The 121,394-nt window shown below is 43.2% G+C and overlaps 15 protein-coding genes across 16 annotated transcripts; 9 read left to right on the top strand and 6 right to left on the bottom strand.

Moving 5' to 3' along the window:
• Positions 1,759 to 4,399, bottom strand: LOC8060878 (purple acid phosphatase 15). Its single transcript, XM_021452636.1, has 5 exons — positions 3,900 to 4,399; positions 3,228 to 3,759; positions 2,852 to 3,069; positions 2,516 to 2,706; positions 1,759 to 2,432 (listed from the first exon to the last, which is right to left on the bottom strand). The coding sequence occupies exons 1-5, from the start codon at positions 4,156 to 4,158 to the stop codon at positions 2,007 to 2,009; spliced, it is 1,626 nt and encodes a 541-aa protein (XP_021308311.1). The 5' UTR covers positions 4,159 to 4,399; the 3' UTR covers positions 1,759 to 2,006.
• LOC8080155 (translation initiation factor IF-2) lies at positions 9,145 to 11,731 on the bottom strand. The gene is made up of 2 exons (XM_002463476.2): positions 10,587 to 11,731; positions 9,145 to 9,559 (listed from the first exon to the last, which is right to left on the bottom strand). The coding sequence occupies exons 1-2, from the start codon at positions 11,444 to 11,446 to the stop codon at positions 9,517 to 9,519; spliced, it is 903 nt and encodes a 300-aa protein (XP_002463521.1). The 5' UTR covers positions 11,447 to 11,731; the 3' UTR covers positions 9,145 to 9,516.
• Positions 11,722 to 14,582, top strand: LOC8080154 (DNA-directed RNA polymerases II, IV and V subunit 8B). The gene is made up of 5 exons (XM_002466061.2): positions 11,722 to 11,848; positions 12,153 to 12,230; positions 12,971 to 13,128; positions 13,298 to 13,392; positions 14,090 to 14,582. The coding sequence occupies exons 2-5, from the start codon at positions 12,158 to 12,160 to the stop codon at positions 14,199 to 14,201; spliced, it is 438 nt and encodes a 145-aa protein (XP_002466106.1). The 5' UTR covers positions 11,722 to 11,848; positions 12,153 to 12,157; the 3' UTR covers positions 14,202 to 14,582.
• LOC8080153 (kinetochore protein nuf2) lies at positions 17,836 to 21,903 on the top strand. The gene is made up of 10 exons (XM_021450788.1): positions 17,836 to 18,158; positions 18,261 to 18,570; positions 18,697 to 18,876; positions 19,653 to 19,742; positions 20,228 to 20,335; positions 20,576 to 20,629; positions 20,742 to 20,856; positions 20,952 to 21,109; positions 21,391 to 21,486; positions 21,590 to 21,903. Exons 1-10 carry the CDS (start codon positions 17,992 to 17,994, stop codon positions 21,665 to 21,667), a joined length of 1,356 nt encoding a protein of 451 aa, XP_021306463.1. The 5' UTR covers positions 17,836 to 17,991; the 3' UTR covers positions 21,668 to 21,903.
• On the top strand, positions 21,905 to 25,833 carry LOC8080151. Its single transcript, XM_002466058.2, has 7 exons — positions 21,905 to 22,044; positions 22,150 to 22,696; positions 22,791 to 23,136; positions 23,257 to 23,908; positions 24,033 to 24,232; positions 24,358 to 24,602; positions 24,687 to 25,833. Exons 3-7 carry the CDS (start codon positions 22,838 to 22,840, stop codon positions 25,475 to 25,477), a joined length of 2,187 nt encoding a protein of 728 aa, XP_002466103.1. The 5' UTR covers positions 21,905 to 22,044; positions 22,150 to 22,696; positions 22,791 to 22,837; the 3' UTR covers positions 25,478 to 25,833.
• LOC8060877 (actin-related protein 2/3 complex subunit 4) lies at positions 27,135 to 30,175 on the top strand. The gene is made up of 8 exons (XM_002466057.2): positions 27,135 to 27,321; positions 27,614 to 27,679; positions 27,782 to 27,834; positions 28,389 to 28,416; positions 28,922 to 28,996; positions 29,200 to 29,304; positions 29,587 to 29,676; positions 29,805 to 30,175. Exons 1-8 carry the CDS (start codon positions 27,313 to 27,315, stop codon positions 29,892 to 29,894), a joined length of 516 nt encoding a protein of 171 aa, XP_002466102.1. The 5' UTR covers positions 27,135 to 27,312; the 3' UTR covers positions 29,895 to 30,175.
• LOC8060876 (B-cell receptor-associated protein 31) lies at positions 31,054 to 34,555 on the bottom strand. The gene is made up of 3 exons (XM_002463475.2): positions 34,334 to 34,555; positions 33,672 to 34,225; positions 31,054 to 31,793 (listed from the first exon to the last, which is right to left on the bottom strand). The coding sequence occupies exons 2-3, from the start codon at positions 33,955 to 33,957 to the stop codon at positions 31,426 to 31,428; spliced, it is 654 nt and encodes a 217-aa protein (XP_002463520.1). The 5' UTR covers positions 33,958 to 34,225; positions 34,334 to 34,555; the 3' UTR covers positions 31,054 to 31,425.
• Positions 37,048 to 40,070, top strand: LOC110437644 (RPM1-interacting protein 4-like). Of its 2 annotated transcripts, XM_021466150.1 has the most exons (5): positions 37,063 to 37,194; positions 37,429 to 37,506; positions 38,285 to 38,797; positions 38,963 to 39,145; positions 39,772 to 40,070. In XM_021466150.1, the coding sequence occupies exons 1-5, from the start codon at positions 37,192 to 37,194 to the stop codon at positions 39,802 to 39,804; spliced, it is 810 nt and encodes a 269-aa protein (XP_021321825.1). In that variant the 5' UTR covers positions 37,063 to 37,191; the 3' UTR covers positions 39,805 to 40,070. The 2 variants fall into 2 exon arrangements, with proteins under 2 accessions (XP_021321828.1, XP_021321825.1); XM_021466153.1 differs by lacking the exon at positions 37,429 to 37,506 and having other exon boundaries at positions 37,048 to 37,194.
• Positions 40,591 to 46,180, bottom strand: LOC8061643 (conserved oligomeric Golgi complex subunit 2). The gene is made up of 12 exons (XM_002463474.2): positions 45,622 to 46,180; positions 44,795 to 44,980; positions 44,122 to 44,458; positions 43,839 to 44,000; positions 43,558 to 43,657; positions 43,270 to 43,473; positions 43,068 to 43,182; positions 42,294 to 42,500; positions 41,883 to 41,984; positions 41,405 to 41,527; positions 41,188 to 41,322; positions 40,591 to 40,982 (listed from the first exon to the last, which is right to left on the bottom strand). The coding sequence occupies exons 1-12, from the start codon at positions 46,081 to 46,083 to the stop codon at positions 40,869 to 40,871; spliced, it is 2,247 nt and encodes a 748-aa protein (XP_002463519.1). The 5' UTR covers positions 46,084 to 46,180; the 3' UTR covers positions 40,591 to 40,868.
• On the top strand, positions 53,676 to 58,113 carry LOC8061415 (uncharacterized protein At4g15970). Its single transcript, XM_021450831.1, has 3 exons — positions 53,676 to 54,135; positions 56,144 to 56,518; positions 57,182 to 58,113. The coding sequence occupies exons 1-3, from the start codon at positions 53,869 to 53,871 to the stop codon at positions 57,665 to 57,667; spliced, it is 1,128 nt and encodes a 375-aa protein (XP_021306506.1). The 5' UTR covers positions 53,676 to 53,868; the 3' UTR covers positions 57,668 to 58,113.
• On the top strand, positions 63,853 to 66,119 carry LOC8060875 (uncharacterized protein At1g28695). Its single transcript, XM_002466055.2, has 2 exons — positions 63,853 to 64,594; positions 64,886 to 66,119. The coding sequence occupies exons 1-2, from the start codon at positions 64,202 to 64,204 to the stop codon at positions 65,762 to 65,764; spliced, it is 1,272 nt and encodes a 423-aa protein (XP_002466100.1). The 5' UTR covers positions 63,853 to 64,201; the 3' UTR covers positions 65,765 to 66,119.
• LOC110430191 (protein DETOXIFICATION 40-like) lies at positions 85,137 to 87,383 on the top strand. Its single transcript, XM_021447365.1, has 3 exons — positions 85,137 to 86,662; positions 86,798 to 86,887; positions 86,985 to 87,383. The coding sequence occupies exons 1-3, from the start codon at positions 85,322 to 85,324 to the stop codon at positions 87,048 to 87,050; spliced, it is 1,497 nt and encodes a 498-aa protein (XP_021303040.1). The 5' UTR covers positions 85,137 to 85,321; the 3' UTR covers positions 87,051 to 87,383.
• Positions 90,071 to 91,603, top strand: LOC110430195 (glutathione S-transferase 1-like). Its single transcript, XM_021447372.1, has 3 exons — positions 90,071 to 90,363; positions 90,773 to 90,821; positions 90,957 to 91,603. Exons 1-3 carry the CDS (start codon positions 90,214 to 90,216, stop codon positions 91,403 to 91,405), a joined length of 648 nt encoding a protein of 215 aa, XP_021303047.1. The 5' UTR covers positions 90,071 to 90,213; the 3' UTR covers positions 91,406 to 91,603.
• On the bottom strand, positions 107,148 to 108,955 carry LOC8060874 (cyanohydrin beta-glucosyltransferase). Its single transcript, XM_002463473.2, has one exon. The coding sequence runs from the start codon at positions 108,751 to 108,753 to the stop codon at positions 107,275 to 107,277; it is 1,479 nt and encodes a 492-aa protein (XP_002463518.1). The 5' UTR covers positions 108,754 to 108,955; the 3' UTR covers positions 107,148 to 107,274.
• Positions 114,996 to 117,234, bottom strand: LOC8061413 (tyrosine N-monooxygenase). Its single transcript, XM_002466054.2, has 2 exons — positions 115,996 to 117,234; positions 114,996 to 115,898 (listed from the first exon to the last, which is right to left on the bottom strand). The coding sequence occupies exons 1-2, from the start codon at positions 117,031 to 117,033 to the stop codon at positions 115,260 to 115,262; spliced, it is 1,677 nt and encodes a 558-aa protein (XP_002466099.1). The 5' UTR covers positions 117,034 to 117,234; the 3' UTR covers positions 114,996 to 115,259.

The following is a 121,394-nucleotide window of genomic DNA, read 5'->3' as shown; positions in this document are numbered from 1 at the left end:
AAATATCATTAGATTCTTTATTAGTTATATTTTTATAGTGTACCTATTTTATGACATAAATCTTTATATTTCTCTCTATATTTTTTGTCAAACTTGAAAAATGCTTTGACTCTCCAAAATTCTTGGAATGGCTTATAATTTGGAACGGAGGGAGTACACTTTACCTCTCTCGAGCGGTTTCGAAAATGGTTTTGCTACAGTGAGTAGTGGTTTTGTCAGACAACAAAATTTTTGTTGATATTATTTTTATCGGTAATGATAGGAGACGAGCGTCCGTTCCGTCCGGACACCGCGCGCTTGGGCCAGCGGCCCAACTAAACCGAGCGACCGCTATACAACACAATAAAAAAAGGACTACGTCGATTCCTCATTCCGCATCTCAACCTCCACCGCACGCTGCTTCTTCTTCGTAGCTGTGGCCGTCATCCTCTCTCTCCACTCCATGCGGTCGTTCCCTTTACTTCATGATGGCTCAAGCAAACCTCCTCCCCTTCTCTCCATGGATCCAGCCACCCTTCCTCCACGTACAGCTTCCTGATCTAGATCTGAGGTCTCTCTCCCCCTCCTTTCCCCAGAACATCCATGGCCATCAGAGTGGAGAGCCATGGCGGGTGACTTCCGGTGAGCCCACGCGCCTTCCCTTCCTCCCTGCTCTCTCATCCTCGTGCGTGTGACCTCTATGCATCTAGAGACGAGGACGATAGTGTGGCTCCGATGAGGTAGGGAGGGAGGGATCTAGATCTGAGGTCTCTCTCCCTCTCTTTTCTTCCACTGGATCTAGATCTGCTCCCTCCTTCTATACCTCCTCTTCTTCCCCTTCTAGATCTAAGAGTTTGGTGGTAGCTAGCTCTGGCGAGTCAGATCTCGTCGTTGTTTTGCAATGGTTCATTTTTAATGTTGCAACAGATGATGTGGAATGTTGCAACAGTATTTTTTTTAGTTTTTGCAACAGGCGTTTCTCTGATGTTGCAGAGCAGTTATTGAGATGCTTTATTTTGCTTTTTTCGTTGTTGCGGTAGATTCTCCCTCGATATTGCAGTAGATTTTTTTGTTGCAACAAATGTTTTTTTTCGATGTTGCATTAGTAGTGCTTGAGATGTTGTAATAGCTTTTTCTCATTGTTGCAGCAGATTCTCTCCCGATGTTATAGTAGATTTATTTGTTGCAACAGGCGTTATGATTGCATTAGTAGTGCTTGAGATGTTGTAATAACTTTTTCTTAATGTTGCAGTTGATTCTTCCCTGATGTTGCAGTAGATGTGTTTTGAATGTTGCAATATACTTTTTTTGATGTTGCATTTCATATTTTTGTTTGTTGCATTAGATATTCTGTTCGATGTTCTAATAGCTATTTTTGTTTGTTTTAGCAGTTTTTTCTTTTTGTTGCATTTTAGATGTCCTTTGATGTTTGCAATAGCCTTTTTTCATGTTGCAGTTAGAGGACAGACTATGGTGGTGATCTGGTGGTTGGATCAGATGTTAGGTTGGCACGGTTGGGGGCGAACAAATCCATGCACGTGATGGTCGCTGTTGTTCTCTGTGCGGGCGTGGGCGGGAGTCACTTTCTGTGGGGATCACAGTCGGCGGATGTGCTAGAGGGCAACGAGGTGAGGGGCTGGGCGGATCCCGTGCTCGTGGGGATGGAGACGAGCTCTTTGCGCGAGGAGCGGACGAAGAAAAGTCCTCCGCACGGGCGGAGTTGGTTGCGGGTGGATGGTTTTATTTGTTTTCTATATGATGTGGGTGGGGAGCTTGGCGTCCGGACGAGCTGCTGACGCCGGACGTCCGGGCGCTAGCAGTACCGTATTTTTATCTATATTTAATGTTTTATGCATGCGTCGTGATTTTTGTATTTTTTTTTAACTAAACAAGGCCCCGGCTGCCTGGCTGGAAGCTAATTAATACTGTAGTGACTACTCCTGCTAATTACTAGTAATACTTTAGTAACTCTACTCCTCTAGCAAGCAAATAGCTAGAGTAGCTAGAAGCAACAATAATCCTCAATATCAATAGGCCAATAATCTGGTTGACTTGGCGAGGCACTTGTAGGGCTCCCTGACGATGTACACCTCGTCGGCGGCGACGTCGGCGTTGAGGTCCTGGTTGCGGTGCCACTGCCAGAGCGCGTGCGTGTCGTTCTTCACCTCCAGGACGCCGTGCCCGAAGCTGCTCTCCCTGTACGCGCTGTAGTCCGGCTGCTGGTCCCAGCAGAAGCGCCCCGCGGCGGGTCCGGTCGTGAAGTTGGCCGCGCAGAGGCGTCCCCCCATGAAGGGGTCCGGCGTCGACGCCGGGTCCGGGCAGTGGCCCGGGTCGTCCGCGTGCGCCGTCGCCATCTTCTCGCGGTTGCCGCCGTCGCCCACCGAGATGTACACGGGGCCGCACGCGTCCAGCGTGTAGTTGAACACCCGGTTCGACCGCTCGTACGCGTGCACCTGATCACCATGTTCGTTCGTTCTTGCTCAGTTCAGACCATCAGTCTTCTTCAGACAAACCAGCAAGGACGGCGAAGACTTACATGGCCGGTGAAGACGACGTCGACGGCGTAGGCGTAGAGGAGCTCCTCCATCTCCACCCTCATGCACTCGGCTTCCCTGTAGTGAGCTTGGTACGTGGTGTACCAGGGCGCGTGCCAGCCGGCGATCAGCCACGGCGTCACCGACCTGTCCACCTTCACCAAGTCCTCCTCCAGCCATCGGTACTGCGCACCTGAGCACTCCAAGTTGTTTTGCTATCAGATGCATGCTTTGCACAATGGAATGTTCTCTTTACTGAATTTTTGCTACCAACTTGTGAGATAGCTACTGTTCTTCCTACAGTGTTAAGTTAGATCGATGATCAGGTTAAATTTTACCTGATCTGTTGTAGTCGACATAAGACGCAAGCATGACGAAGTGGATGCCGCCGGCGTCGAACGAGTAGTAGAACGGGGAGAACGATCCGCTCTCCTCCGACGGGAACGCGAACCTGGAGCTGTAGGACGCGAATGTCTTGTTGTGAATCTGCTCCTCGATCTCATGGTTGCCCTCCACCACCATCATCGGAATGCTCGACGTCACGGGCTCCATGTACCTGTCCAAGAACCTCTCTCAGTCTCAGCTCTGAATCCATCCAGCATTCCAGCATTCTGATCTGATCGATCACTGAACAGATCCAACAGACTCTGAACAACTGTCATTCTGACGAACACGTACATTGTTCTTCAGAGTTCAGACACCTCATCATATTACCTTCCCCAGTAGTCCCAGCGCGGCTGGTAGGTCTCGTGGATGGGCGTGGAGTTGGCGAATGAGCAGGAATAGCAGTCGGTTCCGGTGCCGTTGGTCAGGTACAGGTTGGCGTAGCAGACGTCGCCGAGGAGGAGCACCATGTCGGGCTGGTTGCGCACCATGTGCTCCACCGTCGAGGTGGTGTTGTACGTGAGCCCGAGGTCCCCGACCACGGCGATCCTCTCCGGATAGCTCTTGGGACCGACCGCCGGCATCGTCCGGAACGCGTGCACTGCGCTCATGGCGTCCGGGATGGACGGGTCGCCGCACTGGTAGAAGTACCTGGTCTCAGGCTCCAGGCCTTGGAGGCGGACATGGTGGATGATGCCGGAGGTGTAGTTCTGCAGGCCCTCGAAGGGATAGAGCTGGCTGTACACGAGCGACTCCCCGGTGGCCTCGTGGACGAGGGAGTCGGCGGCGAGGCCGTAGCGCACGACGCTGCCCACCGCGCTGGGGTCCAGCGGCTTGACGGCGCCGCCCATCTGGAAGTCCCCTGCAGGCAGGCAGGCAGGCAGATGAATGGATGAGCCACCGCACCGTCGATCTGCTCTGCTCTGCAGCAGCCTGCAGGCAGAGGAGAGAGTCCAGGCCAAAGAATGGATTTTTGGGCGTGCCGGGTGCGGAGAGGTGTACCAGTGATCCAGGAGACCCAAGCGGAGGTGGGCGCGGCGGAGAGCGCGACGGCGACCTGCTCGGGCGCCCAGCCCGTGACGCGGCGCTGCACCCGCGGGTCCGTGTCCGGCAGGTCCACCGCGTGGCCCCTGTCCCCAACCGCCACCGTCACCGGCCGCGACGGCCCAGGCAGCGTCGACGCCGGCTCGGCGGAGACCGCGGCAGCCGCTACTGCCGCCGCCGCCGCAAGCAGCAGCAGCGGCAGCGAGCCCTGACGCATCGCTGCGGACCTGTGATGTGTGTTCTCCCTCGCCGTCGGGTTGGTGGAGCGGAACGGGATTACGGGACGGGGAGGGAATTTAAAGAATTTATAGGGAACGGGAACGGATGGACGGAAGAGCGGAGAGGCGAGGATGGGCGGCGCTGTCGCGGCGGCGGGCCCCGACCACCGCAGATTTGCCAAGGGCCCCCAACCGCAAGGGGAGGGGAGAAAAGGCCAGTAGTCAACGTGGTGCTACCGACGTGGCGGACTCCGCCTCCAAAAGTTGGCTGCAGGACAGCGAAGCGAGGACGATGCTCGCGTGCTTTTGAGTTTTTTTTTTTAAGAAAGGCCTTGTTAGTTCACCCGAAAACCATAAAGTTTTCAAGATTTTTTATCATATCTTTTATCATATTGAATCTTACGACACATGTATAAAGCATTAAATATAGATAAAAATAAAAATTAATTGTACAATTTACCTGTAAATCACGAGACGAATCTTTTGATCCTGATTAATCTATAATTAGGGCCTGTTTGGTACAGCTCACAACAGCTTTATGAGCTATTGTGAGCTGTTTTTTTACCAAACACTTATTTTCAAAATAGCTTTATGGTGAAGCTGTTTTTCTACTCCTCTCACAAAGATATAAGTTGGATGAAGCTAGAAAAAAGTAGCTTATTGTAACTTCTCCTTCATTTCTCTCTCTCAACTATGCATGAAGTAGTTGGTGAAGCTATTTTGTCAAACACTTTCTCCAAAACAGCTCAGCTTCATCTAGAAAGTCACTCATGAAGCTATTTTCTAAAAAAACAGCTTTACTAGTGAAGTTGAGCTGTGTCAAACAAATCCTTAGACAATATATATCACAAACAAACGAAAATAATACGGTAGTGAAATCCAAAATTTTCTAGCATCTGAACAAGGCCAAAAAGGTGGGCGAAGCTGAGGAATATCCCATCGCCCGCCATGGAAGATGCCGCCGCCGCCGACCAACGTCGCTGTCCGGACGCTCCGGCCACTCATGGCGTCCCCTGATCCAATCCCCACCATTTTTGGCGTTTTCTTTCCAATAGCTGCACGGCACCGACTGATCACACTCGGTGTTCATCCCATACAGTTTCTTGCGTATACTCCTTCCTAGTGGAGTGTGGACTGTGGTTTGGCCCATGCGAAACGGGAATCTCCTGTTCCAATGAGGTCTTGTTTAGATACGAAAAGATGTTGGATTTCGTTTGTTTAGATAAAAAAGATTTTGAATTTCGTTATTATAATATTTTCGTTTGTTTATGGTAAATATTGTTCAATTATAGAATAACTAGAGCCTTGTTTAGTTCACCTCGAAAACCAAAAAGTTTCAAGATTCTATGTCACATCGAATCTTTCGACACATGTATAAAGCATTAGATATAAACAAAAATAAAAACTAATTGTACAATTTATATGTAAATCGCGAGACGAATCTTTTGATCATAATTAGTCTATAATTAGATAATATTTGTCACAAACAAACGAAAGTGCTACAGTAGCGAAATCTAAAATCTTTTCGCATCTAAACAAGGCCTAGGATCAAAAGATTCGTCTCGCGATTTAAAAGTAAACTGTGTAATTAGTTTTTATTTTTGTCTATATTTAAAACTTCATTCATGTGCCGAAAGATTCGATGTGACGGAGAATCTTAAAACTTTTTGGTTTTCATGGTAAACTAAACAAGGCGTGAGTCTGGCTCGAGTGGTACGGTTGCAAAACTGGAAAAGTGCTCGACCAGAACCAAACATAGAACTTGCATATAGTGAGGCTCAAAGTCCGGCAGCGGAGATGCACATAACAATCACGCCTAAGAGCATCTCCAAAAGCTATTCTAAAAACATTAGCTAAATTCTACTATTTAGCCATTATATAAAATAAAAAAGCCTTAAAAATATGCTACTCCAACAGCTTAGCTAATTTTTTTGCTTTTCTATATTTAAACTCGCCACGTGGACACACAGGTGATTAAATCTCAATTACTCAACGTCTCTTCGTGGCTGTTGTTATTCGTGCACGCACCAGGCTGCCCGATCGGACGAACCAGAGGCTTCTTGACCAAATCGACGTGTGAGAAGGGAGCTCGCGCATGCAGAACATGCAGCCACCACCTGAAAATCGGAATATGGCGAGCGAGCAGGCTTGCTTTTTATGGCCATCGGAAAAGACGGGATGGCTAGCTTGCCAATTTAGGAAGTGTTTAGATCTGCTCCACAAACTTCGTCGTGAAGCAGCGGCGATCTTCAGCACTAGAACCCGGAGTGGCGCTAGAATAGGGGATGCAAGCAGGTGCTCCTGCGCGCGGGAGGCCTGCACGTTACTATTGCAACTGCAACGCCGGCCAGCGATGAGCGCTGTTGCAGTTGCAGGGCTTGTGGGTTCACCTACGGAGGTCTTGTTTAGATGTACCAAAAACTCAAAACTTTACAAGATTCTCCATTATATCGAATCTTGCGGCACATACATAGAGTATTAAATATAGATAAAAATAAAAACTAATTACACAGTTTGTCTGTAAATCGCGAGACGAATCTTTTAAGCCTAGTTACTCTATAATTGGATAATATTTGTTAAATAAAAACGAAAGTGCTACAGTGTCAAAATCCAAAATGTTTTTGCATCTAAATAAGTCCCGAATTTGCAGGCTAACCAACCTGCTGTTTACGGCTGGGATGGGCCGCTAAGGTTTGTTTTCGCAGGTGGGCTTAGCAGGAAAACACGCGCCTGCTTGCACCCGACTATACGTACGTGTGGAGAGATGTGCTCTGCTGGCAATGGATCGATCGTGGACATACACATACACTACAGAATAACTGCTGTGCTAGTTTTTCGTTTTGCGTATACATACAAAATTAACCTTTTTGCATTCCGTTTCATGTTGTTGCTTTGCTCTTTGTATGGTCAAACGTGTACATCCTATAAATAAGTATACGCAATATTTATGCAATGAAAATGGACGGCGCAGCGGGTTTTATGTGATTTGATTGATGACCCGTGATCCTTGAGTTACTTAGGCCTTGTTTAGTTTCTAAATTTTTTTTAAGATTCTCCATCACATCGAATCTTACGGCACATGTATGGTGCATTAAATATACATAAAAACAGAAACTAATTGCACAGTTCATCTGTAAATCGCGAGATAAATCTTTTAAGCCTAGTTCCGCCATAATTGGTCAAATTTTGTCAAATAAAAACGAAAATACTACAGTGTCAAAATTCAAAAATTTTTACGAACTGAACAAGGCCTTAGTAAACAATAGCTATGATAACCAATATTTAGTAAACATTGGATGTCTGCTCTGCAATTCATCAGTTTAACGAATCGGTTCAAGCTTGTGTGTCTCCTTTTTAATGGTAGCAGGTAATTACGTACTGTAATGTGCCTATAAGAAGGAAATAAGAACTTTTGCTTATTTTTTTAGTACTATTACTACTATCCAAATGAATTTGTAGGTGGACTATTTCGTTTTTCCAGTAGCTGTCTATATTAAATAATGAGACATACTCCAAATTAGCAGCATGTGTAAAAAAAACTTTTTATTTTTTTCCTCAAAAAAAGTTCTATTGTTTTTTCTATTTTTTTAAAAAATCTATACCACGTGAAGTTTTGTTTAATGATTATTAGAGAGCGAAGAAGAAAACAAAAAACTACTTTCAAGTCTAAGCCAAGCCCATTGCAGTCGGCAGTCTGAAATCTTCTCCTATCGGCCCAATACTAGAGGCCCATGTACGTACGTGTCCATCTCCATGCATGTCTCGGTAGCCCACGAGAACTGAACTCAGCGGCAGAACGCGTTCGAAGCGTTTAGCACCACCTCGCCAGCCGAAGTCGGATGCGCCGTGAACTCCCGCTATATGATGAGCGCCCGGTGCTCCGTTTCTCCATACTTACCTGGACGGGGTCGACTGGCGAACACGAAGGCCCGTGGCCTAGGTCAGTGGCCCTCATTGCACGTTGAGGGCGCGCTGGCTTACCATCTCCCCAAGTGGGAGAGTGGACGTCGTAATTTGTGGTAGAGGGGGGGTACGCGTTCGCGCGGCCCCTGCCAATCTTTTGAATTATTAAATTTTGGTCCCTAGAGTATAAAGTTTGCGTCCCTTGGCTCTTGTTTGTCTCCCTGGGTTTTCGTTTTGGCTCCCTGATTATCCTCCTGGCGTGTCCCGGAACTTGCTTCTGCCGAAGTGCGAAGCTTGTGTTAACCATCGTTTTTTTTTTTTTGAAAAATGCTTTGTTTGACACCATCATCTTTTTTTTTTATATAGAAAGATTTTGACGGCATCATCAGGTATAAATAAAATGCATTGTTTCAGGAGAGCAAAGCGGAAATCCCTAACCAAAAAACATCAGTTTTCCTCCTCCAATAAGATGTTAGTCGTCGTCATTACCTTAGCATTCAATAACACATAAGGTGATAAAATTAAAACGAATGGTACTCTATTCTGACCAGACCATGTGAACCTTGGATCTTATTCAGTGACAATCCACAGCGTGCCTCTCCTTTAATCCAAACGGCTGGCTTTGGTTTAAAGCAAAACTTCCAAGGCTTTTGATTGTTCCGGCCGCCAAGGAGGGTCTCGTTCAGCCACTCCGCGCATCCAGTGCGGGTTGTTTTGGCCTCGCGGCGACGGCGGCGGCCGGCAAACCGCAGCGCCTAGAGATATGTACAGTGTGATGCTTTGGGCTTCACTATAAACTAACTAGGCTCAAAAAATTCGTCTCATAAATTACAATACAATTAATTATTTTTTTATCTATATTTAATATTCTATATATGTGCCGCAATATTCGATATGATAGACAATATTGAAAAATTTTATATAAATTTTTGAAAACTAAACAGCCTCTTTATTCCACTCGTCTGTTGCTTATCAAAGATCTGAGAAGGGCCAGACGCAAATTCGATCACCAGAGAACTTTTCTTGATCATCTGGACAGGAAAAACTAAGCAGGGATCAACAATGTATTGGACAATTTAATCGAGCGGAAAGAGACTACTCATCTAAGTTAAATCTTCAAAAAAGAATACAGTGTTTTTTTCCACCACGGGTAAACCCAGATTTCATTACTTGAAAGCAACGAAATTACAGAGTTTACAGCCATTACTCCGATCACCCAGGGGTCAAGAGCAAGCCGACCAAAATAACCAACATACCATTCAACTTACATAGCACCACTGCACCAGCATTAACCAGGGCAGACACTACAAAAGCAAAGCAGATTACAGCACAAAGGCTATTCTCAGACCCTTCGGAACCCAGCTTGAACAAAGGCTTGTCCTAGATCATTGGCAGCTCCTTGCCTGCTCGCACTTGTTAATTGGGAATGGAGAGCATCGGTCTTCAAGATTTCCTCACCTTGCTCCACTTGTGGTATGAGGTCCTTGTTTTGGAGCCCTGCCAAATATGAGAGAAAAGAACACATCATGCATACACTCTCGGCAGGAGACATCACTCTCTTTTTTTTTTCAAAGCAAACAGATGCTTTCCAGAGAGACTAGCAAACCACTGCCAAAACAACCATGTAGTAGACTGTACTTTATACATGCCCAAAATTGATACAAAAAAATCCATGCCCAAAATTGATAAAAAAAGGACTATTAGTTGCTTTTTTTCTGATTTCATATAAAACCAGACGGGGATCTGAGAGAGAGAAAATGTGGAGCGGACACCTAGTGCTGCTGGCTTACTTCTTACATTCAGGTTCAACATAGGACTGGCCATTACCCTCTTCTTACATTCAGGTTCAACATAGGACTGGCCATTACCCTCCTCGCATCATTCTGAGACAAGGTGCGCATCAGAGAGATCGGTGATGCAAGGGCGCAAGGGCCAGAACAATGACAACTACCAGCGCTGGAGTAGAACAGTGACACTAGCAGAGACAATACATTATCTATCTCCTCTACCGATACAAAAAATGGAAGGCAATATATTTGCACGGCGCAGCGAAGATATTATCTATCTCCTCTACCGATTGAACTTGCAATATTATCCGGCCAATACACAATTACAGGCGCACTGGCCCTGCTATGGAAGCTGGGGCACAGAGCAAGACCACGCATAGCTTTCTACTATTGGTACTAGTTCTAGACCTGTGGGTTTGGGGCCAAGTGGGCAAACCAGAAACAAATGTATTATCTGAATTCCAAAATGCAAAACACTAATATTACAGGTTACTCTACCCTATCACAATGCATCAGTGTAAAGAGAGAATGGTGAACTAGTCATGGCTAGCTAGTTTTCTTGTGCCAATCAAACAAGGTATAGTAACTTCCACATGCTCAAAATACAATGACTTGCAACATTAACCGAAAAAGATAGTCATATGTAGTTGCTGGACAATGCATAAAAACCAATCACGCAATACTAGCATATGAAATGGATGGATGGATTGATTGGCAGAACAGAAGGGGCTACTTACTCATCGAAGATGCCACGGCTGCGAGCAAGCTCGAGGATATCCACATGATCGGTGGTTGGAAGAGGAGCGGTGGGGACCATGAGCACACTCCTGACGAGAGGGTCGAGTTCGGGGCTGGGGCTCGGAGTCGCAGTCGCAGTCGCAGGCGGAGTCGGAGTCGGAGTCGGAGGCGCAGTCGCAGGCGGAGTCGGAGGCGGAGTCCAGATCTTGGCGCCGGCTCTCACCTTCCTCGTGCAGATCCTAGGCTTCTGTGGCTTCCGCGGCTTCTGCTCCCAGCTATCCGAGGAAGAGGAGGAAGCGGAAGAAGGGGAGGAAGGCAGGGTCTGGGTGAAGGGCATGGAGCACATGGCGATGCCGTCCTCCCCCTCCCCCGCCTGACCTCGCTGGCTTTGGCCCTGACTCTGCCGTTCCTGTGTGAGAGGCGGCGTGCTGAACACCTCGGCCTCCTCCTCCTCCTCCTCCTCCTCCTCGCCGCAGACGATGCAGTGGGCGCGGGCGAAAAGGTCCGCCTGCGAGGCGGAGGTATGGCCGCAGTCCCTCTCCAACTCCTCCACGCCGCCGCGGGCGAGGAGGTTCGTCTGCGAGGCGGAGATATGGCCGCAGTCCGCTTCCAACTCCTCCACGCCGCCGGTGCCGATGCAGTGGGCGCGGGCAAGGAGGTCCGCCTGCGAGGCGGAGATATGGCCGCACTCCGCCTCCAACTCGTTCCTGATTTGTAATACTCTCGCATCGGCATCCGCGTCCCCAGCGGAGGCGGAGCCTGAGCCGGAGGCAAAGACGGCCATGCCGCCGAGGCACCAACGGAAGAAAGTTGGGAGATTGGAATCCGAAGGAGAGGGAACCGACCTCATACCATCCATGCGCCTCCCATGTCGACTGGCTAGGGTTTGGTTTAGTTGGATGGGAAGGACGGCTGGACAGGTCGTGGCGGGGGCGGGAGGGATCGAGGACTGAGGAGGGTCGCCGGGTCGGAGGGAGAAGCCGAGAAGCGGGCGGTGGCTGTGGCTCCGCCGGGTAAATGCGGAAGGACGCCTCGGGGAGCGTGATGGGCCGCTATGACGGGCCGAAATTTACTGGGCTGGGCTGGGCCTCTCGTTCTACCTGCTTCTGATGAAGGAGAGAGAAAAGGAAGGAATATTCGCAATTGATACGCACCTCTACGCCGCCTTCAGCCTTCTCCCTCTCCGCGTGTGGTCGCCGCCGGCGCCTGTCCCCTAGCTCCCTAGGGCCTGGAAGTGTCGCCTCGCCGCCGCGCTTCCACGGTATGCACTCTCCACGTCCCCACTCGTCGACACCCCCCCCCCCCCACCCAGGGACCAGGAAGCCCCTCCGGCCTTCGCTGCTTTCAGTGAGAGCGCGGGTTGTCACTGTGTGTGGGGGGTTAGCCTGGTAACAGATTCAAGGTCGTCTGCTTTTGTTGGTGTGGGCACTGTTTCGGTTGAAGTTTCGATGATGCGTGATTAGTAGCTCAGAGTTTGCTTTTCGGTCTTATTACTTGCGTGATTTTGGTCGCTGGTTTACTTAGAGATAGCTGAGGGTTTATGTAGGCGCTCTTCTTTTTAACAGGAAAGATGTCTGAGCATCTCTTCGAGGACACCTTCATCGTTTCCAGGCTAGATCCTGATGGCAAAAAGTTTGACAAAGGTAATTAGAACTGACGTTTTCTTGGTTCAGTTTGCCTTGCTCATATCAGTGTCCCTCATGATTTAGTATGATTTCACCATTTTGATGTTCAGGGCACTGTTAGCTGTTCTCATGGTTTAGTACGATTTCACTATTTGATAGAATTAATTGTGGAACCATCTAAAGCAGATAAGCGATTGGCAATGGGATTGCGTTAAAAATGAGAGAGTGGGTTATTTCCTTTGATACCAATAAGCTGTTCTCATGATATTTCGCTGTGCCATGTGCTTGTTGTGTAATTGGAGCTGCCATGCTCATGCTGTTAGATTTTAAGAGTCTTTGTCTAATCTAGTTATAATTTGTAAATATTTTTTTTGTTGGATAATGATTATACTTCCCTTTTCCTCACTTGGCTGAAACAACACGCCTTCATATCATATTAATTTTATATACTGAAAATCTCGAGTTGTCTGCTATCTCTAGTACTTGTTCTTGTAGGGCATACAATTAAAACCTAAAGCTGCACCCTGTATATTGAAACAATTTGCATGCAATTATTAACAACTATCTAAAGGTTCTTATCTTGAATTATTCCACTGTATACTGTGTTACTCATCTATCCACATACTACTTTCTAATTCGCTGCTTCTTTGTAACTTTATATAGGTACTATCGCTATTCTATAGTTAACTAACTATGCTCAGTTGCCTGCCTTGTTCTAGTATGATCTCATGTTCTGTTAATCCCTTGCGTGTGTACAGTTTCTCGTGTTGAAGCTCGCAGCGAGCAGTTAGGTATGTATATGCAGCTGGATGTTGCTACGGATGTGTATCCTCTGCGTGCTGGTGAGAAATTTAACATGGTTTTAGCGCCTACTCTGAATTTGGATGGCACTCCAGATACTGGCTACTACACACAGGTGATTAACTTATCCATTTTGTTGAATTTGCATCATGCAACTTGAATTTTAATGAAATTCACTGATGCAATACAGCATCCAGGTAACAGTGTCTTTGGTTGATATGATATCACCAATTTGATGTAGCATGTATATAAGACCTATTTATCATTAAGTGTCTAATTTTCAGGCTGGTAGAAAAACTCTGGCAGATAATTATGAATATGTCATGCAAGGGAAGCTTTACAAAATCTCAGAGGACACCTCCAGCCAAAATGCTAAAGTGTATGGTTTTCTGCTTTTCCCTGAACTGAAAGCTATCAAACAGTGCAGCAATTTGCACTTTTTATGCACTAGAGTTTAAAACTGATTCCGTTAGCATGAAACTGTTGGAGCATTCGATTCACTTGTTGTGGTGCTACTACATATTGTATAAGATTTGTTTCCTATTGTTGAGCTCTTCCGGTGCATATGACAGCTCACTAATCCACTATTGACTTATGAATTAAGAATCAAAGGATTTCTACATTGTTTGACCTTATCAGCACATCAACTATAAACTTAATGTTATTCATGGTTCTAAAGGAAATGTACCTATATATCCTGATGAAGCCCATATGATGAATCATGCTTGTGAGAGAATTGATTATGCAAAGGCAATTCTGTGAAGTACTTTTGAACATCAAAACAGCTTGATTTGAATATCCCATTAATCATGATTTATCTGCACATTCTGTTCATCTGATATGTAGCATTATTTGCATATAGATATATAAAACTCCGTCAAGGTCACTTCAATGTCGTAATGTTGATAAGCAAGAATAAAATGGTTTCAGTTGATTTTTTTTTTAAAAAATAACTTAAATGGCTTCAATTGATCTGTTTAAAGTTTAAACCTTCATATTATTGTAGATTCGAATCTTATTTTGCATAGGCAGTAGTTCTCCAAAGTCTCACGCGGTACTTTTCATTTTACTTTCAGGGAGATTTATGCATCATTCGGTGGTCTTCTGATGCTGCTCAGGGGTGACCCTTCCACTGCTGCTAGCTTTGAGCTGGATCAGAGGCTTTTTCTACTCATGCGCAAGGTTTAAAACTACCGCGGAATGTGCTACCTACCCTGATAACCTAATGCTAGTTGTTCACATTGAGGCTATTGGTGTTTGGCCTTGTTAATACCTTACTTTCCATCTACGTTACACGAGTACGGGTACGAGTATCGGATACAATACGTATCGGATACGCGAATACATACTTTCTAAAAATAAAACCTACTAAAATGGTGTATCCGAGTATCCGTATCCGCGTATCTGACGAGTATCGGATACGGATACGTCACCCCCTTGGAGTATCCGTGTAACATAGCTTTCCATCCATGGTGCTTGACCTTACACCCTTGCTTCCCCGTGGGTGAAGCTTGTTATCTGGTAATGAGTACTGTCTCCTTCAACATGGATTCATGTTGTTTACTGTCATTTTTTTTTCGAGATTGGGCCGTTCACCTGTATTTCAAGAGGAGGTTTTAAGAACAACAACAATACGAACAGAACCTCGACGGTGAGGAGCCAACGGTGTAAGGTCGAACACAAAGCCTAGCTACTGGAAAAGAGGAGCTGGAGATTACATAATGACACTAGAATGCGACCAGAACGGGATAGCTAAAGGCAATGGCCCTGAAACTAGCCAGAACCCAATCCTCAGCTTTGCGTAGCACCCACCGGAACAGCTCCGGAACTCCTGCTGATCCATGCGCGAAGGTTCTGTTATTTCTCTCCTTCCAGATCACCCAAGAAACGAGCAACATGAAGGAATCGAAAGCTGGCCGTAGAGTGGCGTCGAGGCGAGCTCGCTGTCGAAGCCACCAACCCGTGGCTTCCTCGTCCCCGACCGGAGCAAGCGTCCCCAGGCCCAACGGTGACAGCAACGCACACCATACCTTTTTCTCGTCAGGGCACTCACAATGTAAGACTCTATCACAGAGTCCAAGACATTTAATTACATATTATTTATGGTATTTTGCTGATGTGGCAGCATATTTATTGAAGAAAGATGTAGAAAAAAATAAGACTCTAAGTCTTATTTAGACTCCAAGTTCACATTGTTCGAGATAATAAATAATTTTAGGCTCTATGATAGAGTCTGCATTGTGAGTGCCCTCAGAATAATTGTTGCGCTTAATGAGAGATCCATAATTTTCATAGCATATTATTATGTGTAAGGCCAGTCTCAATGCATAGTTTCATGACACAGTTACCAAGACTATAAACTAGGTAACCAAGTCACATGAGTTTCATGGAGATGAAACTCTCTCATTTAATGACCCTGCCAAGTCAGCAATTTTGGTTATGTGACACCCTATTTAATGTGCATGACACTCTTATGAAATATGCATTGAGACTAGCCTAAGTGTAACCCTATGCGTCGCGTAGTTGCTGATCCCCAAGACTCATTTCTAGGTTTGTGCTCTGAACTTGTATATCATCATGTGACCGACGTGATTTCGGGAGTATCAGATCAGATAGATGTCAAGGAAGTTTTGTGCTGCCAGTTTTATATTGGCGGGGAGAGTCTGAGTCGAGTAGACTGGATGCTGAGTCGGAGGAGCATTGTGTTACAACATGGTTCTCCACTTGCACGGTCGATTTCTCTCTTCAGGGGTACCGTTCCAGATTTGGAACTTGCCTGAGCATAAATCAACAAAACGCAGTTTTTTTGTGCATTCTGAAGATTGCCCTAGAGCGTCGTTCTGAGGCCCTGTTTAGTTTCCACCTAAAAAATATTCATCCATCCCATCGAATCTTTGAACACATGCATAGAACATTAAATATAGTTAATCCATGATTAGCCTTAAGTGCTACAGTAAGCCACATGTGCTAATGACAGATTAATTATGATTAATAGATTTGTCTTGCAGTTTCTAGACGAGTTATGTAATTTGTTTTTTTATTAGTTTCTAACCCTCGACATCCTTCCGATATATTCGATGTGACACCTAAAAATTTTCATCTTCAACCTAAACAGAGTCTGAACAGACATTGCACTGCTTGCGGTTTTAGCTTCCTCGCCTTGCACGTTCTTCTCGTCTCCGTCTGCTGCCAGATCAGAAACTGAAGGGACAATGTGGGATATCAAAATTTGTACAGATAATTCATAATATTATATATATATATATATATAATTCACAATGTTTGACCATTTGTCTTATATAATTTTTTATACAAATAACAAAATAAATAAATCATTTTTAAAGTATCTATAATGATAAAATAATTTATAATAAAATAAATAATATTTATATAACAAATTTTGATAGGATGAATGATTAAATAAAAAATTAAAAAATTAAAATTGACACTTTCAATAGCACGGATGTTAACATGTATTTCCTCTATTGTCCCACCACCACCGTCGTTTCTTTTCTCCCAAAGGCGAAAGATACCGATGTCGGATCTCCTTTAGTTTGCGAAAAATTTTAGGTTTGGCTATTGTAGCATTTTATTTATATTTAGCAATTATTATCTAACTATAAATTAATTAGGCTTAAAAGATTTATTTTGTAAATTGCAGATAAATTATGTAATATATATATATATATATATATATATTATTTAATACTTGATGCGTGCGACCAAAGAATCGATGTGATGAAAAATATTGAAAATTTTTGGGAACTAAACAAGAGCTAATTCGCGAAAATTTTTAGATTTGGCTACTATAGCAGTTTTGTTTGTATTTAGTAATTATTGTACAATCATAGATTTATTAAGCTCAAAAGATTCGTCTCGCAAATTACAAATAAACTATATAATTAACTATTTTTTATCTATATTTATTACTCTATACATGCATCTAAAGATTTGATGTGACGAAAAATCTTCATCCACGACTTCGGGGCCGAATACTGAACAACCTTTTCAACCAGGAGGCTCCGCTCCCCAAGAATTCAAATAAATGGTTAGGTGGGCTAAGCCTTGTTTTTCAGATTGTATGAAACATTAAATATACATAAAAAACTAATTATATAATTTATTAGTAATTTGTAAAATAAATCTTTTAAAATTAATTAGTACTCAATCTATCCTAAATTATAAGTTGTTTGAATTTTTTTACATCAAGTTTGACTATTCATTTTATTCGAAAATTTGTGCAAAATTTTACTTTTTTGTCGTGGCTTAGTTTATTAATAAAAGTTCTATAAGAATGACTTAAATTTAACTTTATTTGCACAAATTTTTTAAATAAAACAAGTGATCAATTTCTTAAGATCAGAAAAGTCAAACGTTTTATAATTTATGATTTATGATGGAGCGAGTATATGATAAAATATTAATTACTCATACAAATAAAAGTTTTTTTGGTGGGGCCTGTTTGGTACAGCTCACAACAGCTTCATGAGCTGCTGTGAGCTGTTTTTTTTGCCAAACACTTATTTCCAAAACAGCTTCATGAGTGAAGCTGTTTTTCCCCTCCTCTCACAAAAATATAAGTTGGATGAAGCTGAAAAAAAGTAGCTTATTGCAGCTTCTCCCTCATTTCTCTCTCTCAACTATGCATGAAGTAGTTGGTGAAGCTATTTTGCCAAATACTTTTTTCAAAACAGCTTAACTTTATTTAGGTCACTCATGAAGCTATTTTCTAAAAAAACAGCTTTACTAGTGAAGTTAAGCTGTGCCCCGAACAAGCCCTAAATTCCAAATTTCTCAGCGACACACATAGACACTCCACTCCAATTCCAAATTTCTCCCGCGCAGGACGGGCGGGAAGACGAAACCGCCGCCTGCCGGAGTGGAAAGGGGAAAAACCCGCCGCCATCGCATCGCACCCCACCCCACCCCACTCATCCGATTTCGATTCGATTCGCCGGTGACGCCCGCAGCGGAGGGGATGTCGAGCTCCTTTTCCTTCCCGAAGTATAAGCCGACGGAGATCGTGGACGCGCTGCAGATCTACGGCATCGCGCCGACCGCCACCTTCCAAGCCGATGATGTCGCAAACCCTCGGCCCGGCCTCGTCGCCGAAGTCCTCGAACTCTTTATCGCCAACTTCCTCTGGTATGCCCCGCCGCTCCCCCCGCCCCGAGCTGTCCCGTCTCACCTGGATCCGGCCTCATCTCTGCGTTTCCTTGCTTTGGGGGGGCATTTTGCTTGTTGCAGCGAAGAGCCCGACGAGCAGCTACAGCTCCAGGCGCTGCAGGTGCTCGACATCCCGGAGCACCAAATGCACCCTCTACAGTTCTCGCGGATCTACAAGAGGGCCAACGCCTTCCTCCAGTCCATCCAGTTCCGGGACCTCAATCTCCGCGACCTCCTCCGCGCCGATGGCCCCCGTGTCGTCCACATCCTCAGCGCCCTCATCAATTTCCTCCACTTCAGGCACGACAGGATCAGCGTCCTCGCCCTCATCGTCCAAGAGTACGAAGCGCTTGAGGAACGGCAGAAGGAGCTCAGGGCTAAGATCGCCGAGGTCTGGTTCCCATCCTCGTTCCTTACACTTTTCTGCCTACTTGTCCAGGGAAATACTTAGATTTTCTCTCCCTGTGAGTGTTTTCTTTTCTTCGTTTTTCCCCCTTTTATTTTCCACCTTATACAGCTTCAGAAGACGAACGAGGAGCATCTGCTTAAGGAGCAGATGGAGGCGCCCGTGGTCCAGCAGCTCGAGAAGGAGGTCAATGACCTCAAGCATAGGCTTCATGATTACAACAGAGAGCAGCTGTCGATGCGCAATGCATCCAAAGCCTTGGACGAAAAGAGAGAGGAGATACTCAGGAAGGTGCTGATTCCTGTCTTGCGTTGCATTTTTCCTTCCTTTTTACTGGAATGGTGCTTGGGCTTTTCCTTGGTCTGTTTTTTATTCTTATGTTCTGTGTGATCGACGCAAAACAGAGATTTACAATGTGGCTTTGTGTTTACATATGTCAACTTTGAACCTCCTGCGTACTCTGGCTGCGGTCAATAATCTTGGCACTGCTACCTTGTTGCCTTAAGCTACAACACCTAGTACTTTTCTTATTTGGCGTATTGTTGACACCTTCTGTCAATAAATTGTTATCCATGAAAACTAAGAGGTATGTATGATCTGGTTGTTGCTCAACTGTTCACCATGTTATGCTACCAGCATATGAAAAGAACAAGTTTCCCATGCATGTAATCAAACATGTTATATTGAGAATGTGCCTACTGCCTACAGCAATGGACACTATTGGAATTTGGAAGTAGTATGAGCTAGCATTGAAACTAGTTTGTAAGTCATATGCTTAAGAATTCTGTTCAGTGCCAACAACAAATTGGAAGTATGCATGCTTACTTGTTTAAGAAAGCGATCTTTTATCATAATTGGAAGACCGAAGACGTTTAGTTATTTAATCAGCCACTGAATGCAGACATTTTTTTTCTTCCTAACTAATAATCGATATTTATTAGCATCGGCTTTGCTTTGTATATATGGACATTGACCAGCAGAGCTGCTTAAACTGGATCTTTTTTGTACTCTATTCAAAGCAATACTCCATAATATTACATTCACTGCTTGTATTTTTTTCCTGGCAGATCAAGCAGGCTGATTTTGAGTTGGTGAAAGTTATGCAAGAAAAACAAAATCTATCTGCCAAAATTGTTCATTCCCCTGAAAAGCTCCAGGTAGGCTGTATGTTTGTTTGTTTTAAACTGCTACAGTCAAAGTTCATCAGGAACTGAATGTGTTGGAATGCTGAAGCTAAAAAGACTGAAAGCCATCAGTACAAGCAACACTGTAGGTTCTAGAATTACTTTCCATGGTAGAACAGCAAGCCATAGTTTTCCTAGCTGTCTTACTCAATGCAACTAGGACTAGCAAGTATGCTGTCATCCTTTCAACTGTCGGAGTGACCTTTTCTCTTCACAGTTCAGCATAACTGTGAATGAATTATTGCTCGCAAAAAAAAACTATGGATGAATTATTCACTCTACATATCATTGCAATCCGCGAATCATTAGTGCTTGCTTCTTTATGTGGTAGGATTGTTTTTTTTTCATGCGCTTACATTGTCAAATTGCTTTGATCAGAGTTATGAGCTTCAATCAGATAATCATCATCTTGTGCTAGCTTCCATAATAACTATGGATTTTTATTTTCTATATCAAAGAGGAACCTTGAGGAGAAGAAAACAGTCCGTGATGAGTTGAAGAACTTAGAGAAGATGACAATGCAGAAAGTCCAAGAGAAAACCAATACTCTTGAGATGTATACTAAGGTATTCTTATGATGCTATAAATTTCTTGTAAACAATACAGATCATGTGCTAATCCTGAGTTCCCATTTAGTTCTCCCCACAACCTCAGATCATTCTTTTCTTACTACAGCTGATGGGCAGTTTCCTCAAATGATCAAATCACAAGAATCATTTGACATTTATTTTTTTTCTTGTGAGGCTGGACCTTATTTCTGTATACTCCATTGACATAGTTGCATGATAAATGTCTTTATTTTGCAGGTTTCTGAGAAACTAACAAAGCATCTCTCTAAAATTTCTGCTGTACTTGAAAAGGTATGAATAGCGTCAAGCTTTCCTTCATGCAAGATATTTTTTCCTTTGGCTGATTGCACCCTTGAGTCAAATTAGTATAACAATGATTGTACAAATATATTATTCATGCTAGAGTGCTGCTGCTAAAGCTTCTGAGAAGGATTTTAAAGCACACAAAGAGAAGATTGGTGATCAAAATTTGGAGATAAAGGCACTTCGCAATGAAGCTGCTGAATGGCAAATGAAAGGTTAGTATATTTTTAGCATTGCTCAGGTATTATCAAGTCAGTTCTTAGTTCAAATGTTATCATCCCATCACTGTGCATGAACATCTTGCAATTAGTACTCGAGAACGAGGCCAAAGTGAAAGCAAAGGAGAAAGAAAGGGATCAAAGAGTTGGAGAGCACAATCGGAAGATGACTGCATTGAAATCTGAAGTTGAATCGGAGCAGAAGTGCCTTGAGGAGAAAGAAAGAAAAATAAAGGAAACGATTGACAAGGTGATGTTCTTATCCTGGATGTGCTGCTGTTGAAAAGAATCCTTTTGAAATTGCACTGCATGAGTTGCCACATCCTGTTTATTGCTTTACAAGTTACCTTTGAATTTGATTGATACCTTCGAGCCTGATTAGTAGCTGTGGCTCTATACTATAAATCTAGAAGGGAAAACATAGGCTATGCATCCAGTACTTCATTTCTAAAGCCTTGTAGGCTATTATCATCCTTTTTCTTTATTGTGCGTACCTCTTTCACATTTTGTGACATACTGTCTGCCAATCAGGGTTCTGAATTATGCTTTCAAGCTGATTCGGTTGCTGAAGCTGGAAGGAAGAAAATAGAGGAAATCTATGGGAAGTATGATCAAGTTTGTGAGGCGGTACGTCCTAGCTAGAAACCTATTTGATTTCCTAAAAGCACACTAGTCCATAAAGAACATTGGTTTCCTTGAGGTTGTTTGCTGAAAACAGCTTTTTCTCCAGTCTAAGGAGTACATGGATGGCTTGGATCAATCCTTGGAAGAGACTGATGAAGCTGCAGTGATGTTGAACACTATATAGCCCAGAGTGGCGCTTGATGTGGTAAAGTGACCATCGGGCAATTTTGTCGTGGACAATTAGCATAGTATAATTGTGCTAGTGTGCGGCTTTGTGTATATATACCTGCACTGGATCGTGTCGTGTGTGGTCACTTTTGCATCTCGTTTCATGTTGCTCTGATCGTGTGTGGTCAGTCAAACGCGTCTGTACTAGTTTGCCAGTGAAAACGGATATGTTAGCCGGTGATGAGGCCTGGATTTGCTTGGTTGCAATTGCAAGTCCAGGTCGTGGAGTGGAGGGCAAATCTAAAGCACCACAACTACTGTCGAAGGCTCAACTTTAGTCACCTCACCTAGTCGAGACAAGTTTGCCTCTACTTATCAGTGTAAAAAATGGAGGTTAGATTCTGACTTTATCTTTATCTTCAGAACAATAATCCAGTTCCAGTCTAAATTGCACTGGTATCTCTTACTAGGAATACATTTTTTTTTTCTATTTTGTAGGATCTAATTTGGTGAGAAAAGAAAACATTGTTTTGGTCAATAAATTAGTAGTCTAGAAAATTGATTGGAGATCGATTTAGCTTATTAAAATAGGGATGCAAGGAGGAGGGAGGACTGGTTGACGCCTTGGTCGAGCTCAGTAGCGAGCCTGGACAAGCTCGAGCATGTGGAGGTGAATAAATCACAAGTATTTTATTTAACAAAATCTAAAACATTTATTTAGAACAAATCTAAAACATTTTAAGCTAAGACAACTCAGGATACTAGTAATTTCAGGACTCCTAGGGGGAGTGTCTTAACCCTGTTCGATCAGACCAATGCAACAGCCAGTTCCAGGCCCACGTAAATTTCTACTGGACCTTATCCAAACATCTTTCAAGTGGCCCAGAATCAGGCCCAGGCCCAGGCCCAGGCCCAGTCAAGCCTTTTCTTCACCCGTTCACCTCCTCTCTCCCACTCTCGGCGACAGACTGGGCTACCGACGCCGCCGCCGCCCTACGCCAGTCGACAGTTGCCCAGGCCTTCTCCGGCGACGAGCCCCCACCAGGTACGCGCACCCCTTCTCCTACCTTCCGTTCCCTTCCCGCTGTGCGAAACCGAGCATCCAAACCCTAATCCAGGTTCGCCCCCTGGTTTTTCAGCGCGCAGGATCAATCTCGCCAGCCGCGGCTGGCCAAGTTGAAAGAGGATGGGCCAGGAGACGGAGGTGGCGGAGAAGGAGGTGTTGCAGTCGGTAAGCGACCTCCCGGTGCAGGACCCGCCAGGAGAGGAGTTCTCCGCTGCCGACCTCACGTGGGTCAAGTACGCAAGTTCCGAGCACCACCGGGACGACGTTGCTCTCATCCCCTACGACCGGATGGAGGCCTTCATCGGCGGCGAGAGCAACAACCCCGAGTGCCCCACTCGATTCCACATCGAGCGCGGCCGCAAGCGTGAGAGGGGCAGCCTCAGGGAGTACCGGAGCGACGAGTACCTCCTCTACAGGATGTACGTCTTCCCTGCCTTGCTCTGCTCAGCACACTCCTTTTTCATTCCTCCTCGATGGTTCTTTCTCACCGCCGCTTCCTAGAGCCAATCAATCTTGACCTGTGTTAGAGCTAATTCCAGGTATTGGTGCTCGTTTGGCCCTGAGAATTATGGGGAGGGAGGAACAATCTTGCCTAGCAGAAAGTACAGGCTCAACACGAGGAACCGTGCCGCGCGCCCGCAGTCCATGCGTGGCTGTACCTGCCATTTTACCGTCAAGAGGCTCTATGCCCGCCCTTCCTTGTTGCTCATCATCTACCACGAGAGGCGCCATGTCAACAAGTCCGGCTTCATATGCCACGGGCCCCTCGACAGGGATGCCATCGGGCCTGGCGCTAGGAAAATGCCCTACATTGGGAGTGAAATCCAGCAGCAGACCATGTCATTGATCTACCTCGGTGTCCCAGAAGAGAACATACTGCAGACACATATAGAAGGCATACAGCGCTACTGTAGTGCAGATGCCCAGGTTGATAACCTTGCTTCGCAGTATGTCCAGAAACTAGGGATGATCATCAAGAGATCGACACATGAGTTGGATCTGGATGACCAAGCTAGCATCAGGATGTGGGTTGACAGAAATAAGAAATCTGTATTCTTCTACCAGGATTCAACTGAGGCAGATGCCTTCATCCTGGGGATTCAGACAGAATGGCAATTGCAGCAAATGATGCGCTTTGGTCATCAGAGTCTTTTGGCTTCTCATTCCTCATTTGGTGTAAGCAAGCTAAAGGTATCTTCCTTGCCTCCATTTCGAATAGTTATGTAAATATAATTTCAGATCAGTTTTCTATACTTTGATTGAAATTTCTAATTCTATCAGTATGTTTTGTTTGACATTTTACTCGCCGTGGCAGTATCCATTGCACACGCTTCTTGTATTTGACTCAAGGCAGCATGCTCTTCCTGTTGCATGGGTCATAACCCGCTCAGTTACTAACAAGGATACACTGAAATGGATGAGGGCACTTACTGATAGAATACATTCTATAGATTCCACCTGGAGAATTGGTGGTTTTATCATTGATGACCCGGCTTCAGAGCTGGGTCCGATCAGGTATGGCATTGGTTTGTAATTTTAGTTGTGACTATCATCCCCTAATCATTTAAGCTGTAGACAGCAGTGCATTCCCATTGAAGTAAATGTGTCGTTGCTACAATAGTTTGTTGTCCTTGTTCCAGGGAGGTATTCGCCTGCCCAGTTTTGTTCTCTGTGTGGCATATCAGAAGAACCTGGCTTAAAAATGTAATCAAGAAATGCAGCAATGTTGAGGTGCAGCGGGAAATTTTCATCCAACTTGGCAAAATCATATACAGTATCTGGAGTGAGAAGAACCCTATGGATGCCCTAGGGAAGTTGTTTCAAGACTTTGTTGATCAAACAACGTTCATAAAATATTTCAAATCATTTTGGGTTCCCAAATTGGGTAAGAATTTCAACCAGTAATTTAGTAATATAGCTTGTCGTGCAAATCCCTCTTGTGCATGCTAATGATATTCCTTCTTGATAGAGATGTGGATTGACTCCATCAGAAATCTGCCATTAGCAAGTCAGGAATCATGCGGTGCCATTGAAGGTTACCATCTGAAGCTGAAGGTAAAAGCATACGATGATGTGCAGCTGGATGCTCTTCAACGGGTGGACTGGTTAGTGCATAAGCTCACAACAGAACTGCATTCGAGCTACTGGATCAACTTATTTGCAGATGAAAGCGGATCATTTCCTGAGGTGAAAGCAGACTATATTGCATCCACGTCATGGCAAAGGGCATTGCAGATACCTGATGCTGCTGTTACCTTTGATGACAAAGAGCCTCTTTTAGCCAGAGTGGTCAGCCAGAAGGATACCAGTCAGACGCGGACTGTATGGAATCCCGGTTCTGAATTCTCTCTCTGCGATTGCTCATGGTCAATGCAGGGTAACCTATGCAAGCATGTGCTAAAGGTCAACATGATGTGTGGAGCACGCAAAGATTTTCAGCCCTCGCTGTCTTTCCAGTCATATCAGCACGTCCTGCTTGATCTATGGCAAAAACCATTGGATGATTCGTTCTCGCTTGACCTCTCGGTAGCATGGGTCATGCAGATGCAGGAGAAGATCAAACATGTAGCTGAGCTTGCCACCTCCGGTGGTATTGTCCAAGTTGCAGGGAAATTGCCGATTCAATGGACAAAAAAGAGAGGGAGAAGAGTAGCCGCCAAACGCCCATTACTTCTTCCTCATTCTAACGGCAGTTTGCAGAAGGAGACGACCCCAAAGAAGAGCAAGAAGAGGAAGAGGCTATCTAGGTTTCTGGGGTAAATGCGCCTCCTACACTTGTGGTCTCTCTGTAATTAGACGGCTACTCTTTTTTCTTTTTCTTTTTTTTTTGTGCCCGGTGTATTCCATTTCTGCAATTACCTTTGGGCTGAGTGGACTTGCTCAGCTACTTGTAATCAGCTCCACTTCCCTATGTCTCCTAGTACTAGGAACAACAGTTGTGCAGTCTGTAATAGGGAGCCACTGGATGGGTTTCTCTTATTCCAGTAGGAATGTAGGATGCTGCGAAATTCCAGTCTTATTCGTTTTGCTGGTGCAGAACTTCCATTTGAAACATGTGATGATGTGCGGATTCAGTTGCTGCTCATTGCAACATGCAAGTACTGGAGTTTAGGCCTTGTTTAGATGTGAAAATTTTTTAGATTTCGCTACTGAATCACTTTTGTTTGTTTGTGGTAAATATTATCCAATCATAGACTAACTAGGGTTAAAAGATTTGTCTCGCGGTTTACAGTCAAACTGTGTGATTAGTTTTTGTTTTCGTCTATATTTAATGTTTCATGTATGTGCCGCAAGATTCGATGTGACAGAGAATTTTGAAATTTTTTTGAATTTCGAGGTAAACTAAACAAGGCCTGGAGGCTCAAACTTAGCAAGACGCTATCCCTATGACCCTATCTGCAGATTTTTAGTTTAGTAAATGATCCCATTTTCATTAACTCTAATAAATTGAACTGTATGATGGGTCGGAAAGTACCGAGCTAAAAATCATCTGGTTGTCACCTAGCCTACACCAGGACAAAGCAAAATGAAAGTCTAATATGCGATGCGGTGGATCTTGTTCACCTGGTTAACCAGGATAGGTTTATATTTTTCTAGATTTATTATAATATTTCTAAATTTGCTTTAGTATTTAGTAATTTAGTAATGACTATGAACATGTTTGGATGTACCTTAGTTAAACTTTAGCTGAGGGTGTTTGAATGCATCAGCTAATTGAAGACTTTAGCTGATTTTAGTTAGGTGTAAACAGCTAAGACTATCTCCAACAATTGTCACCCAAAATACAAGATCCATTTATCCTTTGGGTAGCGCTACATGTAAAAGGTTTTATATCTATTTTTAGTCTTCTCCAACAACAAGACCTAAAAGACAACACTCTCTGCAAATAGGTCTCGAGGAGATAGGATACCCAAATTTGGGTTATGTGTCTTCTGTATGGGTACTCTGTTGGAGGCTATAGGTATTGTGTTCGAGACCCATTTTGAGTTTGAGTTCTCAAATAGGTCTCCTCTTGGAGACAGCCTAATGTTGTTAGGATACATCGCAACTAAAATTTAGTTGGTGTATCCAAACAGAGCCTATGTCTAGTGCTAGACGATAGTGGCATAATGCTCATCAACGAATTTTTTGCTTAGTTTCTAAAACATTTTGTAAAATTTTTTAGATTCTCCATCACATCGAATCTTGCGGCACATGCATTAAGCATAAAAACAATAACTAATTACAGTTTGTCTATAATTTGCGAGACGAATCTTTTAAGTCTAGTTAATTTATAATTAAACAATATTTATCGAATATAAATGAAAATGCTCTCGCTTATCAAAAATTTTGGAACTAAACAAGGACTAGGATGGAGGGAGTAATGGCTATTTTGTCCACGGCTGATTTTGGCCCAAAACAAAACGAAAAATTGTGCAGAGAAAGAAAAAAAAAAGCCCCCAAGGAAAAGCCCCGTGCGTTCACGCGTCACGCCTGCTTTCTTGTCCCGTCCACTCCCACAGTCCCACGTGATCTCTCTCTCGCCGACGACTGGGCCGCCGCCGCGGCCGTCCTACGCCCCGGCGCCCAGATCTTCGTTGGGCCCTTCGCCGGCGATGAGCACCGTATGCCCACCACCCGTCCCTCTCCTCCCTTCTGCGCGAACCCAAACCCTAACTTAAAGCTATTTGGCTATGCGGATCTGATCTCCGCATTTGCAAGTGGAGCGTATCCCGATTGCAGTATTACGCCTGCTATAACTTCGATTTCTTGCAAAAATTATGGGGTGGTACACCATGTCCTTTACTGGGTGCCCCGCGCCCCTGGCTGAATGCGTCAGGATCGGCTGTTCTGCGCTTCATTTCGGCGTGTGCTACATCGAGATCGCAAAATGCTAATGAGCGTCTCTTCTTGCAGGCCAATACGCTGCGGTTGTACCTCACCTGCATCCGGAACACTCTGGAGGCGGCAATGTGCCTCCAGGTATTCTTTTTTTGCTTCAGCTCTGAGGCTCCTGCTCCTGCTGCTGCACCCAGCTCATCACGAGCATAACATGGATGGTTTGCCTTTTTGTTTTGGTACCAGAATTTCCCTTGCCAAGAAGTCGAGAGGCACAACAAACCAGAGGTGGAGCTCAAGTAAGTCATGCTGCAAGCAGGCAATAATGATTGTTCAGTGCTCTTTTTTTTTTTTTGGGGGAGGGGGGGGGGGGGGGGGGGGGGGGGCTCCAAACAGTTAGTGCAATGGTAGCGAGTTTCTGAACCAGGATTCCATGCAGGAAACTATTTCCTGTGCCATGTTACGTTACGAAAACAAACTTCTCTTTCTTTTCATCTTTGGTGCATTTCTGGGCTCTGATGCACTTTGGGAGTTTGAGTTGTGTTTTCCCTCCATGGACCTTGACAAGCCAGAAATATGCGTAACAGATTAACTACGTGAGTGGAGATTGTAAAATCTAAAAGAAAAGCATGCTTATTATGATATTGTCAGCTTCTCTTAGATGATGTCCCTCTCTTTTTTTTCCCTCTGGAACCAAGAATTGTGCTTAAGCTTATAATAATTCTTACCCCATTCCATGTCAACTTCTTTAATAATACCACAATACATTTTAGCTTGTGAATTTCCTAAAGGCTCATGTGAATATATATTTTTGCCCTTACTAATCCATCTTTGTTTTTATTCTTATTCACAGGACAAGCCCTGAGCTTCTACTGAATCCGGTGAGGAAAACTTCTTTGACAGTAACTTAAATTCAGTTTAAATCCTTCAATAATTTTTCTGGAAACCATGTGTTCTAATATATATGAGCTAACTAAACCCAACTAGGCGAAAAACGGAGTAGTGCTGTCATTTTTAGTTGGAACAAGTGCACTCTTATGATAATGTGCTAAGAATCCTGAACAGCTCTGTTTCATAGTTAACATGCCTAAGTAAATTTAAGATTGATTACTCAATGCTGGATCTTCTTTTGACCTGCCATGGAATTTTCAATGATTTATGTTTTTCTGAGAAAAAAATTCAAAAAAGGTCGTCGATGTTGGTTGGAACAATTTTGTTTTTACCAAGATACCACTTAAGACAAATTGGTTATTGTTGCCAAACCAATTAATTATCTGTTTGCTTGTAGATTTAACTTACATGATCTCTTATGCTTATTTGGAAGAGATTTATAAGTTCTGTTAATATTTTGAGAACTGTGACTCACAGTCCTATATTTATCTACAGGTACTGATATGCCGCAATGAAGCAGAAAAATGCTTGATAGAGACTTCAATCAACTCTATACGTATAAGCATGAAGGTACTGTGATTTGTTTGTGTTACAATGTATACTTTGATAACAAAATTGTTAGAAAATATTCCTGATACAAACTAAAAGGTGGACGTGATGGCACAATGTTTGGTACCTGCTCACATATGTTGCATCTGCATGTATTTAATACGTTTTGTCACGCGACCATTTGCCATCTGGTATATATTCATAGCTTCTGATTGATCTGACAGGTTAAGCAGGCAGATGAATTGGAGAACATTCTTGCCAAGAAGTTCCTTAGGTTTTTGTCAATGAGGGCAGAGGCATTCCAAGTGTTGAGAAGAAAGCCAGTTCAGGTATTACAGTTTCCAACTTACACTGATTACCTTGAGTAGTGTTTTATGTCTCCAGTTGGTCCTAGTAAACATGAACTATCTGTAAGGCACAGGGATACATCCATTGTGGAAAACAGGATGATGGACCATATTTTGCTGAGTTTTGTTGTTCTAGTTTATTCTCTGTCCCTATCTTGCCATATTCCCACATAGAGATCAGTTTTATCAACATAACTGCTCGTCCCTTTAGAAATCCAAATTGTTTACGACTGAACTGGTCGCTAAGTATGCCTTCTGTTTCAGGGCTATGATATCAGTTTCCTAATAACAAACTACCATTGTGAGGACATGCATAAGCACAAGCTCATAGATTTCATCGTGCAATTTATGGAGGTAAGTTGACATGCATAAGCATAAGCATGGCCTTGAGTTCGTCTCCTTTACCTTTGGTTGATATATGCAAACACTGTATGTTGGCACATATATGTGCACTCACATCATTCTGCTTACATGAATTCCAGGATATCGACAAGGAGATCAGCGAGCTGAAGCTGTCAGTAAACACTCGTGGCCGGCTAGTGGCGACTGAATTCTTGAAGCAGTTCATATGACTGGGCCGTAGCAGTAGTCAGTGTTGATTATCACGGCCTGTAACTTACTGTTCTTCAGCAGCTTAAGTTTTTTTTTTACTCAGATTTTTTTAGCAGGAGCTCCTGTAAATGCCTTGCGAATTTGGACCACCTGATTAGCAGCTGACAATTGCAATATCAGGACGCATATAGCGAACTGTAATTGTTCATGTGAGCAAATCTTGTGTTTTCATTTTTCTTTCACTTGAAAGGAGAGCTGATGTTGACACATGTTGAAGCATATAGCGAACTGTAATTGTTCATGTTTTGTTCCCCTTAGCACGAAGTCATAACAGTGATTTTGGCCCTACTCGGTGGAGCTCTGGATGTCACGGCTCCTTTGGGCACTATAGCAGAGATCCATTTGAATCTTGTCTTCTTTTTTCTCAAAATAAACTAGCAGCTGGTGAAGCTCCCCCCCCCCCCCCCTTCCCCCCCAACAGCTTTGACTCATTACAGAAAGGAGCAATGTTTTCTGATCGCCTTATTGCTTCTAATCAGTATTGAGGATGATTAATCGATTTCTGATCAGTCTAATCATCCGTATAGTTGTAGTTGCATCAGAAAGGGGAGGAGAAAGCAGGCAACAGGGAAGAGGGAGGAGGAAGTAGGAAGCAGCAACGCTGCAGGCTTGACGGTTAGAGTTCGGAAGAGGGAGGAGGAAGTAGGAAGCAGAAGCAGCAACGCTGCAGGCTTGACGGTTAGAGTTCGGAGTCAGGACTGAGAAGAGAGTGAGAGTGAAGTATATAAGAGAAACTTTAATGGGGTTGACCCAAATAAATATAGCCCAGACCAAAAGCAATCTATCTGTCAATTTAGCTCTGATCAGACTAGAGACCTTATCAGACAATTAATCGTGACTAATCAACGATTAATCGGATGATTAAGTTTCTGATCGCTCTGATCGAATCGGAGGTCCTAATTGAGTGCCAAGTACCGATAAGGACGATTAATCACGATTAATCGGCATTGGAAAGGAGAATAGGGCTGCTGCGCATGGGCAAAAATCTGTGGAGGCCAGAGCAGTGGCCGTCCATACACGGTTGGACAAATGCAAAAATCAGGAGTACGACGATTGACTTTTCTGCTAAATTCAAAAGTTCAGTCGTTTTTTCAGGCTAGTTTGGTTCATGCACGCTTCAATCCCAGGACACAGCTCCTCTTCGTTCTCAAATCACAACATACCACTCCAATTTTTTCAAGCACATTCTGGGTGCCTTCACTACCAAATTCCTCAAGTACGTCCCTTCGTTCCTAGCTCTTACATTACATCATGTACCACCATCCATCAAAAAAGGAAGAAACAAAAACTCTAAAATACAGCTGCATCCATACATCAACAAGATCATAAATTAAGAACAACATGGATGCCAAGAATCACATGGACATGCCGAAATTTAGAACTGCGGCATGTAATCATTCAGAACCGGGTAAGTCCTTGGCTCTCTGACACCATCTGGCAAGAGTCTTGCTAACAAACAACTGAAGCTGCACTATCAGCTTCCCTCATAGCTTAGGCTCTGCTAAGTAGCTGAGTCTGCAGAATCTGGTTGTCTTCCAGCAACCGGTCATACTCCAGGAGCAGCTCCTCTGACTGCTTCTGCAGCGCGTTGACATGGGCCTCTGCTACCGATGCCTTCCTCTCGTGCTCTTCCGTCTCAGATTTCAGCTTCTTCATGCTCTCATTCAGCTTTGCAATCTCTCGCTGAAGCTTCTTCGTTTCGCTGGAGGATTTCTCCTCCTTTTCGCGGAGGGACCGGTTCTCCATCTGAAGTTTCTCAACCTCCTCTCTGGATGTGCTGGATGTTTTCCTTAGTGTCATCAGCTTTCGGAGGTAGTGGTGCAACCGGTCAATTACAAATGCAAGGAATAGTGTGTATCCTGCATGGAGAAAGAAAATGTACGAGAAATAAAATGCCAGATTTAATTATTAAAGAGATTATATGCTACTTTTCAGAAAGGGAAAACACATTCTCTAGGGCTAAAAATGTATATGTTCGACATCCCCATCAAAGTATAGGTTCAATGGTAACTTCAAATATCCTCTGAGGCCTACTTTGGCCATTTTAGGTATGATGTCTCTATGATAAACGAAAAGTTAACAAAAGTAAAGTAAAGAACGAGAAGACTATATTGAACCAACAGCTTCAAAAAAGCCAGAGAGTATTCTGCTTAAACCATGCTGTCAGTCACTTTATTGCCATGGACCTGCTTGTGTGCTGGAGCATTGGTCATAAGTGCAATTTGTGAATTAATATCTGAACATGCAGACAATCTACCTTTACAATTATATGCTTGTACCCTGTGGATCTACAGCTTCACAACTACGTAGACCAATATCAACTCTATTTTTTTTTTCTCAAATACGCAGGAGAGTTGCATATCTAGGAAAAAACGGACCGTTACAAAACTAACCTCCTTACTCCGGATCGGTAGCTAAATAAGCACAATATCCCCATAAATAGGTAGAAATTTTATTCCATGCCTTAGCATTCGCAATACATACAAATACAAATATATCAAAATAATATTAAGTCACCAACCAGCTTTGCATGTAAGTGCATGGAAATCGACAATCCACGTGTTGGAACCATGACCTAAGATATCAGTCCCCTTTTGCTGTTATTATTACTACTACAATTACTATACCCAATTTCTCTTTTGTATTATTTTGGCATATGTCACGTATGAAACAGATTCTCAAAACCAATACTGAAGCTTCTCTATTAATTCCCCCCCAGACGCCAAACTTTTTTAGCTTGCACATCATAATTCTTAAAAAGTAAGTTATAACTGAGATTACTAACCCAAACGTGCCATAGCGGTACTTAACTGAGATCACTAACTAAAGCAAACAGTACTTCTACAAAGAGTGTATATTTGGTATGGGGGACAAACGTTACATTGAGAACTCACCTTATCTGGCATCTCCTTAACATTACTGAGTAAGACAGTACCCTTCCTATATTCTACATACAAACTCATGTCCTTATTCTAGCCTGCTATTTCAAAGACAATATTTCAAGTCTTAAATCTTTATCAGACACCCTAGAAAGCTTGGAACTGTCAGTAAGCAGGAAGTCATCCATACCAAGAACTTGTACAGAGATGCTACTTGATGTACTGCACTAAAGCAAAACAAATTTGCCACTGGATAACATATTTCCCTTTGGAGGGTAAGGATAGCTTACTTTCATTTTCAGCTAAAATGACTATAGTCAAATTCCAACAAAACAAAACAATGGCTGAAGATAAAAAAATTATTACTACAGTGGGAGCAAGAAACAACAAGTCATTGCAATGCAATCCAATGGGAATTCTTATAATATTCTAATAGACTCTTATAACCTACTATTCTTGAACAGTTGACTCTCCAGGTAAACAAAGGAGGTGACCAGTGTCTAGTGCTACTACTAAACAGGGTTTAATAAAAGCAGCAATCCTTAATGGTAAAGTAAGACCCTAGATTTCAGACTAGGCAAGACTTTGGGTCCAATCCAAAATGTGGATCACAGAGCCTGCAATTTCCGCCCTTCAAGAATGAGCTCTAAATTGGCAGTTGAATCCAGAAACATTGGGTGTTAGATTTCTACCTTGTCTACCACCTAAGCATTTGAGCAAAAATCAGCCAATCACTACTGCGTCAAAGCATCCATACCACTAGTCCATTAATCTTCTAAAAAACCACTTGCACATTACAAATGCGCTAAGCTACTGGAGTTAGGAATAACCAAGGACGGACGGAGTCAGAATGCTCACCGATGAGGGATGCCTCGAGGAGGTGCGTCCTCCAGAGCACCTGGTCCATGGGGCTGACTGTGCCGAGCTTGAGCCCCCTATTCTGGATCTTGAGGATGCTGGCGACGTTGGACATGAGGATGACCGAGAGCGTGCACGCCAGCGTCTTGACGGTGGCCGGGCCCTTGCCCGTCTTCACCTGGTCCACGCCGCGCATCGCCAGCTCCCGCAGCGGGCCGACCTTGACCATGAGGAGCAGCGCCACCGCGCCCTCCGCGAACAACACGAGGAAGAGCAGGTGAATCATACCGACCGACCGGCCGCCGCCGCTCCTCTCTCACACAATCTGCTACGATTCTTCAACCGGACCTTGGTGGTCCAGAGAAAAAAAAAGGCGGCGGGATTTCAGCGAAACAGCCGGCCTCGCTTCCTTCCTTTCTTTAGCGCCCAACTGGAATGGAATGGCGGTGTGGCACAGGAGCGGAGGTTTGCGGCGGCGGAAAAAAATCAGAAATTTGGTGGGGAGAGAGATTGGAGACGACGGGCAGGAAATGAAATCACCACCTTTTCTTGGTCTGCGAAAAGGTGAGCCGTCAGCAATCAGAAGACCTGGCCAGACCGAGAAGGAAAAGGGGGAAGCAGACGGAAAATTTCCCAGAGGAATGACGAAAGGAGCAGCTCACCTTGCCCTCAAAACCAGGCGAAGAACTCGGAGCAATCAAAGAATCTGCGGAGTCCGGGCGAGGACTAGGGATGATGCTAAAAGAAGTCTGAAAGGGGATCGAAAGGCGAAGCGTTAGAGCAAAAGACGGCGGCGAAAGGCGACGGGGAGGGGAGGGAGGAGTGCACCGTGCAGGCGGATTGGGGGTGTGGGAGGAGTGTGGGAGTGAGAGAGAGAGTGTTCGAGTCTTTTCTTTTCTTTTGGATTAAGGCCTTGTTTAGTTCTGAAAAATTTTGGGAAATGGACACTGTAGCATTTTCGTTTGTATTTGACAAATATTGTCCAATCATGGACTAACTAGGCTCAAAAGATTCGTCTCGTCAATTTCGACCAAACTGTGCAATTAGTTTTTATTTTCGTCTATATTTAATACTCCATGCATGCGTCTAAAGATTCGATATGACGGAGAATGTGAAAAATTTTGCAAAATTTTCTGAGAAGTAAACAAGGCCTAACAATGGCGCTTAGCATGCAACCCCCCGACATGCTTTGCTTTCAAGGATTTTAAAAAGTTATGAGCAATGCATTTGCATTCTTTTTATTGGAGCAGCCTTTTTACTACTTTGTCATGCCATGTAAAAATTGGATGCAATTTAGTTTCTTTCTAAATAGAGAATGGATGGAATTTAATTATATCTTTTTGTCCGTTTTGCTACAGGAAAAAATAAAGGAGAGAACAAGGGGAAAACGGGGGCATTTCGTGAGCTCAAAATTAGGGACTTGTTTCACTGAAAATCTTCAGTTTAGAGTTCAGGCACGGCAGTGACCATTGTACTGTATTTATCTTATTCTAGTATATGAGAGTGGGTGTATCAAATCAGATTCTTGCTTGATTCTGTAAACGTGACCGTGTGGGAATTTGCAGTGCGTGGCAGCGGAATTGATCAATTCGTCGCTATTTGGTAGTTTATGGTCAACTCCCTGTACTCTCGTGTCATTGCGAACAATGGTCGCCGTCGGGATTGGTTTTTTTTTATATAAACCATAAATTATTCAGCTTATTCGTTTGGACTTATCAGTCAAATCTATCAATGTTTTTCTCTCACAACAAATCAACAAATAATATTTTTTACCATGACTTATGAGCCAAACGTATATACACTCAGCGTTACGAACATACGTGCACATGGCTTACTCATATGACCAAATGGCTTAAGAGTGGCATATTTTAAAATTGATGAAGCCACTCTAGAAATCTCGTAGTCGACTGCAACATTGGCTACCGTTGGATTGAATTATGTCTCTAGAGCAGATTGTAAAGTTGTAACAACCTAATGAGTAATGAGTGATGGTGGCTAGTACTAGAAATTCTGTTAGATTAGCTAGCTCATCTGACCTGGGCCTTGTTTAGTTCCGAAAAGTGAAAAGTTTTCGGTACTGTAGCAATTTCGTTTGTTTGTGACAAATATTATCCAATCATGAACTAACTAAGATCAAAAGATTCGTCTCGTGATTTCCAGTTAAACTGTGTAATTAGTTTTTGTTTTCGTCTATATTTAACATTTCATGCATGTGCCATAAGACTCGATGTGACGGGGGATCTTGAAAACTTTTTGGTTTTCAGGGTGAACTAAACAAGGCCCTGGAGAACATGCTTGGCCTCTCTTACCTTTTGGGTTCCAACAATTTTTAAACCGGTGTTAAACATCATCCTATCTGAATAAACTGAATTTGAAGTTGGGCCAGTAGGCCAGGCACCCACTGCTGCTAACAATAGTAGAATGGATTTTTCTAGGCAGGAAGAGCCCTGGCTTTGGGGCACCTCATCATGGATGAGGAGATGACATAGAGACTACAGTGTAGGATCATGGATGCATCATGTATGCCAGACCATGAGACACAGACCCTTGTGGGCTGTGGCTGCACTACATTAAGGTCTTGTTTAGATCTAAAAAGTTTTTGGATCTAAAAAGTTTTTGGATTTTGATTCTATAACACTTTTGTTTTTATTTAACAAATATTATCCAATCATAAAGTAACTAGGCTTAAAAGATTTGTCTCGCGATTTACAGGTAAACTATGCAATTAGTTTTTTTATTTTCATCTACATTTAATGCTTCGTACATGTGCCATAAGATTCGATGTAATGAAGAATCTTGAAAAGTTTTTGGTTTTGGGGGTGAACTAAACAAGGCCTTAGTTCCCTCCGGAATTCAAAAAAAATTCAAGATTTCCTGTCACATCGAATCTTGCGGCACATGTATGAAACACAAAATATAGATTCAAAATAACTAATTGCATAGTTAGGTTGGAAATCGCGAGAGAAATCTTTTGAGCCTAGTTAGTTTATGGTTAGACAATAACCATCAAATACAAACGAAAGTACTGTAATGTCAAAATTAAAAAACTTTTCGAATCTAAACGAGGCCTAAAATTCTAGAGGTATAAAATTAGTATACCAACAATGGTATCTAACCCATGCCACGTGTGCAGATCAAAATTCTAGAGCTGTGACTGCAGCTTGAAGATGACTGCTGTCTTTTTTTTTAAAAAAAAAAAAAGATGACTGCTGGTAAACCGGTCAACCGTCAACATACAAAGACTCTGGCTTTCAGTAGCTGATCACAGTTTGCAAACCAAGCCGTCGTCGTCTAGCCTAACCGTGGCGTAACCCTGGAGCTGATAGCGCCGTCAGCATGATGGCATCGGAGGGAGTAAAGGCGACAGACAGGTGCGAGCCGTGCGGGACGGGGGTGAGCAGTGACCACCGCGCCAGATCAGGGCCACCACCCACCGCATTCAGGGGCAACAGCAACAGCAGCCAAGGAGGGGAAGACGAAGCAGTGGCAGCAGCAGCGGCAGCGAGAACCCGACGCCGTAATGGTCAAACACGACCCCTGCCTTCTCTTTCTTCCTCCCCCTGCGTTTTGCTGCTTCAACTCCTCCTTCCTCGTCATCTCTCTCTTTCTCTTTCTCTTCCCCGCAGTCTCGTCTCGTCTTCCTCCTCCTCTCTTATTGGCCGCATCTTTGTTTTTTTTTTTTGTTTTTCTCTCCCTCGCTCTATCTTTCTCCTGTTGTTGAACGCGGCGGTTCTTGCTCCTCGAACTCGAAATCCAGGCGGCGGGGAGGTGGGGGAGGCGTCGCCCTGAGCCCGTCTTTCGCAGCTGTTCCTGGGACCTTCTCCGACGAATGGCCGTAAGTTCTTGCTCTCCCCCCAATTCGAGTGGCGGTTCCCGAGGTGCTGGGTCGGGTCTGGATCGGATAACCTTGCTTGGTTGGCGGTGGGAGCAAGGAAACGGTAGCTTCGTCTTGAGCGCCGATCCTGCTGGGGCTTAAGCAATAGCATGTGGGGTTTCTTGGAATTGCCTTGGGCTGGCAGCACAGCCTCGTCGTTTCCCCCTTTGGCCTTGCAAAACCCGGTGCTAGTCTTTGCCTAGGTTGTCCTGTCTTTGCTTCGTGGTGGGGAGACAGATTGCATCTCTGCCGGAGCATTTTCCTGTTGCCTTCTTTTTTTCTTTCCCCTGTCCCAAGAAATGTACCAATCTGCAATCAAATTACTAGTTGCTCTGTCCGTTTCCTCGGTCACCAAGATCCGGTTAGAAATTAGAATGTGTGGTTTTGTTGTGTCCTGACTGTTACTATGAGTCTATATGCAGATACCAAGTTAGTCTCCGGTTCAATATTGATCATGTGCCCTCCATGTCTGTGAAATGTGGGGTGTCACAGAGTCTCTCATTCTGTTTACCTATGTGCTTGGGATTTTCCCAATCTCAATCAATGGCGGCTCCATGTTGTATGTTTCCATTTGATTGTGTTAAAAGCTATATTTAGTACTCTCAGTGTCTCCCTGCAGCCTTGATAGATCAATAGATTCTCTGAGTATGGAACTTTGGCAGTGTGTACTATTGTACTAGGTGTTTTACCAATTTGCCAGCCACTGTCTGATGTGGATTTATTTATTCTACTGTGCCAGCATCAAGGAGTGCCTAAGTTTGGAAGCTGGGAGGATGAGGGTGATCACCTTTACACACAGTATTTCGAAAATGCTCGTAAGGGCAAATCTCCAGGTAGATCTGCTAGTCAGAATGACCACAGTGGAGACCCGGAAGCACTCTCCAAGGATTCACCATCAGCTAAAGCTTCTCCCCTGAGGACTGGGTCGGATCCTGTGGTGCAAAAGCCCAAGGATGAAAGACGTGCCAACAGAGAAGATGATCTTCGTCGGCACGAGGCCCCTGCTCGAAGACCGTATGCTGAGTCAGCAACTCATAAGCACGGTGTCAATACCAGCTATGACAGTGCAGCAAGAAAAACTGGCATGGAGAGATCGCCTCTGCATCCTCACCACCAAGCTAGAGTTGTAAACAAAGGAGGGGTTTCATCTCCTTCATGGGAACGCAGGGGTTCATCCGAAGGACACCGTGGAACTGCGCCCACCACACCTGGAAGGTCCAAGATGAGACCAAGTGGCCGTGGAGATGAAACGGTATAATCTTAATGTCTTAAAGTAAAGCATTATACGCATGCGCTTATGATATATTGATACTTGAGTGTGAAGGGAACTGAAGCAATTAAGTTGAAACTGCATTTGAAATTGTCTTATATCTGTACAGTTTCTGAAGAGATGTACTATTATTTTTTGCCTATTCAGCCTGAGAGGGGATCAGCTGTGCCCAAGTTTGGAGAATGGGATGAGAAAGATCCCTCCACAGGTGAAGGTTTCACCGACATATTTAACAAAGTGAGGGAGGAGAAGCAGTCTGGCGATGCTCCTGTCTTCACCAGTGACACAGGTTATAACCGCTCCAATCAAGGCCGCAAATATGAATCCTCAGTGAGTCCACTTCAGACTTATTGGCATGCTGCTGATTTAAACTATTCTTCCATCTAATATTCAGGTTAAATCATTTATTTGCATGTGGTTCTTATAGTTTTGATTTTTCTTGCATTTTGATGTCCTTCTGAAAACTGAAAATGGGTGCCGATTGATTTCAGAGTGCTCACCATCATAATACCAAGTAGAAGAATCACTTAATTCAATTGCTTTACACACCGTTAGTGGTTTTAGCAGTCATTGCTCCATGCTTACTTCAGCTATAGTTGAAAATTGACAAACCATAGCAACACGACTTCAGTTTATAAGCTGAAACACAGCAGTATTAAGTTTACTAATAGCATTGTTACCTTTTGTTAGCAATAAAGTTTAGTGCTATTGTAGCTATACTAGTATTGACTACCCATCGCTTTTTGTTGTGCTGTTTAGTTCCAACTCACTACAATTCATTGTACTGTATTCCACAACTGAAATGCGGCATTTGTTTGGTTCGTACTGTAAACTACAATACATTGTACATTGGCAACTGCTTTTAGAATTTGAGTATGTTGAATGAAACACTATAATATGTTGAAAGAAACATTATATGACCTTGTTGAATTCACTGTTCTGCTGCTTCCTTGCAGGGTTGCTCATGCTTCAGTTGGTTCAGAAACTGATGCTTCCTTGCAGGGTTGCTACTCATGCTTCAGTTGGTTCGGAAACTGATAGGTGTCGTTGAAGATTGGATGAACCAGTGCCGATTGTATCATTGTCATTTGAGTTTGTGCCCCCGTTGTGTTGTCCCTGTTGTAATACTTGCTGTGTGGTAGCAAGACGTGGCAGAGCATGACTTTGAGAACTTGAGGTTCAGTAGTTTGAGCTGTTTTTGTAACATGCGATTTGCTTCTCTATAGAATCATGCAAACCTGCTTGATTGCCAGTAGTTTCCTGCCCCAAAAAAAAAAGAAAGAAAAAAAAGAAACAAAGAAAGAGGAAGACAAATTAAAAAAATATCTGAGTAAATTTGTTTTCAGTGGACGAATACATACAGACCTAGTCACATGTTAAACTCGGTGATTTTTTCTCACGTTCGTTTCAGAATTCGATGTTCAATTTACCTATCCAACTACATTATTCGGAACAAGAAGCCTGAAAACAACCGCCTCTTATTACGGCCGGTAAATTACCAGAGGTTTAAAGCCTCATATTAGCTGCTGGTCAGAAGGAAAAAATGCGGAATTTCTCAATTTAGCAACCAAAAACAGAATACTAGAATCAGTAAATTTGATATAATCCATCATCTGAAATTACACGTTCTGCTGTGCACAAAAGACTAACAAGAGGTAATGCCAATGGGGACAGGGCTTAAGAACAAACACATGGACATGCAGCCGTGCCGTGCAGGGAGCCCTGCAGCAGAGCTAAGTTTCACACTTGTGATAACTTGAGCAGACACAATCAAAGAAACTTGAGCATGCATGATCAAATAATTGCAAGCAGTTTGCAACAGTATCCTTGTATTTCACGTGAAATCATGTATTGATACACATTCTCCAATTCTGGATTATATATGGAGGTGACCATCCTAATAATAAAATGGTACGGCAACGATATCAAAATTCAGTTCTCTATCTATGTATGCATCATAAGTACTTCAAACCAAAAGAACAACATCAGATACACCTACATGCTGAGAGATCTACGGGTGACAATTTTATATATACTGACAGCATTCTTTACATCAAAACTGAATGTTCTCTTGTTTGTCTTTTGGGGCAACACACTGCCATAGAGCTCTGTAGGAATCAATTTCTCTCGCATCTATTCCTATCGCACGAAGGTTTCGTGCATACTCCTGCAAAATAATGCCACCAAAAGAACATGTCAGAGGTGCCATAACTTTACGATTTTCTATGGTCGCATATGCTGTCAGAGGTGCCATAACTTTACAATTTTGCTACTGAGGTGCCATAACATTGTTTAATTTAGATGCAAAGTGAACCTAGAAAGAGAATTTCTTATGATTATGAGCACAAGGGCAGAAGGGGCAGACAGCAAACCTGAATATCAAGAAATAGCTGCATACAGATCTTGTCTGTATCAGATATGATGTTATCTGAGGCATCTGTACTAGCCCCTACTCGCCTTTGTGCACCTTGGCGCAGTCTTTGCAATGAAGACTCGGTTTTCCTTGCCTTCAGAATTGAAATAAATTGATCTAAGTAACTGGTGGGTCAACAACAACTTTTCATAAGCAGCTAGGCAATCCTTACTCACCACAGTGACAACTTCAGAGACCAAGTCATAGTAAATTGCAGTAATCTTATCTGTAGACCCTCGACACAACCTAGTTTTATCATCTTCTGATAGATAGTGTATACGCTCCCCTTCAAGAAACACCTACACGAACAAATGGAAATCTCAGAACAAAAGACCGTTTAATGAAATAAGCATATCAAATAATTCTAACATCACCATATGCATTGAAACAGAAATATGAAAAATAAATGAGATCACAATCATGCAACATGATGCATTTAACAACAATAAGACAAATACTACATTGACCATAGAATAAATTTAAAATTTGCCCCATCCCCTTGGGTTAATGAAAGCCCTGAGGCCTAAATTCAACTATATCATTTTTTTTAGCAAGCATGCTACTATAGACCATCCATGCGCTAGTTCGGCTGCTTTGCTTGAATTTAGATAATTATAAATCATAAAATAAGATTAAAACAGGAAGTTCATTGACCTTCAGTGGATGTAAAATTCCTGATACATATGGAGAATGCCTCACTGGAAGCTTATTCGTCATCCTATATGTCGCTGTTATTCCTTTCAGGTGCTTCAGGTCCTACAATCAATTAAAAAATAGTTGGCCAGTTAAAGAACAGGAGGAATATAGTTTAAAATTCTCATTTAGGGAAAAAATGCTGACAAGTGCAACATTAGCTTAGACAATATTGGATGCCTAAGTGTAAGATATGCATTTTTTCCATTTTGTTCTTCATCTTATGCATAGAAGGTAAAATTGGCTCCTCACTAGCAAAATAACAAGAGCCCAAAACCCTTTTGTAATCTAGTTTGCAAGGGAGAAGTGATGAACTGTGGATAACTAAAACATGCAGATAGTACCATCACAATTTCATGGCATCCTACTCACCTCATTAGACTTCTTAACTATGATTCCAATCATGACATTCATTATTGCAGGCAACACCTCCTTTAAAGGTTCGACAGCTTGCAGTATACTTTGTTTGACAAGGTTAAGTACTTCAATGGGGCATGATCCTAGTAACTGATTCACATGTCCAATAAAGCTGCCTGATTCTGAAAGCTCACCAATTACAGCATGCACATCATGCATTATCTGTAAATCAATCAACAAAGACATTATTAGGATTCAAAAGACAGAAAAGATCCACGAGCTATACTCTTATATGTCCCCATTGCTCAACACTGGATAACATTTTGAGTGTAACAAGAATTATGCCTTAGAAGTCAGAAAACAGGAAAGTGCATAAAGATTAAGTAATACGGACTTGCCTCCACTCATGCAACAAACAAACAAAAGGGACTTACTAAGAGCTTTTACTACCTCAGAGTTACCACAAATTGGGCTACAAAGTACAAACTGCAGTTATTTTTCCAAACCAACACCAGCACATGTCTGTCTAGTCAAAAGGTGGAAGCAGTGACTTCCTGCAGACTTACTGAGCACTTCTGAAGCAACTAGTCATCTTATAACTAACTTCAAAACTCCAGAAATTTCAAACTAAGCATACACTTAATAAAGAAATAAAGAATGTTGATAAATAGGAGAATAATACCCCAAATTTCAGTCATAAGCAGCTATAGGTCCATAGTACAGGACGAAAACCGCTAGATCCTATTAGGATATGACCTGAGTTCAGACATTATTGCAGATGTGACTTACATATATGAAATCTTCAATAGGTGTAGACAGTGCCCATTCAGCATCTGCAGGTGAATTTGGGCTCCCATCAGAAGCTTTACGTGCAGATAAACCAGATGAAAGCCATGTTGTATACCTTATCGTACAGGAACATACACAATATATAAGTGTTTAATAAATTCATGGAAACAAAAGGGAAAAATATCTTTAGCAGTAGTTATACCTTGAAATAAGCTGCAAGGACAAACGGAGGAACTTATCACAGTGAGAGAATAAAAGAACCTCGTCACTCCAACATGACTCCAAACTTTCTAAGAGCTTAATACTTTGCTTCAAGAGCAATTGCTTCCCTTGAGCCTCATTCGATCCAGTAGGACTAAAGGTGTTTGTAAGAGTAGAATCAAGGCCACCCGCAATTTCCTGAAATCTTGTATAAATGAGCAGGAAGAAGTCAAGTTTTGATTTCAGGAGAGCACCTCATAGCATAATAGATATACATGTTTGTGCTTACCGCAACGAAAAGTAGACACCAACATTCCATTGTCGCATGAAATCTGTGTAAGCAGGCTCAGCGCGGAACTTCGTTACAGCAGACTTGGAGAGGCAGTAACCTGCAGAATAAAAGATCCATCATGACTCTAAATATCCATATGAACCTTTGAAAAATATAGATATATTGGACTGTGGAGCTTTTGTGAAACACAAGGATGAAAAAGAAAAAAGATACGGTGGAATCAAGTTCTGGTTCAACATTATTGGCAGAAAAATAATAAAGTTGCAACAAAAGAATACCTTCAAGAAAATCAAGAAATCCTAAGCTTGCTTTGTAGTTCCTCAAGAATTCTTTAGGCTTTCCAGGAGAAAAGGCCCCAGGCTTGCCTTTCTGGATTGCAGAAAGGACTTCTTTGAGTATTGAATTGCCCAGAAAATCAAAAACATGCAATCCAGAGTTTTCTGCACCAAAGAAAAATCAAGAGATCTTAGATAATGCAGAAAGATGGGTCTATATTCTGTGTGCCATGCATGCTCCAATTCATGAAGTAATAATCGAATTTTTCGTAGAGCCTATGGTTACCTGATGAAGATATTTCCAATATGAATTTGCAATCTTTTTTAACACATTCTTTTATCTGTTGATAATCATCTTCCAGTTCATCAGATGATGCCCCAGCAACAGCCCTCGCATAATTTTGAGGGACTATTTTCTGAATCAATGGAGACACCACTGTTGTACGGAAAAGCTCTTCGGCTGATGATGTATTGTCAATTGCAGCATAAGCACGCAAACAGTTGTATATAACTTTAGCATCACGGTGTTCCAGACCATCCACAAAGCAGCGCTCCAAGCTACCATCAAGCAGTTTTGTAGCACCTTGGACCCTCTTCTCTATGTTCTCAATAAAAGGGATGTTCTGTACTGCCATAATGTAACATAATAAGAATCATAAACATAAGTTGAAATAATATGGATATGATGCACCAGTTTGCAATACAATGAAACCTACAAGTACGAAACTGAAATATTAGTGGTTCAGCATAAGATTATCAAACAAAACTTGGTCAGATATTTCCTTAGCATGTTAATCCAAATTGAAAGCCACAAACATACGGTGTGAAACAGCGATATTCTTCATGCACCGAGCACATTTTCCTAATGGCTTTTCCTCAGCAATTGAAGCAAAGAAAAAAAAAATACTTCCATTCCATGTTAAAGGAACCCAAGGGCAACAGTATGTGCTGACACGAACCTGTGCATGACTGATGTAGAATTTAAGCCGGTTCATCTCACTGGCAATTCTTTCTAAGAGAATGCTTTGTGTTTCTCTGACACCTGTCCCAGCCTCCCCATTTGGCATTCCAGTGTCATTGTTAGGAACTTCGGCATTCGATGAATCTGATGGTGCAGTTGGTAGTTCCTTGATCAATTTCTCAACCTGGATAAGCAAAGAAGCATTTAGGAGCAATGACATGACTCGGCTCAACGCTCTATCCAGATGTACAAACGATGAGAACATAAGCTGATCTGCTGATGAGTATATCATAAATTCGTTTTAACAATAGCCTTGAATTAAGCAAATATATCAGTTGACCCGTCACTACGTCAGAGTAACTTCTTGAATTTTCGCATCATTACACATTAAAGAAAATTGCCTACATAATGTTATGTTGCCCGCATGATTATCAAACTACCATCCATCCAAAGTTGTGAAACAGTCTTCCATATGACAATCCTTTTTTGATACATAAATCAGGGAAATAAACCAATACACAATTATTAAACATGAATAGCTTAGAGCTTCCAACCCAACAACAAAGGAAGCAGCCAGGTCAACCTACTCATGTGATCGATGAATGAGCAAACGCAGGAACCCTAAGGGCTAAGGGCTAAGGCAGTGTCCTAGCATGGAGCATTGGTCAAACTCTGGAAATGTGAAGCCAAATTGTGTCTTCAAAATTAACGAACTCCAACTATAAATGAAACTAGAAGAAAGGATTGCCGGTATAAGCCACATTACTAGTATCATATACGTATACCTATGAGCATGAGGCGCGAGAGAGGAGAGGTGAAGTGTACCTTGGAGACGACGTGGGAGGTGTCGAGCAGGAGCTCGAGCAGCTCGCGCGCGGCGGTTGCGGCGGCCCGCTGCTCGAGCCCCGCCCGTAGCGCGGCGAGCGCGGCGGATGCCCCGGCGCGGAAGGCGGCGACCTTGTCCCTGAGGTCGGCGAGCGGGGCGCGCATCCTTGCGGCGGCGGCGTCGACGCCCTTGAGGCGGGCGCTGAGTCCGACAAAGTCGGCGTAGTCGCGGTTGATGAGGCCGACGAGCTCGGCGCGGAGCGCGGCGAGGTGGGCGCGGAGCTCGGCGGCGAGGCTCTCGAGCGGGACGTAGGAGCGGAGCTCGGCGACGTAGGCGTCCGGGTCGAAGCCGGCGCGGAGGAAGGCGTCGGGCTTGAACCAGGGAGGGTGCGCCTCGATCGGCTCACCGAAGAGGTCCGTGGCCGGCGGAGGGGCCGCCGCGGCGGCGGCGAGATCCGCCATGGAGGTGTGGCGGATCTGCGCGCGCGCGGTGGAGATCTAGACTAGGACTGCGAGGAGGAGCAGGGGGGGGTGTGCGAGGGAAGGAAGAGAAGCCAAAGGGGAGAGAGCGTTAACGACTCGACGGGTGGAAAAGAGTGGGTTTAGTGGGATGGGAGCTAGTTGGATTGGATTGGTGGGCTCGGCCCATAGTACTGCGGGCCGCGATGAGCAGCAGCCTACTAACTCGGGCCGAATTTGTAGGTGGGGCTTGGCCCATTTGTATTTGAGGAGGAATGGATCTATAGCCCGTGAAGATGAAACTGCGCAGATGGGCCTTAATAGAAAGGTTGTGTGTCAACGACAACCACTGAACGAGCCGCAATGCCCTGTGCAGTGCTGCCGGTGTAGTGCGGGCATGGACATGGTACAGTACTAGTGTGAAGCTGCAACAACGACGACGCACCGCTGGAGTAAAGTGGAGTGCGTCCCATTCCATGAATGGAATGGTGTGTTGCGGGGCCGTAGTCATTATCTTAGACAAAACAAGGCCAACACAAAGTACAGGCAACATCTGGTCTTGTGGCCACGCATGCTGCCTGTGTGCCTTGCTGACTGGCACTGAATATCTAAAAACTTTTCTTTCCGTAAACTAGGCCTTGTTTAGATTTTCCGTCATATTGAATCTTTGATTGACAGGACAGTTTCCATGCGCGAGCGGCCGGAGCCACCACGAGTCCTCTCGATCACCTTTCTTTTTTTCTCGCACGTATAGTCCGGCCCGTGTTTCAAGTCCTCTCACCTCCTTGCCCTGCTCACCATTCATCATCGGTTGATTCTGATTCAGAGACATTCAGTGCAGCATGCGGTCCTCTAGTGGTAGCACGGCGGCTACCTGGCACTTACAGTTATGATGATTGCTGACTGCTGCGTGCTTGCATTGTGTCCATCTCCATCTCATTCCTGTGCGTATGGCGGTATGGGACGGGATACCATGCTTCCATTTCTTGGTTGTCAGTTTCGCACATGCATGCTTGGCATGGCATGGGAACTACGGCAGGGATAATTGACCCTTTGCATGAAGCACGCACGCGGTTAGTTATATTAGATTAACCCCGGCCCGCCGTCCAAATCACCCAATGTAAGAGATCGGCATGCACGAAGAAATCGTGATCCAATCCACCAGTGACCAGCCTCATCCTTAGACCCTCACGCTGCTCTTGACCCTGGTCCTAGTTATGTACTGACCTAAATCATGCATATAATACTCCACCAGATTATCACACAGGCAATACGTACGCCGACTACACGGACTTGCCTAGAGGACCATGGTCCTCATGTGTTACTTTAGTTGGGCAAATGTCATTAAATTTTAAAATAAATAAATCTAGAAAAATACGATGTGTGGACAGACTTCACCATGAGTAACCCAATCAGCTAAGCTAAAGCATCGTTTTTGAAATTAAATAAAAACGAATAGAGCCTGCTGGAATTAAAGAATCCATCGACAGGTAACATATATGTTGCTTAGTACTACCATGCATGATTGTCGAGAAGCTACTCGTCGGTCAGTATTTTAGTAGCAGCTGTACCTGTACGTGGTTGTTGGTATGGAACGGCGCAATGGAAGCTCATAAATCACAAATGCGAAAGAAAGAGATCCTCACTCCCTGCACATGGTCCCAACATATACTATACGTACTATATACTCTAGAAGCAATCTACTACGGTTCCATCACTTTTTTTTTTCATAAAAAAGATGCACCGCTACCTACGTGCCTTTATGTCTGTATAATAATAATACGTTGAATAAAATGCCGGCAGGCGTAGGCAGCCGCATATGATTAGCGATGCAGTGCAGGCATCTTCTTCATACTCGTGCAGTGCATACAGAGAGTATTGCTTACGCGTGTCCGTGGGAATGAATTTCAGAAAGAAAAAAAAAAACATACAGAGATGACAGATGGAGGGACGATCTATCGAGCTGTGTGGTGTTTCCATCGTCGGTGCACAAAACGCGTCCGGGCGATCCGGCCGGGCCAACCAATAAACACACACTCACGCACGCGCAATCAGCTAGGCAGGTATGCAGCCTAGCTAGATAGCCAACCGTCTCTGACCATATATACCCAAAGCAGCCACAGCCCTCCCCTCCTTTTTTTTTTTGGTCGGCCTTGTTTACTTCCAAAAATTTTTGCAAAATATAAATAGTAGCATTTTCGTTTGTATTTGACAAATATTATCTAATTATGGACTAACTAGGCTCAAAAGATTCGTCTCGTCAATTCCGACCAAATTGTGTAATTAGTTTTTATTTTTATCTATATTTAATACTCCATGCATATGTCTAAAGATTCGATGTGACGGAAAATCTGAAAAAATTTTGCAAAATTTTTGGAAAGTAAACAAGGCCCAAACCTATACCTTCTAGTACGTAGCTGCTTATAATTAGACGGCGGCCTTTTCTTCTCCCCAGCTTATACAGGAGTACACACAGGCCTTGTTTACTTCAACCCAAAATCCAAAAACTTTTCAAGATTCCCCATCACATCAAATCTTTAGACACATGCATGAAGTATTAAATATAAACGAAAATAAAAACTAATTGCACAGTTTGGTCGAAATTTACGAGACAAATCTTTTGAGCCTAGTTAGTTCATGATTGGATAATAATTACCACAAACAAACGAAAGTGCTACAGTGTCGTCGCGAAAAAATTTCGCCCATGAACTAAACAAGGCAAAAGAGACCGAGCCTGTGAAATTTTACACAATTTGTCTGAGCATCGTATCGATGGGTAATTTAACTTTAAGGATTTAATCTTCAATATAGAGCTGCCATTTGATTCTTTTTTGTGTGTGTGAATCTACTGCCATTTGATTCTAAGTGTAGTTGACTTTGACTACTAGTACTACTAAAACAAAATTTACAAACACTTAATTTACTGGCAGCTACTTACAAAGCATTGGCAAAGATATAACTAACTGTATATATATTTCTTCTTAACACACACTCAATATTCACAACCCGTTCCCACTAAGGCCTTGTTTAATTTTCAAAAATTTTCAAGATTATTCATCTAATCGAATCTTACGGCATATACATGAAGCATTAAATATAGATAAAAAATAACTAATTACACAGTTTACCTGTAATTTGCGAGACAAATCTTTTGAGCCTAGTTAGTCTATAATTAGATAATAATTACCAAATAAAAACGAAAATGTTACAGTAGCAAAATTCAATTTTTTTTTACGAAGTAAACCAGGCCTAATTAACCATAGCGCGGGCTGGTTACTTAGAGGTGGAGCCTTGCCCTGAAATAATACTGTATACTGTAATATTTCTTCTTCAGAAAGGCAAAGGCTACATGCAAAGCTTGTCCAGCCTATCGGAATTCTTTTCGCTAAAATCCCAATCCAGCTCTAGGACTCCCAACTGTCCAAGTACATGAATTTTGGCAAGGTGGCCTGCTGGCCGCCTGGCCTGGTGGTATTTCCATGTGTGTAGCTAGGTAGCTAGGGCCATGTGCCAACAGCTGCATGCAAACTCCCCTTTAATCTTTCTTTTCTTTCTCTTTCTTTCTTGGTGCATGCAGCTGCTAAGTACAGTAACCAACTGATCTTAAATTCCTAATTAAGTCCCGTTGCATTGCATCATGCCGTGTGTGTCTCTCTCTATTAGTAATTAACCTACTTCCTGTTGCTTTGATACCAATCATTCGCTGTCAGTCTAGGTACAGAATGTTTTTGGTCCATCCCACTGATACGTAGTGCTATATTCTCTCTCTCTCTCTCTCGTCCTTATCAAAGTTGCCAGCCTTGTATTCCATATATGCTAGTTTGGCTTGCTCACATACATATATGACCTAGTAATAAGAAAACAAAGAAAAGGAAACTTGGGAAAGCAGTAAAGCATACCGAACAAACAGCTGTAGTGCTAGCTGCAGGTCAAAGGCTGCTAGCATAGCCAGCTGCTAGCTTTGCATGGTTGCATTGGCCATTCTTCAATTCCGGCCTCAGAAAACCTTTCAAGGCAGACTTCTACTATATAGCGCATCATCGTACGTACCAGCAGCAGTTGTATTCCATCGTGATTTACGGTGCAGGGTCAGCTGGTCCTGCAGAAGTTTTACTGTTGCCCACCAACTCCTACCGATCCACACGGCTCTGAACAGACACATACAGGCACGATGAAGAACTTGCCGAGAAACGGGAGGCAGATTGGCTGGTGCAGCTAGTCTGATTTGGTTTGGTTTCCGCCGTCCGAAAACGACCGGATCAGCAGAGGCACCACGCGTGGAAAAATAATAATTGGAGTGGGGACATAAAGCGCTAGCGACTCCAGGCCTCAAATTTAAATTTGTGATCCTAAGACAAAAAATTGTAAGTTTCAGCCGAGACCCTATTAAAATCCTCAAATCCTCCTCTAGTCTTTTATTCTTTTGAGCCTGTTTGGTTTCTCTTAATAAATTTAAGTCAGCTACACTTTAACCATTTTATTAGCTAAACTTTAATCATTTATTAGTAGCTAAACTTTCAAACGCACTAACTAAAAATGAGTTAAAATAGTTTAGTCTCACTAGTCAATCAAAAGTAGCTAAAATAGTTTTAGCTGTCTAAAATTTAGCAAGAGGAACCAAATAAACCCTTGAAAGCTCTAATCCAATCCTGCGCCGTTTGTCAGTTTCTTCCTCTCTATTGGATTCTTGGGTCCTCCTGTGACGATCCTCACACCTTCGGCCTCTTCTCTGTGAGTCACCCGACCTCACGTTGCTCTTGCTCCACCGCCATGAGCAGATCCTCGCGGCTCTAGCCTTTTTTCCACGAGTTGTCCGGCCTCTTCCTTGCACGAGGCAAGTCGTAAGCCGCATAGTTCAATCAATAGAGCAAGGATGAGTGATGAATAGAGAATAACGAGTGAGTCTCTTATGTCAGTGTTTGTTGAAATGGATTTGATGGCTCTTGTTAGAGTATATGTAGGCCCAAAAAATAAAGGAAAGTTACTCTAATAACTCACCGTGGATTCCTAATACATGTTTATGTGCACGCATATAATGTTTGAGAGAGTCATGATCCTCTCAAATTTTTGCAATAGCCATACGTGTAGAATGCTTGTAATATAGTGTAACTTGTAGATACGTGTCATGAATCCGTGACAGATCTTCGTGGTGTCCCCGTCAGGTAGGTCTCCACTTTTTCTTTTTCCTCCAGCACGCGCACCGCAAGGCAGCTGGTCCACGGCACGCGGCGGGCTGACGGTACGGCTGCCGGCCGGGCTGCGCCTAATAAGGTTCGGCAGAATTATTAGGAGTCGGCTTAGTTATATCCAGCCAAAAATTATGGACCAAACAACATGCATCCCCGGTCACATTGGTATGCATTGTTAGGCACAGCGTAGCTGTCGGGAATTGTATCACGATTAGGCTGATGATGTTTCGTCAACTAGCTATAGCTCTGGAGTCTGGACACTGTGCTTGCCGAACGTGTGTAGTGTGTGGCTCAAGTGTTGGTTTTCATTTGGGAAGAGGGTGATAATGACCAGGGCCTGAATTTGTGTGCCAAATAGCTATCGGTATTCAGTAGCATGGTGGCATGCAGCAAATAAAACGTCTCTGTGTGTGTATGTATTCAGTAGTAGCAGGGGGCGGGGCAGGTAGCAGCAAGTTGAGCTGCTTCTTTGGGCGGTAGCGAGTACCAGTGGTAGTAAGCGACCGAATTCGTTGCAAGTTGAGCTGCAAAAGTTGCTCCTTCCCTTGATGATCATGACTTTGGCTCCTTTTTTGTTCTCAGTCAGACGTCTTTCACGGAGACGGAGCCAGAGTCAGTGCCATCGATCGGAAAACACCGACAGAGAAACAGAGATATATAGTGGAAACAAAAGGGGAAATAATAGTAAGTATTCTGTATCCAGTCAGTCTTTAAAGGAAAAAAAAAATACAGGTGCACACACTGCTAAAGATAGAGGTCCGGCTTGGGCTGGTTTGGAGTTGGACCATGAATCCATGTGACCATGCATGCATGTGCAGTTAAAGTCCGTGCACCGACGAATCGCCATACCACCGTCAAACTGGTGCCTGGAACTGGAAGGAAGGCTGGTCTGGTCGCCCGGCCGGCCTGTGACGTGATCCCGGAATTGGCGGCAGGACAGAGCACGAAGACGCGGCGAAGGGATCACATTTTTCTTAAGCTCGCCTCGATCTGTTTTTTACGCTATAGTAATACTACTGCTCGTCAGCTCCTAATATATAGTGATTAGTAGGTACAAATGGAAGGATAAATCGTTACGTACGACCGGCTCCATCCACACACATGTGTGCTTGAGTTGTACAGTCAGCACCCCAACGGGAGGACGCGGACAAGTACAGCACCGCGATTTGCTCAGCCAATGTTCATGCTGTCCCATGACAACAATGATTTACATCATGTTTTATTCTTTTTTAAAAAAGAAATTAGTGTCTATAGATGAAGATTTACTGTTGTACACGACTGCACACGATGCACATGGAAGTTTGCTAACAGCTCCTTTTTTTTCCTTTCCCATGATGATCGTACTTTAGATCTGAACATGTAAACGAGCCACGAAGTTGCAGTCATGCCCACTATTTTTTTTCCTAGTCCTTTTCAGAGATGGTGCTTGCTAATCCATGCATTACCTCTTATAGTAAAAAAAATCTACATATTTTTCTAGCCCCATCAATTTCTCCACATTAAAATCATGAAATGGACCTCTCGGATTACTGAAAGCAGCAAAGCAAGCAATCAATTTAAACCAATTTATTTACTTCATTGCTTTCATTGCAGTCAAGGATGGCCAGGTCCTTAGCTTGTTGTTCGCATTGTGCTGCTGCAGGCTCATCACAAGGCCTCATCAAAGGCAACCTGCGTGACCATCATGGAGCATAATAACCTTCCTTGTGCTATGCATGCGAGAAGAGGAAGGTTATTATGCTAATCGTGGAGAGCAAGTGTAGCACGTTTATATTATACACGACAAGAGAAGCAAGGGCGCGCGCGACGCGGACGCAGAGGACCAAGGAAAGTGCCGAACCGGGTCAGCCCCCGGAGTACCCACCACCGGCGGCCACGAGTCCAACTCCAACGAACCAATCCCGCCGGCCGCGCGGAAACCCCGTGGGATCAAATGATACGGTGATGATGATGATGATCTGTCGCCTCGCTTCGCCGCCGCTACCTTTAGAGCACCATCTCCAAGAGCTTGGTTAAAATTAATAGCTAAATTCTAATGTTTAGCCATTCTGTAAAACAGATAACTTCTTAAAAAAAAGAAGAGATTTACAACAGCCTTGCTATCAGATAGCTAGTGCCAGTGGTTGGCTATATATGACCAACGAAAATTAAGGGATAGCAAATTTTCTATTTTACAAAACTAAATAGCACATATGTTGGAGGCTATTTTTTTACTATAAAAGTTCTAAAAGGTCTCCATAATAAGAATAGCAAAGCTTGTTGGAGTTGCTCCTACCTGCCCCTGCCCGCATCGCCGGCACCGGGACGCGACATTTCTTTCCGTTCCGTTTTTTTCGTTTGACTACCCGTTCTCCACTTGGCTTGGGGCCACCTTCCAGTCCAAGTCCCTTGCGTGTTAAAAAGAGCCTCGGCATCCCATCCCATCCCATCCCGTCCGTCCCGTCCCTTGCGCGTTCCGTTCCTTGTTCCTCCGCGCCCCGCCCCACGGCGACAACGGGCAGCAGCAACAAACCCAGAAGAACCTGAACTCAAACCACCAAGTACATACAGTAGTAGGCAAAGGGATCGGCATCCCGCCGTCAACTCGACGAGCGAGGATATGAAGGGCGGCGACATGAGCAGCGTCAGCCCGCTGGTGTCCTTCGTGCTGGGCGCCGCCATGGCCACCGTCTGCGTCCTCTTCTTCATGTCCGCCACGCCCGCGCGCCGCCTCGTCGACATCTCCGCCTTCACCTCCGCCGCCCCCGACAACCTGACGGGGATCGCCTCCTCCGTCTCCGACTCCGACTCCGACGCCGCGGTCGCCGACTCGGCCGCCGCCCTTGCCTCCACCGCCACCCTGGCGCCGGCTCCCGCGCCCGTCCAGGTACGTACGCACGCGTGTGCGCCGCCTTCCGTTCGCTTCCCGTAATAATTTCGTCGGCGGCTTCAGTTTCGATTCCACGGTGATCGGTCGATCAATCCTGGTTGCGTACGTTTTTGTTTTGCTAAAAGCAGTTATGTTGTCTGATCATCGGACCGAGCGCTCCTCACACCAATCAATTAATTCCTCCAAACGCCAATCATTTCTCATGATTTTTTTTTTTTCGGGGGGATTGGGGGAGAGGGTTTGGAACTGCAGTTTATTTCCTCCAATTTCATCAGTAATTTGATCGATCGCCTCACCGGCCACTGGTTAGAGAAATGCAGTTGTCTCTGATACGTGTACTTTTCCTGCTCCTCGTCTCCCCATCATTTCTAATTCCGAGACAACACAAACAACACAAACAAAAGGAACAGTACGAGCTCGTGAATGGAGTCGGTGTCCTGCTACTGTTAGTTAATTTCATTTTTTTTTAATAAAAAAAAGCATAACATGGATGAAGCAGAGAATAAAACCGGAGTCAGTCCAGCCGGGGATGTGCAACGTATCACCAGCAACTGAGGAACGAAGGATGGAATAGAAAAGGCCGAATTCAAAAATAGACGGGACGGAAGAATCCCCCTTTGAACAAGTTACGTCCGCGGACGGCGACCGGGTAACAAAAGCGTGACTAGTTTATCATCAATCGTCCAAAGCCTAAACAAACTCCAAAAGCCACAGAAGCAGCCGGCCGCCCTACACACCACCAGCTCACGTCTCGATGCTAATCCCTGCTCCTTTGCTTGTTTTGTTGATGACACAACCACTTTCCCGTGTCCCCATGAACTAAACTATACGGTGGTACCTTCAGGAATCCACGATTAAAAACCACCTCATCGTTCGTTGTTGCCTTCTCCACACATGTTACCAGACGACAGGAGAAAGGATACTGCTAGTGAATGACTCATCGCATGGCTTTAAATTTGTTGCTAATCAGAGAGCATTCGCTGGAGATCACAACACAGCAACTCTAGTCTGTAGTCTGTACACGTACTCCCCCCCGGCCGGCCTGTAGGATGTCAAGCCGTGTATCTGTCGGCAGTCGACACACGCTAGCTTTTACTGCTCGTCGTCGTCAACACCTCCAACATCCACGACAGATCACCACCGCCACCACCCACTCCTTCCCTCAACTGATGAATCCCTGCCACGTCCACACGTGTCCGCCGCGGCGGTGCACGCGGCCCCGGGAACCGCCCCGTGATCGACGGCCCATGATTGGCGCTCACCCACGCCACGCCACTCCGCCCTGCCTGCCTGCCCATCCTTTGACGCTGCGAGCCCTGCAGGACACGATCGAACTAGTATCACGCATGCATGTGAACCGGCACAACTGCACAGCGTTTTCCGAGCGACGTGCACACGACCTGTTTTTGTACATGCATGCCATGATCATGGCGCACATGTATATGTACAGCGGCACAAGTACAGCAAGAATAATGCTTCTCTCCACTTCTTCAGTTCATATTGATACCTGTAGTAGTATGAGTATGTCGGTGTCGGTGGGACCGCTAGCATTCAGAACACTGATTGATTGACTGCCGTTGTATGTATGTATGTATGTATAAATATATATTGTACGTACCCACCTTCACAGTATATGCTCTAGCCGGATCGGACGCAACTGTTCACCTAATGGCTAATTGCGTCGTGCCGCGCCGCGCGTCAGCTGTTAACGAACAGGCAGCGCGGCCCCGTGCAGCCAACCACCATTGCTGCACCCCCGTTTTGGTCGGTCACCTGGCTTTATTCACCTGCCAGCCAGATCACATGCATGACGACGATGCAGCGGACAGCTCGTTCGTCCCATCCAATTTGTAACCGACTGTACCTACTTTGTATCAGTAGAAGTACACCTTGCACATTTAATAATAGAATTAGTTAAGTACTTAAACTGATTAATCCGCGAGCAAGATTTGACCCAATAGAATGCGGCAACTGTGAACTGACTTGATGACTGGCTGATCTGCAGGCCCCGTCGCCGTGGGGCGACCTGGAGGAGGTGCTGGCGCGCGCGGCGACCAAGGACCGGACGGTGATCATGACGCAGATCAACGCGGCGTGGACGCGCCCGGGCTCCCTGCTCGACCTCTTCTTCGAGAGCTTCCGCACCGGGGAGGGCGGCGTGGCGCGCCTCCTGGACCACCTCGTCATCGTCACCATGGACCCCGCCGCCTACGAGGGCTGCAAGGCCGTCCACCGCCACTGCTACTTCCTCCGCACCTCCAATGGCGTCGACTACCGATCCGAGAAGATGTTCATGAGCAAGGACTACCTCGAGATGATGTGGGGACGCAACCGCTTCCAGCAGACGGTGCTCGAGCTCGGCTACAACTTCCTCTTCACGGTCAGTAGTACTACTGTTCATCGTTTTCAGTACTTGTGTGTTCAGTTCGTTGTTGCAAGTAATTGGGTCATCGATCAATTAGGCATGTGTTACACGACACGGGCGAACGAACGTTCGTCGTCGTGGATGTCGGCGTGAGTGAGTTGGTTACGGGGTTCAACTCATCGGAGGTACGGTGGTGGTTGAACAGTCCAAGTAGTCCCCTGGGTGCAGTGCCTGGTTGTTAATTAAGTTGCGACGAGCGCCGCGCTGCCTTCCAACGGCCGGCCGGCCGGGAAATGTCCACGGGAGCTACTGCTGCTCAACTTGGACTTTGAAAATGTCTTGTACACTGTACACGCAGCTAGCGTGATCGCTGTCGATGATAGACCGATCGATTTGCCTGGCTGCCCTCGGCAGGCATCATGGTCATGTGAGTTGGAACTTTCGGTTTGTCACGTTGGGCCGACGGTTACTTGAGTGGCCACAAGGTGACAGACACAATTAAACGGTGCCGTAAGCCCGTAAGTTTCTTCTGGACGGCGACCGGTGGCGCCGCCCGGACCCGCCGTGACAAGGATATCGTTAAAGATAGCTTTATTACGGATGATTGATGAAGAAGAAAATATACTATAGTAGTAGCTATAATATATATGCATGGCTGCGTTGTTTTGGTGGATGCAGGACGTGGACGTGATGTGGTTCCGTGACCCGTTCCGTCACATCTCGATGGCGGCGGACATCGCCATCTCCAGCGACGTGTACATCGGCGACCCCTACAGCCTGCGCAACTTCCCCAACGGCGGCTTCCTCTTCGTGCGGTCGTCGGCCAAGACCATCGACTTCTACCGGGCGTGGCAGCAGGGGCGGTGGCGCTTCTTGGGGAAGCACGAGCAGGACGTGTTCAACCTCATCAAGCACGAGATGGCGCCCAAGCTGGACCTCGCCATCCAGTTCCTCGACACCGCCTACATCAGCGGCTTCTGCCAGCTCAGCAAGGACCTCAACAAGATCTGCACCCTCCACGCCAACTGCTGCGTCGGACTCGGCGCCAAGCTCCACGACCTCCGCGGGGTGCTCGACGTCTGGAGGAACTACACCGCCGGCACACCCGACGAGCGCCGCGCAGGCAAGTTCCAGTGGAAGCTCCCGGGCATCTGCATCCACTGATCGATCGATCAATCGAGGTCCAAGTCCAACGACGGCCGGCGACGGCGAGTCCGGCAGCGCGCGCGCGGCATCATATCAATCACCTGCGATGCTGCACGGTGGCGGTGGCTGCCTCCCCGTGCCCCGTGCCCGCCCGGTTTCATTGCTCTCCACCTTGTCCATTCTTTCTCTGCCTCTTGTTCTTGGCGTGAAATTTCAGGAGATTGCGCGCATTGAGCGAGGGTGTAGGTTCCATTCTTTTGATTCGTCATCATCAAAGGTTATACTCCACTAGTAGGTAGCTAGAATTCAGGAAAAAAAATCGTTAAGTTATACTGCTCCGTATGTATGTATGTACGCACACAGCACAGCTTATACTATGTATCTAATATCGTTGATCTGCTCCTGCATACCAAGATGAATGAATGAATGAATGAATGCAACAGGCAGCGCCCATTTATCGGCAACAGACTCATTCCTCACGCGTTGGCGTTGCCTCTTCGACTCATCAGTCAGAGCAAATTTTCAGATGCTGAACTAGACCTGCTGCTACTGCGTGATCAGGATGCAGTCCATTTTCAGAGCAAAAATGTTTAGATTGGTCTGGGTCTGGGCTGAGCAACATGAGATCCGGAAGGATGCAGCCAGGTCCCAGGAGCTTCGCTTTGTTAACAGCAGCAGAGCTCGAGAGCCGTTGCGAGTTCGCATGGGCCACAACTGCACCTGATGTGTAAAGTCTCAGGTTTTTGGTGCTGGGCTAAAACTTATATAGGCCCTTTAGAAAGTGGTCCTGCAAGGAATGTGGCCGAACCATACTCGCATCGCATCTCATACGTGGGCTGGGTTTGTAACGTTTGGAGTTTTTCTTTTTCCCCAGATAAAGATTAGATAGAAGTTCCACACATACAGTACACATTCAGCGACCATTCATAAAATCAAATGAAATAAAAGAAAATCGGGGTATTGCAGAAGATAACGGTACGTCTTACAGAAAAATAAATAAATAAAGACATTGTCCATTACTAATAAAATATAACAAAAGTTTTCATAATAGGCCAAATAAATAGCCCTTTAGCCCATTACTAATAAGGATGCGATGGTTGATATCATGATGTCTCTGTCTCTCCATTTGACTGGTTGTGCTGTATGTATATGTGCTGTATGATATCAACCATCGCATCCTTATTGTCGCTCTCATATTGAAAGGGCCAAGAAAGTAATTCATAAGGACAGTAGGCTTACCAACGAACACCTAACCCGAATTATTGTGACGTTAATTAGCATCCATCGGTTACCAATAATAATCCTAGTGGCATTTTCATGGAACAGTAGTGAGTATACGTGGATTGGATCCGGTGGGAGTGGATCAGAGAAGCCCCAAGGACCACGGCACTAGCTCAGCCTTACCTCCAGCCCAGAGTAGTAGTAGGAGTACGACCCCAGCTGAGTGGCAATGCTTTGCAAAGAGCAGCAGCCAGCAGCTGCCTCACTCTATGTTACCTGAAGTTCATGATAATGGATCCATGTTCCTTGTACTGTATCTGTATCACATCACTCTGTGTACACTCTTTCGCTTGGCTAATAAGTCATGACTGAAAGTACTGTTATGACTGATAGATTCGGTAGATAATCTCAGGTGATTGAATGTATGGAAAATTCTGGTGAAATCAATCAAAAATTCAGTGTAACCAATCAATCAGTCGCTGCGTTCCATTCCACGGAGAGTCACAGACACACGCAACGCAGCCCCGTGGAAGAATAGAAGCTGCAAGGACGAGAGACAATTCTGGAGCCGTCGCTGTTGCAAGCCAAGGGTGGTTCCCCTGTTTGGCGGTAAGCAACGAGGAGAAAGAGGAGGTGATGACGTGATGTGATTAATTAGTGTGCGATCGTGAGCATGCAATGCAAGAGCGACTGGCGACCTAATTAACCAAGCCAGGTCGCCCGTCCTTATATATGTTGCTAGTAGCACCGCATCATGCATGGCCTATTGGGATTGCGTTGCTTGCATTGGTAATAATAAGCACGGGTGAGCAGTGCTGTCAGTAAACTAAACCTCGGAACAAAAAAAAAAAGATTCACTTGATTTGGCCGTGCGTTTCTGGTGCGTGAATGACGGGCAGGGCAGTGAGTGAGCTGCACTAATCAACTGATCTGACTATCTGAAAACGAATATACTAGAGAGTAGAGAAAGCCTCAGCTCCTCTCTGTCCTGAGCTGTGACTTTCGCTGGTACAACCTTCCACGGTTACCTAACATGTTGTTAGGCTACCAATAAGGACCCGTCAAACGACGATCCATCGATCGAATCAGTGCACGAGGCGTGTGCAGACAGTGCTCAATGTGATGGGCCGGGGCAGCTGAAAGCACAGCAAAGATTATTATTCTCCCAACGCGAGCTGCACCTGTACTTGGCGGATCTGATTGAACATGGAATGAATGAATGAGCAATTGGTGGATGGACTGATGGAGGGAGCAGCTAATTAAGGTACTGGAACTGTGTTGTGCTGTGCTCAATTGATTAGTCGGGAGTGTAATTAGCATGGGGGGGCTCCGTTTGTATGCACACGGAGCTTCGGAGCTATACACCCCGCCACGTAGCGCCTGTCCACGTCAGCTTATGTACGGGTGAGCAGTAGAACAGTGTACTCCAAAAGACGAAATGGCAATCTGGACATTGTAGGGAAAGCGGTTCCCACCGACGTGAGACTAGTTGCGTGTGGCGGCGAAGGCTCGACTTGGCCTTGTTTATTTTTTTTTATTTTGACACGGTAGTATTTTTGTTTGTATTAGATAATTATTGTCCAACTATAAACTAACTAGACTCAAAAGATCTATCTCACAAATTACAAATAAACTGTATAATTAATTATTTTTTATCTATATTTAATACCCATGCATGTGCCGCAAGATTCGATGTGATGGAAAATCTTTAAAAGTTTTTGGTTGTTAGGGTGAACTAAACAAGATCTTAATAGAACAAACTTAATAGAGGGACTATGACAGTAGAGTTCAAGTGGGCCTAAGCATCCTCAATTAACTTTCCATATATGGTTGAGTTCTACTTTTTATAGGGCATTATTCACTGAACACTACTTTACAACTTTTCCCTTATATAGTGTATCCTCACGTATATCCCCATATATATACATTCCTGTAAGGCTATTTCAGAGCTTCTCTCTTAGTAACTGTTTCAGAGCTTCTCTCTTAGTGACCGTCTGGCTCCGTGGACCTTATATCATGCGCCCACTAAAAGCCTATTTACTGCTTAGGTCTATGGCACAATAGAAGATTCTCTCTTAGTCGGCGAAGGCTTTCTCCTGATTTTTAGCGTCTATGCCACGAAAACCTCCTGCTTCGCCCTTCTTCAAGCCTGCGCCGCTAAGGACCTATGTCGCTATCTTTGCGCCTCTGCCCCAAGGTCTGCCTCGGATCGTCATCTCCTGGAACCTTCGCCACCGGTGTTGGAGCTTCGCCCATCCTGAGGGCGCGAGCGAAGGCACCCCTATCCTTGCAAATTATCAGCCACATATTTCAAAGTGCTAGCCCTTTCATAATCAGGGTGGTGCTTAGCCTCTGAGGCTTGTACATCCATCCTAACAAACATCTAATGGCCTTTTTTTTTGAACGGAGGAAGTATAAATGAGTAGATCCGTATGTTTTTTAATTTAGCGAAACATAAAAATTAATCATTTTTAATTAGTTTTACAACTATTTCCAACCATATTTTCCTCATTAATTACTAAAATATAGAAAAATATCGTACCAATTATTTTTGTTTTCTATACTATAATACTGTATTCGACTATTTCTGACCGTTTTCACCCTGCATCAAAATAGTGGTCTCATATGATGGATTTCCCCCCTGCTATATGGTGAATAATGAACCTAATATGGAAATTATTAATTGTTTGGACAGGTATAGCCCACCAGTTCTTTCTGACCGATTTCAGTTACGTCATCGTTCCTTGCTACCAGATAGTGTGCCTGTAGATATATAGCACATATGATATACCAATCAAGGATTGAAGCGACCGGACAGCCGGTTAGAAAAGTTGCCCCCCGTGCGAGAGAATTCCTGAAACGAACCAATGGAGCTCAAGATGCATACTGTAGGACCTTGTTCGCATTCCATCATCCATCGTGCAGCAGCTGTCCTGTGCTACCAGAGTCGTCGTCATCATCGTCTCGATCAATCGTTCACCGGCGCGTGCCTTCTCTGGCAAGGCACTTCGCTTGTCTTAGTTGTATTTTTTCTATCAGTTAATAGTGTTTTTTTTCTCACAATAAATCAGTGAGGACAACTACTGCACGATGGATAATAGAATGGGAACAAGGTCTCTGCAGGGTGGTCACCCTGACCCTCACAGCGAATGAAACTGACTAGACATCGTCGTTCTCGCTCCCCCACTGTATCTACTACTACTAGGATCGGAACTCTTTCTTTTACAACACCAAGATCGTTTGGCTAAAAGACTATGATTAAAAGTATTTTTTACTGATTTATTATAAAAATATTGTTAAATAATTGCTAGATTTGAGATGCTTTGCTCACCGCGACGAGCGCGCCTAGTCTAGTGTCTAGTTCGTTAACTTAGGCCCGTGCCCTCGTCGTCCTCCGTCAACAAACAACCAGTGACGCTGACGCAAAGAATAATGGGCAGGAGTTGTGGGAACTGCTCTCTGTTGCTTTTTTGAAAAGACTCTGGCTGTATCTGAATATGTGATGATGCGATCCGTCAACCACGGAGACGGATAAGATACATCAGATAGGTGTATACTGGTAGTCCCTAAATAACTGTCGTTATTAGTGTATATACTACAAGTTTAATTTGACTTGTAAAAAATATATGTATGTCTAAATAAATTTATTAAAAATTTAGATTCAAAGATCTTTTTAGTGACACTAATTATATATCATAAATGTTAATATTTTTAATATAAATATAATCAAAATTATTTGTCAGAAAGCAAAAAGACAGATATTTAGGAACTGGGGAGAGTAGCCTTGTAGCTAGGTACACGTCATCATGCCATATACGGCACACTCGCTCGCACCGCCATGACTCTCCTTCTTGGTCCATGCATGGAAATGGAACATGGCCATGGGGATCCGATCAATCGGAGGATCCTCCTTCCCTACCGTGGCACCAACTCTCACGGTGGATGATATGAGGCATGCCTGTCCATACATATGTGGTAGAAAATATACGGCTTCATGTCCTGGTTCTGTGTATATCCATATAATCTATCTATACGTGATCTTCAAAGAGAAAATTATGGATGTCTAAATTTTTTATCAACATTATATATATTATTCTAGACTTACTGACCTAGACCTTAAAAATAATATAAAAAAAGTTATGGACGAAAATTGACAAAGCAAATATACAAATTAAGTTGATGTGAGCCAAGTAATAAGTAGGTAAAAAACTCAGTCTAAATATCTAGCAACCCCCCCCCCCCCCCCAACCCCAAAAAAACACAGTTCTCTCTAGATCTACATGACCAAAAAATTACTAAAAAATGTATAGGTAAAATTGGAAAATATTTTAAGGACGGCACAAACTCACCTCTCAAACCTAACTTCTTCAATGGTTCAAAGGGAAAAACCTCCTCTATGTCTCTCTCTCCTACGCTGTACGATGTGGGTCGGTAATGGTCACACCACGCAGGATGGGGGCAGGGCTGTTGGGCCAACAGGAATGGGGTATGCATGGAAGATTTGGGTGCCCACCCTAAATTGGGGGCTCTAGTAGGGGCTCTGCTGAAGTGTTGTTTTTAGACTGAACATCCATATTTAGCTATGAGGTCTCAAGTAAAGGCTATGTTGGAGTTGCTCTAAAAAATCGATTTTGATAAATCGTCAGTATCTCAAGTCTAATCGGTTTATGACATGTTTTTTTTTTTCTATTTTGTTTTTCTTCAACACCTTCCAGCAGAGAGACCAAACGTATCTCGATCGTGGGCGTGTTTGGATCGTGCCCTGGCAGTCTAGCACGTAGCTCGCCGCATATGTTAGGCCGGGGTCGATCCCACATGCACCAGGTCGACCCTATGCATCATCATGCATGTCTCATTGTCTTGCACATGCATGCATGCATGGTAGTATACGAGTTCTTCATCACTAACAAGTGCCTGTTGCCGCCACATACGACCATATATACGACGTCTGCAGCAGCAACAACAACAACTGAATACGGCACGCATGGCTGAGTATCTATCTATACATCTCTATGCGTGTATCTTTCCTTGTATGTATTTAAGGGGAGGGGAGCCGGCGGTGCGGCCACATCGATCGGCACATCCCTAGCCCACGCTATACGCTAGCTTCACTAATCACTACTACTACTACTACTACTACTACTACTTGAAGTAGTAGCTAGAGTACGTGCACGGCGCGGTGCACCACACCAAAACGGGCTACCCATCCAACCCTCGATCGTGTGCCGCCACCACGACGTATAGTACACCGCAGCGCGCGTGTGCAGCACACACCGGCCGGCTCCACCACTCGCTCGTTATTAAGCGGCGCCGGCGAGCGCCCGTGCGTCCATGGCGAAGCAGCAGCAGCAGCAGCAGCAAGTCTCCGCCGGCGCGGAGGCCACGGGCCGGCAGGCGGCGTCGTTCCTGCTCGGCTGCGTCGCCGCGCTCACCGTCGTCCTGCTCCTGCAGCGCCGCCCCGAGGAGCTCACCAGGGCGCCGATGGTGCGATTCTTCGGAGGGGGAGGGGCACGGACATCATCGTCGTCGTCGTCACCAGCGGCAGCGTCGTCGCCGTCCTCCTCCTCTTCCTCTTCACCACCAGCGGCAGGTGAACATGCAGCAGCACATCTTCAGACGACGACTGATAACGCCGCCGCAAAGCCGCCGCCGGCTCCTACCACCACCGCCGGTGATCCACGACGCCTTCCGCCGCCCAATTCCACGACCCATCACGGAAAAGAGGTTATAAGCTAATTAATTTTGGAATATAGAGTCTTCTGCTGCATGCAGTGCAGTTCATCATCAGCTTCTGCATGCTGCACAGCACATCTGCTGTTGGTCCAATCCTGCCACGCAATTTTTTTTTCCCCTCTTCGATCTGTTCCATTTGATCATCGATGGTTTTGCCGTGCGGTCGAGACATGTACCGTTGGCAGCGGCCGCCGAATAGGCATGGCGTCCGGGCCTCGGGAACCGTTATTTCACTACTCATCATGAGATAATTAATAACAAGTGAATAATAATATTTGTCAGCCGGGCGCGGCCGCCGGCGAGGAGGAAGATGCAGAGTTCCGCGGGCTGGCGGCGGTGGTATCGCGCGCGGCGACGGCGGACGACCGGACGGTGATCGTGACGTGCGTGAACGAGGCGTGGGCGGCGCCCGGGTCGCTGCTGGACCTGTTCCTGGAGAGCTTCCGCGTGGGCGACGGCACGGCGCCGCTGCTGCGGCACGTGCTGATCGTGGCCATGGACCCTGCGGCCATGGCGCGGTGCCGGACGCTCCACCGTCACTGCTACCACTACGCGCCGCTGCCCGGCGTCGACTTCGCCTCCGCCAAGTTCTTCCTGTCCAAGGACTACCTGGAGCTGGTGTGGAGCAAGCTGAAGCTCCAGCGCCGCGTGCTCCAGCTCGGCTACACCTTCGTCTTCACCGACGTCGACGTGCTGTGGTTCCGGAACCCGCTGAAGCACGTGACGGCGTACGCGGACATGAGCGTCTCCAGCGACGTCTTCTTCGGCGACGCGGACAACGTGGACAACTTCCCCAACACGGGCTTCTTCCACGTGAAGCCAAACAACCGGACGGTCGCCATGACGGCGGCGTGGCACGAGGCGAGGGAGAGGTTCCCGGGGAAGAACGAGCAGCCGGTGTTCAACGCCATCAAGAAAGGGCTCGTCGCCGACCTCGGGCTGCGCCTGCAGTACATCGACCCGGCCTTCGTCGCCGGCTTCTGCAGCTACGGCAAGGACCTCGGCAAGGTGTGCACCATGCACGCCAACTGCTGCGTCGGCCTGCGTAACAAGCTCGCCGACCTCAGGACCGTGCTGGACGACTGGAGGAACTACACCGCCATGCCGCACTGGGCCAGGCACCAGGCTAAGTGGACCGTCCCCGGAGCATGCATCCATTGACGACGATCGATCATTGTGTCGTCAGATCGATCAGTTACGCCTATACACGACGTACGTACGGGATTTGTTTACTTTGCTTTTGTTGCGGTGGATTGAATCCCCTTTTCTTTTTCTTCTCTCTCGAATTTTTGGTTATACTAGTATTATATATAGATACATACACACCAACAGAAAGAGTACGTATATAGTGCCACGACCACGAATATACGTAGTGTCCTTTATTGTACACTGCTGGTACCAGGCTAGTCTTACTTTCGTCAACTCCCTCCCTGTCTTGTACCAGACACATCCAGACAAGATTACAAATTTCGGCCGTTCTCATCAGCTTGCTTGGCCCATGGTACATGCTTGGTCATATTTGGAGTGCTGCATCCTATTCCAGTTAACTAGCCACCAATTCGTACTTGTACACATGTTATACCTATATACATTTATTATATCTTTTATCTACCATACCACTGTTTAAATTTAGACCTTATTTAAGGCCTTATTTACTTCCAAAATTTTTTTGCAAAATAGGAATAGTAGCACTTTCGTTTGTATTTGACAAATATTATTCAATTATGGACTCACTAAGCTCAAAAGATTCGTCTCGCCAATTTCGACCAAACTGTACAATTAGTTTTTATTTTTATCTATATTTAATACTCCATGCATATGTGAGTGGTGAAAGAAAAAAAAAATTGTTCTTTAATATTAGACATAGATTCAGAGCATTTATTTTACACTTTTATTTGCTACAACGAGCATTGCTAATGTCACTCAGCTTCAGTTTTCAGAAAGTAGCTACAAGTTCACGAATAATCCTAAAGCTATGGCACAATGTGATTGACAGTAAACATATTCGTGCGTTGTTGCGGAACATATAGCTTGTGTTATCCGTTCTAATACATACGTGTTGAAATCAATCTTTAAATCATAGTTGAATGCGCACTATTCTAACAAAATGAGCACTTACGTATCGTGAGTTTGCCTCTTGCTCCTCACAAAAGAGAACGAACAACGATTCCTCCAGCATCACATATATAATACATGGTTTTGTGGTCCTAACCACATGGGAAACCTGTTGTTGATTGTTCTGTGCTGAAACTCTGCTTTCCCAATAACGTTGACACTGCACAGTGTCGTTCTTATTACTCACGAATCGTGTGAGGTTTACATATATACATGGGTCGCCATGGCCATGATACGGTCGGCCGGCAGAAATGTTTAGTGCGCCTAGGCCTGCGCGTGCGATTAGGAGCCGTATCACGAGGGCAAAGCTGCAGCAACTGGATTTATTTGTTTGATTTGCATTGTTCAAGACCATATAGCTAGTGCCTACAACGGAGAAAACTACTCATTAATGTCACGCATAGAGAAATGGCGAGTGAGAAGTCGTGGAAGGACTCTCTGCTCTGATTTGAAGTATTGCATCAATGAAGACTGAACCCACAGCTGCAACAAAAGCTTGCACCTGCGCAACTTCACCATGGCAATGGTGTCAGACTCTTGGTGACGATGTGCTGAACTGGACTCTTCCCAACTGCTTCATGCTACTAATCTTTGGATTCTTCACTGTTAAGTGTCACAACTCACAGCAAACTCATTACTAAAGAAGCTTCTAATTTGGCAAAGTAGGCCCATGAAATTCTAAAAAAAAAAAACAAAGCCCAGGAGTTTCTGAGTTGCAAAAACGTGCCCAATGAAAAAAGTCACGTACCCTTGAACTACGCAAGAATTTAGCCCAAAGTACACATATATGTTTATTGCCATCAGCCCAAGTACAATTTATCTTGCTTTGTGATTTTAGCCCAATATGTGTATACACGTACTGAAAATATGTAACATGGCTCCTCTCAAAAAAGAAAAGAAAAGAAAAGAAAAGAAAATATGTAACATGGCTAGCCTTGCTAGTGGAAACTAATACTCCCTATATTCCAAATTATAATTTGTTTTGATTTTTTTTAATATATATCTATTTTTCTATACATTTACTCATTTAGATATAATAATATATCTAGATACGTGGCAAAATAAATGAAATAAAAAAAAAATCAAAACAACTTATGATTGGAAACGGAGTGAGTACTAGTTTAGGCAGTAACAAACACAAGACAGGACTGAAAATAGAAGAATAGCAGCGCGTGGACGTACACGGTGATATGGTGTTCAGACATGTAGACTTTCGGTAGGTATACTAGTGATTAGCGCGCGGGCCAGCATCACAGTGAAGGAGCGGAGTCAATACTTAAGTTTGAACACGTGAAACATTAATAACATACGGAGTATGCCCTAAGATAACCGACATAATTATTGTGTACTGCTGGTTTATTACCATGCTACCCTTGCCTTTGTCTACTCCTCCTGTCTTGCACCACAGCACATCCACACAAGATGAGGAGGGAGTGCTGCATCTTGTTCCGGCTATCAGGCAGCCATCCCCGGCCGGAAGTAGCTAGTGTGACTGTGCAGCCCGTTGTTTACGGCGGTGCCGGTGTACGTATGATGAGTGAGCTAAATGAAACATGTCAACAATCCTATTGCTCTGAGAGCTACTAGTTACTTTCTGAAGAGTCAGTCATTGTGGTCATGGCCTTAGGGTTCGTGTGTGTGCAACTTTTTGCCCAAACTATGCTGAAAATTTTGCTGACGCGCACTTATGTTGGAAATGAGAGAGAGAGAGAGAGAGAGAGAGAGAGAGAGAGAGAGAGCGCACGTGAGAGGTGTCTAGATTACTCTGTTCAACCTATATCCAGATACTAATGGCTGGGTCGATTTACTCCCCTAACTATATATTTGAGTCAGTCCAATTAACAAGGTTTGCTAATTTTGTTTCTCTGATCTGCTTATAAGTTGAGTTTTATTTCAAAATTTTTGTGGTAATAGTGGACATCGTACTTATGCATGCTAAAAAATCCGTATTAAACTTTTCACCATTTTTTGGAAATTTAACAGTAAACTAGTATAATACCCGTGCTAACGCTACGGTTTTATCTCGGAGATGTACATGAAAACAACCAATGATTTTGTTTTATAGTTTAACTTTTACACAATTATATTTTAGCATGTATATAATCTGGAAACACTTTTGCATAAGAATGCAAAGTAAGCTAAGTCCTTAACCATCTAAGTTACATTTTGTTTAAGTCCTTAATCATGACTTGGAGATCTTCAGGGAAGCTATCAAAACATTCATTTCAACAGCTCTTCAAAATGTCTGCCAAGAATTCCATCCTCAGTATAGTTGATAGCTAACCTAAGTTATTAATTTCCTATGTAGTGTACGGACTATAATTAAACAGAAAAAATGCTGAGCAGTACTGAACCACGAGTGTAGAATATACTGAGCAGTACTGAACCACGTTCAGTATCATCTCATACTACACTCAGGACCGCAAAATACTGAACAATACTGAAATGCGAATACTGAACGATACTGGATTCCGTTTCAGTATAACACTTTGGTGTAGAATAGTATTCTACACCTAGGGTGTAGAATAGCACTTGTGTGTATATATACAAGGAAATTGTATACAAGGAAGCCTCCCAATCTCCTCGAGAAGAGCATTTGTTTATTTATTGTATATAATTCAAATGACTATTTTTTGATAAGAAGATAAAACATATTCTAAGTGATTACAAGTCTTTATTTGTTGAAACTTTTGTAACACATGTAGGGAATCTTCGCTTCCAGTCATAAATATTGTCGTTCCACTTACAATTTATCAGTTTCATGGCGAGACATAACCTTTTAGCAATAGTGTGAAATGTAGGTATATATGGCATGCTCTGATCATAACCCTTGAAACATACATCATTTAGAAGTGGATCCATAATGTGCATAGTTTTATTTTTCATGTTCATTATGAATAAATTGTATAGTCCATCTCGATTATATGATAGTGGAATCTAAAAACATACACACACAAACTGTAAGTGATAAATAAAATATAATAAGTTTTTAAAAGAGTACATTGAACATATCGTATATTGCTGCAATCTTTAATTTTGTGTATATATCAATCATTAAGCCATACTACGTAGTCGAGATATTGTCTTTCTAACATATTTTCTTTCAAAAGAATCCAAAACATGTATCTGTCCTTGTGAAGCATTGACAACCGCTAGGTACCAGTGATACTTGTCAGTATTAATTAGAAGAAACACTTGCAATAATAGAGTTTTTTCTAAATTTTTCCATATGTTTCAATCAACAAAAAATATCATATATCAGATCTTGTGGTCAAACTTACCATATTACGTGTACACAATACAATAACATAATGTTTACCGTTGGACACAGATAGTGCACCGCCTGTTGTGGTCGCGGTGCTAATGCCAACATGGCTTTGATCTCCATGTGCATCTGATGGGATATTTTCTTTGTCCAATATAATTGATGTGTTTTGGTCCATCTTAGGGTAACTAATACCTGCATATATTTTTGTGATTTTGGTTTCATTATACATAGAGATAGAAATAAAAAAGTGTTGAAACGATTAAATAACTTTGGTTGATGCTGTGGTCAAAGCATAGGAATTGCTATTATTTTGGGACGTAGCTCTTTTCCGCGATCGGTAGTCTCATATGTATTCACGCTTTTTTGTATTGATCTCTTCTCTTTGATCGCTGGACATCTCAGCTCGACGAATCCGCTGCTGCTCTCTTCTTTCTTCCCTTCTCCGCGAGGCGTCATCTAAAATGGGCATTTGGATATTATAGAATAGTATAATACAAAAGTAGAAAGACACATAAAAAAAATGTTGTACACATATATACTAAAAGCATACCTGCGATGTTGGTGATATCTCTTAGCGCATCGTGTGTATCTCCGGACATAGACATGGCAAAGTATCAGCAAGGATCTTTAGCCGGTAGTAGCGGTGGGTAGCAGGTATCCTGAAGATGCTATTGTAAATTTCAGTGACTAATAATTAATTAAGTAGCTGGGCACTATACCAGACGAAGACGATAAGAATAGTTACCCTGGTTTATGTAATCTTTTTTTTAAGAAGATGCTATTTTAAATTTCGGTGACTAATAATCAAAACGAAAGAAGATGGAGAAGGAGCCTTTTTCTTTAGTGCATTTTTTTGAAAAAAAAAGAGACAATATTACTACTACTCTTCATATTTCAATGTTTGCAAGAGAGTAAAATATTATTTCAATCCACCATTCCAATACTGTAATGATATTATTAGAGAAAAAATCATACCATATAATTAAAACTAAATAGTCTAATGTGTGACCGTGCATTCTATTAATTATATTCTAATAACTTTGATAAAAAAAGTATTCTAACGATTCAAAATAAAATAAGATTTTGTGTATCTTATGTCTGATGCCTAATGGTGGATGGTTGATTCGTTGTCGCTGATCACCGGCTAGTGGCCACCAGCAAATCAGCAATAGCTGATGCGTGATACTGATATGTTAGTATGTAGCTCTAGGCAGAGATTAGGAGAGAAAAAATAGAAACATATACCTAAATGAACATGCTAACAATGAAGATTTACGTACTGCATAGAACTCACGTGCCCGCTGCACTGCTGCTCGCGAGGTGCCTACCGTGGTGCCGCTGGCACGCCGCCGATGCTATGCGTAGTCTATGAACAACACGCACGGCGAGGGAAAGGAAGGGCCCAAGGCCTGTCGAAGTACGCCGTATTCGCCAAAATTCCTCCCGTCCGTGGCTTTCTCCGATCCACAGCACCGACCGGCGAAGGGCGTGGGCACGAGCGATTGGGATGGCAATAGCAGGCACCACGGCTTCCTCCTTGCCTCCGCGAAGGGCATGGACATGGGCGATCGGAAGGTTTCTGTGGCGGTGGTGAAGTTTTCAAACGTCGGTTTTTTTTTTTTTTTTTTTTACGATCAATGCATCCTTGAATCACGGTCACGGTGTTGAAGTGCGAGCAGGGTGCGGGTGGGAAGCCGGGTGAGAAGCCTGGCTTCCCACATCCAATCGCGGCCATCGAATTTGGTGTTGCTGTTTTATTAGTCATTGATTTTAATGATGTAGAATTCTTGTGTGTAATTTTCTGGGTGCACAGTGGTTAAAGACTCTCAGCGGGAAACATTTTATTGGGTGGACTAAAAATAATTTAAGTATTCTATTATAGTAGAGATTAAAACGAAGATGTAAGAAATATGATGATTAATATCGAGGTCAAAGAAACACTACAGTTATGAGACATATTTGGATTTTAATTAACTAAGGCCTTGTTTAGTTCACCCCAAAAACAAAAAACTTTTCAAGATTCCCCGTCACATCGAATCTTGCGGCACATGCATGAGACACTAAATATAGATAAAAATAAAAACTAATTACACAGTTTAACCGTAAATCACGAGATAAATCTGTTAAGCCTATTTACATAATGATTGGACAATGTTTGTCACAAACAAACGAAAGTGCTACAATTCCGAAAACCAAAAAATTTTGGGAACTAAACAATGCCTAAGCCCGTAAAAATACGTGCGTACGGTGACTTTCGCAAATCAGTTATGAGACACTCATGCATGATTGCTTTGGTCTTTGATTATTCAAGTATCCATATGTGCGGTCGATATCCGTCTCTCCGGCCCACTAGCTCGTCAAAGTGTTCACGATCCCACGACAGCTACTTTCCTAAGATATAGTATGTGCCAGCGGCCCAAATTAAAGATTGCCATCAGCTTAAGTACTCCCTCCGTCCCAAATTATAAGTCATTCCAAGAATCTTGAAGAGTCAAAGTTTTTCAAGTTTGACCAAATTTATATAGCAAAATAATAACATTTTTTTATATCAACCAAGTATCATTAGATTCTTTGTTAGTTTTATTTTCATAATGCACCTACTTTATGACATAAATCTTTATATTTCTCTTTATATTTTTGGTCAAACTTGAAAATGCTTTGACTTTCTAAGATTCTTAGAATGACTTATAATTTGGAACGGAGGGAGTACAATTCATCCTGCTCGGTGATTTTAGCCCAATATATGTATAACACGTATGTGTGGAGGCTAATTTATGCCATCAGCCCAACTCAACCTCACTACTCTGTCATCCACTTGCATCTACCACCTCACATGCCACAAACTCAATCATGCATGAAAATGTTGTAGGTTACAAGAGTCTTAGTAGCATCTCACGTCTTAAGTTTGACTCCATGTGGGAGCGAATATTTCAGGATTTAACAGTATTATGCTTTCAGCGGCAGACAACGTTTCTGTCAATATATAGTGAGACGTTTGTAGTGACTTCGTCTACTGTGTAATCACAAAAAAAAAACAACTCAACCACAGATCCACCCAAAATATTTTTGCTAGGTATACCTTGTTGTCTGGCCTATGTGGAGATGAAGAGCCGAAGCCATGCCCATACATACATAAGGTCAGTCTTGGCTCGGCTGTTGCATCACTTCCCCACTATGATGTGCTGCCAAGAAGCGGTTGCAACAACCCAAATTCTCTAAGAGTGCCTCGATTGCTACTCTAGAGAAGCAACCAAACAAGCAATGCATGGGTCTATCATTTGTAGAGACTAAAGCCAACCGTAAGTTCAAATTTGCACAACTAATTCTAATATCTATGGAACTTAAAAAGGCAAGACCTAAGTGTTTTGCTCTTCATGTTCACTACATGAAAGCTTGTGAATAAATAGCAAGAATGTGATAGTTGCTAGGTTCAAGGTTATGCATTTGCTGCGCAATCATTTGACTATGATGCTTTCATTGTACAATACAAAGATCTATATGACCTATTCACACTTGATGCATTGGATGCCTACCTTCTTTGTTGCTTCACAATCTAAGTTGTATTTCACTCTCTTTTACCCTCATTTGTTTTTCAACTAGGCACAAAGTGATAGATAGGGATATTCTCCATGTTATATTGCTGGTAATTGCTATATTTACTCGCTAAAATGATTTCATATGTTCCTTCTCATTCCTAGATGCATGGTTGTAGTAGCTAGGGAAAAGGCTATTCTGGTTGTGTTACTTGACCCATAGCTGATGTCAAAAACCACCAATTAAGTTGGAGAAAAAGATATTAAAGTAGACAAGAAGATGCAGGTGTGAAATTCCAAGCAACTTGTCAAGACTTGCTTATTTTCCCTTGGATACATATAGGTCACAAGAGTTGCTTAATAATAATTCTAATTACAATAACAATGGGTTGTTACTTGATTGGTCGATTTATCTCACTAAACATAGCTAGTTGTGATGTACACCTGCGACTAGAACACTTGAGAGATTTTTGTTGCTATACAAGTAAGTAGTTCATGTGTTGGGTTATTGGCTAGTTCCAAACAACTGAATGTTGCATGGACAAACATGCCGCAAATGAAAACACATGAGATGATCTCAGTTGCAAACTCCAAAAATGTAATGCAATACCATCCTTCCTTCAATTCCTTCGAGCCTGCCAAGGGTGACCGAGCACCTCCATGTCCTCACCTCGACGACCCCTCATCCTTGCCCAAATAGCATTAGCATTGGTGACCCGATCGAGCTTCATCGTCCTTCATGGGTAGCTCTGGCTCTAGTCTTCTCCATGTCCATGTCCTCCTTAACCTCAAGTTTACGTTGTATAGGTCAATAGATTGGTCGGTCTTGGATCATCACTTGGTGCCATACCTAAGTCTAGTTCTTGTAGTCCTTCCGATCCTAGATAGGAGTATACAAGGTTTATCTAATCAGGCAACTAATGCAAGGGTTGGGCCAGGTCAGGGGCTGGGGCAGCATGACCTGGACGTACGTACAACTGCACTTGTATTGAAATTTCACTCTAATTGCATACATAAGCGAATACGTGGAGTGAGTATTACTAGTAACTTTGCTAGGTAATCCATCCATTCATCTATCCATAAATAATTGATTGTTATGTAGTGTCGTTACTTTATTCTAACCTAGTGTAGTTTTTGAAACCAACAATGAATGACTAAGCATGCAACATAATAGTCTTCTAGCTGATCATATAGTCAAGTTTCACTATACGTTGAAAGCCCTAGTTTGATTTTAGATAATTGATGAAATCCTAGTGCTAACCTCTATACTAAGTGTGTGTAGACTTAATAAGGTTAGTACATGCCAAGTGATGGAGCAAGAGATAATCATGGTGATAACCATAAGATGATCAAGTGCTCAACTTGAAAAAGAAGAAAGAGAAAAACAAAACCCTATGGAGATCAAGGCAAAGGTATGGCTTAGGGTTTTGGCTTTGGTGATCAAGACACCATAGAGGGTGTGATCACATTTAGGATAGATAGCCGTACTATAAAGAGGGGAATTCTTTGGCTAAGCGGTTATCAAGTGCCACTAGGTGTCTTTGTTCATGTGCATGCATTTAGAACCTAGTGAGCTAACTTAACTCCTTCAAAGAAAATGATTGTGAAAATGCTAACACACGGGCACTTGTTGGTACACACTTGGTGGTGTTAGCACACTTTGAGAAGGAGGTTGAGGTTGAAGGGTAGAGAGGGGTTTGGGTTCCTCTCTCCCTCGGTGCTTTTGAGAAAATGAAATGCATGTTTTCTATTGCGCCGGTGGGAAGTTTGGAGAAGTCGCGGGAGTGTTTCTCGTACCGGACGCAGTGCACAGAGGCAGCGGACGCGTCCGGTGCTATGTCGGTATCTGACCAGAGAGTGCAAAGCGCACCGGATGCTTTGCACCAGACGCAGGAGATCTACTGTGTGCGTGTCCGGTGCTTGTTAGGGTCGGTGCGCTAGACTGCACAGTTTTCTGATAGGGCACCGGACGCACCGGAGTGAGTCCGGTGCACAGCGTCCGGTGTGCGATCTTTTTGCAAACCTCCCTACGTATGAGACTAGACGCACCAGAGTGAGTCTGGTGCTCAGCATCCGGTGTCGAGCGTCTTTGCGGACCTCTCTACGCACGGGTCTGGTGAGTACCCGACGCGTCCGGTGCTCACTTGACCGCGTCCGGTGGTCTATAGGTGACCGTTAGAGATCAACGCGCAAAAGTAAAAAGGGGGACACATGGCCGTTTTCTCTGCATCGGATGTAGGGCTTGAGCGTCTAGTGGCTCCCTGCAGCGCGTCCGGTGCCCGTGTTTTGCCCAGTGAAAGAGTCAACGGCTCTATTTGTTTGAGGGGCTTATAAATACGTGTTGGCCGGCTTGGGGCTTACTCTCTTGATTTTCTTGACTACTGGACATCCTTGTGAGCCTAAGCAAACACCTCCCACTCATCTCCTTCATAGATTAAACATCTTTGTGAGATTGGGAGTGATTCCAAGTGCATTTGCTTGAGTGATTGCATCTAGTGGCACTTGGTGATCATTTTGGCTGCGGTTTTCTTGTTACTCTTGGTGGTTGCCGCTACCTAGACGTCTTGGAGCAGCGGAAGAGCATTGGCACAAGTTGGTGATTGTTCGTGCCCATCACCCGGTGATTGTGAGGGGTCTTGTATCTTCCTCGGCGGAGAGCCAAAAGGTAACTCTAGTGGATTGCGCCTGTCATTGAATTACCTCACTTGTGGGTCGGTTCTTGCGGTGTCCTAGCGAGGACGAGGTTTGTGCTACACCTCTTAGCCGCCGAACCACCAAGTGTTGGTCGACACAACAGGGACGTAGCGTGCCGGCAAGCACGTGAACCTCGGGAGAAAATCTTGTGTCTCCATTGTGATTGTTTTTTGGATTTCTCCCAGTGATTGGACTTCATATTATTGTGATTGGTTCATCCCCCACACGGCGGTATAAATATCTCTTCCTCTCCATTTAATTACCGCAAGCTAGTGTAACTAGCTTAGTTGCTAGTCTTGCCTTGTGTAGCCTAGTTCACTAGTGTAGCTTGTAGTGACATAGTTTTTGTGTGCCTAGTGATCATATCAACTAGAATTGTTGGATAGGTAGCTTGCAAACACCCCATTAGAACTAGAGCAAAAAGCTTCGCTTTGTTATTTACTAACCTTATGCTCTAGTGAGTTTGTAGAATTTTTTAATAGGCTATTCACCCCTCTCTAGCCATATTAGGACCTTTCATACATAAGCAAAATAAAAATAAGCCAACATAAATCAATCACTCCTCTTCCTCTTACTCCTTCTCCACAACATCATCTTCCTCTACTCCTCCGTAGGATCATCTTCCTCTACTTGAAAGCCTAGGTCAAGGATATTGGCGTCTCCATACATCCTGAAACTTTTTAGCTCACTAGGTAAATGCCCGTGCGTTGCAACGGAAACATAAAATACCACGATAACATATATACGAGGGAGTTCAAGAAAGAAGGATAGTTCACTTTAACTTTGAATGCGTGTAAGAACCTATATTGTAACCGTGATAATTAAACATTAATATAATAATACATAAGTCTTTAAGAACAGGTTACAATTATATATAATTTGTATATCTAACATGTCAGCAAGTCATAACTACTTGTCTCTCATTTCTTTGTGAGTTCCTCTATTATTACCTGAAATTCACATGTATAGAACAAATGTCAGTATCAAAGGACGCAAATACAAATATATAAAAGTTGTGCAAAATAGTCACGTTGGCTGCAAAGTGCTAAGGCGTTGTTTAGTTCACCCAAAAATCAAAATCTTTTCAAGATTTTTTCATCAAATTTTGCGGCGCATATATAAAAAATTAAATGTAGATAAAAATAATAACTAATTATACAGTTTTGCCTGTCATTTTAGAGACGAATCTTCTGAGTCTAATGATTGAATAATATTTGTCAAATACAAACGAAAGTGCTATAGTGTCTATTTTGCAAAAAAAATTAAAACTAAACAAGGCCTGAGAGTGCTTGGCTGATCAAGATGACCGCCCGTGTAGGGGATTGTCCATCACATTACTTGCAGATAGGTAGTGCTAAGGCGTTGTTTAGTTTACCTAAAAATAAAAAAAAAGATTCTCTATACCATCAAATCTTACGGCACATGGATGAAGTATTGAATATAGATAAAAAATAACTAATTGTATAGTTTATCTATAATTTACGAAACGAATTTTTTGAGCCTAATTAGTGTAAAACTTTTTGTATGAAAGTGGTACAATGTTAAAATTGAAAAACCTTTTGAATCTAAATCAGGCCTAAGGTATAGTTTACCCTAAAATCCAAAATTTGTTTAAGATTTTTCGTCACATCGAATCTTGCGGCACATACTTGGAGCGTTATATATAGATAAAAATAACTAATTGCACATTTACCTATAATTTGTGAGACAATAAGTTATGAAAAAATAAATGATATTTATTAAATTTTTTTGAATAAGAGGAAAGGCTAATATAAATTATTGAAGTAAAAAAATACAATTATTTATAGGACGGGAGTATGCAACAGTTGTTGTCCAGATATTTTTCCTGTCAGCCTTGCTAGCACCACCCTACCCAACGAAGCAGCAGGCCTCAACAGCAGTAGCGGAAAGAGACCTAGGCGCTAGGCGGCAGCTGGCAACAGGCATGCTATTGGGCTGGCACCACGACCGAATGAGAGCGAGCGAGCCACTGCCGGTGAACGATTTACTTTCACCCTTGGCCTCTTCACGCTTTGCAACCACGATCTCACCTTGGGGGTCTCATGAGATTCGTCAGGATCATCATCTTCGTACACACCAAATTTGTTGTTTTTAGCTCAACTGTTCCCTCCTGCAACATCTGCTGGATGTGGTTCGAGAGCTATGATTACCTTCCCACAACATAATGTTTGACATGGAATAGACAAACTTTGAAGATCCTAAGGTAGGTATATTTATTTACTTAGGTGATGTTTGATGACGAGAGAAACATATAGCCTATGATGTTGGTATTTTTATTGGATGACTATATATAGTATGTGATATAGGTTTTATTTGGATGACTAGAAATATATACTCTATGATATATGTGTTGTTTGGATGACCAAAAAAATATTGTTTGTGCTAATGATTTTTCGATTCTCGCGAATCCCACCTCTTAGAAAAAGAAAAATTATTGTGCTAAGCATAGTGGGAACTAATATTAGAACTAGTGATTCTAAAAGAAGGATAGACCGGAGAGGGGAGAGCTAGAGATTAGGAGCAAGTGAACATGATTGAGAGTCCAAGTGAGTCCCCTTGCCCTCATGCCTTTGGACACTTATATATAGTGATCAGTCACAAGGGACCCCTTGGATGAGTTTGGTGGGGTTGGATTTTACATGGGAAGAAGTTCACTTTAGGTCCCTCAACTTTCGCAAAAGTCTGTTTTTCATCCTTGAACTTCAAAACCGGGTAAAATACATCCCTCAATTTTTGAAACCATGCATATTACGTCCCTGACATGGTTATGAGCGGTTTTGAAGGCAGTTTTGTCTTTTTCATTTTTATTTATTTTGGCTGAATATTTGTAAAATTATAGTAAATCACATAAAATTCATAAAATAGTAAATCTGATTTTGTTGGACTCCAGATAAGTAGATCTACATAGTGAACATATAATATAGTATGTTTTAGTACAAATTTTTTATTGTAGCTTTAGAACTGTTTTTTCTATAATTAATTAGAATAATTCATAGCTATAGTTTGTATGGTCCAATTGTGGTGAATTTTTTATGTTAGACTAATTATTATATGTTTAAACTATGGAAAAAAATTCATACTCATTAGATCATGTATAACTTAGTTATAGATTTATTATAATTTAACAGGCATAAACCTAAATAAATCTATAACTAAGTAATACATGATTCAATGAGTATAAAATTTTTACTATAACTCAAACATAGAATAATTAGCTAACCATATAAATTTCATCACAATTAGACCATAGAAAATGTAGCTATAATTAGTCTAATTAATTACAGAAAAACATAGATCTAAAGATGCATCAAAAAAATTTGTACTACAACATACTATATTATATATTCAATGTGTAGATCTACTGATCTAAAGTCCAACAAAATTGAGTTTTCTATTTTATGATTTTTATGTGATTTACTGTGATTTTTCAAAAAAAATCAGCCAAAATAAATAAAAAGAAAAAAGGTAAAACCGCTTTCAAAACAAGGTCAAGGATGTAATGTGCACGGTTTAAAAGTTGAGGGATGTATTTTGTCCGGTTTTAGAGTTCAGGGATGAGAATCAGATTTTCGTGAAAGTTGAGGGACGTAAAGTAGACTTTTTCCTTTTACATGACACTACATTAGCACCTAGCCTCTTCTAGAGGAGACATGGCCCATATATTTCATGGGCTTCTTGAACACTAAGCAAACAAACAACTATTTCTTAGTTGGTGGGACTTGGGCCCTCCTAGCACGATATAACCGTCTTCTAATTCATGCTGCTTTGGACCTTGACCTCAAGGCATGCAAGGATTGCCAGGCCATGGTAGTATTTCACGATATATCTTTGCATCGGCCCAGCACGGCCCATGGCAGATCGACACACCTTTGTGTTGCGCTATTAAATGCATGATGCTCAAATTTATTTATTTTTGCTACTTTATTTGTCTGCTCGTGGCATAATGCATGTGCTCCCTCCATACTGAAGTTGCCCCTGATCTTTCGTGTGCCCCATGCCTTAGCCCCAAGGATGACATTAAAAATGCACGCACCATGGCTCAGTCCCGGGGCACAGCTCCATACAAATTCACATATACCGTGAAAAAAGCAATTCAATGAGGAATCGGACCCAGGACCCTTACCGCTCTAAGTAGTCTAGTGAGCCGCTTGTTGTACGGGAGGAACCCAAAACTCCTATTTAATCTATCCTTAATAAAAAGGAATTGTGAAAATTTCAGTGTGTCCAAACTTTTTATCCACCTCCGTCCGAGTCCGTCCGGAACTGATGGAAGAGAAAACAAAATAGAAGCTTTTCTAAAGTTCCCAATGAAAAATCTTCTGTACACATCAAAGCAGTTAAAAATAAGAAAAGTACAGGAGTCTAGGTGCAAAGTGTTTGTCCTATTATTTTACTTTTCTTTTATTCTTTAAATCAGCTGAAAATTGATAAATACATAGTAATTTATATAAAAAACTAAAATTACAAAACAAATTTTGTACAGCTCCACATACGTAGATCCATGCAGTAAACAAAAAATATCACAAATTTTAGTATATTTCTTTTTGCTGGAGATGCTTGTCTATGCTTTTTAGTGTAAAATTGATCGGTTGAAAATTGATAAATACATAGTAATTTATAGAAAAATCTAAAAAATTGCAAAACAAATTTTGTTCAGCTCCACATATGAGATCCATACAGTAAACAAAAAAATATCACAAATTTAGTATATTTTTTGCTGGAGATGCTTGCCTATGCTTTTTAGTGTAAAATTTAAATTGTAGTTATCTTGCTCCAATTATTATGAAAATTTTATGGTAGACTATTTAATGTGATACTTGATTTGTGCTAAAAGTTTTAGCACCATTCCTACATATCTCACTGATTTACTAAATTACCTAAATTTATACTTGAGGATGCTTCTACTAACTTTGCACGATGTGTTGTTATGTCATATGAACACTTCATAAGCCTATATGTTTATAATCTACATACATTTAATTGATATATCATATTTCATAGGGACCCTAATGTAAATAAAAAAATAAAGCTAGCAACAAACTTCTCATGTTTTAATATAATACTAAGGCCTTGTTTAGTTTTGAAAATTTTTTAGTTTTCAGGACTGTAGCATTTTCGTTTTTATTTGACAAACATTGTCCAATCATGGAGTAAGTAGGTTTAAAAGATTCATCTCATGATTTATAGCTAAACTGTGCAATTAGTTTTTATTTTGGTCTATATTTAGTGCTCCATGCATGTGCCACAAGATTCGATGTGGCGGGAAATCTTGAAAAGTTTTTGGTTTTTGAGGGTGAACTAAACAAGGCCTAAGGTATATTAAGAGGTAATATTAGAGTAAGATAAGGTTTAATTAATTTCTATTATTATTATTAAATAAATATGTCTCCGAGCTACATATTATTGTAAATATTAACTATCTAATACCATAGATGTCATGGTTATCAATAAAATAAATTATGGATTTTAAATTTATAAAAATGATAAATATAAATAGATATGTAACATTATGTCATCACTTTCTATGGCCATTTGATGTTTTTCTCCTGTTGCAACGCATAGACATATTTGCTGGTTAGGGCAAATGGGAGAAAATATACTCTAATTAATCACTTTTTGGTATCCTAAATTTTGTCTAAAATGACTTGAATTTTGAGCATCCGGAGAGTATCGTTTTAATGAAAGTTTCAATAGTTTTCATAATTCATTCAATAATAGATGAGAACTATAGTAAGAGTAGGTACAATAATGGATTTATAACCAAACTAATGCTAATATGCTAATGTGGAGGAGAAAAGACAAGAGAAAGATGATAGCTTAGCTCTCATGCAAGCACCAAGCTAGGCATAGATGCATAGGTAGTGGTGGGCCCAAATAGTAAATGTCGTGAAAAGGAATAAGAAAGAGAAGGTGTCTTAGAGACAAGTATGTATAACTTGACTCTAATCACTTCTCTTATAGTCAAACATTTAACTCTATTATTGACCTTGCTGTAATGTTGGATGGATCTTGTCCACACCCGCCAGCTCACGCGTCGCTAATTTCGACCAGTTATGCACTGCCAATTTCGGCCGGCGTTGTAGAAATTATCATAGTTTCTATCAATATTTTTCTAAACGCTAAACAGTAAACAGTTGGTCACCTGCCGTTTAGCTATTATTCGAGCTAAATAGTCCATTATACGAGCTAAACGGTCAATTAAATGGGCTAAACGGATGATGAAACGGAAACGGTGTACCACTATATAGTGTTCACATGGCGTTTAAACGGTCTAAACAGGTAGTTAGGTGAACAATGGTTTCTATAGATATTAATTATAGTGTCATCTAAGAATTTTACTGAGGTGGTCAGATAGTTATTGAAGAGAGAGAAAGAAAACAAAAGTCATAGAAATCACATGTCTACACAAGGCCGAAGACATAAAATAATATAATTGGTTGAGAATAAAAAGAGAATAACTGAATGTAATTGGATAAAAAATTATTGTGTAGAAACTATATATTAGAATTATTGTCTATAGAAATGAATAGATATAGAAACTATATAGCATTGACACTGCCCTGCACTGCTAGGGTCCGATTCACGACTGTACCACATAATTGCGATGGTCATACCGAGCAGCAGACAGGTCATATATCGATGCCATGCAACGGGACCGGAGACCGGGCCTGACACCTACTAGCCTGTTCTTTATGCATCGCAGGGGTCAGGTTACCCGATCCGGCCGGTGCAGACAGCACGAGCAATTCATTGCGATCGTTTGTACCGCGGATCGGGAGCCTTCGGTCGGTGATTCCCGCGTGATGCTTCCCTATGTGAAGACGAGCAGCTAAGGCCTCGTTTAGTTCTTTTTTTTTATTTTTGGTACTGTAGTATTTTTATTTTAATTTATTTGGTAACTATTGTTTAATTACAAACTAATTAGATTCAAAAGATTTATTTCGTGATTTATAAATAAATTGTGCAATTAATTTTTGTTTTAATCTATATTTAATGCTCTATGTGCTGCAAGATTTGATGTAACGGAGAATCTTGAAAAGTTTTTGGTTTTTGGGTGAACTAAACAAGGCCTACTCCATCCATCCCATAAATAAATATATTTCTTTGACCAGTATGGTTTATGTTTGACTATTTATCTTATTTAATTTTTTAGGTAAATAATAAAATAAATAAATTATTATGAAAATATAGCTAACAATAAAATAAGTTATGAAATAATAAATAATGTTTATTAATTTTTTAAATAAGACGAACGGTCAAACATGAACCATAGAAGTCAAAGAAATGTGATTTAGTTTCTTTTCTTTTATTTTTTTGTTTCTTTTCTATTTTTCTTGAAAATTTTCTTTTCTTTATTTTTATGTTCTTTTTATTTTTTTTATTTTTTCCTTTTTATCTTGAATTTGTTTTTATTTTTATTTTATGATATTTATATTATTATTATCTTTTTTTATTTTTATTTTATTTTCTATTCCTTTTTCGTACTTCAAATTTTTTTAATTTTCTTTTCTTATTATTTTATATTTCCTTCCTTATTTTTTTTTAATTTTTTGTTTTATTTGGCAACACATTAATCTAGTGCCGATTTTAAAGGTGTTTATTGGATTATTTTTGTGGTATTCATGTATGTATGCGGTTGAAGCATAACAAACACCTTGATATTGATCATGCAGTGGTTGTTGGATATTTTTAATGGACCGATATTAATTACACAGAAAGGAAAACTAGAAAATCTACATGTTGCGTGGACTGATATTAATATTTTTCTTTTTGTTTCATTTGGTTTTTCATTTATATATTATTATTTATTTTATTTTATTTTTACTTTATTATCATTAAATATTTTGTTTGATTTATTTTATTTTTATATTGTATTCTTTTTTTCTTTTTCTTTTGTCTTTATGTTTTCATAGAATTTCTATAATTTTTACTTTACCTTACTTAATTACTATACATGTGATGTTCACATACATGCTATGTTCTATTTTTTTATATTCGTAAAGTATATATGTTATGTTCTATTATGTATGAAGTGATTTTAGGGTAATATATGTTATGTTCTATTATGTATGATGTTCTATAATATATTTTAGTGATGTCCGGTGTATTTAGTGAATATTTTGAAAAGTATTCATATGATGTTTTTTAAAATTTTTCTATTACGTGTTTTTGCTTTTCTTTATGCTTTTGCTCTAGTTTTGTTATTATTTATTTATTTTTGTGTATATTATAATACTAATTTTATGAACAAAAGATATGAACATTGTTTTTATGAAGATAAAACATTGCTTTTTATAAAGACGGAATGTTGTTTTGTGAATCTAGAACATCGTATGTGTTCAACAAAATAAAATGTTTTATCCTTATACGATAAATGTTCGTTAATAAAATTTTATCGAAATACATTCATATAGGATCTTGTTCTGAAGAATTTATTGTAAAAAATCTAATGGTGAAATCAGAATTTAATTTAGATCTCTGGTTTAGCGGTTATTATTGTTTAGGCCTTGTTTAGTTCACCCTAAGAACCAAAAACTTTTCGAAATTCCTCGTCACATCGAATCTTGCGACACATGCATGAAATATTAAATATAGTAAAAAACAAAAATTAATTACACAATTTGCCTATAAATCGCGAGATGAATCTTTTAAGCCTAGTTAGTCTTTAATTACACAATAGTTGTCATAAACAAATGAAAGTGCTGCAGTGCTTCGAACCAAAAAATTTTAAAAACTAAACAAGGCCTTGGTTGGTTAAAAGTCATTTGCATGTGTCACATTATAGTTGATGACGTGAGTGAGATGGGCGGGCCACCATGGCAGCGCTTCCTCTAACCTCAAAATTATTTGGCGGGATATCTATCGGACTGATATTTCGGTCCGACGGACGAACGCTAGCAGCGCGCCGCACCTACTACGGCGCGGCGCACGCAGACCGGAGTCTCCGATCGACGACGGCCTTGGCTATATAAAAACGCAGCCGGACAGCGCCCTCACTGTATATAATTACTATTATATATCATACTAAATATCGGCCGCGCGCGATCGATCAACGTGCTAGCTTTGCATTGACCGTCAATCATCGCCATGGACTCGACGACGCCGCTGCTGCAGCCGGCACCGCACGGCGGCGGGGGCAGCCGCGAGCTGGAGGCGATCCTGGAGGACGCGTCCGTGCCGTGGGCGCGGCGGGCGTTGCGGGGCGCCGGCGTGGAGCTTCCCCTGCTGCTCCGGATCGCTCTGCCGGCGGTGGCCGTGTACATGATCAACTACCTCATGTCCATGTCCACGCAGATCTTCTGCGGCCAGCTCGGCAACCTCGAGCTCGCCGCCGTCTCGCTGGGCAACACCGGCATCCAGGTCTTTGCCTACGGCCTCATGCTCGGGATGGGCAGCGCGGTGGAGACGCTTTGCGGGCAGGCGTACGGCGCGCACAAGCCGGGCATGCTGGGCGTGTACCTGCAGCGTTCGACGGTGCTCCTGACGGCCACCGGCGTGCCCCTCGCCGTGGCCTACGGCTTCTCGGAGCGCATCCTCGTCTTCCTCGGCGAGTCGGAGCGCATCGCCCACGCCGCCGCCGTGTTCGTGTACGGGCTCATCCCGCAGATCTTCGCGTACGCGGCCAACTTCCCGATCCAGAAGTTCCTGCAGGCGCAGAGCATCGTGGCGCCCAGCGCCTACATCTCCACGGCGACGCTGGCGCTGCACCTGGCGCTCACCTGGCTCGCCGTCGACCGCCTCGGGATGGGTCTCCTCGGCGGCGCGCTCGTGCTCAGCCTCAGCTGGTGGATCATCGTGCTGGCGCAGTTTGGGTACATCGTCACCAGCCCCAGGTGCAGGGAGACGTGGACGGGGTTCACCTCGCAGGCGTTCCACAGCCTCGGCAGCTTCTTCAAGCTCTCGGCGGCGTCCGCCGTGATGCTGTGTCTGGAGACGTGGTACTTCCAGATCCTCGTGCTCATCGCCGGCCTGCTCAAGAACCCCGAGCTCTCCCTCGACTCCCTCTCCATATGCATGACCATCAACGGATGGGTGTTCATGATCTCCGTGGGCTTCAACGCCGCCGCCAGCGTGCGGGTCGGCAACGAGCTCGGCGCGGGCAACCCGAGGGCGGCGGCCTTCTCGGTGGTGGTGGTGACGTCGCTGTCGCTGGCCGTGGCGGTGGTGTGCGCCGTCGTCGTGCTCTGCATCCGCGACCAGCTCAGCTACTTCTTCACGGGCGGCGAGGCGGTGGCGCGCGCGGTGTCCGACCTCTGCCCGCTGCTCGCCGTCACGCTCGTCCTCAACGGCGTGCAGCCCGTGCTCTCCGGCGTCGCCGTGGGCTGCGGTTGGCAGGCGTTCGTGGCGTACGTCAACGTGGGCTGTTACTACATCATCGGTGTGCCGCTTGGTGTCTTCCTCGGCTTCTACCTCGACCTCGGCGCCAAGGTGCTCCTACGCATTTCTGATTCTGAGTATAATGGCAAAGCTTAATTAAGCTCAATGTTTTTGAAGAAAGCTTAAGCTCAATGTGATCAGATCCATTTTTTTCAATAATTTATAAATTGCATTGTATGCGTGCAGGGCATTTGGAGCGGCATGGTGATCGGGGGAACCATGATGCAGACCCTCATCTTGCTCTGGGTGACCAGCAGGACCGACTGGAACAAGGAGGTGATCGATGTCCTCCATCCATGCCATGCATTATTACTCATGTTGGTCATTCACAGCATGCATGCAGTGTTTTCTGATGATGACTGATCAACTGCAGGTGGAGAAAGCCAGGGCAAGGCTTGACAAGTGGGATGATAAGAAGCAGCCTCTCCTAGAAGACTGAAGAGATTGATACCTACTCAGATCCGGTGATAAAAATCTGCCATCATCATTTAGAACAAGACTCGAGAAAAGAGCGCACGCTAGCTCAGTGATTTTTGTTGGAATCGTGAGATCATGAGACGAGAGGAGTAAGATGTCGCAGCCAAATAATTAAAGAGGAGGTTCTTCGTATTTATATATCAGCAGCTGTTTTGCATGATTTTTGGGGTCTGTAATATATGCCTTCGAGAGAAACATCTTTTGTTCAATGATGAACCAAGAGGCAAGGAGAAATGATGAAGTACAACGATTTTTGCTACCACGAAATAAAAAAAATTGTGATACACATTGACTATCCCAGATGTGTGTTTTAAGATGTATGATTGTACACTTCTCAAAGCGAATCCAATGGGTGAAAGAATGAGGGTATGTGTCCTTAAGGGCAAAAAAACCCGCCCTCCACAGTATATATGCAACCACACAGTTCCAAACGGGTTCTCTCCGAACGCAGTTTCTTTGCCTTAAAAGCATATGTACTCTCATTTTAGATCACATAATTCGCTCTGAGATTCGTGCCTAACAGAAACGAGACAATTTTCTATTGTCTCTCTCCTGTTGGGTGGGTATGAATCTCAGAGCAAATCATATGGTCCACATTGCGAGGGCATGTGCCCTTAGGAGCAAATTTTACTTTACCGGTTCTCTCTGCTAAGTTTTGAATCAGCATTAGGTATCTGATAGTGTTAACTTTACCATTTTACTACTGGCTCCTCATCTAGCAGCATCGTCCACGTGTAGATCATATTGTATGAGTTCTAGATGCGTCATTTAATTTTTTTTCTCCACAGCCTTGTAACGCTTTCGAGATTGATTTGACTGCACACAACTATGATACTTAGAGCCTTTGGCAATAGTGGAATGTAGAATTAAACTCATGTGGACAATTGTAGCATAAAACCAAAGTTAACATAACATAAATGAGAATGTCAAACACTCATATATAGCCTTTACCTATAAATTGCCCATGCTTCAACACTACTACTTTACTCTAACACTACCTTAAACTTGCCTCTCAAAAGAAGGGAGGAACTAACAAGGTTCTTGCGTATAGTAGGAACATGCTGCATGTTCTCTAGTCGCACGATCTTTCTCTAAGTAAGCTTTAGATGTACCATGCCAACATCTTGAACAAAAGCATATGACCCATTCCCTATCAGGATGGAGAAACCTTGGAGCCCCTCGTAAGAAGAAAACATACAGATGTCAGCACACACATGAATATTAGCACATCTACCAACCCATCACTTGAAGATTAAAATATTGAAAATACAGTAGGAAGATTACGGTACCCATCATTAGCATTTGCTAGTAGTCATGATGTTGATATTATTCTTTTTCCCTTTGTGGTCCACTCGATCTAGACATTACCCGGACAAGTGGCCAAGCTCTCCACAAGTGAAGCAAGGCAACTCTGCTTTGTTCTTCTTTTTGAATATAGTTGTTGATTTGGCATTGAAAGGCTTATTCTTTCCTTTGTCCTCGTGTAGATTTTTCTACACCATGTTGGTGCAAGAATGGCCCTTGTTTCCCTTATCATTAGTGTCCTTACCCTGAGCCTTCTCCTCAATATTAAGAGATGCTACCAACTTTTTTTAACTGATTTTTTCCGTCTTTTGTGTTTGAGAGTTGTGCCGAGGCTTCCGTAAAAGAGGCAAATTTCCAACAATGCATTCAGACGCCGGTGTAGGTCGCAAGGACGAGGGTTCCATAGACCTGGTCCCCTGATTGCTAGTGCAAGCAGATGCACGGGATGGAGAAGCTACGATGGTGGGGCGTAGCAACAAGTAGAAGCAAAAAACCTTAGTTTGATTAGATGCATTTTGGTGTTGGCCTACAAGTTGTTTATATACGACTATCTATCCTGATCACGCGCGGGTCATGATCATGATCTAAACTGTTTAGGACTTCTATCCGCAAGTTAAAAAGGCCAAAATAATAACCCAAAACTAAATCTACAAAAAAGAGGCCATGCCCCCTCAAGGCTAGGGCTAGATTTCGGCGCTCCATTCATGCAGATGTCACATGCCATTCGTCTCGTCCCGCCTGCTGAGGCGAGAAAGCGCGCGTGCGTGTGAGCTTCCTTTCTCCTATTTACATCAATTGGGTATCATATTTCCCCTCTTTGCATCAAAGCCCTATTTTTTTTTTCAAATTCATTCAATTTCCCCACTCTCACAGTCGATGTCACCGGCCAGCATTTATATTTTACTTATTGTCAGTTTGTCATATATTATCGCCTCTCTACTTATGTGATATGTTATGTTATTTTGTCAGTATTATTAACTTTTTGATGCATGATAGGATGGATGGTGTTTCAAATGGAATGATGTCGACTTTTTTCCATGTTGAATTTGTTTAAACTTGATCCGATATTTTTTAAATTCCTGAAATTCTGTATTTATCTATAGAGGCCAAAAAATTTATCATACTAGTGTACTAAGCCCTGGGTCAGTGTACTACCAATGCGCTACCCCCTTAAGGCCTTATTTGGATGTCCATGATCTACCTGAACATCAATCATGTTTGTGGGTGGTGTTGTGGAATTTAAAGCCCTAAATGATTTTCAGGGACGTCTCTCTCTCACTCACTCTCGGAGTCCAAGATGTGGATTGCTCATGAAGCATTGTTTCTAGAGGTGTCTCCAGGATGCTAGAACCAGTGGACCGCTCTGCTTGAGAACTGGGCCTTGTTTAGTTCATTTTTTAAAAAAAAATAACGATGTAGCATTTTCGTTTTTATTTGACAAGTATTATCTAATTATGAACTAACTAGGTTTAAAAATTTATCTCGCAGATTATAGTTAAACATTGTAATTAGTTATTTGTTTTATCTATATTTAATGCTTTATGTATATGCCGTAATTTGTAAAATTTTGTTGGGAACTAAACAAGGCCCTGGTTTTCAAATTAAAGGTGGCCGGCGGCCTAACAACCACCAATAATGAAAATATATATTGCCTCCATTATACTATTACTATGTAGAAGAAAAGTCCGGCGGCATCTCGACTCCTCCTTCCTCCCTCTATTTAACGGGCTCACATCACACACTACAGCATGCGCCACTTCGCCTAGCTAGCAGAGAATATAGAGAGATAGAGAGAAGCTAGGGCAATAAGGTCGTCGTTGATGGCTCCGATGAAGCTGTACGGTGCGACGGTGTCGTGGAACGTGACCCGGTGCGTGGTGGCGCTGGAGGAGGCCGGCGCCGAGTACCAGATCGTACCTATCGATTTCGCCACCGCCGAGCACAAGAGCCCCGAACACCTCGCCCGCAACGTACGTACTCCCCTGCCGGCGACCGGCCGGTTTCTCTCCCGGCGGTCTCCGGTCTCCCCCTGCTGCTGTTTTTGGCTCGCTGTTGCTGCGGGATCTGATCCGATCTGATAGTTAAAACTCATCACTGTCCATAGTACCGAGGACTTACACTTAAAATCTAATTTTTTTTAAAGATTTTTTGTCACATCGAAATTTACGACATAAGAATATTAAATATAGATAAAAATATAATTAATTTCACAATTTACTTATAATTTGCTAGATAAATCTTTTAAGACTAATTAATTTACAGTTAGACAATAATTATCAAATACAAATAAAAATGGTATATTAAAAAGTTTTTCACTCAGGAAACTAAACAAGGCCTGACATGATTTTTATATGTTGTGTTGTGTCTGGATCTGTGCAGCCGTTCGGTCAAGTTCCAGCTTTCCAAGATGGCGATCTCCACCTATGGGGTACGTACGCAACGCATATGATCCTATATCTCTTGGTGTCTCTCTGTAAATATGACAGTATAGTAGTATTCACCCCTGCCATCATATATATATATATATATATGCATCACAAAAATGGTATGTTTTTTTTGCCAGAATCGCGTGCGATTTGCAAGTACGTTGCCCGCAAGAACAAGGCAGCAGAGCTGCTGAGGGAAGGCAACCTCCAGGAGTCAGCCATGGTGGACGTGTGGCTGGAGGTGGAGTCCAACCAGTACACCGCCGCCCTGAACCCTATCCTGTACGAGTGCCTCGTCAGCCCTATGTTCGGCGGCACCACCGACCAGAAAGTGGTGGAGGAGAACCTGGAGAAGCTGAAGAAGGTGCTGGAGGTGTACGAGGCGCGGCTCGCCAAGCACAAGTACCTCGCCGGAGACTTCCTCAGCCTCGCCGACCTCAACCACGTCTCCGTCACGCTTTGCCTGCTCGCGACGCCCCATGCTTCTGTGCTCAACGCGTACCCTCACGTCAAGGCATGGTGGGATGGCCTCATGGCCAGGCCGTCTGTCCAGAAGGTCGCCGCGCTCATGAAGCCGTCTGCTTGAAATTAGTGATCGAGTCTTCGTTCGTTCACTGCTTGGCTTAATATAAATAAGCCCATCGACCCCTGTGTGTGTCCTCGTTCTCGATCGGCATGTGTCATCCAGGTGTTGAATAAGCTAGCTAGCCGATCGAGTTGCATGCATGTTTTCGTGTCTTTGAGAATAATATTAAGCTATGTGTTTGGTATATATCTTTATCTTTATCTAATATTTAATTCTATAAATTTTGGTTTGTTCACTTTTTCTATCTACCCATAGTATATGAACACAGTCTGGTCTGTTCCTAAATTCCAACGATGCAACAAATTAATCACGACACCGATGGACCCAGCTAATAAAAAATCTATTATAATATAGAACGTATAAATATTTACTTAATATTTAATCATGAAAATTTTAATCTATCCACTTTTTGTGTCCGCCCATAAATAACAAATTAGGAAAAAAATTTAGTCTATCCACTTTTTCTATCTGCCCACAAAAAACAAATCAGGAAAAAAAAAACACAAGTCCAAGAATTTGAACCCAACACCTAACAAACCACTGCGCCATGCGTTCTTCCATAATTAATGTATGTGGTTATTTTATTTATTTCTCTATAGGCAGCTTTTTCTTAGCAACCTCTTTCGGTAATTAGTTCATTCATGGCCTTTACAACCCACACAGCGCCGCCGGCAAGAGCTCCAACCCTTTGCTCATCTCCGACGTGTTGCTGCCCTTGGACTTTGTCCCCTCCTGCTTAGTTGTTTGTCGTCCTTGCCATCGCCTGGCCCAGGGAGGCAGGGAGAATCCAGCCAGGTCAAGCTTCGGGAGCTCGTTGATGGAGGATGCGGTCCGTCCTTGCCCCCTCACAGCGCTGCCGCATGCTACCTACCACCACCTCTATATACGCAAAGAACAACGTGAATCGAGAATAAGAACAAAAGCTCTTCTCTTTTTAATCTACCTAGATATAAATACTAAAAAATCAAGAACATAAATAAAACCTTTATTTTCTTTTTTAATCCTCAACAACAAATTGTAAGAGTTTACGTAGGACTAGCGACGGGGATGTTATGCTGGAGTGGTAGACCCTATGGTTAGTGTAGGACGTCGTGGGAGGTTGGTGAGACAATGATCCTCTGTGATGTGCCGATTGTGGGTGCTAGAAGGCCAATGAAGAGGGCGGCAACTGAGGGGTGCATGAGACAGTGGACACAAGCAAGAGCAGGATTGGAGGCGGCGCCATTTAGTAGGAAGAAGGATCATGTAGTTTTCCAACCATGTGATCCTTCTCCCGTAACAACGCACGGGCACATTTCCTAGTAGTACCTTATCTGTTGACTATATATATGGTGCGGTTTGTTGTTATAATACACACACTTATACCGCTCTCTTTCTTCTAAATTGTAAGTTCATCCTAGATTCATAGCAAAAGATATATATTTAGAAAAGTCAGAATAACTTATACAAAAACCTTGTGATGGTGAATGTTTTGTAGCTGTGGCCGCCACGAACTCTCCGATCCCAGCACAAAATACGTTCATGACGGTTCAACATTTCCTAGCATTTGATCCGTGAGGGTTCTTTGCCTGTGGGTTGCCCGTGATGAAATAACTTTGTGGTGGTTTTGTCTGTCTTTGCGATGTCTGTGTGTTTTGCCTCTCACAATATCTCCATTTTTCTGGTAGCGATTGTAATGATAGTTTTTCCAGTGATGCCATCATCCAGAGGAGGATGTACTCCTTTTGTCACTGAAAGCTGCAACTTCTAGAGTTGTCCTAAGTCAAACTTTTAAAACTTTGATCAAATTTATAGAAAAAACGCTAAAATTTATAGTACCAAATTAATACCATTAGATTTGTCATCGAATATATATATTTCATAAGATCCTCATTTTATGTCATAGATATTGATGCTCTTTTCTATAAAGTTGGTCAAAATTAAATAAGTTTGTCTGACATGGATTCTAAGAGTTGAAGTTTTCACGGAAATAAGGGAGTATATGATAGCAGCCTACCGTGCGCATGGGGGGCAAACAGGCGTGGGTTGTTTATGCCTGCCGCACGCAATGATTGACACGTTTTTAGCAAGGATTCACATTAGAGACGCGTTTTGACACGTTTTGGCTATACTGGCTCACATGATTGAAGCGTTTTTGGCAATGAATCCTTACCAAAAAAAAACATGTTGAACCAGCCACGAGTGAAGCCAAAACGCATCTCTAATGTGAATCCTTGCCAAAAACGTGTCAATCATGTGAGCCATCAGTGAAGCCCATCGGAGACTCTTATAGCAAGAATGCATCCTTGATGAGGATTCACATTAGAGACGGTTATGATTCATAAATATCTTACATGTTGAATCAGTTACGTACAAAAAACATGTTGAACCAGTGCTACTTATTGCATATAATAAATATTAGTATTAGTATGTTCTAAAAAATTCAAATTGATGTTGTTTTTCTTTATAAGGCCCTAGAGTCCAAAAGCCTCATATTCATCGTGCAGGTGGAGTGAACCATACTTATCACTATCTCATTTACGATTTCGTCCTCGCTTCGCGTAAAAAAATTAACCTAGATGGTGACATCGACTCTAGAAGTTTGGTCTATCTCCACCTTCAACAACTAAGGTGGGACTAAACCCTCTATAATATCTTATTAAGATGCACTATGGGCCAAATTGTAAACTAGGTCAGATGTCACATGTTTTGGCTATATACGTGTCTATGATTAATGTTCATCAGTGGCATGTTTTATACACGTCACTGATGTGTTCACATCAGAGACGCAATACGAGTGACTTTTTTCCTGTCTCTTTGATGAATTTTAACCTGCATCTTCTCTAATCTAATCTGTTTCTGGCATAGTGAAGCGTGAATGAAAAGACTACAATGTCTTGCGGCTAACAATCCTCCACGTGTTCTTTTTCGCGTGGGTGTTCTGTGTGCTCTGTACTCGCCGAGGTCGTGTTTCTTTTATTGGTACGGATGTGTAGTCCTTTTTGGGGACGGAGGCGGACCAGTGCGCAAGCATGTGCTATGGCAGTGCTAGCTATCAAATCGATCGCCTGCTTTTGGCCATGTGATGTCGTCTCTGTGGCTTTGGTAGTGTAGGAGTATCTCGGTCAATGTGAGACACGTGTGCTTCTCACATACAGTAGTACAGTGTAAAAGGGGAGCATCATGGTACAGACAGTGGTCTCAGATCTTGTTTAGTTCACCTAAAAACTAATTTTTTTAAGATTGTTAATCACATCGAATCTTTAAGCAAATGCATAAAGTATTAAATATAAAAATAAATAAAAAAACTAATTACATAGTTTATCTGTAAATGACGAGATGAATCTTTTGAGTTTATTTAATCCATAATTGGATAATAATTACCAAATAAAAACAAAAGTGCTACAATACTAAAACTAAAAAAATTCGAAACTAAACTAGGCCTCAGCCGTATCATGGACGTCCTTGCATGTCTCTTGCATGTCCCGCGCGGTGTGACTCGATGTACATCTGCGGCATGATTCGGCGTCACTTTTACAAAGAGTTTGGATAATTTGAGAAAAGAAGAAAGTTAACTAGTACTATTCCCTATTCCAAAAAAAAATTCAATTTCGAAATAGTACCATTTTAAAATATGTCAAGCTTGATTAAATCCTTATAAAAATTTACTAATAATTGTCATACAATAGATAGAAACCATTAGATTTGGCATTAAAATCATTTTCATAATATAACTTATTTAGCGTCATAGGCCATATTGCGGTCAGATTTTTAGGTCTTGTTTAGTTCACCCCGAAATCTAAAAAGTTTTCAAGATTCTCCGTCACATTAAATCTTGCGGCACATGCATGAAGCATTAAATATATACGAAAACAAAAACTAATTACACAGTTTGTCTGTAAATTGCGAGACGAATTGTTTGATCCTAGTTAGTTTATGATTGGACAATATTTATCAAATAAAAACGAAAGTGCTACATTAGCGTAATTCGAAATTTTTTTTCGAAACTAAACAAGGCATTAGACACTGTGTTTCTCTTATTGGTACGGATGTGTATAAACTTTTTTGGGGACGGAGGCGGTAACCTCAGTGCGCAAGCATGTGCCAGCGCAGTGCTAGCTATGAAATCGACCCGACCGCCTTTTTGGCCGGAGAATCGCGCGCGTTTGTCGTGTCTCTGGCTTTGGTATCAGTCCATGTGAGACACGTGTGCTTCTCACAGTAGTATAGTACAGTGTAAAAGCGAGAGCATCATCATCATGGGACAGACAGTGGTCTCAGCCGTGTCATGGACGTCCTTGCATGTCTCTTGCAATAATGTGCTGTGTCCGGCTTTTTACCTGCGGGCCGGCCGGGCTGCAGCAGAGTGCAGACCGCCCAAAGCAGTGCATAGCTAGACCGTCCGTTGAGGCTGGGTATATAATTTGAAAATGCAAAAAATTATAATTTGTTTTAACAATTTAAAGCTAGGCCTTGTTTAGTTCAAAAAAGTGAAAAGTTTTCGGTACTGTAGCACTTTCGTTTGTTTGTGAAAATATTATCTAATCATGGACTAACTAGGATCAAAAGATTTGTGATTTACAGCTAAACTGTGTAATTAGTTTTTGTTTTCGTCTATATTTAATGTTTCATGCATGTGCCACAAGATTCGATGTGACATGAAATCTTGAAAACCTTTTGGTTTTCAGGGTGAACTAAACAAGGCCCTAGGCTATTAAAATTTCCCTAGCTAGCTAGGCTTCACAGCTTGTTGTAGAATATAATTTATTACCATGTTCTACATCATAGCTAACTTTAGCCAGATAACCATTATTAGTCATTTATATATTGGTGTATGCCTCCATCCATGAGTTTAAAAAAGTTTGAAATTTGAATTCAAAAATTTCCGAGCACTTAAAACATATATTTAGGACCTCCAATACAAAGTCCTCAGTTATACAAGTTTTATATCTCTTCGAGCTCCACAATTTTGTTAGTTTTTATCCGTCCATTTTCAATTCAAATGAAATTTACCTATTTATAGGGGCGCTTCAAATTACCAATCGGCCCTAAAAGTCAAACTATATAGGGTAGAAATGATTATATATTTTTTGGGTTGGTAGCATAAACTTTCCCTAGAAATATATACCATTTATACATGAGGTTTTGTTAACTCCGGATGTGATTGTAAAACAAGAAAACATGGGCATTGTTTACTTCCCAAAAAATTACAATTTTTTTAAGATTCTCCATCATATCGAATCTTTGCGGCACATACATGGACACATTATTAAATATAGATAAAAAATAACTAATTGTACAGTTTATCTGTAATTTGCGAAATGAATCTTTTGAGCCTAGTTATTTTATGATTAGATAATATTTGTCAAATACAAATGAAAATGCAACAGTGTCCATTTTACAAAAAAATTGCAACTAAACAAAACCCTGGTTGTAATGTGCCTAAAGGTATGTTTAGATCTAAAATCTTTTTGGATTTTGACATTATAGCACTTTCGTTTGTATTTGACAAATATTGTCCAATCATGACTAATTAGGCTAAAAAGATCCGTCTCGTGATTTATAAGTAAACTATATAATTAATTATTATATATATATATATATATATTTAATGCTTTATGCGTTTATTGCAAGATTTAATGTGATTAGAAATCTTATAAACTTGCCATCGCTATCAAATCGACAGTGTCAGTTATCTCAAAATAGTACTACTGCATGTCATGCGCCAGGTGGCATGTGAGTTTGTCCGTCGTCTGTCCTCCAAGGCTGCTCGTGGACCTCGTGGTCACGCGACCACGCGCTCTTGCTCGTTAGGTTTTAGGTCTTGTTCAGTTGCACCAAAATTCAAAAATATTTTAAGATTCTACTCACATTAAATTTTACAACACATGAATAAAGTATTAAATATAGATAAAAAATAATTAATTATATAATTTGCTTATAATTTGTGAGATAAATATTTTAAATCTAGTTATTTATAATTAGATAATATTTGTTAAATACAAACGAAAATATAACTGATTCTATTGAAGAAAAACTGAAAAAAAAGCCCTGCTTGTAATGTGCCCTAAGCCATAGCTGTCAAATCGACAGTGTCAGTTATCTCAAAATAGTACTACTGCGTGTTATGCGCCAGGTGACATGTGAGCTTGTCTGTCCTCGGGGCTGCTCGTGGAACTCGTGGTCACGTGACCACGCGCGTCCGATGCTCAAGGTTGTCCAAAGTCATGTGCGCGCCTTGCTCATACTAGTGGCTCTCCGGCGTACACGTCGTACGTAGCTTTAATTTAGAGGGTGTTTAGACGTATCTAGATGTTTTCAAAATTCCAAAAATTTATAAGATTCTCCATCATATTGAATGTTTTGACACATACATAAAGCAATAAGAATAGATAAAACAAATAACTATTTACACAATTTGACTGTAAATTACGAGACAAATCTTTTAAACCTAGTTAGTCCATAATTGGACACTAAGGCCTTGTTTAGTTCCCAAAAAGTAACAAAAAAATTTCAAGATCTCTAGTCATTTCGAATCTTACGGCACATACATAGAGCATTAAATATAGATGAAAACAAAACTAATTATATAGTTTGCCTATAATTTGCGAGATAAATATTTTAAGTCTATTTAGTTTATGATTGAACAATATTTCAAGATTCCTACCCTCCTTGGCAGCTCGGCTCCTAATGGTTCCAGCGGTCGACGCCTAGCGAGCGGTGGTGTTGGTATAGCAGAGGCTAGAGCGCTCGCCTCAATGCGGATTACTTGTCGTGAGCAAGCAACGAAGCACGGATACAACCACGTGCGGAGCTGCGATTTTTGGGGATAATTGCCTTTTTCAATGGCCGCTATTGGGGTGACAATAAAAAATAGGCCCAACACCGAGTCATCTTCTTCTATCGGCATAAAAAAATTATTTCTTGCTGCTCGCCGACGCATGCGGTAGCTCGCCATCGATGAGCTCTATGGCCTTGTTTAGTTCACCCAAAAAGCAAAAAGTTTTCAAGATTCTTCGTCACATCGAATCTTGCGGCACATGCATGAAGCATTAAATATAGATAAAAACTAATTATACAGTTTAGCTGAAAATCGCGAGACGAATCTTTTGATCCTAGTTAGTCCATAATTAGATAATATTTGTCACAAATAAACGAAAGTGCTACAGTACCGAAATCCGAAATCTTTTCGGAACTAAACTGTGTATCTTGGAAGAAGAGGGGGACGGGTGTGTCCGCACGCGTCGTCAAAAACACACAGGTAATCAGCTGGGGCCGGCCGCCGAGGGAGCCAACGTACGCGTTCGTCCAGTGGGCGTCTGCAGATTCAGAGACGGGCTACAATGACACCCATCTCTGAATTACCAGCCGTCTCAGATATATGTTTTATTAGAGACGCAGGTAACAACAGACCCGTTCCTGATGCACTTTATGATACCGACGGGCACTCATACCAACCGTCTCCAAAATATATAAGACGGATCTAGATATCAACTGTCTCAAATGATTACTCATTATAGACGGACATACTATTGACTACTAAATCAGAGACGATGTGTTATTTTACCCGTCTAAAAATTGTTTTCTCTAATGGGTTCTAACTGCTGTCTCTAAAGCATCCGTCATGTTTGTACTGCTCTGCACTAGTGATGTCAACCTAGCTGTTATTAATACATGCATTGTTGCTGTATATAGTCCTCCTACACCGAATAGATTGAAGGCACATGCGTTTGAAGCTCAGGCATGGAGAAGCATGCATATGACAGTAGATCCGATCTGATTCGTAGTTGGGGCAACAGATCGTGCAGAGTGTAATAGTTTCAAGTTTCGCTCCCTGCATGCATGCACACGCATGGATCCGGATTAATATTCGCACATGGACCTCTCGGTATATCGTAATATTTATTTTTTACTTTTTTTGTTAGAAACCGATTTGTTGCTTATTTAATTAATTGAACAATATGTATTGTGCGTTCAATTTAACAATGCAAGCAATTCTGTAAAATATATTTCTATGGATGATCAACGTAAGCGAAGCTCCCATGGAAATAAATATCCAAGGGCAGTAATCTTAAGCAAACCACCCCTAGAAAAGCATTTTTAAGAGTGCTTTGCTTAAGTCAACCGTCTCTAAACATGCATTTTCAGGATGGGTGGGTGAACTGAATTCCACGGACCATTTTTATCGTCCTTGGTAATAGTTTCCGTAGTAGTGGAAGTGTACATGTCTCCCTCGATCCAATAGAATGAATATAACTTCATAGTAGTATCGACCCAAACCATCTTGAGTTCCAATCAACTTTATACAGAAATTACCAAAAATTATAATATCAAATAAATATTATTAGATTTGGCATAAATACATTTTCATGATATAGTTATTTTATGTCATGAGAATGTTGATACTCTCTTTTTATGTTTAATAAAATTTTAGATAATTTGACTAAAGATTAAGATGAAATAGAACAACATTCTTCCTTCAAATGCACTACCAAAATGGTGGAGTTCTCCTAGTGTTTTTAGTTAGTAATAAAACACTACCACTAGTTAAAACACTAGAGAATTCTCACTAGAAGGTATTTACTAAGAAAAGTTAATATTAAATTTTAAATACTAAAATACTTGGAGAACTCGTACGAGAAATTGAAAAATCTGGTTGTGACAGTTCGAGAGAGTCCCGCACTATTCCCTGCTGTGTTCCCTTTAAAAGCGTCGTTCTCACATATCGAGGGCTAAAAAGTGCATAGTAGTAGCTACTGCGCGCGGCCGTGCCGTCAAACCGATGGCATGGTCAGATCAGCATGCTTGTTATCACATGCAGCATTGATGTGAGCGCTAGCTTGTCGTCGTCTCTCTCCACCATCAGCTCCCTGCTCGCTCACACATCACATGGCAGATCCCCACCCAATGAGATCAGACGATGACACCTCGAGATATGGGAAAGCCGGTCGATCATGCCATGCATCCTTGTGGTGTCATGCATGCATGCATGTCTCTCGATCACATGTGTGTCATCCTTGCCTGCCTGCATGCATGCATGGCAGGCAGCACCGGCAGCTAGATCGCCCCGCCCAGATACATATGCGGTCACTTGTACGAAATGAGTGGCTCTCCGTTTGTACACGTCGTAGCTTCGAATCTGCTGTGTTTACTACATACAATAATACATTAACGTATAGGGACTATGCGTGGTGCTTAACACCCTCGAAAATCTATGCGCCATAAAATTTGTCTTGTTGAAAGCTTCTAGAGCACCCGTATAAAACAAATCCAGCCAAAATCTGTTTGCCACCTTTCAAAAAAAAGAAAAGAAAGCTAGCAGTGCTAGTAGTTTTTCTTCTGACGGTTGATGGTGACAAACCGACGACATATCATTTTCTACCAGCAAAAAGATATGGGATGCGCATGGCATGATCTGGATAAAATGTTGCCCACAAAATAAAATATTTGGATGTCCTGCCTGCCAAGCCATCTACTTACTACTTTCACTATGTAAAAAAAAAGCAAATAGCAGACACCCGTTCTAGTAACAGGTAATCGAGTCGCGTCTGTGTTATGTGATCACAGACACATCTAGACAAATGCGTCTGTAATTTGATCCCTCAGTTTTAGTCTGGAATATAATTAACCTAAGTAGTGATGAAGAATATAACTAATCCCATGCCTCGAATACAATCCGTCACCTCAGTTTTATAGTATAGCTCATTATAACTTAATTAGCTCTAAATAAGACATCTCTTATTTAATTTGATTAAAAATTAAAGTACATCATAACATCAACACCTATAATATCAAAATAGGTTTCTCATTGAATTCTCCGTGAAATATGTCTGAATAGCTACTCCCTCGGTCCTCAAATATAATAGATTCAAGGTTTAGAATATATACCAAATTATAAGGGGATTTTAGGTGAACAAATACTTGAAAAGACAATATTCACATGCATACTTACCATTAATGACTATCACAACCCAAATATAATAATTAGAGAGGGTTATACACGTCATGTGTCTTACCACATACAGTATTAGACACCTTATATTTCACGACAAGAGAAATTTATATTTGTTAATCTTCTCACGAGTACAACTCCCACACATGCAAATCGTATACTCAAACAATGAGTCTCGGCAAGTCGAGGATTTAAATCCAAATAAACAGGTTCCACCGTTAAAAAACACCTAGGTAGTTAAACTACGCTCACTTGTGGTGTCATGGTGATCGTTTATACATATATATACGGTCACTTGTATTAATAATACTAGAACGCAATGAGTGGCCAGTTATGTTTGGCCGGCATTTGGACACACGTCACACGACAGCAGTACAGGGCGGAGTTATATACATGGAGACAGTCAATTCATATCTCGATCTGTCCTCATAATAATTTTCATGCCCACGCATGTCAATGTTGGTATTGCAATTAGTATGTGACAACTAGTATTCATGCACGTGCCAATATGTACAAAGCATCCATTATTGCCATGCTTGAGCAAAAAAAAAAAGGAAAACATCATCAATTTGAATTTTTTAGAACATACTAATATTTATTTTACACAATAAGTAGCACTGGTTCAACATGTTTTTTGAACGTAACTGATTCAACATGTAAGATATTTTATACTATACTTATTTCGAATCATAACCGTTGATTAAGCATAAAATAGATTGATTTAGTTCAGACTCGAAACTGCAATATTTTGGGGTATCTAGAACTGTATTATTACTTTTAGGACGCATGTAGGGGAGTTTGTGTGAAGTGACTGAATATATATTACTCTAGATATATTTTCTTAACGGTTCGATGTTTGGCCGGCATATGCACGCCACAGTACACAGGAGTTATACATGGATACATGGAGAGGATTATTGATATGTGTCCTAATAATTTCTGTCCCCATAGGTTAATTAGATTGCATAACAAAGAGATCCTCATTCATGCATAAACGTGGGTGTATATATGGGACCAAGAATCCAGAGAGAATGCGACATTCACCGATACGAAAACGATTTTTTCTGGTGCCAGCCATTTTTTCACTGGTAGTTCATATGGAACAGACGCCAGTAATGTAAAATATGTGGACCCAAGTTTAGAATGGCCTATGTAAAAGTATTTACAATGGTGATTTCTCTAAGATATGGTGGAAAAATTTAAAATTGATTTTTAGGGGCGATTCGAACTGCACTTGTAAATATATTTTAAGGACGATTCGTTTAAGCCAAGAGCCCTTGAAAATGTGTTTTAGAAGCGTTTGCATTGCCATAGCCGTTGTTGAAAAATCAGTTTTAAAGGCAGTTGCAATACTGTAATAATCGTCACTGAAAATTAGGGGTTGAAAATAGATTTTTAAGAACGGTTCTCTTATTGCAACCGTCCTTAACAATACCATTTTCAGAGGTAGATATTGTAACGGAACCACCTCTAGACTTTTATGTGGACAGCTAGATGCCTGAAGCTACAAACTTCTTATCTTGGCGATCGATGGCATAGTGTTGTTTTTTTTAGCCGCCGCTGAAAATCGTTTTTGACCGTTAGTAAAAATCTTTTCTGTACAGTGATCAATGTACCAAAAAATCAAAGCAACTTATAATTGAAAACAAAGAGAGTATAAAATTTGTGTGGTATAAAATTGTGAGATGTTTTTGTTTTTCGATGTATCTAATTTATATCTAGATGCATAACAACGAAAAAGCCAAAACGTCTATCACAATTTGGAACGACAAAGGGAGTACTACTATATATATATATATATATATATATATATATATATATATATATATATATATATATATATATATACTTCCTCTGTTCTTAAATACTTCAATTTCTAGAAGTGTTTTAAATCAAACTTTTTAAACTTTAACCAAGTTTTTAGAAAAAAAATCTAAGATTTACAATACCAAATTAGTAATATTAGATTTATCATAGAATATATTTTTATAAAATACTTATTTTATATATTGATGCTCTTTTCTACACATTTGATCAAACTTAAAAAAGTTTGACTGCTACAAATGTTAGGAGTTTGAAGCTTTTAGGATAGAGAGAATATTAGCTTATGCATCAAAATTTTGAAAGAAAGAAAGCTTGTGGATGCATGCTTTGTCCTGCTATATACACGCACGTTCATGAAAAAGACTATAATGCCATTATTTATAGTTGTGGCCAAATTAATATTAATGGGAAGCGTAAACGCGACAGCGTGAGCATGGCTAGCTGGTCCAGTGTCTCTTAAATAAGCGTCACATGGGGATGTAGCTATTAGCAATTACTAACCGAAAACCGACAGCAAAAATTGTCGTATTCACTACAACATACAGCTGTCATATCGTCAGGCAATCTGACCGATGGGGACAAAAGTTATCAGAATAGCCGTATAATAATTGAGCCAAGTATGTCTCATATTTGCCTCTAAAATACTTTTTCTTTCTTATTCCTTCTCACAACACTTGTTATTTAGGTTTATCACCACATATATATCCATGTCCAGCTTGATGCTTACATGAGAGTTAAGCTATCATTTCTCTCCTATCTTCCTTTCTCCACATCAACATTAGTTTGGCTATAAGCCCACTAGACTAGTCTTAATGTAATTTTGTTAGAGTTTCATACACATTAAATATGTTGACGTGGCACTATATTAATAAATAGAGAGATAATAAAAATTTCATGAAAGTAGTGAACTTCATTTCATAAAACTCTTTTTTATAAACTCCCATTAAAAATAGTCTTAGGCCTTGTTTTGTTCCGAAAAGTGAAAAGTTTTCGGTACTGTAGCACTTTCGTTTGTTTGTGACAAATATTATTCAATCATGGACTAACTAGGATCAAAAGATTCGTCTTGTGATTTACAGCTAAACTGTGTAATTAATTTTTGTTTTCGTCTATATTTAATGTTTAATGCATGTGCTACAAGATTCGATGTGACGGAGAATCTTGAAAACTTTTTGGTCTTCAAAGTGAACTAAACAAGGCCTTATTGTACCCGCCTGATTTTAGGACCTAGCACGGAAACCAAGGTGGTTGGAGACGACAAGAACTTTCGAGATGCTGGGATGAAACTTGTGGAGAGGAGAGCCTCCGTGTACACGGCTGCCGTTTGGTTTGCATTGTTAAATTTTACCGTTTGTTACATTAAATATTTAAACACATACATAAAATACTAAATATAAACTATTTACAAAAATAAAATAGAGTAATTCGTGAGACGAATCTTTTAAGCCTAATTAGTTTACAATTATATACACTAATTGTCAAATAGAACCAAAATGCTACTGTATCTATTAAACTCTACTGTATCTATTAAACTTTAACAACCCCAACCAAACATTCTGGAGCAGTTGTTTTACAAGTGGGTCCCATATACCTGCTACCCTGTCTTGTTTAGATCCAAAAAGTTTTTGAATTTTGATATTGTTGCACTTTCGTTTTTATTTGACAAATATTGTCTAATCATGAAATAACTAGGCTTAAAAGATTTGTCTCTTGATTTATAGACAAACTGTGCAATTAGTTTTTGTTTTCATCTATATCTAATGCTCCATGCATGTGTCGCAAAATTTAATGTGACGAAGAATCTTGAAAAGTTTTTAGTTTTTTGAGTGACTAAATAAGGCCTTAGCTATATATACGGATTGCAGAACGACGGTCTTTCGTTGAAAAATTTTGAATTGGAGAATGATGGTCTTTTTGAGACAGAGGAGAGTGTATAATAAATACATGCTAGCCAAATATAGATGGGCAGCTGTTGAGAAAGGAAATTGCTACATTTTTTATGTCCCTAAATAATGTTTAGAAAAAAATTTCATGCAACAATTGTACTCAAATAACCAATACAACTAAAAAAACAACTCACAAGAGATAATCTATATATTTTTCTCTATAGCTAATGAATGATACAATTGTTTTGTTGCCTGAAGAAAAAACTTCACTTAGACGGTATGCACCAAATAGTTTGTTGCCACGCACACACCTTCCGGTGCGTGCATTTTGGCACGGCCTGCCAATTTTAACTCCAAATACATGCATAGCTCAGACACTGGCATGTTTAAATGTCGGGGAAAGGTCAATGCACAACTGCTAAAGCTGGATGAAAAAGACTAGCACAATCACAAAAATAACAAGACGAGTTTTATCACAATCACGATGGTGGTAGTAATGTTGGATCAAACATCGATGACTTATGTGATTTGGGTTACATATGGTAAGCATTGCTGCTAGAACAAACAAACGTATGAGTTGTCGAGAGGCTTTTGTCTTTTGAACAAACTTGTGGTTGTCTTTGTCTTTTTGAACATGCTGTGCATGGGAAACTTAGTAGTAGAATGCTAGATAAACTTAGCTAAAATTGGATGTGGTAGGATAGGAACATGGCTATACATGCATGTGCTCGTGGCTTGATGACGTTGGAAGTAAAACTTGGTGTACTTGCATTGTACTTTGCGAGGGCAAAACCATTGTTATGGTGGCTCATGTTTTTTTATTTTGACGAATGTTTCTACACTCGATTCTCCCCTCTATTGTTCATCTTCCTCCTCTCCACCGCTGTCGCCCACCGCCCCGGCATGGTGCGGTAGGGCTTGGCCAGAAGCCCTAACATGCTCGAGGCGCCCCTCCTCTTTCCCTCCCGTACTACCGCTGCCTATTTCTTCTGCAACTAAAGCAAATGCTGCGACTCACCCGCCCTGACCTGGCCCGACCACCTCCAATCCGCTGCCGCTAGGACCCCTAAATCGCCCTACCACCATCCAGACCACCTGGCTTGCCTACCTCCCCATGACCGGCCCCTTTTATACCCCTTAGAGTTGGGGAAGAAGGAGAAGGAGGTGGGGAAGAGGCATTGGGCATGAGCGCAAAAATCCATGTGTGGGCAGGGGCTAAGACAACTGAGTGTTGTTTAGCATTCTTGTTTGTTTATAACAACAGTGGCTCATATTGAGTGCTTTGTAAGTTGGTGGAACTTCTAATTTATACATGCTATAAGAATGAGTACAATCAGTAGCTCTTCTATGATTTTTGTGGTGCATCTACGCTTTGTAGAACACAACAAGAATCAAAATATGCAATATTATGATATTTCGTCTCATCTTCCAAATTTTTGGTGTTGTTGTTACGTTAGAGATAGTAGTTTCCTCAAAGGAAAACCTACAGAAAATTTGTGTTGAACTAACAAAAATATTTGTATTTCCTTGAAGTGACACTTACAGGAAAATTGCATATAACCAACAGTAATATAGATATTTCCTTGATGGTAGGTTCACAAAGAAATTGCAACACATCCACACAAAAAAGAAAAATTATTCCTGAAGATAATCCTAAGGGAAAATAGATACCATAACAGCGGTCCTCTGTTGGTCTTAAAGAACCAATGGCACTATAATATTTTGTTAAATCACCGTCAGAAAATTATCGTCAGAGATAAAGTTTTTGTCGGAAAACTTCGCAGACAAAATCTATTTCTCTGTCGATCTACGCTTGACGGGATTTGACTATTGTTGCCCGACAAAAAACATTTCCTTGACGGGGTTTCCTTTTCCTTGAGCACACAGCGAAAATAAAGTCTCGAGTAGTGCTGACAGCCTCGTTTTGTGATGCAGGCTTGCGACTGGCGATCATGAGTTAGAACCACGTGTGTTCGTGCGTTCAACGATAATAGTATGAGTTAATTGGGATAGATGATCTCCGTAAGTCGTTTAAGTAACCACGTAATAAAGTGTACGTTTATTTGCACATTGACTTGTTTTTTTTTTAAAAAAAAATATATATAAGAAAGCAGAGTAATTATATTTTGGGAAATTAAGTGTACGGAAATTATTTCATTTGTGTAATCAGAACCACTTATTGCAAACTCGATCTGCCAACCGGGTTGGCATCCATGCATGCATGCATGTCACTGCTTGCCCCCGACCAGCAGCAGGTCGTTCACCACGCGTTCAACATTACGCCACGACGCGCCGCCTTTCCTGGCCGCGGCCTCCGCCGCCGCCTTCCACTCCGCCGCCTTCGCCCGCTTCTCCTTGCCCAGGTCCCCGACCATCATCTCCCTCACCAGACGGGCCACCGCGCCGCTCTCCACTTCCCTGGGCAGCTGCGCGCCGTTGCCCCAGACCTCGCACAGCTGCCTGCAGTTGGTGGTCTGTTCCCCGTGGCAGGGCCAGGCGAGCACCGGCTGGCCGGCCGCCGTGGCCTCCAGCAGGGAGTTCCATCCGCAGTGCGAGACGAACAGTCCCACGGCGGCGTGCTTGAGCACTGCTGCCTGCGGGCACCATGGCACCACGAGGCCCCTGCCGCGAGCCACCTCGTCCAGCAGGGCCTCCGGCAGCAGCACCTCCTCGCCTTCCACCACGTCGGGGCGCTTCACCCACAGGAACGGGGAGCCGCAGCTTGCCAGGCCCAGCGCGAACTCCCGCGCCTGCGCGGCCGTCATGACGGCCATGCTGCCGAAGTTGACGTACACCACGGAGCCGGCCGGCTTCCCGTCGAGCCACGACAGGCACCGCGTGTCCTCCTGCCAGATGCTGATGTCCATGGCGGCGAGGCCGGCGGAGGCGGAGTCGGAGGACGCGATGACCTCGGCGAGCGGCCCCACGGTGTAGATCGGCGGGAAGAAGGCGGCGAGCGCGTCCACCACGTCCTTCTCGAGCTCGTACAGGGTGTTGAGGATGAGGGCCTTGGAGCCGGCGGCGCTCTCCATCTGCTGGAGCGTGGCGGACACCATGACGTCGTCGGGGTCCGTGGTGCGGCAGAACGTCGGCATGTCCCTGAGCCGCATGTGGCTCATCCCGGGCACCCACTCCAGCGGCGTGTCCAGGTAATCGTCGTCGGCGAGGAGGCTGGCGTCTCTGAAAGGGACGAGGCCTCGTTCGACGAGCTCGCCGTAGTGCAAGTAGCCCAAGAGTCCGCATGCTGAGGCCGTGAAGAACTGCACCTCGGGGATGCCGGCCTCCCTGGCAGCTGCGGCGGCGAAGGTCATGACGACGTCGCCGACGACGCAGGTGACGGGCGGCGCGTCTTGCCCCTCCACCTCCTGCCCCAGGCGGCGCAGCAGGGCGCGGAACGGGTGGAGGCAGTTTTTGCGCAGGGAGTCGACGAGCCCCCCGACGTCGTTCTGCGGCACGGAGAGGGAGAGGCCGTCGTCGATGACCTCGATGCGGAACCTCGCGGAGGAGGTGGCGGGGGGCCTGACGGCGGCCTCGCCCTTGGCGCGCAGGAGGCGGCGGTAGTTGTACTGGGTGTAGACGAAGGTGACGCGCGCGCCCCGGGCGTGGAGGAGGCGCGCCAGCTGCATCAGCGGCGCGACGTGGCCCTGCCCCGGGAACGGGACCAGCACCACGTGAGGCGTCGGCGGAGGCGGCGCGTTGCTGCCCATGTCGCGCGTTCAATACAATATCCCCGACCCCGAGCGACGACGACGAGCTCCAACGGTGGTGGTGGTCCGTGTGCCGTGTGCGTGCTCTCGATCCATGGCGTGGGAGTCATTTATAGCGCAGCGCGCGGCAGAGCAGAGCAGAGTACGTGCTGCGATTTGGGGACATGTGCGGGTGCGGCAAACCAACCACGGCGCGGAACGGACCGCGACCGCGGATGGATGATGGATCGGCATCTATCTAGTAGCAGCGTGCATCATGTGGCTCTGCCAGGTGGGTGTGGGATCGGAGACAGCTCCACCGCACCAACCACCCAGAAACGACGTGCTGCGTATTCGGTTGCGATTGGGTAGGTAGTAGCCATATGCGCCCATGCATCCACTGCCATATCCCGGAAATCTCTCTCGCGCTCTCGCTGGCCGCGCCATCCCGCGCCGGCGGGATGCATGCCACCCACGGCGACATCAGGCGGGGCTAGGCGCCATCGTCATCGTCTCCGGCTCAACACCAGGGAGCCGAGGCCACCAGCCCTCCCAAGCTACTGGCTAGCCATGGCCGGTGCATGCACTACAGGAAACCGAGGATTTGCTGTCGGCAACCAACATGGCACACGGCGCAAACTTTCTTTACTATGTGTCCAGCGCTAAATCCTCGGCAAAAACGAGACATACGCAGTGCCGGCCCTAGGATTTCGAGGGCCCTCCGGCGAGCTCATAGCGACGGCCTCTCTAGTCTATAATATATAGGTTAATTTTACTTGCAAAGAAAAACCAAAAACAATAATATATTTAATATTAAATATGTCTGATAATTATCAATAGGGAGAAACTATATAGATTATAAAGCAATATATTTATACTTCTAGAATTAATATGATTACCTTGAAAAAAAACATAACTCCATCATATTCATTGCTTCTTATACAAATATACTTCTTCGCGCATTTCTTGATGCAAAATCATCAAGAACGGTATTGAGATCAATAGTGTCCAAGATATCCCTCTCGATGGTGCACATAGCCAAGCCATTTAACCTTTCTTGTGACATAGTTGATCTCAAATAGTTCTTCAACAACTTCAATTTTGAGAAACTTCTTTCGGCCGAAGCTACAGTCACAGGTACAGTTAAGAGAATTCGATAGGCAACTGAAACATTTGGATAGCAATCTGCATCCATAATAAACTTAAGAATTTCAGGCGCTGACATCATAGAATTTGGCAAAGCCATTTGCAACACCTTTAATTCTTGGAAAAAGTCATTGATCTCAACATCGGATGAGTTATCATGAGAAAATTTATCCACAAAAATCTTGCAGTGCGCCCAAAGATCAACTTCATCCAAGGATTTCAATTTTTTTGAGTTGAACAGGAACCCAAAAATATTATCAAATACTGTCATCTGCTCAAATCTACTATTCAATGAAGCAATTGCATGGTCAATCATAATTAGGAAGTACTCTCTTCTGAAGGTGTCCATAGCAGACTGCTGTATCTCATCGTCTTGGTCATCTTGATCATCAAAATGCCTCTTTCTCTTTCGCTGACGTTTTGTAGGAAATATTGGCTCTATATCCAATTCAGATGCAATGTTTTTTGCAGTTTCCATACTAGAAATGAAACCTTCATCTCTATACTTCTCAAAATATGCTATGACACTTTGAATGTGCTTGAGAGTAGCATCTATACTCACAATTTTAGATTGCAACTTCTTGCTGACCTTATTTATGGAGAATAAAATGTCCTGCCAAATAACCAAACCAACTAAAAATTCAAAATTTTCAAGTGCACTCACCAAAGATTGACAATCACTGACTGTTCCTGGGTCATCAGTTGAAGCCTTCTCTAATGCTATTAAAGCTGATCTTATTTGAGGAGTTTGGAATCTGATAGCTTGAACACTTTTTATTCGGCTTTCCCAACGCGTATTAGACCATGACTTAACTGTCAATCCTGGGACATTGTCAACTAAAATCTTCCACCGTTTCGTCGATTTTGCAAACAGGGTGTATATACGTTGGATAACACCAAAAAATGAAATAGCTTGCCTGCAAGATTTCAAATATCACAAATTGTAAGATCCCAAAGTATGGCATATTATATGAAACAATGTATAACATATACAAGAAATAGTAGTTTACCTACAAGAGTTTCCCATATCACAAAGAGTAAGATTCAGACTATGACATGCACACGGCATATATAATGCTCTTGGATTAATTTCAAGCAAGCGCGTCTGGACACCTTGGTGTTTCCCCTTCATATTAGAACCATTATCATAGCCTTGTCCCCTCACATCATCAATATTCAAACCAAGAGAGGCCAATGCACTCTGTAGTGCATTAAAAAGACCCAATCCTGATGTGTCATCTACCTTCAAAAACTCAAGGAAGAACTCCTCTATCTTTGGAACATTTTTAGATATATTTACACATCTAATAATTAGAGTCATTTGTTCTTCATGGCTCACATCTGGAGTACAATCTAAAATCACAGAAAAATACTTGGCATTCCTAATGATCTTTAATATAGATTGTTTTACACAATCTCCAAGAAGAGAAATCATCTCATTCTGAATTCTATGCCCAAGATAATGATGATGAATCTCACTATTTTGAATCCGCCTAATATGGTCTTGCATCACAGGATCAAATTCACCCATCATTTCAACGGAGCCCAGAAAGTTACCATTGTTAGGTTGATATAGTTTCTCATTTTGCCCTCGGAAAGCCAAATTATGTTTAGCAAGAAACTTGATAACAGAAACAATTCTTACTAAAACTTGTCTCCAACGCTCCCTCTCCTTTGCAATTTCTCGTTGCAAATCATCATCAATTGTTTTATTTTTGCTCAACCGCAGCCTAACTTCATTCCAAGAATTCATGTTTCTTATATGCTCAACACTATTCTCATGTTCCTTGAGTCTGGCACTAAGATGTTTCCAATCCCTCAATCCATCATGTGCAACCAAACTTGTGTTTTGATCTGATCTAAACAATTTGCAGCAAAAACAAAAGACTTTGTCCACATGTTTAGAGTAAACCAACCATTTTCTATCAACCACCTCACCGTTGCTTAACTTTCTAGAGTAGTAAGTATATGAAAAACGTCTATTACGAGCATCTGCAGAGAACTCAAGATTTAATTCTCTAACGGGCCCTTTTTCAATCAAGATATCTCTACCCTTATTATCAAGATTCTCCCAAGTTCTAGGATCAAAGACATCATGAATAGAGGGTTGCACATCATCAACTGAATTTTCAGGTTCAGAGGAAGACTGCAAATTTTCATTCATCCAAGCATCAATTTGTTCACTAATATTATCATTATCATAGAAAGGCTGTAAATTTCCAGGTTCAGATGAAGGCTGTAAATTTTCAGTTCTAGGCTCTTCTTGATTCTCAGGTGCATCTATAGGGTTCTCATCATGCTCAGACACAGCGCTACTTGGAACTGAAAAAAACTTATCTAAAGCACCTTGTTGTGACTGTCGAAACTGTTCTTCTTGTCTTTTCCGCTTTCTTTTCGCAGCCCCCGACTCATGTTTCTTAGGTAACATTCTCAAATTCTAACACTTGACCTAAATAAAAATAAAAATAGGACTACATGAGTAATTGAGTGCAAAGTAATAGACAAAAATTGAACTGAAAAAATCTAGGGCATACAAAATTTGGCATGATCATATATTTATATGAACTGAAAAATATTAAACCGAATCAAATCAATAAGAAGTTAAGAACCTGATTGGTTGATCGGTGATTTTCTGGAGACTGGAGTCTTCCGTAAACTGCAGGTCTCAGGTCTACAGACTAGCGAGTAGCGACTACGGACTACGGCCAGTAGAATTTGTGAATTGCGATCGATGGTTGTGTTGTGTGTCTGCGTGTGCGTGGCTGCGTGCAGCGCCGCAGCGGCCGCCGGCCAGCAGACAGCAGTCAGATCGCCAGATCGGGAATTTGCGGCCGCTCGGCAGCCTCGGCTCCGACCTGCGACCTCCAGGCCTCCGATCGTGTCTCTTGGTCTCCCCTCGCAGAGTCGCAGAAAATAAAAGGCCGACGTAGTACATCTGTATATGTACAGAGTATATACAACATACTTTTGGTTGGGCCCCCAAGCCTCAAAGGCCCATGGCCGGTGCACCTGCTGCCCCCCCCCCTAGGGCCGGCGCTGGACATACGGCAAACTGAGTGTTTTGCCGAGAGCTGGCACACAAAACTTGGCAAAACACTCAGTTTGTCGTGTGCTACACAGTTGTAACGTCTCGTCTCCACGAGATCGGATCTGCTTACATCTGACAACTTTTCTAAGACATAGTCATCTAAGACATAGTCAGCCCTCACAGACCAACATCAGTCATTTCTGATCGGTCACCTATCCCTAAATTTCTCTAAACCAAGCACGCTTAACTTTAGATTTCTTAGGAGATGGACTTTCAGAAAAGAAGTTGCAACTTGTTGGTATAATTATCCTATTAATCCTTATTAAACTCTGGGCCGGGCGTTACATCCTCATCCTCTTAAGAGACTGACGTCCTCATCAGTCAAACCCAAACCAGGAACGTTCCCCTCTTAGCCACGCCCATGTGTCTAGTGCCAGCGCATGTGCCATGTTGTGTGACCACTCCGAATGTACACCAGGCATGCACACCATGTCTGCGAGAGCCGGCTCTAATACAATTTTGTAACGTCCCGCCTCTACGAGGCTGGACTCACTTATACACCTAGCAGCTTTTCTAGGACTATCCTAGTTGGACACCTCTTATAGCAACTTTTAATTAGTCGCTCATTAAAGTTTGTGATGTAGTGAATAGAGTGTAGGTGGGTAGTGATGCTCTCTAGACTCTTTCTGCTTCTTGCTCACCGACACCTGAGCGTGAGCAGTACCCGATCCCCCTCCTCCGACTCCGATACGAGGATCCTTGGCATGTGTGGCCGGCCCGTCCGGCAGGATTGACACAGAAAGAGATGGCTCTTGCGGAATTGCGGATCGGGCTCCTCTAGGGAAGAAGTGAATCTCGTGTACGTATACAGTACCTTGATTCAGGTCCGATAGCAGGGAACACCTCTACCTACACCGCATAGACTTTTGTAGGTAGCTGCATAGTGTGTCAAGATCCCATGTTTGCATCTAACTTATTACCCGTATATGCCATTACGAGATATAACGTAAAATTATAATTTAATTTGTTTTTTAAACTGACTAACTCTAGTATTACAAAACACAATTTAAAATATTCCTCAAATCTACATGAAAATAATAATACAAGTTATTATAGAAATAATTATAATACATAAAATAAAATATGCATGTCTAGCATATACAGAGACTCCGAGAGACTCTATAAATCCTTTCTAAATGCTAGGAATATATATTTTGGTGAAAAACTACTCTAACACCTTGTCTAAGAGCATCTCCAAGAGATTAGCCAAAAAGGCTAGCCAAATTTAATGATTTAGCTACTCTCTAAAATAAATTTGATAAAAAGACTTTTTTTGACAAATGATAAAAAGACATTAGAGTACTCCAGCAGACTCTATAAAAGATGACTAGTGAGGTAGGCTATCTAAAAGTACGTAAGAGAGCGAATAAGGTGGCATGGAGAGTTTCTAAATTTGAAGAGCCATTTACAGATCCTGTTAGAGACGTTTTTCTTCAACAATAGCAAAATATACCTTTAGAAAATGATTTGGCTAATCTCTTTAAGATGCTCTAAATGGTTATACAAATATAGCCATTTTCTATTCCAGATTTTTCATTAGCCAAAAACAGAAAATGAGAATGGCTCTCTCTAGAGTGCACACGAGAGAGATAGAAAAGTTGTTGGAGAATAATAGAATATAGAAAGCGATTTTTATGAAAATAGTTTTCTAAATGATGAGTTAGAGAGTGAGATTTGCAAAGGCTCTTGGAGGTGCTCTTAGGCATCATTTCTTCAGACGTGGTTCTATTTCTAGCGTCTCTAATAGAGAGGAGAACCCTAGGTACTTCTTAACTGTATTTTAAAATGTACTCTAAAAGCGGTGCCGCTAGATAGTCTATTAATTTGTTCACTCATTCTCAGGCGCAGGATTTAATCCTAAAATGACACCATAACAAAGGTGCTGAGCGTGATTTCTCTCTAGAACATCTAATGGTATGAAATTGAGAGCATACATATTTCCCCGTCAAATTTCGGTCAATAGACATGACTTGAAAAAAAACAAAACAAAAAACCATGTACGGGTGGATAGACAGATAAATAGATACACTCAAGCAAATTAAGCTCCAATTATTATTATTGTCGATGATAATAATAATAATACTTTTTAACTCGGTACAATACAAAGCTGAACGCCGTCGTACGTACAGTCGGTGTGCGCAGAATACGCACAGCACCACGAAATCAAGCGCGGAAAAAAAAAACTTATTGCATAGCCCCCTGCTGATGATACATGCAATGCAAGTGTGACCAGCAGGCTCGCTCGTCTTTAATTATATGCATACAATATAATGACGACCGGCCGTACGTTTAATCAGATGGAGATGGACGGGTAGAGGTGCGCCGGCAGCCTGGGCTCAGCGTGCAGCACCAGCGGGGTGGCCATGAAGGTGTCGCTCTTGGACTCGCTGAGGTCCACGGCCTCCACCCCGGCGGGCTTGCTCCAGGTGAACCCCTGCAGGAGCCTTCCGAAGAGCATGACGCTCATGGCGGTGCCGAGCGACGCGGCGATGCAGCCGCGGCGGCCGGTGCTGAAGGAGATGAACCGCAGGTCGTTCTCGGTGAGCGCGACGTCGGACGCGGCGGTGGCGAGGTGTCGGTCCGGGTAGAAGCGCAGGGGCTCGTCCCACACGCGCGGGTTGCGGCCCAGCCCCGTGCGGCTCAGGATCACGTGGCTGCCCTTGGGAACGCGGTAGCCGGCGATGGTGGTGTCGGCGAGCGCGACGTGGGGCACGTTGAAGGGCGCCACCGGGTGCAGACGGAAAGCCTCCCGGATGCAGGCCTTCACGTAGTTGAGCTTCGGAATGTCCGACTCCTGCACTAGCCTCTCCCGTCCGACGACGCGGTCCAGCTCCTCCATCGCCTTCGCCATCACCTCCGGGTTGTTCACCATCTCTGCCAGCGCCCACTCCACGGCGTTCGACGGGTTGTCCACCGCCGCGAACGTGATGTCCTGCGTATATACGATCGATATGTATGAGTTACTATTTCATGTAGATGTATACATGTATATATGTACTCATCAATTACGGATTACTTTAATTAATTACCTGTGACTGCGCTTTGACCTCCTCGATGGTCAGCAGCGGGTTGCCCTGGGCGTCCTTGAGAGTGATGAGCACATCCAGGAAGTCCTCCATCTCCTGCCGCTCGCCGCTCTTCCACTGCCTCCACCGGTCGTCGATGACCGTGTCGTGGAGCCTGTTCACCGCCACGTTAGCCTCCTTGACGATCTTCTCGTGGCCGTCGAGGTCGAGGCCCCGCAGCCAGGGGAGGTAGTCGGAGACGCAGAAGGCGTAGAGGAGGCCGAGGGAGGTGAACACGGCGTCCATATGCAGCACCTCCATCGGCCCCGGACCGCCGTCAGCCTGGGGCTCGCCGAAGTAGCGCCTGTTGAACATGAGGCGGCGGATAACGTTGCCGCAATAGTGACGAGCGACGTGCCTGACGTCGACGGCGACGTCGCCGGTGGCGGCTTTGGTGGCGAGGTTGTAGACGTAGCGGGTGAGGTTGTCGGCCTCGTCGGTGCGCTTGTCGTGGAGCCAGGCGTGGCGGGACGGGCAGATGATCTCGGAGGTGAGGACGCGGCGCATCTTCTTCCACTGGTCGCCGTAGGGCGAGAGCACGGCGTTCCGGTACCCGCCGCTGAACGTCTCGGAGGCGAAGGTGAGCGGGCGGGATATGAAGTTGGCGTCCTGCTTCCGGAGCACCTCCCGCGCGATCTCCGGGCAGGTGATGGACACGACGTGGACGCCGCCAAGCTTGACGCAGGCGATGTCCGTGCCCATCTCGCGCATCATCTGGTGGATCCAGCGGAATGCCGGCTTGTTCAGCAGCATCTCCGGCAGGTTGCCGACGACGGGCCACGGCACGGGACCCGGTGGGAGCGGCGGGTTGCCAACGCCGGCCGGGGGCGAGGCGCACGTTGTGCTGCTGCACTTGGTGGTGCTTTTGCGTGGCCGCCTCAGGGCTCGGGCCAGGTACGAGAGCGTCACTACGAATAGCAGCAGTTTGAGGATCGCGGAGGAGGACAGCAAGGGCGCGGCCAGCACCGTGGCGGCCGCGGCCTCTACCTCCATTGTCGCCATTATATATATATATCAAATTAACAAAAACACGTAGCTAGTGTGAGAGCGAGCAGCTAGCTAGCTAGCAGCGATCGTGATGATCGATCGATCGAGTTCTTCTGCTTTGATTGGCTACCTGCACTGCTAGCAGCTAGCTAGGCCAAAGAGAGAGCTCACTGATCGATCACCCGATGAGCTAGCTAGCTGTATGTGCTCCTGCTTGAGGCAGAACACACGGCGGTTCGCAGGTATTTATGGGATGCTGGATCGCCACCAACCACGCGTGCATGCACAGTCCCACAGCTAACTGTGTGCAGCGCATCGACCATGCAGCATGCACATGATGTGGGAGCTCAGAATGATCGAGCACATCATGCTGTGTGCGCTACCCATGACGATAGTGTTGAGGGGACAAGCCCAGTCCGAACCGTTTTGGTTTTCTTTATTATTACAATACTAACAATATTTTTGGGGTTTATTTGAACCATGCCATTATAATTTTCACACTTATTACTATTCATGTATTTGGAAACTTGCCAATACAATTGTTTCTATACTTGATCCATGCCATTTTCTACCTTTGAAACAAGATGGGAACCAGATTGTTGTATTTTCACATTACCCAAAATACCGCAACGACTGCCCTCTCCCTCACTCATACATGTGGGCCCATGTCATCCCCTTTCTCTCACCAAGGCTTTTTCTGTCTGCTTGTCGGCGTGCATGAAGGGAGGGGTGTCACGCAGGCGTGCCAAAGAGCCACCGCATGTCTGGCATTTTTTTTTGTTTTTTTGCTTCTTTTTTTTAAAAGATTTTCATAAATCTGTCCCGGTAGGTATGCTTTCAAAATCTAGACCCTCTGCTCAGCGCCGTTGTAATTGCCGCCAAGGTCACACATCTCGGCGCCAGCCCAATTAGGCGCCAAGGTCGTTGTGCCATGTTGGTGTTGACGCAGACATGGCGTTGACGTGGCAGAGACCTCGACGCGATTACCATTGGCGTCAAATTTGGCACCATGATCTAAGACACCGAGCTCCTATTTTAAACCAGCATACACTCTTCCTGCCCGAGTCTTTTTTCTTGTCTTCCTCCTCCCTATGGTTTTTTTTCTCTCTCCCTACTTCGTTCTAACTTACCAATCGGCATATTGGACCGTGGAAACTTAGATTTAATCTGTAGATCTTCGAGAGTCTCCTGGGTTTTTTTTTCGCATCGATCGGTATGCATTAGTCGTATTTTTGAAACTAACAATCGTCATTACTTAGAGTTTCATGCACTTTTTAATATTTGTATGTATTATACAATCGTAGGATGCCAAGGCGTAAAAAAGCTAGCAAACCAAGGTATGTGTTCATTGTTGTGTATCAAATGGTAAACCCTATCTTTAGGGTTTAATGTTATTTGATTTTGGTTCTTAGAATGAAATTGCATTGGTTCAGTTCTAGCTATGGTCAAATGACCAGAAATGCCTTTGATCCAAAGCCTCAACCTAACGGTGTTGTTGTACCCATGTGCTTTTATGGTGATCCTTGCAAGGTAGATATTTCTGAAAAATAGAAAATCTATAGGCAAAGGTATTGGATGTGTTCCAATTTTGCATGGGAGCCTACCTAGCGTCAGCGCCGCAATGGATGGATTGTGAGAAATTGATATTGTGCATTAATTATTTTGTGTCATATAAATTCTTCCATGATTTATTTATTTTGTAACAATTGCCTTTGTTGCATACCCCTCTGCTGCTCTGTGGATCGACACTGAGATCAAGGAGTCAGACAATCGGCTTCTACAAGGCTTTAAGGAGTGGATGCATATATATATATATATTAGAGAAGAGACGCAGAGAGGAGGTAGCAGAAAAGGAATACAAGGAAAGGAGGAATGGAGGTGTGTTGTTGCATACAAAAAGGAGAGGGAGAAGAAGCTTGAGCATGCACGCCAAGCGAAGGCATCAATGGAGGAGAATCCTGATGCCTAGAGGAAGGGGAAGTGGCCTCGTTGCACTCAGTAGTCTTCAAGACTTCCTTGGTGTAACATTCTGGCAGAATACAAGACCACTTAGCTTAACTTCATCGATGAGCCGCTTGGCAGCGCGCTCTACCCTCGCTGCCTCCTCGGTCTCGGCGAGCTCCTCGTGACCGGCCTAGTGGTCCTCACGTTGGCGCCACACGTAAACATATTGGCGACCATTGTGGGAGCGTCCCTGGATTTCCTCCACTTCGTCATCGAAGGCCGCCTGGGCCTCCTCGTCCTCCGCGCTACCCCCAGCCACGGTAATGGGTATCATAGGACCATTACCCCGGCTAGGGGAGCCCTTCGGTGTAGAAGCCTCCGTTGGGGCTGGAGTTGGGGCCCTCTCATCTTCAGTTGGAGGGGGAGTCGGGACTTTGTCTCCCTCCTCTGCAACGCTACTCCGGGGAGGCGTCCCCGCGGCCTCATCACCCCTTGTTGGGGTACTCACCCCGGTGTTCGCTTGAGCCGGGTCTTCCTCGACAGTCTCTGCCACGGTCACAACCGCGGGCTGCTCCTCGGGTTGCTCATCGGTGGTCTGCTCGGCGGCGTTTTCATCGACAACCGCCGGCTCGGCTGTTCTCTGGCCGGCGGTGTTGCCCGAATCAACATCCGAGGCTGCACTAACAAACAGGAGATTGTGCCAACAATCAAACTTTGCACAAAAAATAAAGATAGTGCAGAAGACACAGTCTTGAACTTACAGGTCGAAGCTCCGGTGCGTCACCGTGAAGAACCTTCTCCTGGTCCTCATAGCCACCGCTGCCGCTTCTGCTCCTCCAAGACGCACTGGCTCGACGTGCGCGGCAGGCGGATCACTGGCTACCCGACCGGTGTCGATCGGCGTGACGTCGGGGCGGCTCCGTGGTCTCCTGATCAAGGACGGAGCAGTCTCGTCCTCTTCATTGTCGTCGTCGACGATCCTCACGAGCCGCCGGCGCTTTAGGGCTTGGCTGGTCGAGCCTTGCCCCATCAAAGGATCTACAGCCGTCCCCGCTGGGTTTGCTTCCGTGGGGGATGGCTCCACAGGCATTGGCCTCTTCCTCGCTACCTTGTCTTCCGTGGTCGGCGCTGGACGGCCCCAGTCCTCGTTGCTGCTGGTGTATTGGAGACACCGAGTAGCATCGTTTGCCGACGGGTCCACCCCAGCAGGATGCTCCATTCCGGGTGCCAGCGACACATACACCGAGCACCGGTCAACATCTCCTATCTGCAATACAACAACGACAAGTCACCAAGTCAAAAGGCTATCGTACTTACATAAAAATACAGATAAGCAAGGGCATTGATTTGCCTTAGGAGCTGGTCAGCCTAGCTTAAAGGCATGCATCCGGTCATCACTTCGAACGAAGTTATTATCCGTCAGATTGAATAACTCGTTCATCAACCGCTGGACCTCTGACTTTTCCAAACCGTCCCGGTGCATCCTGGTCGGGTCCTAGGTTCCTGCGTACTCGTACGCCGAGTGCACCCTCCTCTGGCAAGGCATCACTCGTCGGACGAGGAAGTTCCCGACCACCCCTGGTACGTCCAGACGGGACCAGTCGATCAGGTCCATCAACTCCGACACCTGACCGGTGTACTCTTTCCGATCTGTCCAGCTGACCCTCTTTTTGGGAATGTATCCAACATCGCAAAAGGTGGCGCTACCCGGTTCTTCCCTAATGTAAAACCACCTCTTGTACCACTCGGTGAGAGAGGTGTTCCATGGGCAACTAAGGTAAGGTTTTTCATCCCGTCACGAAGATTGAGGTATACGCCACCTACAATCTTGGAGCCTCCAACCGCTCCCTTCTTCCTCAAACAGAACAGGTAGCGGAAGAGATCAAAGTGCGGCTCTATCCCGACATAGGCCTCGCACAAATGAATAAAAGTTGAAATAAGAAGAATGGAGTTCGGGTGCAGGTTGCAGATCCCGATCTCATAGTACAGAAGAAGGCCTTGAAGGAAAGGATGAACTGGAATCCCAAACCCCCTCTTGAAATAATCTTCAAAAACTACAATCTCACCAGCGCGAGGGTCGGGGTAACTTTCTCCCTCCGGTGCTCTCCAGCCACCGAGCTCCTGATTGTGCAGGAGTCCCATCTCAACGAGGTCGTTGAGAGATCTCGTGCTGCTCCGAGATTTTTTCCACTCCTTGGCCATCATCTCAGCCCTCTTCTTGGCGTCGCTCTTTGCCATTTCTTTCTCGCGGAAGGCTTTGAACTCGGATTTGAGGGATTGAAGATGCTGAGGAAGATGAAGGCTAGGAACTAGTACGCGACTGTTGGGTATAGAACAAGGGCGCGACCCTGGGCTTTTTTATAGCAATAGCCCCACCTCTACCACTTCCCGCATTCTGGGAAAGTGGGCGGTCTTTTTGGCGGTTGTAGCGT

The sequence above is a fragment of the Sorghum bicolor genome, chromosome 1 (assembly GCF_000003195.3).
Source record: "Sorghum bicolor cultivar BTx623 chromosome 1, Sorghum_bicolor_NCBIv3, whole genome shotgun sequence".
NCBI classification, from domain to species: Eukaryota; Viridiplantae; Streptophyta; class Magnoliopsida; order Poales; family Poaceae; genus Sorghum; species Sorghum bicolor.
Note: the sequence above shows the minus strand (reverse complement) of the source record. Positions and strands in the feature narration are given on the sequence as shown.

What these genes read in the sequence shown, in the direction of transcription:
- LOC8080153 (XM_021450788.1), top strand. Translation starts at nt 17,992, where the DNA reads ATGTCGAGCTCCTTTTCCTTCCCGAAGTATAAGCCGACGGAGATCGTG. An exon ending in CTCTTGAGATGTATACTAAG is followed by an intron (nt 20,336 to 20,575) that starts GTATTCTTATGA and finishes TTTATTTTGCAG; the next exon opens with GTTTCTGAGAAACTAACAAA. An exon ending in TAAAGGAAACGATTGACAAG is followed by an intron (nt 21,110 to 21,390) that starts GTGATGTTCTTA and finishes TCTGCCAATCAG; the next exon opens with GGTTCTGAATTATGCTTTCA.
- LOC8060877 (XM_002466057.2), top strand. An exon ending in AAACCAGAGGTGGAGCTCAA is followed by an intron (nt 27,835 to 28,388) that starts GTAAGTCATGCT and finishes TCTTATTCACAG; the next exon opens with GACAAGCCCTGAGCTTCTAC. An exon ending in CTATACGTATAAGCATGAAG is followed by an intron (nt 28,997 to 29,199) that starts GTACTGTGATTT and finishes TTGATCTGACAG; the next exon opens with GTTAAGCAGGCAGATGAATT.
- LOC8060876 (XM_002463475.2), bottom strand. Translation starts at nt 33,957, where the DNA reads ATGATTCACCTGCTCTTCCTCGTGTTGTTCGCGGAGGGCGCGGTGGCG. An exon ending in CCTCGAGGCATCCCTCATCG is followed by an intron (nt 31,794 to 33,671) that starts GTGAGCATTCTG and finishes TTCTCCATGCAG; the next exon opens with GATACACACTATTCCTTGCA.
- LOC8061643 (XM_002463474.2), bottom strand. Translation starts at nt 46,083, where the DNA reads ATGGCGGATCTCGCCGCCGCCGCGGCGGCCCCTCCGCCGGCCACGGAC. An exon ending in TAGTTAAGAAGTCTAATGAG is followed by an intron (nt 41,985 to 42,293) that starts GTGAGTAGGATG and finishes AATTGATTGTAG; the next exon opens with GACCTGAAGCACCTGAAAGG. An exon ending in GAATTTTACATCCACTGAAG is followed by an intron (nt 41,528 to 41,882) that starts GTCAATGAACTT and finishes TTGTTCGTGTAG; the next exon opens with GTGTTTCTTGAAGGGGAGCG.
- LOC8061415 (XM_021450831.1), top strand. Translation starts at nt 53,869, where the DNA reads ATGAAGGGCGGCGACATGAGCAGCGTCAGCCCGCTGGTGTCCTTCGTG. An exon ending in CGGCTCCCGCGCCCGTCCAG is followed by an intron (nt 54,136 to 56,143) that starts GTACGTACGCAC and finishes GCTGATCTGCAG; the next exon opens with GCCCCGTCGCCGTGGGGCGA. An exon ending in GCTACAACTTCCTCTTCACG is followed by an intron (nt 56,519 to 57,181) that starts GTCAGTAGTACT and finishes TGGTGGATGCAG; the next exon opens with GACGTGGACGTGATGTGGTT.
- LOC8080154 (XM_002466061.2), top strand. Translation starts at nt 12,158, where the DNA reads ATGTCTGAGCATCTCTTCGAGGACACCTTCATCGTTTCCAGGCTAGAT. An exon ending in TGGCAAAAAGTTTGACAAAG is followed by an intron (nt 12,231 to 12,970) that starts GTAATTAGAACT and finishes GCGTGTGTACAG; the next exon opens with TTTCTCGTGTTGAAGCTCGC. An exon ending in ATACTGGCTACTACACACAG is followed by an intron (nt 13,129 to 13,297) that starts GTGATTAACTTA and finishes TCTAATTTTCAG; the next exon opens with GCTGGTAGAAAAACTCTGGC.
- LOC110437644 (XM_021466150.1), top strand. An exon ending in ACCTTCTCCGACGAATGGCC is followed by an intron (nt 37,507 to 38,284) that starts GTAAGTTCTTGC and finishes CTACTGTGCCAG; the next exon opens with CATCAAGGAGTGCCTAAGTT. An exon ending in GTGGCCGTGGAGATGAAACG is followed by an intron (nt 38,798 to 38,962) that starts GTATAATCTTAA and finishes TTGCCTATTCAG; the next exon opens with CCTGAGAGGGGATCAGCTGT.
- LOC8080151 (XM_002466058.2), top strand. Translation starts at nt 22,838, where the DNA reads ATGGGCCAGGAGACGGAGGTGGCGGAGAAGGAGGTGTTGCAGTCGGTA. An exon ending in TCAGAGCTGGGTCCGATCAG is followed by an intron (nt 24,233 to 24,357) that starts GTATGGCATTGG and finishes TCCTTGTTCCAG; the next exon opens with GGAGGTATTCGCCTGCCCAG. An exon ending in ATTTTGGGTTCCCAAATTGG is followed by an intron (nt 24,603 to 24,686) that starts GTAAGAATTTCA and finishes CCTTCTTGATAG; the next exon opens with AGATGTGGATTGACTCCATC.
- LOC110430191 (XM_021447365.1), top strand. Translation starts at nt 85,322, where the DNA reads ATGGACTCGACGACGCCGCTGCTGCAGCCGGCACCGCACGGCGGCGGG. An exon ending in ACCTCGACCTCGGCGCCAAG is followed by an intron (nt 86,663 to 86,797) that starts GTGCTCCTACGC and finishes GTATGCGTGCAG; the next exon opens with GGCATTTGGAGCGGCATGGT. An exon ending in GGACCGACTGGAACAAGGAG is followed by an intron (nt 86,888 to 86,984) that starts GTGATCGATGTC and finishes GATCAACTGCAG; the next exon opens with GTGGAGAAAGCCAGGGCAAG.
- LOC8060874 (XM_002463473.2), bottom strand. Translation starts at nt 108,753, where the DNA reads ATGGGCAGCAACGCGCCGCCTCCGCCGACGCCTCACGTGGTGCTGGTC.
- LOC110430195 (XM_021447372.1), top strand. Translation starts at nt 90,214, where the DNA reads ATGGCTCCGATGAAGCTGTACGGTGCGACGGTGTCGTGGAACGTGACC. An exon ending in CCGAACACCTCGCCCGCAAC is followed by an intron (nt 90,364 to 90,772) that starts GTACGTACTCCC and finishes GGATCTGTGCAG; the next exon opens with CCGTTCGGTCAAGTTCCAGC. An exon ending in TGGCGATCTCCACCTATGGG is followed by an intron (nt 90,822 to 90,956) that starts GTACGTACGCAA and finishes TTTTTTTGCCAG; the next exon opens with AATCGCGTGCGATTTGCAAG.
- LOC8060878 (XM_021452636.1), bottom strand. Translation starts at nt 4,158, where the DNA reads ATGCGTCAGGGCTCGCTGCCGCTGCTGCTGCTTGCGGCGGCGGCGGCA. An exon ending in TTGGGTCTCCTGGATCACTG is followed by an intron (nt 3,760 to 3,899) that starts GTACACCTCTCC and finishes GCCTGCCTGCAG; the next exon opens with GGGACTTCCAGATGGGCGGC. An exon ending in CGCTGGGACTACTGGGGAAG is followed by an intron (nt 3,070 to 3,227) that starts GTAATATGATGA and finishes GTTCTTGGACAG; the next exon opens with GTACATGGAGCCCGTGACGT.
- LOC8080155 (XM_002463476.2), bottom strand. Translation starts at nt 11,446, where the DNA reads ATGGATGGTATGAGGTCGGTTCCCTCTCCTTCGGATTCCAATCTCCCA. An exon ending in AGCCGTGGCATCTTCGATGA is followed by an intron (nt 9,560 to 10,586) that starts GTAAGTAGCCCC and finishes CATATTTGGCAG; the next exon opens with GGCTCCAAAACAAGGACCTC.
- LOC8061413 (XM_002466054.2), bottom strand. Translation starts at nt 117,033, where the DNA reads ATGGCGACAATGGAGGTAGAGGCCGCGGCCGCCACGGTGCTGGCCGCG. An exon ending in AGGTCAAAGCGCAGTCACAG is followed by an intron (nt 115,899 to 115,995) that starts GTAATTAATTAA and finishes GTATATACGCAG; the next exon opens with GACATCACGTTCGCGGCGGT.
- LOC8060875 (XM_002466055.2), top strand. Translation starts at nt 64,202, where the DNA reads ATGGCGAAGCAGCAGCAGCAGCAGCAGCAAGTCTCCGCCGGCGCGGAG. An exon ending in CGACCCATCACGGAAAAGAG is followed by an intron (nt 64,595 to 64,885) that starts GTTATAAGCTAA and finishes AATATTTGTCAG; the next exon opens with CCGGGCGCGGCCGCCGGCGA.